This window comes from Solea senegalensis, linkage group LG16 (genome assembly GCF_019176455.1).
Source record: "Solea senegalensis isolate Sse05_10M linkage group LG16, IFAPA_SoseM_1, whole genome shotgun sequence".
In the NCBI taxonomy this organism is placed as follows: domain Eukaryota; kingdom Metazoa; phylum Chordata; class Actinopteri; order Pleuronectiformes; family Soleidae; genus Solea; species Solea senegalensis.
This window is the reverse complement of record NC_058036.1, coordinates 8,499,669-8,643,847: the sequence shown is the minus strand read 5'-3', so window position 1 is coordinate 8,643,847 and position 144,179 is coordinate 8,499,669. Positions and strand designations below refer to the sequence as shown.

Here is a 144,179-nt window from a genome sequence, read left to right as displayed (position 1 = left end):
TTATTTGCATTCCCTTCCATCTTCACTGCGACTCCAGTTTCTGGGTTTTTTGAGTCCATCACCATATATCCCAGGAGCTGCAGCTGTCTGTTGTTTAACTGCTTGTACCAGAAGATTCGATCATAGCTATCAATACTATGTGAGCAGCTGATGTTAGCTGTTTCTGTTGATTTCTTGACCATGTGAGCTGGAGTCTGCTTCACTTTGTCACTGAGAGAGGAACCTGTGAAAAAAGAACAAAAATCCCAACTTACTTTAATAAAAGCATGAATAAAATATTATTGTGAATACTCTACACAAGCATTTATTACCTAAGTTATTACCTGAGATGAGCATGATATTTAAGGTTATACAGAAGACAGTGATCATCTTGTTTTTCATGGCTGCTCTTGTTATTGCTCCTGTTAGTGTGTTTTTATTTCTGCATATGTGGTTCTTATGAATAGTCACACCTCTGCATCTTGGTAAGCCATCAGGAAACCAAACCAACTGTTTAATAACATGGTGTCAGGATGCATCATATGCCACTGCAGATATACTGTGCTGCAGCGCCTCCTTATGAAAATGGAATGAACTGTGAAGAAAGCAACAAACCTGCAGGTGTGTGACATCAGTGTTGCAAGTCCTGCAAAGTGCTTTATTTTACAGCAGGTCACGTCCACTACTGTGATTCATGTACATTCATTTATTGGCGAAGCCGAGACAAATGTAGGAGCTTCACTCCAAATCTTGATTTATAATTTAACTCTCATAATATAAATCGACTAATTTGTCAATTATTTTCTCAATTCATCGAGTAATTGTTTAGTCTATAAAACAAGCCTGTAAATGATGATGTTCGCAACTGTCTTGTTTTGTCCACTGACCAGAACAAGTTTAAGTTTCAGTTTGAATGATTTATTTATTCAAGCAAAAAAGTTTTCCTTCACTTTATTTCTCTAATGTAACAAGCTGTAGTTTTTCCATCATTAAATTAAAAATACTACTAATTGACAACCTAGATCCAGAGCGCCATCTGTACTCTGTCAAAGACACCGTTGTCTTCTTTTCTTTTCCCTGTCACTAGCAGTTGGGTTTTTGTGCAGCTGCCCGAGTCACCTGCATCACTGTGTTGACTCACTGAACAAAAATACAGTCCACTGTCTTCAGGCTGCAGCTTCAACACTGTCAGAGATCCAGTGTTGGCGTCGCTCTTCTGTGCTGGAAATTTGTCCTTACTGAAGCCACTCTCATATTTATGTTCAGTAGTAATAGTAGTTGTGAAAACTATTTGCTTCATCATCTCCCCTGGAAGCTGCCTGTACCAGTACATCTGGAGGTAACTGCCATCTTTAGTGTGGCTGCAGTTCATGGTGGCAGACTGACCCTTGTCCTTCCACAGCAGAGCAGTCTGAGTCACATCACTGCCATCAGTTAGACCTGCAGTGGTTGAAAAAAACAAACACTAATGGGATTAAATGATGTCAATAGCGCTCATGTTTTTACTGTACATCTGCTATAAGAGTAACACACAGTACCTACGATGCAGAGCAGAGCTGCAGAGAGTGTGATCAGACCAGCTGTGATCATTGCTGTGTCCTGAGGAAAATGAACACTGTTAGACTGTCTGTGTTAGAGGAGGTGTGATGTTGGGAGTGTCATGACTATACAGTATGCTGGTGTGTGATTAGGAATGGGTCACAGTCATGATAGTGTGATAGCAACTGTAAATGCTTTCCTAACCCTTAAAATGGATAGGAAAACATTTGGAAAGGAACAACTATGTTTGCATAGTATACACTGAGGCTGATGATTGTTTTCATCACTGATTGGTTTGTTGATTATTTTCGCGCAAGAAATATGAGATTGAGAATAAGACATCACTCCCATGAGCAAGACCTGTGGGTTTTGCAGTTGTAAACATTTTGGATGAATGAATGCATCGAGTCCATTAACACAAAAACAATATTGTTTGACGTTACCTCCTCATATTAAACACATAATAATAGAGGTAAGTTTTATTATAATTACCCATAGTCTATAGTAAAAACACTGGCAATAAGTGGTGTTTTTTGATGACGGTAATATCCATGTCCTGTTTGACTGACACTGTTCAAAGTCCTCATGCAGATACAGAGATTTAAAGGAAGGTCTGAGTTTGTCACTTAATTTCATTCATCTGTTGGTGGTGCTGCGGCTCCCCCTACAGTTCATCACTGTCATTAATAAAAGCTGCAATAGTCTGCCCGCCTGCAATAATGCAGAACATCCAACACTTGTAGAGAGAGGAACCTGTGAAAAGTGGCATCAATTAGGGATGTCCCAACTTTTTCACTTCTGATACGATAGCAATATTGCAACCTTGAGTAATGGCCGATACCAATATCGATCCGATACGATATCAGCACCAATCATACATACTTTAATTACTTATTTTGTAGTGTGGAATGTTAGAATAGGCTTGATCAAGTGATTTTACTTAAACAATAGTCAGCAACAGTAGGTATGAGAAAAACTGACCCATTTATGATTAACCAATGGGTTACATACATTTTAACCTTCATAAGAATATTCGATTTTTTGCCATGTTCATTTCATACAGTATATGGTTAATTTCATCAAGAGGAAAGTACCAAGTTCAGGTTCTGGTGCACCCATGTTTCATGGGTAACAGCGTGTTTTCAGAGAACACCCCCCTTGTTTTCACTATTTTGGATTAGCCCAACCCACACAGGGTGAGTGACTCATCCTACAGGTAAACCTGGAGCCCGTGGACTTAACCTGCAGACGTACTTAGCTCCGTGTGTGGAGTTTCGGAACAGTCGACTTCGGTGAATGCCTCTGCGATCCTCTCAGTGAGGGGGCAACAAGCCGGTTTGCCGATGCATAGCGGAGTGGGCGGGCTGGGGTGTAGGTTATGTCTTGGATGTAGGCTGGACTGGATCCGTTCGTAGCATGAAACGCAAGCACTAGAGTCTTGAAGTGGATGCAAGCAGCTACAGGAAGCCATTGAAGTTAGCAGAGGAGCGGTGGTGTAGTATGAGAGAATTTTGGTAAGTTGAAGACCAGTCAGCTGCTGCATTCTGGATGAGCTGCAGAGGTCATATGGCACATGCAGGGAGACCAGCCAGAAGGGAGTTGCAGTAGTCCAAGCGTGAGATGACAAGAGCCTGGACCAGAACCTGCGCCGCCTTCTGGGTTAGAAGAGGACGTATCCTTCTGATGTTGTGCAACATGTATCTGCAAGATCGAGCTGTTGCAGCAATGTTGGCAGTGAGGGAGAGATGGTCATCCAGTGTCACACCTAGGTTCCTTGCGGTATGAGAAGGAGCTACTGCAGAGTTGTCGAGGGTGATGGTCAGGTCTGTTGGGAGAGCCCTTTCCTGGGAGAAAAAGAAACTGTCTTTTCGAGATTGACACCTCCACCATCCTCAAACTACAATACCATTTCAAATGCACAAGCTGGTAATACAAAGACTATTTTCAAGATACAATGAAGTGCGGTGCGCGGGCCCCTTTGGGATCCCACCTCGGCCGGCATGTGCCGGCCCTCACTTTCGCCACGCAGCACAGTCCACCGGCGGCTGGGGAGAGGCCCCGCGAGGGGATCCTTCCGCACATTTTCAGTTTTTGGTATGTGTTTGTGTTATTTTTCCTTTTCCCTAATAGGAGTGTCAGAGTCACTCAATACACTGTAATGCAGTGCACATTGTAATGAAACGTCAAACGGATGAAGCACCCAGAACTTTTCAAACCACACTTAAGCTATGGTTATTGTCCCTGGCACACAAAGTGACGCCCTTGAGGTGGCTTACAACATAGGCCTACCTTACATGAAAACGAAATCCATTTATCGGTCTTTCCTTGTGAAGTGGGTGATTGCAGCGTAGTAAAGTTTGTCCTTTGACTTGAGCTCCAAAAGAAGTCCTTTCTCTATGGACATCAGTACCAAAGCTCCCAGGCGATCCTATCCAGTACTCTTTCTGGCGTGCGTCTTGATTCGCTTCAGCACCGAGTAAGACTGTTCCACGGGGGAGGTGGACACGGGGATGGTCAACACCAGGCAGGTGAGGGGATACAGCTGGGGCATGCTCTCAGTCAGCTCTTTAAGTGTCAGAAAGTGCAGCAGCTCTGATGGGTTCCTTGCCTGAAAGTTTCTTGAGCCTGGGGAAGTCAAAGTGCAGCTGCCGGTGCACTGTGCACATGTCTCCAACTAATAAGAATTTTCGGTTTTGAAATGCCTTTCCACTTTCATAACCTTTTCTTTTAATTCGAGTTCTGGACTTGGACTTCCATTTTTTATTACTTGAAGTTTTTCTGTGAAAGGCCGCCTTGACAAAGACGATGCTATCAAGGTAGCCACAGCATCGCTCTCTCAGCACTCTGGGGGGCGTGTCGTGTAGTGTGTCTGTGGTCTGCAGTTAGACCCGTGCTGTTCCGACTTCACGAAGACCTAGGATCTTTTGTTTTTGGCCCACTCAATTCAAATCAAACTGTGATTGGTCAATTTGCCCATCACTCTCCAAACCAAAACACATAGCTTGGCCTTCTCCGGGATTCGAGAAGTCCTAACCAATTAATGAGCCTGGTAACCGGGCTAATAGTGACGGACGATTCTGATTGGATAACATGTTTCAGGACAGTAACCCTTTGTTGTTGAAAATGTATTAAATGTATTGTATTAAATTAAATGACATACAGTAGATTTTTTAAATATATATATATATATGTATACATATTATTTAATGCTCATATTTTTGTGAGCTAAGTCACATAAATGTGTGCACGCAGTTTGGGGTCAGAAAACACATACTCATACCATTAACTTGTACCAAGTCAACAATCCGACACAATAAGATGCCTTCTTGTAGCATAGTTGGCTGTGAAAATAGAACCAGCAATGGTGTCAAATTCTTCAGAATCCCGATAGGATCTCATCCCTTTCAAAAAAAAATAGACATCGTCTGTGGCTCAAAAATTAAAAAGAGATGAGGGTGATGCTACTGCAGTCAAAGAGGCTCACATTTGTAGCGCTCACTTCATTTCATGTAAGTTATCATTTATCAGCTCTTTCTGTTAGATTACGATGAAAAGCCTGGATTTCACAGAATTGTGTGTGTCAATGCACATATGTATAGGAAACCTATGCTGCCTAAAGTTATGTTGTGGTCTTGGACGTAGCTAGATTGTAGTTAGCTGCAGGCCGGCTAGCTCGTTGACAAGTAAACATGGTGTGCTAAGAACGTTCCTTGTAAGACTTTAAGCGTATAGACTTTCTCGCATGTACGGGGTAGGTTTATCTATAAGGAGTGAATAGCTAGCTACTGGATATCTGGCTACTTGCTAATATCATCTAGCCAATCTTTTATGGAAGCTGGGTCAGGCAGACTATTGCTGTCGGCTAGTACTAATTTATTTAGGTATTGTTCGCGGTCCTAACCGACAACGAAAGAACATATTCAGAATTATTCAGTGGAGGACCTTGAACATACATGCTAATTACTTACCTGTTGTGATATTTGCTGACCTGGAATGTTTGTATACAATGAAAGGGTCTATAAAACATGAGTTTAAACACTGAAAATTGAATATGGATAAAATTGACCAGTCTATTACATTGATATTATATGCTGGTTCTACCCAAGCTTAATTTAAAACGCTTTTTTTGTTAAAAATGTAAGAACCTTTTTTTTTGGTCTTTTTTGGTTTTTTTTATGTAAATAATAATTTTGTTGACATTATCTGAAACCAGAACAGTGTTAGAAGTCATACTTAGAATAAAGGAAAACAAAATAATCATTTTGTGTTCTCTAAACTTCACACTTGTTCATTTTCTTCAGTCAGTGTATCTGTGATTATTTCCAACCTCCTCTGAGTAAACTCTTAGTTAAGTAAAATGAGCTCTGTCAGTGGGTGGTGTCATAGTTTATCTTCTTCTCTCCACATTATAATGATCACATCAACTCCTGCTACACATCAGTGGTTCAGATTCACAGAATATAGATACACTGCCACCTAATGAGAGCAAGTAGCATGTGTAAGTGATTATGAGCTGATGAAAACATAGTGATGGTGAGGTTTTTGTACTGAGGAGCAGTGATGTGTGGCACTGTGTAAACTAGCAGCACAGAAGTAAACTGCACTGCTGTTCAGGTCCAGTGTTTCAATGGTTAAAGTGCAGTTCTGGTCTTTATTTGCATTCCCTTCCATCTTCACTGTGATTCCAAGTTCTAGGTTTTTTGAGTCCATCACCATATATCCCAGGAGCTGCAGCTGTCTGTTGTTTAACTGCTTGTACCAGAGGATAATATTATAGTTATCAATACTATGTGAGCAGCTGATGTTAACTGTTTCTGTTGGTTTCTTGAACACGTGAGCTGGAGTCTGCTTCACTTTGTCACTGAGAGAGGAACCTGTGAAAAATTGCATCAATGAAACATGAGTTTAATCGCAGTAAAAACACAAATGCCAAGTAAAATAAAGGGTAACTTGGCTGATATATCATCAGTATTGTAGACAGTTTATACCCGAGCTAATTTAAAAAGAGATTTTGTAAAAATGTAAGAGAAACTTTTTTTTAATAATAATTTTGTTGATATTACCTGAAACCAGAACAGTGTTAGAAGTCATACTTAGAATAAAGAAAAACAAAAGAATCATTTTGTGTTCTCTAAATTTCACACTTGTTCATTTTCTTCAGTGAGTGTATCTGTGATTATTTCCAACCTCCTCTGAGTAAACTCTTAGTTTAGTAAAATGAGCTCTGTCAGTGGGTGGTGTCATAGTTTATCTTCTTCTCTCCACATTATAATGATCACATCAACTCCTGCTACACATCAGTGGTTCAGATTCACAGAATATAGATACACTGCCACCTAATGAGAGGAAGTAGCATGTGTAAGTGATTATGAGCTGATGAAAACATAGTGATGGTGAGGTTTTTGTACTGAGGAGCAGTGATGTGTGGCACTGTGTAAACTAGCAGCACAGAAGTAAACTGCACTGCTGTTCAGGTCCAGTGTTTCAATGGTTAAAGTGCAGTTCTGGTCTTTATTTGCACTTCCATGTATTTTAACATCAAATCCAGTTTCTGGATTTCCAGAGTCTGCTAACATGTATCCCAGGAACTGCAGCTGTCTGTTGTTTAACTGCTTGTACCAGAGGATTCGATCATAGTTATCAATACTATGTGAACATCTGATGTTAGCTGTTTCTGTTGATTTCTTGATCATGTGAGCTGGAGTCTGCTTCACTTTGTTACTGAGAGAGGAACCTGTGAAAAAAGAACAAAAAAAACAACTTACTTTAATAAAAGCATGAATAAAATAGCCATTTTTTTTTGTGATATTTTCAATAACGATCAGATCAGGAATCAGGAAATAAAGCATAAACATATACAGTATATAGGTGTTATTACCTGAGATGAGCATGATATTTAAGGTTATACAGAAGACAGTGATCATCTTGTTTTTCATGGATGCTCTTGTTATTGCTCCTGTTAGTGTGTTTTTATTTCTGCATATGTGGTTCTTATGAATAGTCACACCTCTGCATCTTGGTAAGCCATCAGGAAACCAAACCAACTGTTTAATAAGATGGTGTCAGGATGCATCATATGCCACTGCAGATATACTGTGCTGCAGCGCCTCCTTATGAAAGGAAGAAAAATGGAATGAACTGTGAAGAAAGCAACAAACCTGCAGGTGTGTGACATCAGTGTTGCAAGTCCTGCAAAGGGCTTTATTTTACAGCAGGTCACGTCCACTACTGTGATTCATGTACATTAATTTATTGGCTAACCTGAGACAAATGTAGGAGCTTCACTCCAAATCCTGATTTATAATTTAACTCTCTAAATTTCTAGAATATTATTTTCAAAATCGACTAATTTGTCGATTATGTTCTCAATTCATCAAGTAATTGTTTGGTCTATAAAACAAACCTGGAAATGATGATGTTCTCAAATGTCTTGTTTTGTCCACCGACCAAAACAAGTTTAAGTTTCAGATAGAATGATTTATTTGTTATACTGAGCAAAGAAACCAGAGAATATTCACATTCAAGAATCAGAGAAACTTGTTTTAATGATGGATAAAACACTCAAACCAATGAATTGAGTATCAACGTAAAAATGACCATTCCCTCTCATACCGTGAATCATATTGCAATCATAATGTCAGTTAAAATAATCGCAATTCGTTATTTTTTATTTTTTTGGCCTATATAATTTTTTCTGTTGCCTTTTACCCTCCATCTGATAAAATAGATAACAAATAATACAAAAAAATAGCTTAACTTCTTTCCCCAGTTATTGAACAACACTGGTCAGTCTCTTCAATCTACATTTTATGCACTGCAGAGCAATTATATACAGTATGTTCAGTAAATAATTATGTGTAAACTAAATATAAATAAATAAAACAGGTCAGCAATCAACATCCATCCAGCTTCTGAGAATAAAGAGCCGTCATGTGTAATAACCATTGGACCATTAATAAATGAAATAAATAAAAAATCAGGCTTGGCATTATGGCAAATATTGGCCCGATTAATCAAACCAATTTATCTGTCTACCCTTTCGGTCATTATGCACTAAAAATAATGAGCTTTACATATAATTTGATCATTTGACCTCATTTCTGAAGAGCCGTGGAAGAGGTTATTGTAAAAATCAGGTGGCTGGTTGATGAGCTGTGGCTCATGAGCAACACAGAAGTACGTGGTGGTGTGTTCAAGCGCTTTCAGCTTGATTATAGAAAGTAAACCCGTTTTTTGGCTCCCTCTCAGATCGCCTGCTAATTTGAAATGTTCTCTAAATGGGTTTTGTCCCTTGGTGGCTGCATGTACCACAGCATCACCCTGTGGTCACTGTGACCGTGTTTACAGACGAGCTGCACAGTATCACAGAGGTAGACTGTTGGACCTGAACCCCCACACAAACACAGAAGGAAACAGATGATTGATTTATCAAGCTATCTCCAATATGATAGATGATTTTTGCATAATTTTACCCAATAATCAGCATTATTACTGATTTGTTCTCATAAACTTGATAAATGGTGGTAAGCGCACTATTCTATTAACACATTTCTTTTATTTAACAGTACCAAAATGTGTTTATTTTTCATGTATTTCATATTAAGTTTATACAACATATTGCTATATTGCAGAAACAAGGTCAGAAATGATGAGTCATCCCAATTATGATGAACCCTTTCACCGCCACAATATCCAGTGGCGTGCACAGGTAGACACTAGGTGGTGCTATAGCACCTTCCGTTGCCCTCTGGACCAAGCAAGTGCCCTTTTGAAAGTTCGTTGTTATTTTAAACAGTGTACGTGGCCCATGCCGACATGATCATCTATAAATTCTCGACAATTAAAAGCGTGTGATAATATTGCCTCAATTAATATGCCACCCCTCCTCCTCCGCCGCACACACCTCTCTTCCTTTGTCAACGTGAACGCGCAGAGCGGGCACAAACGGAGGCGCGGAGCAGCAGCAGTGCACATCTGTCGCCCACGCACACCTGCTCCCGGCCCTGTCCCACCAGCCAGGTAACACATAAATGAATCGAGTCGAGTGTACTGTTTGCCCCCTAAGCCTCACTTGCCAAGCTATAACTTGCATTTTTTTGGTCTCTGTTGTGAAGTAGCCTGTCTGATACAGCGCCACCACAGCTGAGCATAAATTAGCCCACTGCGCACCTGCGTAACAAGCTAGACGCTAGCCCAAACGCTAGCCCAAATCACTGATATGACGTGATGACCACCACATAAGTAATGTCGGTAGAGTTTGTCATTAGTACAACATGCAAATCTATCAGTACACTTAAGCTGAATATTTAGTGTTGTGTATAGGTTTACATTAGGCTAAATATTTAACACATATGCTTATGCTCACTTTAGAGCTTTAAGTATAGAGTGGCAATGCTCTTCACTCACTCATGACACTTTGTACGACAGTTCTGACACCTTTAGTTCTTAACATGTTGACATAAATAAATATTTAATTACATTGAACATGTTTTTATATATAGGCAGCCGATAGTTCCAACATGCAGAAGTTGGACACTGTGAAAGGTTGTTTGTCTCTAACTGCTGCTGTGGCCTGTGACCAGTGTGGGCTGTAGCTTTATTACATTTGATGACAACTACAGGGTGTCCCAAAGTCTCTGTATTTCGTGTTGATATTGCATCTCTGGCTACATTTTCACAATCAATTGATCTGTCAGTTATTTCCTTGAGTAATCATTTGGTTCTAAAAAAGTAACCAGAAAATATCTTTTTTTTTTGCATGAAAAGAAAGGTAAAGCAGACACTGTGTGTGGCTGCACAGTAATAATCTGCACTGTGCTGTTTTCCTGCATGTTTGAGTGTAAGAGAGCCATTTGCTCCTGTATGATGTTTGAGATCCCCGGAGATTATAAAGTCCTGATTCTATGGCTCTTGCATTATGACAGATTTGAAGTCCAAATATCTGATGAGCGTCATCACTGTGTCTCCTGGTGAGTGCTGGTCCCATGGTACAACAAGAACATCGCCTCTGTCATGGCTGCAGAAAACCTGTACGGTTTTATGAAGACGGACGTCTAGACCCAGTCAAACACCTGGACAAAGAAAGAAAGAAAGGGTAAAGACGCATTTTTATATTCATAAAACTGACATTATTGTAGCCAGCAACTGACAGGAAATGGGTGTTTTTACCAGAGCATCAAATCAGGAGCAGCTGTTTGTGAGGTGCCTGTTAAAAGCAACAAATATAAACAGTTTTATAGAAAGGAAAAAGGAAGCAGACACTGTGTCCTTTGGAGGCTGTTTTCTTGCATATTTGAGTATGAGAGAGCTATTTGTCCCTGTATAGCGGCTGAAGTCTCTAGTGATTGTAAAGTCCTCATCATATGGCTTTTGCATGATGACAGTTTTAAAGTCTTTATATCCGATGAGCATAGTAACGGTCGTCTTGAAGAAATCAGGCGGAGACTGATAAAACCACCACAAGTTAAACACCTGCACAAAGAGAAACGAAAACTTTATTTAGGTTTGTGATCAAAAAAGTAGTATTTTTGTCTCAAATAATATACAGCATTTATGTTAAAGTCTCCGGAGAAACACAAGTTGTTGAAATCAGATCAGATGCATTGCCTACAAATACTCGAGAAGAAAGAAAGGGATATCATGAACACGGATGGACAAGTAACGTTTCACTGTAGACTCTTCACTGTAGTATCTGCGGCGTTGTAGCACCACCTACTGTGAAGATATGAAAGTCAAAACCTGCGTCTTCATTAAAACCCCAAATGACCTTATCAGTTTTTGTTCAGCAGCTCATACTTTTCACACCACTGTGTTTACTGACAGCACAGAAATACACGGCACTGTCCTCGGGCTGCAGGTTTTTCACAGTAAGAGCCCCGCTCTCGATGTTGTCTTTGATGGCTGAATATTTGGTTTGATTGACTGGCTTCCCTACAGAAGTATAGACAACAATGGTCATGCTCTCCCCTGGACGCTGCTTGTACCAGTCCATCTGGCTATAACTGGCATCTCTGTTGTGGCTGCAGTTCATCTCCACAGATGTGGACACATAACTCCAGCTGATCACAGGGTGTTGAGTCACATACTGGCAGTGAACTATGTGGAGAAATGCAAAAGTTAAACATGATTTTGATTCCCATTTTTTTTACAAGATATGAGACCCTGTTGCATTTTAAACAATGCAGGAACGACATATAAATAAGAAAAACAAAAATATATTTCACTACTGGTGTTGAATGATTTTCAGGGTGGATTTGTTGCTGAAATGTTATAATTAAAACTGTGATGCAAAACTTTTAAATAAGAACAATGTTACTGAACTACTGTCCAGGAATTATCCACCTCTGCTATGGTAGTTGGCGATACTCCCTTTCAGCTAGTAATTATTGCGTGGTTTCTTCTTCCTATCATCCATGAACTTTAAAATTCTTAAATCTTTAAGGTGACAGAACAAACATTTAGCCTCCCTGTCAGTTCAATAAATGTACTAGCCTGGATTTTGAATGATTCTTCTTATATGTCTGCTTTTATGCACTGACATCTATTATTTCTATTATGTATCGAGTCAGGTGGGAACTGTGGCATCAGTGCAAAGTGTCCAACTCTGATCCAAGTAAATGTATCCATGCGGTGGTGATTCAATGTCCAGTCACGTTATCTTGTTGTGCAAGTCCGCCTTAGTATTATTACAGTACAGTTTCGCACAGGCTAACTTGTTTACATGTTTTTTAAAAGTGCAGATTAACCCAGTAATTAGTTTACTGAGTATTTCACAGGTTAGGGATGTTTAGATCTTTAGGTGTGGATTCACACAAAAGCTCCTTTAGTCAGGTCTGATAGTTTTGTCTGAACAGAGCCCGTTTCAGATGAAGTACGCAGCATGCAGAGAATGTTACACAAGACCAAATAAAGGCAACGACAACAACATGAATCATCAATTGTAAAAAGCACTACGAGAGTGTAATCCTCGTATGGATTGATTTAATGGCTGATTTTAAAAAATCTTTATCAAAGACTCCAAATTGAATCTCCAGAAAATTTAGTCTAAACCTGCCCTTTACTCGTTAAATAATGCTGCTCAAAGACAGACAAACAGACAAACGGCAGATAAATGCATTTTAGTTCTTGTACCTTGTAGCCACAGAGTTGAGATGGTAAATCTGACGAGATTATGAGCCATTGTCATGATTCTGATACAAGGAGACACATCACATATACTGAGTGGCTGAGGCAGCTCTTTATTTCTGGGAGGTGTGACATTATCAACGTCACTCCACAGAAATAACCTCCCATGACTGAGATTAAAGACAAGCATTGGTTCACTAACTCCAGGTGTAAGCAGCTGTCAGTGAGCTGATGAAAACATAGTGATGGTGAGGTTTTTGTACTGAGGAGCAGTGATGTGTGGCACTGTGTAAACTAGCAGCACAGAAGTAAACTGCACTGCTGTTCAGGTCCAGTGTTTCAATGGTTAAAGTGCAGTTCTGGTCTTTATTTGCACTTCCATGTATCTTAATATCAACTCCAGTTTCTGGATTTCCAGAGTCTGCTAACATGTATCCCAGGAACTGCAGCTGTCTGTTGTTTAACTGCTTGTACCAGAGGATTTGATAATAGCTGTTGATACTATGTGAGCAGCTGATGTTAGCTGTTTCTGTTGATTTCTTGACCATGTGAGCTGGAGTCTGCTTCACTTTGTCACTGAGAGAGGAACCTGTGAAAAATTGCATCAATGAAACATGAGTTTAATCGCAGTAAAAACACAAATGCCAAGTAAAATAAAGGGTAACTTGGCTGATATATCATCAGTATTGTAGACAGTTTATACCCGAGCTTATTTAAAAAGAGATTTTGTAAAAATGTAAGAAAACCTTTTTTTTAATAATAATTTTGTTGATATTACCTGAAACCAGAACAGTGTTAGAAGTCATACTTAGAATGAAGAAAAACAAAAGAATCATTTTGTCTTCTCTAAACTTCACACTTGATCATTTTCTTCAGTGAGTGTATCTGTGATTATTTCCAACCTCCTCTGAGTAAACTCTTAGTTTAGTAAAATGAGCTCTGTCAGTGGGTGGTGTCATAGTTTATCTTCTTCTCTCCACATTATAATGATCACATCAACTCCTGCTACACATCAGTGGTTCAGATTCACAGAATATAGATATACTGCCACCTAATGAGAGGAAGTAGCAGGTGTAAGTGATTATGAGCTGATGAAAACATAGTGATGGTGAGGTTTTTGTACTGAGGAGCAGTGATGTGTGGCACTGTGTAAACTAGCAGCACAGAAGTAAACTGCACTGCTGTTCAGGTCCAGCGTTTCAATGGTTAAAGTGCAGTTCTGGTCTTTATTTGCATTCCCTTCCATCTTCACTGCGACTCCAGTTTCTGGGTTTTTTGAGTCCATCACCATATATCCCAGGAGCTGCAGCTGTCTGTTGTTTAACTGCTTGTACCAGAAGATTCGATCATAGCTATCAATACTATGTGAGCAGCTGATGTTAACTGTTTCTGTTGATTTCTTGACCATGTGAGCTGGAGTCTGCTTCACTTTGTCACTGAGAGAGGAACCTGTGAAAAAAGAACAAAAAACCCAACTTACTTTAATAAAAGCATGAATAAAATATTATTGTGAATACTCTACACAAGCATTTATTACCTAAGTTATTACCTGAGATGAGCATGATATTTAAGGTTATACAGAAGACAGTGATCATCTTGTTTTTCATGGCTGCTCTTGTTATTGCTCCTGTTAGTGTGTTTTTATTTCTGCATATGTGGTTCTTATGAATAGTCACACCTCTGCATCTTGGTAAGCCATCAGGAAACCAAACCAACTGTTTAATAAGATGGTGTCAGGATGCATCATATGCCACTGCAGATATACTGTGCTGCAGCGCCTCCTTATGAAAATGGAATGAACTGTGAAGAAAGCAACAAACCTGCAGGTGTGTGACATCAGTGTTCATCAAGTCCTGCAAAGTGCTTTATTTTACAGCAGGTCACGTCCACTACTGTGATTCATGTACATTCATTTATTGGCGAAGCCGAGACAAATGTAGGAGCTTCACTCCAAATCTTGATTTATAATTTAACTCTCATAATATTTCTAGAAAATTATTTTCAAAATCGACTAATTTGTCAATTATTTTCTCAATTCATCGAGTAATTGTTTAGTCTATAAAACAAGCCTGTCGCAACTGTCTTGTTTTGTCCACTGACCAGAACAAGTTTAAGTTTCAGTTTGAATGATTTATTTATTCAAGCAAAAAAGTTTTCCTTCACTTTATTTCTCTAATGTAACAAGCTGTAGTTTTTCCATCATTAAATTAAAAATACTACTAATTGACAACCTAGATCCAGAGCGCCATCTGTACTCTGTCAAAGACACCGTTGTCTTCTTTTCTTTTCCCTGTCACTAGCAGTTGGGTTTTTGTGCAGCTGCCCGAGTCACCTGCATCACTGTGTTGACTCACTGAACAAAAATACAGTCCACTGTCTTCAGGCTGCAGCTTCAACACTGTCAGAGATCCAGTGTTGGCGTCGCTCTTCTGTGCTGGAAATTTGTCCTTACTGAAGCCACTCTCATATTTATGTTCAGTAGTAATAGTAGTTGTGAAAACTATTTGCTTCATCATCTCCCCTGGAAGCTGCCTGTACCAGTACATCTGGAGGTAACTGCCATCTTTAGTGTGGCTGCAGTTCATGGTGGCAGACTGACCCTTGTCCTTCCACAGCAGAGCAGTCTGAGTCACATCACTGCCATCAGTTAGACCTGCAGTGGTTGAAAAAAACAAACACTAATGGGATTAAATGATGTCAATAGCGCTCATGTTTTTACTGTACATCTGCTATAAGAGTAACACACAGTACCTACGATGCAGAGCAGAGCTGCAGAGAGTGTGATCAGACCAGCTGTGATCATTGCTGTGTCCTGAGGAAAATGAACACTGTTAGACTGTCTGTGTTAGAGGAGGTGTGATGTTGGGAGTGTCATGACTATACAGTATGCTGGTGTGTGATTAGGAATGGGTCACAGTCATGATAGTGTGATAGCAACTGTAAATGCTTTCCTAACCCTTAAAATGGATAGGAAAACATTTGGAAAGGAACAACTATGTTTGCATAGTATACACTGAGGCTGATGATTGTTTTCATCACTGATTGGTTTGTTGATTATTTTCGCGCAAGAAATATGAGATTGAGAATAAGACATCACTCCCATGAGCAAGACCTGTGGGTTTTGCAGTTGTAAACATTTTGGATGAATGAATGCATCGAGTCCATTAACACAAAAACAATATTGTTTGACGTTACCTCCTCATATTAAACACATAATAATAGAGGTAAGTTTTATTATAATTACCCATAGTCTATAGTAAAAACACTGGCAATAAGTGGTGTTTTTTGATGACGGTAATATCCATGTCCTGTTTGACTGACACTGTTCAAAGTCCTCATGCAGATACAGAGATTTAAAGGAAGGTCTGAGTTTGTCACTTAATTTCATTCATCTGTTGGTGGTGCTGCGGCTCCCCCTACAGTTCATCACTGTCATTAATAAAAGCTGCAATAGTCTGCCCGCCTGCAATAATGCAGAACATCCAACACTTGTAGAGAGAGGAACCTGTGAAAAGTGGCATCAATTAGGGATGTCCCAACTTTTTCACTTCTGATACGATAGCAATATTGCAACCTTGAGTAATGGCCGATACCAATATCGATCCGATACGATATCAGCACCAATCATACATACTTTAATTACTTATTTTGTAGTGTGGAATATTAGAATAGGCTTGATCAAGTGATTTTACTTAAACAATAGTCAGCAACAGTAGGTATGAGAAAAACTGACCCATTTATGATTAACCAATGGGTTACATACATTTTAACCTTCATAAGAATATTCGATTTTTTGCCATGTTCATTTCATACAGTATATGGTTAATTTCATCAGGAGGAAAGTACCAAGTTCAGGTTCTGGTGCACCCATGTTTCATGGGTAACAGCGTGTTTTCAGAGAACACCCCCCTTGTTTTCACTATTTTGGATTAGCCCAACCCACACAGGGTGAGTGACTCATCCTACAGGTAAAGCTGGAGCCCGTGGACTTAACCTGCAGACGTACTTAGCTCCGTGTGTGGAGTTTCGGAACAGTCGACTTCGGTGAATGCCTCTGCGATCCTCTCAGTGAGGGGGCAACAAGCCGGTTTGCCGATGCATAGCGGAGTGGGCGGGCTGGGGTGTAGGTTATGTCTTGGATGTAGGCTGGACTGGATCCGTTCGTAGCATGAAACGCAAGCACTAGAGTCTTGAAGTGGATGCAAGCAGCTACAGGAAGCCATTGAAGTTAGCAGAGGAGCGGTGTAGTATGCGAGAATTTTGGTAAGTTGAAGACCAGTCAGCTGCTGCATTCTGGATGAGCTGCAGAGGTCATATGGCACATGCAGGGAGACCAGCCAGAAGGGAGTTGCAGTAGTCCAAGCGTGAGATGACAAGAGCCTGGACCAGAACCTGCGCCGCCTTCTGGGTTAGAAGAGGACGTATCCTTCTGATGTTGTGCAACATGTATCTGCAAGATCGAGCTGTTGCAGCAATGTTGGCAGTGAGGGAGAGATGGTCATCCAGTGTCACACCTAGGTTCCTTGCGGTATGAGAAGGAGCTACTGCAGAGTTGTCGAGGGTGATGGTCAGGTCTGTTGGGAGAGCCCTTTCCTGGGAGAAAAAGAAACTGTCTTTTCGAGATTGACACCTCCACCATCCTCAAACTACAATACCATTTCAAATGCACAAGCTGGTAATACAAAGACTATTTTCAAGATACAATGAAGTGCGGTGCGCGGGCCCCTTTGGGATCCCACCTCGGCCGGCATGTGCCGGCCCTCACTTTCGCCACGCAGCACAGTCCACCGGCGGCTGGGGAGAGGCCCCGCGAGGGGATCCTTCCAAACATTTTCAGTTTTTGGTATGTGTTTGTGTTATTTTTCCTTTTCCCTGATAGGAGTGTCAGAGTCACTCAATACACTGTAATGCAGTGCACATTGTAATGAAACGTCAAACGGATGAAGCACCCAGAACTTTTCAAACCACACTTAAGCTATGGTTATTGTCCCTGGCACACAAAGTGACGCCCTTGAGATGGCTTACAACATAGGTCTACCTTACATGGAAACGAAATCCATTTATCGGTCTTTCCTTGTGAAGTGGGTGATTGCAGCGTAGTAAAGTTTGTCCTTTGACTTGAGCTCCAAAAGAAGTCCTTTCTCTATGGACATCAGTACCAAAGCTCCCAGGCGATCCTATCCAGTACTCTTTCTGGCGTGCGTCTTGATTCGCTTCAGCACCGAGTAAGACTGTTCCACGGGGGAGGTGGACACGGGGATGGTCAACACCAGGCAGGTGAGGGGATACAGCTGGGGCATGCTCTCAGTCAGCTCTTTAAGTGTCAGAAAGTGCAGCAGCTCTGATGGGTTCCTTGCCTGAAAGTTTCTTGAGCCTGGGGAAGTCAAAGTGCAGCTGCCGGTGCACTGTGCACATGTCTCCAACTAATAAGAATTTTCGGTTTTGAAATGCCTTTCCACTTTCATAACCTTTTCTTTTAATTCGAGTTCTGGACTTGGACTTCCATTTTTTATTACTTGAAGTTTTTCTGTGAAAGGCCGCCTTGACAAAGACGATGCTATCAAGGTAGCCACAGCATCGCTCTCTCAGCACTCTGGGGGGCGTGTCGTGTAGTGTGTCTGTGGTCTGCAGTTAGACCCGTGCTGTTCCGACTTCACGAAGACCTAGGATCTTTTGTTTTTGGCCCACTCAATTCAAATCAAACTGTGATTGGTCAATTTGCCCATCACTCTCCAAACCAAAACACATAGCTTGGCCTTCTCCGGGATTCGAGAAGTCCTAACCAATTAATGAGCCTGGTAACCGGGCTAATAGTGACGGACGATTCTGATTGGATAACATGTTTCAGGACAGTAACCCTTTGTTGTTGAAAATGTATTAAATGTATTGTATTAAATTAAATGACATACAGTAGATTTTTTAAATATATATATATATATGTATACATATTATTTAATGCTCATATTTTTGTGAGCTAAGTCACATAAATGTGTGCACGCAGTTTGGGGTCAGAAAACACATACTCATACCATTAACTTGTACCAAGTCAACAATCCGACACAATAAGATGCCTTCTTGTAGCATAGTTGGCTGTGAAAATAGAACCAGCAATGGTGTCAAATTCTTCAGAATCCCGATAGGATCTCATCCCTTTCAAAAAAAAATAGACATCGTCTGTGGCTCAAAAATTAAAAAGAGATGAGGGTGATGCTACTGCAGTCAAAGAGGCTCACATTTGTAGCGCTCACTTCATTTCATGTAAGTTATCATTTATCAGCTCTTTCTGTTAGATTACGATGAAAAGCCTGGATTTCACAGAATTGTGTGTGTCAGTGCACATATGTATAGGAAACCTATGCTGCCTAAAGTTATGTTGTGGTCTTGGACGTAGCTAGATTGTAGTTAGCTGCAGGCCGGCTAGCTCGTTGACAAGTAAACATGGTGTGCTAAGAACGTTCCTTGTAAGACTTTAAGCGTATAGACTTTCTCGCATGTACGGGGTAGGTTTATCTATAAGGAGTGAATAGCTAGCTACTGGATATCTGGCTACTTGCTAATATCATCTAGCCAATCTTTTATGGAAGCTGGGTCAGGCAGACTATTGCTGTCGGCTAGTACTAATTTATTTAGGTATTGTTCGCGGTCCTAACCGACAACGAAAGAACATATTCAGAATTATTCAGTGGAGGACCTTGAACATACATGCTAATTACTTACCTGTTGTGATATTTGCTGACCTGGAATGTTTGTATACAATGAAAGGGTCTATAAAACATGAGTTTAAACACTGAAAATTGAATATGGATAAAATTGACCAGTCTATTACATTGATATTATATGCTGGTTCTACCCAAGCTTAATTTAAAACGCTTTTTTTGTTAAAAATGTAAGAACCTTTTTTTTTGGTCTTTTTTGGTTTTTTTTATGTAAATAATAATTTTGTTGACATTATCTGAAACCAGAACAGTGTTAGAAGTCATACTTAGAATAAAGGAAAACAAAATAATCATTTTGTGTTCTCTAAACTTCACACTTGTTCATTTTCTTCAGTCAGTGTATCTGTGATTATTTCCAACCTCCTCTGAGTAAACTCTTAGTTAAGTAAAATGAGCTCTGTCAGTGGGTGGTGTCATAGTTTATCTTCTTCTCTCCACATTATAATGATCACATCAACTCCTGCTACACATCAGTGGTTCAGATTCACAGAATATAGATACACTGCCACCTAATGAGAGCAAGTAGCATGTGTAAGTGATTATGAGCTGATGAAAACATAGTGATGGTGAGGTTTTTGTACTGAGGAGCAGTGATGTGTGGCACTGTGTAAACTAGCAGCACAGAAGTAAACTGCACTGCTGTTCAGGTCCAGTGTTTCAATGGTTAAAGTGCAGTTCTGGTCTTTATTTGCATTCCCTTCCATCTTCACTGTGATTCCAAGTTCTAGGTTTTTTGAGTCCATCACCATATATCCCAGGAGCTGCAGCTGTCTGTTGTTTAACTGCTTGTACCAGAGGATAATATTATAGTTATCAATACTATGTGAGCAGCTGATGTTAACTGTTTCTGTTGGTTTCTTGAACACGTGAGCTGGAGTCTGCTTCACTTTGTCACTGAGAGAGGAACCTGTGAAAAATTGCATCAATGAAACATGAGTTTAATCGCAGTAAAAACACAAATGCCAAGTAAAATAAAGGGTAACTTGTCTGATATATCATCAGTATTGTAGACAGTTTATACCCGAGCTAATTTAAAAAGAGATTTTGTAAAAATGTAAGAGAAACTTTTTTTTAATAATAATTTTGTTGATATTACCTGAAACCAGAACAGTGTTAGAAGTCATACTTAGAATAAAGAAAAACAAAAGAATCATTTTGTGTTCTCTAAATTTCACACTTGTTCATTTTCTTCAGTGAGTGTATCTGTGATTATTTCCAACATCCTCTGAGTAAACTCTGAGTGCTAACATGTATCCCAGGAACTGCAGCTGTCTGTTGTTTAACTGCTTGTACCAGAGGATTCGATCATAGTTATCAATACTATGTGAACATCTGATGTTAGCTGTTTCTGTTGATTTCTTGATCATGTGAGCTGGAGTCTGCTTCACTTTGTTACTGAGAGAGGAACCTGTGAAAAAAGAACAAAAAAAACAACTTACTTTAATAAAAGCATGAATAAAATAGCCATTTTTTTTTGTGATATTTTCAATAACGATCAGATCAGGAATCAGGAAATAAAGCATAAACATATACAGTATATAGGTGTTATTACCTGAGATGAGCATGATATTTAAGGTTATACAGAAGACAGTGATCATCTTGTTTTTCATGGATGCTCTTGTTATTGCTCCTGTTAGTGTGTTTTTATTTCTGCATATGTGGTTCTTATGAATAGTCACACCTCTGCATCTTGGTAAGCCATCAGGAAACCAAACCAACTGTTTAATAAGATGGTGTCAGGATGCATCATATGCCACTGCAGATATACTGTGCTGCAGCGCCTCCTTATGAAAGGAAGAAAAATGGAATGAACTGTGAAGAAAGCAACAAACCTGCAGGTGTGTGACATCAGTGTTGCAAGTCCTGCAAAGGGCTTTATTTTACAGCAGGTCACGTCCACTACTGTGATTCATGTACATTCATTTATTGGCTAACCTGAGACAAATGTAGGAGCTTCACTCCAAATCCTGATTTATAATTTAACTCTCTAAATTTCTAGAATATTATTTTCAAAATCGACTAATTTGTCGATTATGTTCTCAATTCATCAAGTAATTGTTTGGTCTATAAAACAAACCTGGAAATGATGATGTTCTCAAATGTCTTGTTTTGTCCACCGACCAAAACAAGTTTAAGTTTCAGATAGAATGATTTATTTGTTATACTGAGCAAAGAAACCAGAGAATATTCACATTCAAGAATCAGAGAAACTTGTTTTAATGATGGATAAAACACTCAAACCAATGAATTGAGTATCAACGTAAAAATGACCATTCCCTCTCATACCGTGAATCATATTGCAATCATAATGTCAGTTAAAATAATCGCAATTCGTTATTTTTTATTTTTTTGGCCTATATAATTTTTTCTGTTGCCTTTTACCCTCCATCTGATAAAATAGATAACAAATAATACAAAAAAATAGCTTAACTTCTTTCCCCAGTTATTGAACAACACTGGTCAGTCTCTTCAATCTACATTTTATGCACTGCAGAGCAATTATATACAGTATGTTCAGTAAATAATTATGTGTAAACTAAATATAAATAAATAAAACAGGTCAGCAATCAACATCCATCCAGCTTCTGAGAATAAAGAGCCGTCATGTGTAATAACCATTGGACCATTAATAAATGAAATAAATAAAAAATCAGGCATTGGCAATTATGGCAAATATTGGCCCGATTAATCAAACCAATTTATCTGTCTACCCTTTCGGTCATTATGCACTAAAAATAATGAGCTTTACATATAATTTGATCATTTGACCTCATTTCTGAAGAGCCGTGGAAGAGGTTATTGTAAAAATCAGGTGGCTGGTTGATGAGCTGTGGCTCATGAGCAACACAGAAGTACGTGGTGGTGTGTTCAAGCGCTTTCAGCTTGATTATAGAAAGTAAACCCGTTTTTTGGCTCCCTCTCAGATCGCCTGCTAATTTGAAATGTTCTCTAAATGGGTTTTGTCCCTTGGTGGCTGCATGTACCACAGCATCACCCTGTGGTCACTGTGACCGTGTTTACAGACGAGCTGCACAGTATCACAGAGGTAGACTGTTGGACCTGAACCCCCACACAAACACAGAAGGAAACAGATGATTGATTTATCAAGCTATCTCCAATATGATAGATGATTTTTGCATAATTTTACCCAATAATCAGCATTATTACTGATTTGTTCTCATAAACTTGATAAATGGTGGTAAGCGCACTATTCTATTAACACATTTCTTTTATTTAACAGTACCAAAATGTGTTTATTTTTCATGTATTTCATATTAAGTTTATACAACATATTGCTATATTGCAGAAACAAGGTCAGAAATGATGAGTCATCCCAATTATGATGAACCCTTTCACCGCCACAATATCCAGTGGCGTGCACAGGTAGACACTAGGTGGTGCTATAGCACCTTCCGTTGCCCTCTGGACCAAGCAAGTGCCCTTTTGAAAGTTCGTTGTTATTTTAAACAGTGTACGTGGCCCATGCCGACATGATCATCTATAAATTCTCGACAATTAAAAGCGTGTGATAATATTGCCTCAATTAATATGCCACCCCTCCTCCTCCGCCGCACACACCTCTCTTCCTTTGTCAACGTGAACGCGCAGAGCGGGCACAAACGGAGGCGCGGAGCAGCAGCAGTGCACATCTGTCGCCCACGCACACCTGCTCCCGGCCCTGTCCCACCAGCCAGGTAACACATAAATGAATCGAGTCGAGTGTACTGTTTGCCCCCTAAGCCTCACTTGCCAAGCTATAACTTGCATTTTTTTGGTCTCTGTTGTGAAGTAGCCTGTCTGATACAGCGCCACCACAGCTGAGCATAAATTAGCCCACTGCGCACCTGCGTAACAAGCTAGACGCTAGCCCAAACGCTAGCCCAAATCACTGATATGACGTGATGACCACCACATAAGTAATGTCGGTAGAGTTTGTCATTAGTACAACATGCGAATCTATCAGTACACTTAAGCTGAATATTTAGTCTTGTGTATAGGTTTACATTAGGCTAAATATTTAACACATATGCTTATGCTCACTTTAGAGCTTTAAGTATAGAGTGGCAATGCTCTTCACTCACTCATGACACTTTGTACGACAGTTCTGACACCTTTAGTTCTTAACATGTTGACATAAATAAATATTTAATTACATTGAACATGTTTTTATATATAGGCAGCCGATAGTTCCAACATGCAGAAGTTGGACACTGTGAAAGGTTGTTTGTCTCTAACTGCTGCTGTGGCCTGTGACCAGTGTGGGCTGTAGCTTTATTACATTTGATGACAACTACAGGGTGTCCCAAAGTCTCTGTATTTCGTGTTGATATTGCATCTCTGGCTACATTTTCACAATCAATTGATCTGTCAGTTATTTCCTTGAGTAATCATTTGGTTCTAAAAAAGTAACCAGAAAATATCTTTTTTTTTTGCATGAAAAGAAAGGTAAAGCAGACACTGTGTGTGGCTGCACAGTAATAATCTGCACTGTGCTGTTTTCCTGCATGTTTGAGTGTAAGAGAGCCATTTGCTCCTGTATGATGTTTGAGATCCCCGGAGATTATAAAGTCCTGATTCTATGGCTCTTGCATTATGACAGATTTGAAGTCCAAATATCTGATGAGCGTCATCACTGTGTCTCCTGGTGAGTGCTGGTCCCATGGTACAACAAGAACATCGCCTCTGTCATGGCTGCAGAAAACCTGTACGGTTTTATGAAGACGGACGTCTAGACCCAGTCAAACACCTGGACAAAGAAAGAAAGAAAGGGTAAAGACGCATTTTTATATTCATAAAACTGACATTATTGTAGCCAGCAACTGACAGGAAATGGGTGTTTTTACCAGAGCATCAAATCAGGAGCAGCTGTTTGTGAGGTGCCTGTTAAAAGCAACAAATATAAACAGTTTTATAGAAAGGAAAAAGGAAGCAGACACTGTGTCCTTTGGAGGCTGTTTTCTTGCATATTTGAGTATGAGAGAGCTATTTGTCCCTGTATAGCGGCTGAAGTCTCTAGTGATTGTAAAGTCCTCATCATATGGCTTTTGCATGATGACAGTTTTAAAGTCTTTATATCCGATGAGCATAGTAACGGTCGTCTTGAAGAAATCAGGCGGAGACTGATAAAACCACCACAATTTAAACACCTGTACAAAGAGAAACGAAAACTTTATTTAGGTTTGTGATCAAAAAAGTAGTATTTTTGTCTCAAATAATATACAGCATTTATGTTAAAGTCTCCGGAGAAACACAAGTTGTTGAAATCAGATCAGATGCATTGCCTACAAATACTAGAGAAGAAAGAAAGGGATATCATGAACACGGATGGACAAGTAACGTTTCACTGTAGACTCTTCACTGTAGTATCTGCGGCGTTGTAGCACCACCTACTGTGAAGATATGAAAGTCAAAACCTGCGTCTTCATTAAAACCCCAAATGACCTTATCAGTTTTTGTTCAGCAGCTCATACTTTTCACACCACTGTGTTTACTGACAGCACAGAAATACACGGCACTGTCCTCGGGCTGCAGGTTTTTCACAGTAAGAGCCCCGCTCTCGATGTTGTCTTTGATGGCTGAATATTTGGTTTGATTGACTGGCTTCCCTCCAGATGTTGTATAGACAACAATGGTCATGCTCTCCCCTGGACGCTGCTTGTACCAGTCCATCTGGTTATGAGTGACATCTCTGTTGTGGCTGCAGTTCATCTCCACAGATGTGGACACATAACTCCAGCTGATCGCAGGGTGTTGAGTCACATACTGGCAGTGAACTATGTGGAGAAATGCAAAAGTTAAACATGATTTTGATTCCCATTTTTTTACAAGATATGAAACCCTGTTGCATTTTAAACAATGCAGGAACGACATATAAATAAGAAAAACAAGAACATGCAGAACTTTTAAATAAGAACAATGTTACTGAACTACTGTCCAGGAATTATCCACCTCCGCTATGGTAGTTGGCGATACTCCCTTTTAGTCTCCCTGTCAGTTCAATAAATGTACTGGCCTGGATTTTGAATGATTCTTCTTATATTTGTGCTTTTATGCACTGACATCTATTATTTCTATTATGTATTGAGTCAGGTGGGAACTGTGGCATCAGTGCAAAGCGTCCAACTCTGATCCAAGTAAATGTATCCATGCAGTGGTGATTCAATGTCCAGTCACGTTATCTTGTTGTGCACCAAGTGCACAACAAGTACAAGTCCGCTTTAGTATTACTACAGTACACTTTCGCACAGGCTGACTTGTTTACATGTATTTTAAAAGTGCAGATTAACCCAGTAATTAGTTTTTCCCCCAGTGACATGTAAACATACTGTGTATTTCTCAGGTTAGGGATGTTTAGATCTTTAGGTGTGGATTCAAACAAAAGCTCCCTTAGTCAGGTCTGATAGTTTTGTCTGAACAGAGCCTGTTTCAGATGAAGTACGCAGCATGCAGAGAATGTTACACAAGACCAAATAAAGGCAACGACAACAACATGAATCATCAATTGTAAAAAGCACTACGAGAGTGTAATCCTCCACCAGGGCTGCTAAGTTTACTGCAGTGTTAATATAATCCCCTGCTTTTCAAGGTTAATGGCTGATTTAAAAAAATCTTTATCGAAGACTCCAAATTTAATCTCCAGAAAATTTAGTCTAAACCTGCCCTTTACTCGTTAAATAATGCTGCTCAAAGACAGACAAACGGCAGATAAATGCATTTTAGTTCTTGTACCTTGTAGCCACAGAGTTGAGATGGTAAATCTGACGAGATTATGAGCCATTGTCATGATTCTGATACAAGGAGACACATCACATATACTGAGTGGCTGAGGCAGCTTTTTATTTCTGGGAGGTGTGACATTATCAACGTCACTCCACAGAAATAACCTCCCATGACTGAGATTAAAGACAAGCATTGGTTCACTAACTCCAGGTGTAAGCAGCTGTCAGTGAGCTGATGAAAACATAGTGATGGTGAGGTTTTTGTACTGAGGAGCAGTGATGTGTGGCACTGTGTAAACTAGCAGCACAGAAGTAAACTGCACTGCTGTTCAGGTCCAGTGTTTTAATAGTTAAAGTGCAGGTCTGGTCTTTATTTGCACTTCCATGTATCTTAATATCAACTCCAGTTTCTGGATTTCCAGAGTCTGCTAACATGTATCCCAGGAACTGCAGCTGTCTGTTGTTTAACTGTTGTACCAGAGGATTTGATAATAGCTGTTGATACTATGTGAGCAGCTGATGTTAGCTGTTTCTGTTGATTTCTTGACCATGTGAGCTGGAGTCTGCTGCACGTTGTCACTGGCAGAGGAACCTGTGAACGGCACATCAATAGAACAATTAAATACGGAGGGAAATATCATTAGTGATTTAAACAGTCTCTTTACAAGCTGAAGTAAAAGCAGATTTAAAAAAAAAAAGTTTTTTGTTGACATTACCTGAAACCAGAACAGTGTTAGAAGTCATACTTAGAATAAAGAAAAACAAAATAATCATTTTGTGTTCTCTAAACTTCACACTTGATCATTTTCTTCTGTGAATGTATCTGTGATTACTTCCAACCTCCTCTGAGTAAACTCTTAGTTTAGTAAAATGAGCTCTGTCAGTGGGTGGTGTCATAGTTTATCTTCTTCTCTCCACATTATAATGATCACATCAACTCCTGCTACACATCAGTGGTTCAGATTCACAGAATATAGATACACTGCCACCTAATGAGAGGAAGTAGCAGGTGTAAGTGATTATGAGCTGATGAAAACATAGTGATGGTGAGGTTTTTGTACTGAGGAGCAGTGATGTGTGGCACTGTGTAAACTAGCAGCACAGAAGTAAACTGCACTGCTGTTTAGGTCCAGTGTTTCAATGATTAAAGTGCAGTTCTGGTCTTTATTTGCATTCCCTTCCATCTTCACTGCGACTCCAAGTTCTAGGTTTTTTGAGTCCGTATACATATATCCCAGGAGCTGCAGCTGTCTGTTTAACTGCTTGTACCAGAAGATTCGATTATAGTTATCAATACTATGTGAACATCTGATGTTAACTGTTTCTGTTGGTTTCTTGAACACGTGAGCTGGAGTCTGCTTCACTTTGTCACTGAGAGAGGAACCTGTGAAAAAAGAACAAAAAAAACCCAACTTACTTTAATAAAAGCATGAATAAAATATGTAAAATAGCCAATTTTTTGTGATATTTTCAATCACGATCAGAATCATCAGGAAATAAAGCATTAACATATACAGTATTTAGGTGTTATTACCTGAGATGAGCATGATATTTAAGGTTATACAGAAGGCAGTGATCATCTTGTTTTTCATGGCTGCTCTTGTTATTGCTCCTGTTAGTGTGTTTTTATTTCTGCATATGTGGTTCTTATGAATAGTCACACCTCTGCATCTTGGTAAGCCATCAGGAAACCAAACCAACTGTTTAATAACATGGTATCAGGATGCATCATATGCCACTGCAGATATACTGTGCTGCAGCGCCTCCTTATGAAAGGAAGAAAAATGGAATTAACTGTGAAGAAAGCAACAAACCTGCAGGTGTGTGACATCAGTGTTGCAAGTCCTGCAAAGGGCTTTATTTTACAGCAGGTCATGTCCACTACTGTGATTCATGTACATTCATTTATTGGCTAACCTGAGACAAATGTAGGAGCTTCACTCCAAATCCTGATTTATAATTTAACTCTCATAATATTAAATTATTTTCAAAATGGACTCATTTGTCAATTATTTTCTCAATTCATCGAGTAATTGTTTACAAACCTGTAAATGATGATGTTCGCAACTGTCTTGTTTTGTCCACTGACCAGAACAAGTTTAAGTTTCAGTTTGAATGATTTATTTATTCAAGCAAAAAAAGTTTTCCTTTCACTTTATTTCTCTAATGTAACAAGCTGTAGTTTTTCCATCATTAAATTAAAAATACTACTAAATGACAACCTAGATCCAGAGCGCCATCTGTACTCTGTCAAAGAGACCGTTGTCTTCTTTTCTTTTCCCTGTCACTAGCAGTTGGGTTTTTGTGCAGCTGCCCGAGTCACCTGCATCACTGTGTTGACTCACTGAACAAAAATACAGTCCACTGTCTTCAGGCTGCAGCTTCTCCACTGTCAGAGATCCAGTGTTGGCGTCGCTCTTCTGTGCTGGAAATTTGTCCTTACTGAAGCCGCTCTCATATTTATGTTCAGTAGTAGTAGTAGTTGTGAAAACTATTTGCTTCATCATCTCCCCTGGAAGCTGCCTGTACCAGTACATCTGGTAATAATTGATACCCTTGGTGTGTTTGCAGTGTATCGTTGCATTGTCACCCATGTCTTTCCAGAGAATGGAGGTTTGAGTGACATCACTGCCATCAGTTAGACCTGTTTATAACAGATTAATGGTGTAAGTTTCAAATTGGACAATTCTATGAAACACTGTAAGAAATTCTTATTGTAATTCACCTTTCGTCCAAAGCAAAAAAATCAAAAAGCTGAGGTGAACCTGTTTCTCCATGTGTGTTATCAAAGTCAGAAAAACTGTCAGCTTCATTGCCAAGATCTAAAGGGTTGTTAGTGGGAGTGTAACTGCAGTTTGTGACGTTTGTTCCTGCAGCTGTATCAAAAGCCTTGTGGTTAATCAGAATGTAAGTGGCACCATTTATGATACTTGAGATCCCCCTAAAGTAATAGAGTTGTACTGTAGTGTTGAACTTGGGGTTTTTGTTAATATTCCAAGTGTGGATATATCACTGTGTTCACTGACTGCACAGAAATACAAGCCTTTATCCTCTGGCGTCAGATTCCTCACCGTCAGTGTCCCACTGTGAGTGTCAGGTTTGGTGGCAGGGAATTTCTCCTGACTGAAGCCTGCTCCATAGTCAGGATTACTGTTTGTATAAACAAACAGTATTTGCTTCATGTTTTCTCCTGGCAGCTGTCTGAACCAGTACATCTGGTAATAAGATTCACCCTTGGTGTGGCGGCAGTGTATCGTGGCATTGTCACCCTTGTTCTTCCATAGTATTGGCGTTTGGGTGACATCACTCCCATGAGCAAGACCTGTGGGTTTTGCAGTTGTAAACATTTTGGATGAATGAATGCATCGAGTCCATTAACACAAAAACAATATTGTTTGATGTTACCTCCTCATATTAAACACATAATAATAGAGGTAAGTTTTATTATAATTACCCATAGTCCATAGTAAAAACACTGGCAATAAGTGGTGTTTTTTGATGACGGTAATATCCATGTCCTGTTTGACTGACACTGTTCAAAGTCCTTATCCAGATACAGAGATTTAAAGGAAGGTCCTAGTTTATCACTTAATTTCATTTATCTGTCGGTGGAGCTGCGGCTCCCCCTACAGTTCATCACTGTCATTAATAAAAGCTGCAATCGTCTCTCCGCCTGCAATAATGCAGAACATCCAAAACTGGTAGAGAGAGGAACCTGTGAAAAGTGGCATCTATTAGGGATGTCCCAATACAACTTTTTCACTTCTGATACGATAGCAATATTGCAGCCTTGAGTAATGGCCTATACCAATATCGATCCGATACGATATCAGCACGAATCATACATACTTTAATGACTTATTTTGTAGTGTGGAATGTTAGAATAGGCTTGATTCAAGTGATATTACTTAAACAGAGAACAATAGTCAGCAACAGTAGGTATGAGAAAAACTGACCCATTCATTATTAACTAATGGGTTACATAAATTTTAACCTTCATCATAAGAATATTTGATTTTTTGCCATGTTCATTTCATACAGTATATGGTTAATTTGGTGTGTGGTTTCATATCACCCGTGTTTCACAGGTAACAGCGTGTCTTCAGAGAACACCCCCCTTGTTTTCACTATTTTGGATTAGCCCAACCCACACAGGGTGAGTGACTCGTCCCGTAGGTAAACCCAGAGCCCGGGGACCGACCCCGCAGACGTGCTTAGCTCCGTGTGTGGAGCTTCAGGACACATTTATCTCTTGGCATGGCATGGCTGGTTTTTGGGATATAATTAACAAACGAAGGCTGTTGAACGTCGACAGGTGGTTTATGAACTAATTTTGTTTTAGCAGCTTGCCTCAGGATTACATGTCATTTGGCAGAGACTTTTATCCAAAGCGACTTACAATAAGTGCATTTCAACATTTGGGTCCAAACAAGAGCTAGAAGAAGTGCTTCAAGTAAGCCAAACTATAAAGTGCTAGTCATAAGTGCGATGTTGAAGTAAGTGCTTGCCTTTTTTTTTTGTGTCATCGTTGTCTTAGTCGAGGTACAGTCGAAAGAAATGTGTTTTTAGTTGTCGGCGGCGGAAGATGTGGAGGCTTTCTGCTGTCTGGATGTCGATGGGGAGCTTGTTCCACCATTTGGGAGCTAGGACAGCGAACATTCGAGTTCGGTGAATGCCTCTGTGATCCTCTCAGTGAGGGGGCAGCAAGCCGGTTTGCCAATGTAGGCTGGACCGGATCCGTTTGTAGCATGGAATGCAAGCACTAGAGTCTTGAAGTGGATGTGAGCAGCTACAGGAAGCCATTGAAGGTAGCGGAGGAGTGGTTTAGTATGAGAGAATTTTGGAGACCAGTCGAGCGGCTGCATTCTGGATGAGCTGCAGAGGTCATATGGCACATGCAGGGAGACCAGCCAGAAGGGAGTTGCAGTAGTCCAAGTGTGAGATGACAAGAGCCTGGACCAGAATCTGTGCCGCCTTCTGGGTTAGAAGTGGACGTATCCTTCTGATGTTGTGCAACATGTACCTGCAAGATCGAGCTGTTGCAGCAATGTTGGCAGTGAGGGAGAGATGGTCATCCAGTGTCACACTTAGATTCCTTGCGGTATGAGAAGGAGCTACTTCAGAGTTGTCGAGGGTGATGGTCAGGTCTGTGGTGGGAGAGCCCTTTCCTGGGAGAAAAAGAAACTTGGTCTTTTCGAGATTGACACTGACATGGAGGCTCATTTCATCACCATGGACAGCGCTATGAAATCACGGCGCACAACAAACCATATAAACATTGACAAATAAATTCATGAGCAACCTCAAACTACAATACCAGTTCAAATGCACAAGCTGGTAATACAAAGACTATTTTTTAAGATACAATGAAGTGTGGTGCGCCCGGCTCCTCTGGGATCCCACCTTGGCCAGCGCGTGCCGGCCCTCACTGTCGCCGCGCAGCACAGTCCACCGGCGGCCGGGGAGAGGCCCTGTGAGAGGTTCCTTCCGCACATTCTCAATTTTTGGTATGTGTTTGTGTTATTTTTCCTTTTCCTTAATATGAGTGTCAGAGTCACTCAATACACTGTAATGCAGTGCACATTGTAATGAAACGTCAAACGGATGAAGCACCCAGAACTTTTCAAACCACACTTAAGCTATGGTTATTGTCCCTGGCACACAAAGTGACGCCCTTGAGGTGGTCTTTCCTTGTGAAGTGGGTGATTGCAGCGTAGTAAAGTTTGTCCTTTGACTTGAGCTACAAAAGAAGTCCTTTCTCTATGGACATCAGTACCAAAGCTCCCAGGCGATCCTATCCAGTACAGTTTCTGGCGTGCATCTTGATTCGCTTCAGCACAGTGTAAGACTGTTCCATGGGGGAGGTGGACGCGGGGATGGTCAGCACCAGGCAGGTGAGGGGATACAGCTGGGGCATGCTCTCAGTCAGCTCTTTAAGTGTCAGAAAATGCAGTAGCTCCGATGGGCTCCTTGCCTAAAAGTTTGCAAAAATTTGTACATGACTGTCAGTTCAATCTTGAGCCTGGGGAAGTCAAAGTGCACCTGCCGGTGCGCTGTGCACATGTTTCCAACTAATAAGAATTTTTGGTTTTGAAATGCCTTTCCACTTTCATAACCTTTTCTTTTAATTTGAGTTCTGGACTTGGACTTCCATTTTTTATTACTTGAAGTTTTTCTGTGAAAGGTCACCTTGACAAAGACGATGCTATCAAGCTAGCCCTCTCTCAATCTCTCGCAGCACTCTGGGGGGCGTGTCATGTAGTGTGTCTGTGGTCTGCAGTTAGACCCGTGCTGTTCGGACTTCACGAAGACCTAGGATCTTTTATTTTCGGCCCACTCAATTAAAATTAAACTGTGATTGGTCAACTTGCCCATCACTCTCCAAACTCTCCAAAGTCCTAATCAATTAATGAGCCTAGTAACCGGGCTAATAGTGACGGACGATTCTGATTGGATAACATGTTTCAGGACAGTAACCCTTTCATTGCTTGTTTCATTGAAACTTGAAAGTAAACCTTACTTTAGAACATAGATGAGAGAAAATTTATTAAATGTATTGTATTAAATTAAACGACATAGATTATTTAAATATATATGTATGTATACATTTTATTTAGTGGTCATATTTTTTGTGAGCTAAGTCACATAAATGTGTGCATGCAGTTTGGGGTCAGAAAACACATACTCTTACTATTAACTTGTACCAAGTCAACAATCCAACACAATAAGATGCCTTCTTGTAGCATAGTTGGCTGTGAAAATAGAACCAGCAATGGTGTCAAATTCTTCAGAATCCCTATAGGATCTCATCCCTTTAAAATAAAAAAGACATCGTCTGTGGCTCAAAAATTAAAAAGAGAAGACTGGGGTGATGCTACTGCAGTCAAAGAGGCTCACATTTGTAGCGCTCACTTCATTTCATGTAAGTTATCATTTATCAGCTCTTTCTGTTGGATTACGATGAAAAGCCTGGATTTCATAAAATTGTGTGTGTCAATGCACATATGTATAGGAAACCTATGCTGCCTAAAGTTATATTGTGGTCTTGGACATAGTTAGATTGTAGTTAGCTGCCGGCTGGCTAGCTCGTTGACAAGTAAACATGGTGTGCTAAGAACGTTCCTTGTAAGACTTTAAGCGTATAGACTTTCTCGCATGTACGGGCTAGGTTTATCTATAAGGTAAGAGTGAATAGCTGGCTACTTGCTAATATCGTCTAGCCAATCTTTTATGGGAGCTAGGTCAGGCAGACGATTGCCATCGGCTAGTACTAATTTATTTAGGTATTGTTAATAGTCCTTAATCGTCAACTAAAGAACATATTCAGAATTATTCGGTGGAAGACCGTGGACATACAAGCTAATCGCTTACCTGTTGTGCGCACATTCTCGCTAGGCTTGCATTGTTTGTATGCAATGAAAGGGTCTATAAAACATGAGTTTAAACGCAAAAAAAAATTGAATATGGATTTTTTAACCATAATTGAAGTCTACGATATCTTTACAATATGTTTCTGACTTTTACTGGCTGGAAACTGAAGTTTAAAAACTGTTAACTTCCCCGCACCAGAGTGTAACATTCTGATTGTGGTAATTTACCACAGTAAACATATTGTGAGTGTGAGTCTTTTGCGCAATATGTGTGAAGAAAAGATAAGTCTCTCCTCATGGAGGTATTCACATTATTTTCAACTGGAGCAGAGGGAAAAACAATATTTTGGTAACTTGTAGACTGTTCCGGTTCAAAAATATTTCTACAACGAACAACAGCAACAGCAATCTGCTGAAGCACCTGGAGAAGCGGAGAAAGTTGAAAGACGGACCCATAGCCAGGCACAACTTGATAAAACAATAGCACGGTATGTTTAATTGTTTATTTGGATCTCTTTTAGCAATATCAGGCTATTATTCCAAGAGTCCTATGGTAACATTTTTTACCCTCAGATATGTAGTGGAAAACATGCTGCCCATCTCCACAGTAGAGGACCCAGCTTTCAGACAGATCATCAGCATAAGAAAGATAGGCTTGCTGTTTATAGCCTATGGAAGACTTTATGGCCTGACTGAAATAAATAGGCATTGAAAAAATACTTTGGTGTTTGTGTCAAGGTTTGTGTTGGTGCACAACGGCTCATATTGCTTGGATAATTAGATTCAGTGATGTGGATGCAAATGAATTGAAACGGTTGTTTAAATCAACAGTTTGTATGATTCAGCATCAGTACAGAACTGAAATGACGGCTAGAGGGGAACTCAATCAATCAACCTTTATTTAATGGGAGCATTGGAAAAACATTTTACAGTAACTAAAAAGTTACTTTCTCAGCAAAGCATTAGTTTTTGGTTTAATTCACTGAGTTACTTTTTTACAAAGTAATTAGTAACTGTAACTAGTTACTATTTTTCAGTAACTAGCACAACACTAGTCAATGCACATATGTATATGAAACCTATGCTGCCTAAAGTTATGTTGTGGACTTGGACGTAGCTAGCTTGTAGTTAGCTGCCAGCTGGCTAGCAAGTTGCCAAGTAAACATGGTGTGCTAAAAACGTTCCTTGTAAGACTTGTTTGTACATAGACTTTCTGTACGGGCTAGGTTTATCTATAAGGTAAGAGTGAATGTTTGGCCACTTGCTAACATCATCTACCCAATCTTTTATGGAAGCTGGATCAGGCAGACTATTGCCGTCGGCTAGTACTAATTTATTTAGGTATGGTTCGCAGTCCTTAATCGTCAACGAAAGAACATATTCAGAATTATTCGCTGGAGGACCGTGAACATACATGCTAATCGCTTACCTTTTGTGACGTTTGCTGACCCCAAACTGTGCGCGCATTCTCGCTAGGCTTGGAATGTTTGTATACAATGAAAGGGTCTATATAACATGAGTTTAAACACTGAAAATTGAATATGGATAAAATTGACCAGTCTGTAACATTGCTATTATATACTGGTTCTACCCAAGCTTAATTTAAAACATTTTTTTTGTTAAAAATGTAAAAACCTTTTTTTTTGGTCTTTTTTGTTTTTTTTTATATAAATAATAATTTTGTTGACATTATCTGAAAACAGAACAGTGTTAAAAGGCAAACTTAGAATAAAGGAAAACAAAAGAATCATTTTGTGTTCTCTAAACTTCACACTTGATCATTTTCTTCAGTGAGTGTATCTGTGATTACTTCCAACCTCCTCTGAGTAAACTCTTAGTTTAGTAAAATGAGCTCTGTCAGTGGGTGGTGTCATAGTTTATCTTCTTCTCTCCACATTATAATGATCACATCAACTCCTGCTACACATCAGTGGTTCAGATTCACAGAATATAGATACACTGCCACCTAAAGAGAGGAAGTAGCATGTGTAAGTGATTATGAGCTGATGAAAACATAGTGATGGTGAGGTTTTTGTACTGAGGAGCAGTGATGTGTGGCACTGTGTAAACTAGCAGCACAGAAGTAAACTGCACTGCTGTTCAGGTCCAGTGTTTTAATAGTTAAAGTGCAGGTCTGGTCTTTATTTGCATTCCCTTCCATCTTCACTGCGACTCCAGATTCTGGGTTTTCAATGTTTGCTAACATGTATCCCAGGAACTGCAGCTGTCTGTTGTTTAACTGCTTGTACCAGAGGATTCGATCATAGTTATCAATACTATGTGAACAGCTGATGTTAACTGTTTCTGTTGATTTCTTGAACATGTGAGCTGGAGTCTGCTTCACTTTGTCACTGAGAGAGGAACCTGTGAAAAGTGGCATCAATGAAACATGAGTTTAATCGCTGTAAAAACACAAATACCAACTAAAATATAAGGGTAACTTGGCTAATGTATCATCAGTATTGTAGACTGGTTGTACCCAAAGCTAAGTTAAAAAGAGATTTTGTGAAAATGTAAGAAAAACTTTTTTTTAACAATAATTTTGTTGATATTACCTGAAACCAGAACAGTGTTAGAAGTCATACTTAGAATAAAGAAAAACAAAAGAATCATTTTGTGTCCTCTAAACTTCACACTTGTTCATTTTCTTCAGTCAGTGTATCTGTGATTATTTCCAACCTCCTCTGAGTAAACTCTTAGTTTAGTAAAATGAGCTCTGTCAGTGGGTGGTGTCATAGTTTATCTTCTTCTCTCCACATTATAATGATCACATCAACTCCTGCTACACATCAGTGGTTCAGATTCACAGAATATAGATACACTGCCACCTAATGAGAGGAAGTAGCAGGTGTAAGTGATTATGAGCTGATGAAAACATAGTGATGGTGAGGTTTTTGTACTGAGGAGCAGTGATGTGTGGCACTGTGTAAACTAGCAGCACAGAAGTAAACTGCACTGCTGTTCAGGTCCAGTGTTTCAATGGTTAAAGTGCAGTTCTGGTCTTTATTTGCATTCCCTTCCATCTTCACTGCAACTCTAGTTTCTGGGTTTTTTGAGTCCATCAACATGTATCCCAGGAACTGCAGCTGTCTGTTGTTTAACTGCTTGTACCAGAGGATTACATTATAGCTATCAATACTATGTGAGCAGCTGATGTTAGCTGTTTCTGTTGATTTCTTGATCATGTGAGCTGGAGTCTGCTTCACTTTGTCACTGAGAGAGGAACCTGTGAAAAAAGAACAAAAAACCCCAACTTACTTTAATAAAAGCATGAATAAAATATTCTTGAAGACTCTACACAAGCATTTATTACCTAAGTTATTACCTGAGATGAGCATGATATTTAAGGTTATACAGAAGACAGTGATCATCTTGTTTTTCATGGCTGCTCTTGTTATTGCTCCTGTTAGTGTGTTTTTATTTCTGCATATGTGGTTCTTATGAATAGTCACACCTCTGCATCTTGGTAAGCCATCAGGAAACCAAACCAACTGTTTAATAAGATGGTGTCAGGATGCATCATATGCCACTGCAGATATACTGTGCTGCAGCGCCTCCTTATGAAAATGGAATGAACTGCGAAGAAAGCAACAAACCTGCAGGTGTGTGACATCACTGTTCATCTAGTCCTGCAAAGTGCTTTATTTTACAGCAGGTCACGTCCACTACTGTGATTCATGTACGTTAATTTATTGGCTAACCTGAGACAAATGTAGGAGCTTCACTCCAAATCCTGATTTATAATTTAACTCTCATAATATTTCTAGAAAATTATTTTCAAAATCGACTAATTTGTCGATTATTTTCTCAATTCATCGAGTAATCGTTTAGTCTATAAAACAAGCCTGTAAATGATGATGTTCGCAACTGTCTTGTTTTGTCCACCGACCAGAACAAGTTTAAGTTTCAGTTTGAATGATTTATTTATTCAAGCAAAAAAGTTTTCCTTCACTTTATTTCTCTAATGTAACAAGCTGTAGTTTTTCCATCATTAAATTAAAAATACTACTAAATGACAACCTAGATCCAGAGCGCCATCTGTACTCTGTCAAAGACACCGTTGTCTTCTTTTCTTTTCCCTGTCACTAGCAGTTGGGTTTTTGTGCAGCTGCCCGAGTCACCTGCATCACTGTGTTGACTCACTGAACAAAAATACAGTCCACTGTCTTCAGGCTGCAGCTTCTCCACTGTCAGAGATCCAGTGTTGGCGTTTCTCTTCTGTGCTGGAAATTTGTCCTTACTGAAGCCACTCTCATATATATGTTCAGTAGCAGAAGGAGTTGTGAAAACTATTTGCTTCATCATCTCCCCTGGAAGCTGCCTGTACCAGTACATCTGGAAGTAACTGACATCTTTAGTGTGGCTGCAGTTCATGGTGGCAGACTGACCCTTGTCCTTCCACAGCAGAGCAGTCTGAGTCACATCACTGCCATCAGTTAGACCTGCAGTGGTTGAAAAAAACAAACACTAATGGGATTAAATGATGTCAATAGCGCTCATGTTTTTACTGTACATCTGCTATAAGAGTAACACACAGTACCTACGATGCAGAGCAGAGCTGCAGAGAGTGTGATCAGACCAGCTGTGATCATTGCTGTGTCCTGAGGAAAATGAACACTGTTAGACTGTCTGTGTTAGAGGAGGTGTGATGTTGGGAGTGTCATGACTATACAGTATGCTGGTGTGTGATTAGGAATGGGTCACAGTCATGATAGTGTGATAGCAACTGTAAATGCTTTCCTAACCCTTAAAATGGATAGGAAAACATTTGGAAAGGAACAACTATGTTTGCATAGTATACACTGAGGCTGATGATTGTTTTCATCACTGATTGGTTTGTTGATTATTTTCGCGCAAGAAATATGAGATTGAGAATAAGACATCACTCCCATGAGCAAGACCTGTGGGTTTTGCAGTTGTAAACATTTTGGATGAATGAATGCATCGAGTCCATTAACACAAAAACAATATTGTTTGACGTTACCTCCTCATATTAAACACATAATAATAGAGGTAAGTTTTATTATAATTACCCATAGTCTATAGTAAAAACACTGGCAATAAGTGGTGTTTTTTGATGACGGTAATATCCATGTCCTGTTTGACTGACACTGTTCAAAGTCCTCATGCAGATACAGAGATTTAAAGGAAGGTCTGAGTTTGTCACTTAATTTCATTCATCTGTTGGTGGTGCTGCGGCTCCCCCTACAGTTCATCACTGTCATTAATAAAAGCTGCAATAGTCTGCCCGCCTGCAATAATGCAGAACATCCAACACTTGTAGAGAGAGGAACCTGTGAAAAGTGGCATCAATTAGGGATGTCCCAACTTTTTCACTTCTGATACGATAGCAATATTGCAACCTTGAGTAATGGCCGATACCAATATCGATCCGATACGATATCAGCACCAATCATACATACTTTAATTACTTATTTTGTAGTGTGGAATGTTAGAATAGGCTTGATCAAGTGATTTTACTTAAACAATAGTCAGCAACAGTAGGTATGAGAAAAACTGACCCATTTATGATTAACCAATGGGTTACATACATTTTAACCTTCATAAGAATATTCGATTTTTTGCCATGTTCATTTCATACAGTATATGGTTAATTTCATCAAGAGGAAAGTACCAAGTTCAGGTTCTGGTGCACCCATGTTTCATGGGTAACAGCGTGTTTTCAGAGAACACCCCCCTTGTTTTCACTATTTTGGATTAGCCCAACCCACACAGGGTGAGTGACTCATCCTACAGGTAAACCTGGAGCCCGTGGACTTAACCTGCAGACGTACTTAGCTCCGTGTGTGGAGTTTCGGAACAGTCGACTTCGGTGAATGCCTCTGCGATCCTCTCAGTGAGGGGGCAACAAGCCGGTTTGCCGATGCATAGCGGAGTGGGCGGGCTGGGGTGTAGGTTATGTCTTGGATGTAGGCTGGACTGGATCCGTTCGTAGCATGAAACGCAAGCACTAGAGTCTTGAAGTGGATGCAAGCAGCTACAGGAAGCCATTGAAGTTAGCAGAGGAGCGGTGGTGTAGTATGAGAGAATTTTGGTAAGTTGAAGACCAGTCAGCTGCTGCATTCTGGATGAGCTGCAGAGGTCATATGGCACATGCAGGGAGACCAGCCAGAAGGGAGTTGCAGTAGTCCAAGCGTGAGATGACAAGAGCCTGGACCAGAACCTGCGCCGCCTTCTGGGTTAGAAGAGGACGTATCCTTCTGATGTTGTGCAACATGTATCTGCAAGATCGAGCTGTTGCAGCAATGTTGGCAGTGAGGGAGAGATGGTCATCCAGTGTCACACCTAGGTTCCTTGCGGTATGAGAAGGAGCTACTGCAGAGTTGTCGAGGGTGATGGTCAGGTCTGGTGGGAGAGCCCTTTCCTGGGAGAAAAAGAAACTGTCTTTTCGAGATTGACACCTCCACCATCCTCAAACTACAATACCATTTCAAATGCACAAGCTGGTAATACAAAGACTATTTTTTAAGATACAATGAAGTGCGGTGCGCGGGCCCCTTTGGGATCCCACCTCGGCCGGCGTGTGCCGGCCCTCACTTTCGCCACGCAGCACAGTCCACCGGCGGCTGGGGAGAGGCCCCGCGAGGGGATCCTTCCGCACATTTTCAGTTTTTGGTATGTGTTTGTGTTATTTTTCCTTTTCCCTAATAGGAGTGTCAGAGTCACTCAATACACTGTAATGCAGTGCACATTGTAATGAAACGTCAAACGGATGAAGCACCCAGAACTTTTCAAACCACACTTAAGCTATGGTTATTGTCCCTGGCACACAAAGTGACGCCCTTGAGGTGGCTTACAACATAGGCCTACCTTACATGAAAACGAAATCCATTTATCGGTCTTTCCTTGTGAAGTGGGTGATTGCAGCGTAGTAAAGTTTGTCCTTTGACTTGAGCTCCAAAAGAAGTCCTTTCTCTATGGACATCAGTACCAAAGCTCCCAGGCGATCCTATCCAGTACTCTTTCTGGCGTGCGTCTTGATTCGCTTCAGCACCGAGTAAGACTGTTCCACGGGGGAGGTGGACACGGGGATGGTCAACACCAGGCAGGTGAGGGGATACAGCTGGGGCATGCTCTCAGTCAGCTCTTTAAGTGTCAGAAAGTGCAGCAGCTCTGATGGGTTCCTTGCCGGAAAGTTTCTTGAGCCTGGGGAAGTCAAAGTGCAGCTGCCGGTGCACTGTGCACATGTCTCCAACTAATAAGAATTTTCGGTTTTGAAATGCCTTTCCACTTTCATAACCTTTTCTTTTAATTCGAGTTCTGGACTTGGACTTCCATTTTTTATTACTTGAAGTTTTTCTGTGAAAGGCCGCCTTGACAAAGACGATGCTATCAAGGTAGCCACAGCATCGCTCTCTCAGCACTCTGGGGGGCGTGTCGTGTATTGTGTCTGTGGTCTGCAGTTAGACCCGTGCTGTTCGGACTTCACGAAGACCTAGGATCTTTTATTTTTGGCCCACTCAATTAAAATCAAACTGTGATTGGTCAATTTGCCCATCACTCTCCAAACCAAAACACATAGCTTGGCCTTCTCCGGGATTCGAGAAGTCCTAATCAATTAATGAGCCTGGTAACCGGGCTAATAGTGACGGACGATTCTGATTGGATAACATGTTTCAGGACAGTAACCCTTTTATTGCTTGTTTCATTGAAACTTGACAGTAAACCTAACTTTAGAACATAGATGAGAGAAAATGTATTAAATGTATTGTATTAAATTAAATGACATAGATTTTTTAAATATATATATATATATATATATATGTATGTATACATATTATTTAATGGTTATATTTTTTGTGAGCTAAGTCACATAAATGTGTGCACGCAGTTTGGGGTCAGAAAACACATACTCATACCATTAACTTGTACCAAGTCAACAGTCCAACACAATAAGATGCCTTCTTGTAGCATAGTTGGCTGTGAAAATAGAACCAGCAATGGTGTCAAATTCTTCAGAATTCCTATAGGATCTCTTTGAGCCACAGATCCCTTCGTCTGTGGCTCAAAAATTAAAAAGAGAAGACTGGGGTGATGCTACTGCAGTCAAAGAGGCTCACATTTGTTGCGCTCACTTCATTTCATGTAAGTTATCATTTATCAGCTCTTTCTGTTAGATTACGATGAAAAGCCTGGATTTCACAGAATTGTGTGTGTCAATGCACATATGTATTGGAAACCTATGCTGCCTAAAGTTATGTTGTGGTCTTGGACGTAGCTAGATTGTAGTTAGCTGCCGGCCGGCTAGCTCGTTGACAAGTAAACATGGTGTGCTAAGAACGTTCCTCGTAAGACTTTAAGTGTATAGACTTTCTCGCATGTACGGGCTAGGTTTATCTATAAGGTTAGAGTGAATAGCTGGCTACTGGATATCTGGCTACTTGCTAATATCATCTAGCCAATCTTTTATGGGAGCTAGGTCAGGCAGACGATTGCCATCGGCTAGTACTAATTTATTTAGGTATTGTTAATAGTCCTTAATTGTCAACGAAAGAACATATTCAGAATTATTCAGTGGAGGACCGTGAACATACATGCTAATCGCTTACCTGTTGTGCGTGCATTCTCGCTAGGCTTGCATTGTTTGTATACAATGAAAGGGTCTATAAAACATGAGTTTAAACGCAAAAAAAATTTAATATGGATTTTTGTTTTTTAAATAATAATTGTGTTGATATTACCTGAAACCAGTACAGTGTTAGAAGTCATACTGAGAATAAAGAAAAACAAAAGAATCATTTTGTGTTCTCTAAACTTCACACTTGATCATTTTCTTCAGTGAGTGTATCTGTGATATTTCCAACCTCCTCTGAGTAAACTCTTAGTGTAGTAAAATGAGCTCTGTCAGTGGGTGGTGTCATAGTTTATCTTCTTCTCTCCACATTATAATGATCACATCAACTCCTGCTACACATCAGTGGTTCAGATTCACAGAATATAGATACACTGCCACCTAATGAGAGGAAGTAGCAGGTGTAAGTGATTATGAGCTGATGAAAACATAGTGATGGTGAGGTTTTTGTAATGAGGAGCAGTGATGTGTGGCACTGTGTAAACTAGCAGCACAGAAGTAAACTGCACTGCTGTTCAGGTCCAGTGTTTCAATGGTTAAAGTGCAGGTCTGGTCTTTATTTGCATTCCCTTCCATCTTCACTGTGACTCCAGGTTCTATTTTTTTTGATTCTATCAACATATATCCCAGGAGCTGTAGCTGTCTGTTGTTTAACTGCTTGTACCAGAGGATTTGATTATAGCTGTTGATACTATGTGAACAGCTGATGTTAGCTGTTTGTGTTGATTTCTTGACCATGTGAGCTGGAGTCTGTTTCACTTTGTCACTGTCAGAGGAACCTGTGAAAGGCACATCAATAGAACGTTGAAATACTGAGAAAAATATCTTTAGTGATATAAACAGTCTGTTAACAAGATGAAGTAAAAGCAGATTTAAAGAAAAAAGTTTAAAAATAACTTTGTTGACGTTACCTGAAACCAGAAAAGTCATGGTCAGGATAAAGAAAAACAAAATAATCATTTTGTGTTCTCTAAACTTCACACTTGTTCATTTTCTTCAGTCAGTGTATCTGTGATTATTTCCAACCTCCTCTGAGTAAACTCTTAGTTTAGTAAAATGAGCTCTGTCAGTGGGTGGTGTCATAGTTTATCTTCTTCTCTCCACATTATAATGATCACATCAACTCCTGCTACACATCAGTGGTTCAGATTCACAGAATATAGATACACTGCCACCTAATGAGAGGAAGTAGCAGGTGTAAGTGATTATGAGCTGATGAAAACATAGTGATGGTGAGGTTTTTGTACTGAGGAGCAGTGATGTGTGGCACTGTGTAAACTAGCAGCACAGAAGTAAACTGCACTGCTGTTCAGGTCCAGCGTTTCAATGGTTAAAGTGCAGTTCTGGTCTTTATTTGCATTCCCTTCCATCTTCACTGCGACTCCAGTTTCTGGGTTTTTTGAGTCCATCACATGTATCCCAGGAGCTGCAGCTGTCTGTTGTTTAACTGCTTGTACCAGAGGATTCGATCATAGCTATCAATACTATGTGAGCAGCTGATGTTAGCTGTTTCTGTTGATTTCTTGACCATGTGAGCTGGAGTCTGCTTCACTTTGTCACTGAGAGAGGAACCTGTGAAAAAAGAACAAAAAACCCAACTTACTTTAATAAAAGCATGAATAAAATATTATTGTGAATACTCTACACAAGCATTTATTACCTAAGTTATTACCTGAGATGAGCATGATATTTAAGGTTATACAGAAGACAGTGATCATCTTGTTTTTCATGGCTGCTCTTGTTATTGCTCCTGTTAGTGTGTTTTTATTTCTGCATATGTGGTTCTTATGAATAGTCACACCTCTGCATCTTGGTAAGCCATCAGGAAACCAAACCAACTGTTTAATAAGATGGTGTCAGGATGCATCATATGCCACTGCAGATATACTGTGCTGCAGCGCCTCCTTATGAAAATGGAATGAACTGTGAAGAAAGCAACAAACCTGCAGGTGTGTGACATCAGTGTTCATCAAGTCCTGCAAAGTGCTTTATTTTACAGCAGGTCACGTCCACTACTGTGATTCATGTACGTTAATTTATTGGCTAACCTGAGACAAATGTAGGAGCTTCACTCCAAATCCTGATTTATAATTTAACTCTCATAATATTTCTAGAAATTTATTTTCAAAATCGACTAATTTGTCGATTATTTTCTCAATTCATCGAGTAATCGTTTAGTCTATAAAACAAGCCTGTAAATGATGATGTTCGCAACTGTCTTGTTTTGTCCACCGACCAGAACAAGTTTAAGTTTCAGTTTGAATGATTTATTTATTCAAGCAAAAAAGTTTTCCTTCACTTTATTTCTCTAATGTAACAAGCTGTAGTTTTTCCATCATTAAATTAAAAATACTACTAAATGACAACCTAGATCCAGAGCGCCATCTGTACTCTGTCAAAGACACCGTTGTCTTCTTTTCTTTTCCCTGTCACTAGCAGTTGGGTTTTTGTGCAGCTGCCCGAGTCACCTGCATCACTGTGTTGACTCACTGAACAAAAATACAGTCCACTGTCTTCAGGCTGCAGCTTCTCCACTGTCAGAGATCCAGTGTTGGCGTTTCTCTTCTGTGCTGGAAATTTGTCCTTACTGAAGCCACTCTCATATATATGTTCAGTAGCAGAAGGAGTTGTGAAAACTATTTGCTTCATCATCTCCCCTGGAAGCTGCCTGTACCAGTACATCTGGAAGTAACTGACATCTTTAGTGTGGCTGCAGTTCATGGTGGCAGACTGACCCTTGTCCTTCCACAGCAGAGCAGTCTGAGTCACATCACTGCCATCAGTTAGACCTGCAGTGGTTGAAAAAAACAAACACTAATGGGATTAAATGATGTCAATAGCGCTCATGTTTTTACTGTACATCTGCTATAAGAGTAACACACAGTACCTACGATGCAGAGCAGAGCTGCAGAGAGTGTGATCAGACCAGCTGTGATCATTGCTGTGTCCTGAGGAAAATGAACACTGTTAGACTGTCTGTGTTAGAGGAGGTGTGATGTTGGGAGTGTCATGACTATACAGTATGCTGGTGTGTGATTAGGAATGGCTCACACTCATGATAGTGTGATAGCAAATGTAAATGCTTTAAATTCTTAAAATGGATAGGAAAACATTTGGAAAGGAACAACTATGTTTGCATAGTATACACTGAGGCTGCGACTGATGATTGTTTTCATCACTGATTGGTTTGTCCATTATTTTCTCGCAAGAAACATGATTAGAGAATAAGACCAAATGAAAAATGTTAGATTTTCTTTTGCACAATATGTGTGATTGTGTTTGAGTTTAGTTTTTGTTGGGTTTACACATGCGTCTGTGTCACTGTGTTTACTCACAGCACAGAAAGGCAAGCCTTTATCTCCAGGCTCCAGGTTCTTCACTGTGAATGTGCCGATCAAAGCGTCTGGCTTGTCAGCTGAAAACTTGTCTGCTGTAATTTCCAAAGTTGTGATTTTTGTTGGTTGGTGTCGTGAACACAATTAGCCTCATGTTTTCTCCTGGCAGCTGTCTGAACCAGTACATCTGGTAATAAGATTCACCCTTGATGTGGCGGCAGTGTATCATCGCATCACCCTTTTTCTTCCACAGTATTGGTGTTTGGGTGACATCACTCCCATGAGCAAGACCTGTGGGTTTTGCTGTTGTAAACATTTTGGATGCAGAGGATACAGAGATTTAAAGGAAGGTCTGAGTTTTTCACTTCATTTCATTCATCTGTTGGTGGTGCTGCGGCTCCCCCTACAGTTCATCACTGTCATTAATAAAAGCTGCAATAGTCAGTCCGCCTGCAATAGTGCAGAACATCCAACACTTCTGATATGATACCAATATTGCAGCCTTGAGTAATGGCCGATGCCAATATCGATCCAATACGATATCAGCACAAATTATACATACTTTAATTACTTATTTTGTAGTGTGGAATGTTAGAATAGGCTTGATCAAGTGATTTTACTTAAACAGAGAACAATAGTCAGCAACTGTAGGTATGAGAAAAATGGACCCATTCATTATTAACCAATGGGTACATACATACATCTTAACCTTCATCATAAGAATATTTGATTTTTTGCCATGTTCATTTCATACAGTATATGGTTAATTTCATCAGGAGGAAAGTCCCAAGTGTTAATGGGGGTGTTTTCAGAGCACCCGTGTTTCACAGGTAACAGCATGTATTCAGAGAACACCACCCTTGTTTTCACTATTTTGGATTAGCCCAACCCACACAGGGTGAGTGACTCGTCCCACAGGTAAACAGGTTTTTGGGGTATAATTAACAAACGCCACAAGTCGACAGGTGGCGCTGGTTTATGAAATAATCTTGTTTTAGCAGCTGGCCTCAGGATGAGCTAGCATGGTGCTAACGGCTAACTCCCGCTTGCTGTGCGGCTTCATAGCCTCTGATTTCAGAGGTTAAAGAAAAATATTTAACCTCTGAAATAGCAGTAGCACACACGCTGTTGTGATCACGTGGACTCTACATACATTCAGGACGCAGAGCCCACATGATCACAACGGGCGCTGCTGGATAGAAGTGCTGGATAGGAATGGGCTGCTTGTGTAGGAGCGCTTATATCGGAGATTTTAGAGGCAGTCCGATATAATTGGATACTCGTTTTTTGGCTGATATCGGATCATGACATCCCTAGCATCTATAGTCCCTTTCGAGAGCTACGTCACATAAATAGCCAGTTGAATCCTCCCCAGACAAATGTGAAGAATTTCGTAATCACTTTGTTAACAAAATAATGGAGATTCGGCAGAATTTTAACACCAACTTCAGAGGGATGGTAGTTGACTCCTGCCCACTCACAACCAAATCTCTCTGTCTATCCTAGAACGTACTATTGCACTTGCAAAATCATCCACCTGCCGTTCAGACTGCATTCCTACTTGGTTTTTAAAAGCTGTTCCAGACGGTTGGTCCAGACATCTTAGCCATTATCAACTGCTCTTTGTCTTCTGGTACTTTCCCCTCCTACATGCCACTGTTTACCCTCTTTTAAAGAAACCATCTCTAGATCCTTCTCTTTTATGTAATTTTAGACCAATCTCAAAGCTGCCTTTTCTATCCAAGATTTTAGAAAAAATAGTCTCCACTCAACTGATTTCTCTTATGAATGACGATCATGTTTTTGAAAAATTCCAATCTGGTTTCCGCTCCCTTCATACTACTGAGACTGCACTGGTCAAGGTCACCAGTGACTTATTGCTTGCTGCCGACTCGGGCCTCTATTCAATATTAATTCTCCTTGACCTCAGCTTTTGACACAGTGGACCATAATGTCTTAATCAGCCGTCTGAAAAATTATGTTGGTATCAGTGATGTGACTCTGGATTGGTTCATCTCCTATCTGTCCAACAGGTCATTCTCTGTAAGGCTTGGAGAAGCCTCCTCTTCTTGTGCCCCTCTCTTCTGTGGGGTCCCTCAGGGGTCTATTTTGGGATCCCCTCCTATTCACTGTTTTCATGTTACCCCTGGGGCAAATCATGCGCAGACACAATATCGATTTCCACTGCTATGCAGATGATACGCAGCTGTATGTCCCAATGCAGCCTGGTAATAATGATGTTTCATGTATTTTCTCTTGCCTTGCTGAGATAAAAAATTTAATGTCCGAAAATGTTTTGCAGTTGAATGTCACCAAATCAGAAATTGTTATATTGAGTCCCTGTGGCCCCAGCACTAGTAACATTACCAATCTCTCCTCTAGTCTGGGCACCTTATCTAACAATGTTCAAAAAGAGGCCCGAAATCTCAGTGTCATCTTTGACTCAGAATTATCTTTTGATACTCAGGTGACTAAAGTAATGCTGCTTTGCCAGACTGAGACAGCTAACAAAGATCAGGTCATTCCTGTCCCCTGCAGACTTAGAAAAGTTCATCCATGCTTGCATGAAACCAGTACAGTGTTAGAAGTCGTACTTAGAATAAAGAAATACAAAATAATCATTTTGTGTTCTCTAAGCTTCACACTTGATCATTTTCTTCAGTAAGTGTATCTGTGATTATTTCCAACCTCCTCTGAGTAAACTCTTAGTTTAGTAAAATGAGCTCTGTCAGTGGGTGGTGTCATAGTTTATCTTCTTCTCTCCACATTATAATGATCACATCAACTCCTGCTACACATCAGTGGTTCAGATTCACAGAATATAGATACACTGCCACCTAATGAGAGGAAGTAGCAGGTGTAAGTGATTATGAGCTGATGAAAACATAGTGATGGTGAGGTTTTTGTACTGAGGAGCAGTGATGTGTGGCACTGTGTAAACTAGCAGCACAGAAGTAAACTGCACTGCTGTTCAGGTCCAGTGTTTCAATGGTTAAAGTGCAGGTCTGGTCTTTATTTGCACTTCCATGTATTTTAACATCAAATCCAGTTTCTGGATTTCCAGAGTCTGCTAACATGTATCCCAGGAACTGCAGCTGTCTGTTGTTTAACTGCTTGTACCAGAGGATTCGATCATAGTTATCAATACTATGTGAACATCTGATGTTAGCTGTTTCTGTTGATTTCTTGATCATGTGAGCTGGAGTCTGCTTCACTTTGTTACTGAGAGAGGAACCTGTGAAAAAAGAACAAAAAAAACAACTTACTTTAATAAAAGCATGAATAAAATATGTAAAATAGCCAATTTTTTTGTGATATTTTCAATAACACTCAGAATAATCAGGAAATAAAGCATAAACATATACAGTATATAGGTGTTATTACCTGAGATGAGTGTGATATTTAAGATTATACAGAAGACAGTGATCATCTTGTTTTTCATGGCTGCTCTTGTTATTGCTCCTGTTAGTGTGTTTTTATTTCTGCATATGTGGTTCTTATGAATAGTCACACCTCTGCATCTTGGTAAGCCATCAGGAAACCAAACCAACTGTTTAATAACATGGTGTCAGGATGCATCATATGCCACTGCAGATATACTGTGCTACAGCGCCTCCTTATGAAAATGGAATGAACTGTAAAGAAAGCAACAAACCTGCAGGTGTGTGACATCAGTGTTGCAAGTCCTGCAAAGTGCTTTATTTTACAGCAGGTCACGTCCACTACTGTGATTCATGTACATTAATTTATTGGCCAACCTGAGACAAATATAGGAGCTTCACTCCAAATCCTGATTTATAATTTAACATTCATAATATTTCTAGACAAAAAACAAAACAACTTTGTGGGAACTGGTGGAAATATGAAATTCCCCCTCACAAAGGCAGTGGTTTGTGGGAAATAACTGGTTTTCTTCTTGTTTCCTGTAATGTTCTAAGACAACAACTAACAGTCAAGCTGTGAATGAATGCTGGGGTGATTATATGATAGGGATAGGTCACCAGGAAAGGTCAACGTAAGGGTTGCACATAATGGCATCTGTTAGGGTAAACATTAGATAACATCTACTAGGGTCATAAACATTAGGTATGGTGTCTGTTCTTGTTTTACTTTGACGTTTGTGTATAAGTGGTCAAGCTTTTTGGAGGAAGGGGAGAGACCATTTTAGACCGTCCTTGGTGACAGTGTCTCTCCTCCATGCAAAAGTCCATGCATGCAGTAAAGACGTGATTTACTCAACACTGATGACTCAAGAATTTCTTTCACAGGTTAATATTAGAGCTGCAGCTACAGATTATTTTCATAATTGACTAATTTGTCGATTATTTTCTCAATTCATCGCATAATCGTTTGGTCTATAAAACAAACCTGGAAATGATGATATTCTCAAATGTCTTGTTTTGTCCACCGACCAAAACAGTTTAAGTTTCAGTTTATTTGATTTATTTGTTATACGGAGCAAAGAAACCAGAAAATATTCACATTCAAGAATCAGAGCAACTTGTTTTAATAATGGATAAAACACTCGATCCAGAGCGCCATCTGTACTCTGTTGTCTTCTTTTCTTTTCCCTGTCACTAGCAGTTGGGTTTTTGTGCAGCTGCCCGAGTCACCTGCATCACTGTGTTTACTCACTGAACAAAAATACAGTCCACTGTCTTCAGGCTGCAGCTTCTCCACTGTCAGAGATCCAGTGTTGGTGTCGCTCTTCTGTGCTGGAAATTTGTCCTTACTGAAGCCACTCTCATATTTATGTTCAGTAGTAGTAGTAGTTGTGAAAACTATTTGCTTCATCATCTCCCCTGGAAGCTGCCTGTACCAGTACATCTGGTAATAATCGATACCCTTGGTGTGTTTGCAGTGTATCGTTGCATTGTCACCCATGTCTTTCCAGAGAATGGAGGTTTGAGTGACATCACTTCCATCAGTGAGACCTGTTTATAACAGATTAATGGTGTAAGTTTTAAATTGGACAATTCTATGAAACACTGTAAGAAATTCTCATTGTAATTCACCTTTCGTCCAAAGCAAAAAAATCAAAAAGCTGAGGTGAACCTGTTTCTCCATGTGTGTTATCAAAGTCAGAGTAACTGTCAGCTTCATTGCCAAGATCTAAATAGTTGTTAGTGGGAGTGTAACTGCAGTTTGTGACGTTTGTTCCTGCAGGTGTATCAAAAGCCTTGTGGTTAATCAGAATGTAAGTGGCACCATTTATGATACTTGAGATCCCCCTAAAGTAATAGAGTTGTACTGTAGTGTTGTACTTGGGGTTTTTGTTAATCTTCCAAGTGTGGATATATCACTGTGTTCACTGACTGCACAGAAATACAAGCCTTTATCCTCTGGCGTCAGATTCCTCACCGTCAGTGTCCCACTGTGAGCGTCAGGTTTGGTGGCAGGGAATTTCTCCTGACTGAAGCCTGCTCCATAGTCAGGATTACTGTTTGTATAAACAAACAGTATTTGCTTCATGTTTTCTCCTGGCAGCTGTCTGAACCAGTACATCTGGTAATAAGATTCACCCTTGGTGTGGCGGCAGTGTATCGTGGCATTGTCACCCTTGTTCTTCCACTGTATTGGTGTTTGGGTGACATCACTCCCATGAGCAAGACCTGTGGGTTTTGAAGTTGTAAACATTTTGGATGAATGAATGAATGCATCGAGTCCATTAACACAAAAACAATATTGTTTGACGTTACCTCCTCATATTAAACACATAATAATAGAGGTAAGTTTTATTATAATTACCCATAGTCCATAGTAAAAACACTGGCAATAAGTGGTGTTTTTTGATGATGGTAATATCCATGTCCTGTTTGACTGACACTGTTCAAAGTCCTCATGCAGATACAGAGATTTAAAGGAAGGTCTGAGTTTGTCACTTCATTTCATTCATCTGTAGGTGGTGCTGCGGCTCCCCCTACAGTACATCACTGTAATTAATAAAAGCTGCAATAGTCTGCCCGCTTGCAATAATGCAGAACATCCAACACTTGTAGATTATTTATTTTGATTATTTTATATTATCATTTAAAACAATAATAAAGGGAGAGAAAATTTTAGCTGTACATATTCAAGAACCACAAACAAATATGGACAAAAAATACGAGCAGGATCAAGAAATGTGAAATGGGGAGTAGGACAGTATTTCTTTGTCGCTATGGAACCGGGAGGAAACTGATCTCATACACATGTGCTTGCCTTGTTTACTCCTGAACAGTGCTCACTTTAGCAGATACTCCACCTTGTGGCCAAAAGGAGAAACCACACCTCTCTGTATGTGCTACTTCTCATCACGAAAACTGGAGTACAGATGCTATTTTGTGAGCTACACTGCTACACAGAATAATACATATACAAAACATAAGAAACTGGACATTATAACGTATAGCTATATGAAGGGTGAGGAGATTATAGTTTGTTGATAATGAGAGGAAGGTTTGAACAGGATAAGAAGTGATCATGGTTGAATTAAAATAAATAATCAAATAATCATTTGTAACAAATGTGATTTTAATATCGCACTAGCTCTCCATCAGTATTTTTCTATATATAGATTTTGTTTTTGAAAGGCAGGGCACGACAAATCACGCAGGGGGGAGGGGCATGGCAGAAAATAATAGAGAACCACTGCTGTAAATGCACAGTTGTCCAGTGCTTTGGCAAATCAACAAGCAGACAACAGGCACTGTCTTGGGAGAATTGGCACGACAGGGACATGCCTTGAGAGGACAGCTGGATGAAAACAGTCATTTTTTATCAACTCTTGAAAGACAAGGCAGAGGATGATGTCCTTTTAACCTTATGGTTGCAGATGTCCCAGAAAGAGTACACAAGTCCACAGATCCAGAAAGAAATTTTGTCTACAATGACCAACAATATTGTTAGTGGAATAGCTGATACAATCAGAGATCTAGCAGTTCTTTGGTATGCAGTTATTATGCATGGAACACAAGACATTTCCGGGCAAGCATGCTGGTGCACAGGCACTGATAAAACAAGAGCAGCCACTAGCACTTTATGTTCATTGTGGAGCCCACTGTACAGCATTAGCACATGCAGAGAATCCATCGTGCACTGCAATAAAACCTCTGTGTCCCAAAAGAAGGACAGTACGGGGCAAAGCCATCACAGCTGTTTTGTCACAGTATGGGTCAGTGCTGCAGAGCTTACAGTAGATGGCTTTTGGTGCCTCAAATATCTAAAATATCTACTGCTAATGGCCTGCTAGGGCAGATTTGGAAAGGCAGAACCGTTTTGGATCTCTGAGGCAAGGATGGATCTGAGCTTGAATGCCTGAACATCTCTTTTCAGAAGAGAACTGAAACCATTGATGGCATGAGGGTTGCTGTCCAAGTGATTAGGACCTCACTCAAGGCCAAAAAAGATGAGGCAAGTTTCAAAACGGCGTCGGCTGTGGTTCAGTCTACAGTGTTAAGGGATCATTCGTGGATTGCCTGTAGAAGTACGTAGACTATTTGGGCAAATGGAAAACCTGGTCAGGTTGCTTTTGGTAGTCCCTGTTTCATCCTCTGAGAGAAGTTTTAGTGTCCACCGCAGGCTCAATAACTTGGCTCTGGTCCACAATGAATCAAAACAGACTTAACCATGTTGCTGTCTGTCACGGCCATCAGGATAAACTTGACTTACTGGACAAGAAGTCAATTATGGCTGCAAAGGACAGGAATTGATATTTACCAGTTCATTACATCCATTCTAATGTCTTTTTTCGTTTACCTTAACCTTCACACACCAGTTAGTTAGTGGAAATGTTCACTACTGCAATTCGATGGTCCTACGTTGGGCCTGTCCTCTGATTCCCACTTCCTTCAGTAGCCTTGTTTTGGAGCTGGTTACAAAGTGCTCTGCAGCCCACCTCTACTGGTCACACCTTTACATTCCAGCCTCGCTCCTCTGCTTCATCTCCCAGGTTGGCATTTGAAGCTTTTTTATGATTAAAACAAGCTTTCCGATTGTTTAAGGTTCTTAAATGTGAATATTTTCTTAATTTCTTTGCTCTGGATAACAAAGAAATCATTAAAAGTTAATCATTTTGGTTTGTGGACAAAACAAGGACTTGGGTCTACTGCCATTTCCCAATCCCGGGCTGCGTCCAGTGGGCTTGAGTCTGGTGGTGATGGGTTGGTCAGTTGTTTCTCTTCTTCCCGCATGAAGGAGGTGAACCGTGGGAAGTTCAGCCAGGCTTTTGGAGGTATGGCATTGGTGGTGTTTACTTATATATTTTTTAATAAATTCGGTAATGTTGAGTAACTCTGGCCAGTCTGAGGACACATTTTATTTCCATGTATATATTCTGTGATCTAAATAAAAAAAAAAAAACAAGAATTCATTTTCACGACCACTATCATGTCTGTGATTCTCAATCAATGACAGCTCCTGATGTAAATATAAAAGGCTCATTTTGTGCTAATGAAAAACAATAAAGATAAATTAAATGATTGTACACTTATAATAAAAAAAGTTTAAGTCTAATGATTGTATCTTGAATTTCTGCTAAAAAATGTAATATTTCCACACATTTTTACACACTGGACATATTCAGCAGATTTTGTGGTTGTAGTGACTATAAATGGTTGAGCTGTGTTTCTGCGTAAACTGTGTGTTTTACTGTTGTAAAGCAGTGGATATGATCTTCAGGGATTGTGGTTCAGATGGAGTCTTGAGTGCAGGTGTTCCTGTCTCTGTGTGTCTGGTTTTTTGTTCTGACTCACTGAGACTTTGTAGCACTGTGTTGACGGGCTGCACAGTAATACACACCACTGTCGTTTAACCACAGCTGAGAAACGGAGAGGTCGGAGTGACTGGTGCCATCACCATTGAAGCTGACTTTCCCTCGCACATCATCCTCGATGATCGCTAACTTCATGTTCAGATATCCCAGATACTTCGGAGCCTTGTGTTCGTCTTGCTTGTACCAGAGGATGCGGTCATAATTTGTTATGTTGTGGGAACAGTGGATCTCACTGACAACAGATTCACCACGTCTCTTGACGATGAAAGCAGGTGTTTGGGCGACATGTTTGCTGTCAGAAGTGCCTGTTTATGAAAAGATAACAAATCATGAGATTGAAAGAACTGACCTCATCAGCTGTACACAGTGTTTTGTAAAACTCACCTACGTGTCTCAGCAGATGAAGGAAAAAGAACACGCAAACCTGGAAAATCATATTAGAACTCACTAGTGAGTCGCTACCTATAGCTTTTTCTTCCTGTCAGCATTGCTCGTCACTGTCACTGCAGAGGGGAGGGGTTGCTGTGTCGCGTTGTGTCACATCACATCACAAGGAGAGTGATAGCCCACTGTAAATACACGTTAAATATCTACTGTTTATGACCTGTATTACATGATCTTCAAATAAAGTAATAACCTTTCATATCAGATAAAGCCCGGTTTATTTCTTTGGCTTTTTAATGTCAAAATTTACTATAAATCGAAAGTGACTATAAACATTGTCATATTTGTCTATAACATAAAAAATGAGGGCTATGTCACGATAGAGATATAAAATCCTGTCGGTGACGACATGGATGATGACAGAAGGGTTAACATCCATGATCTGAAGCTGAGAATCTCACATGTCAGTGTAGTCACATGTAGAGTATGAGTGATGAATCAAAAAAGGAATGGTGAGAATGTGTGGTGCTTGAGGTCCCCCTACAGTCCATAATAAAAACAAGATTTGGTGAGTGTTTTTGTTCAGCTTCCACAGACGTCTGTGTCACTGTGTTCACTCACAGCACAGAAATACATGCCTTTATCTCCTGACTCCAGGTTCTTCACTGTGAATGTGCCGCTACGAGCGTCAGGTTTCTCGGCCGAAAACTTTTCTTTGCTGAAATCTCCAAAGTCGAAATCTTTATCGGCTGGTGTTGTCAAAACAATTAGCTCCATGGTTTCTCCCGGCAGTTGTCTGAACCAGTACATCTGGAAATATGATTCCCCCTTGGTGTGGCTGCAGTGTATTGTAGCTTTGTTGTCGCCCTTGTTTTTCCACAGTATGGGGGTTTGTGTCACATCAGTCCCTGCAAAAAAACCTGCATTCACAAGAGTAAGAGTTAAAAAAATCTTTATAATATTATCTGGTGTTTCCTTTAATGACTTTACTGTTCATTACCTGGAGACCACAGTAAAGAGAGAGACAGCGCGATGATGATTTTATCCATATTCTGACTGAACCTCACTCTCATACAGTTACTCTATAGAGATATAAGGTGTTGCAGGTGGGCGTGTCACTGCATTATGTGAGGTGATCATGTGACACTGACATTTAATACGTCACCTACATAGACTGAGTGAAGAGGCCAGATGTTTTCCTATGATGGACTTGTTTATTTTGAAATCTAAAGTAGGAATTATAAATTTCATTATAAAACAATCTGTCAATGTGAGAAAATCCATAAAAAATATGTTGTTTTTTTTGGTTTTTCAAAGACTAGTATTGTTGTTAATAATAATAACAATAATAATAATAATAATAGTACATTCAATTAATTGTATTGTTACTTAAGTAGGATTCAGTTGTTTTGCAACCCTTATTTAAACACGTTCTTAAAACAGCAGATCAGAAACTTCATGATCAGGGAATTAAGGTCAAATCTATTCATGTAGCACATTTGTGGAGAGGAATGATTTTTGTGAAATCAAGCCAGAGATTAATATGGATTTTCCTCGTCCTCTAGGTTAATCTCAAACGGATGATTTCAGGGCTCGGACTCCAATATTTCTCGGAGCGTCCTATTTGTTTTTTTGATACAATTTCACAAATGTTCTCTGTGTTCTTTGTCTTCTGTGATTATAAACTCATAATTGACTGAGATTTTTAGAAAATGGAGACACTAACTTGTGAATTCAGGCGTCTTTGACGATCAGCAATTGCAGGATTTGAGATTTGATCATTTTGGCATGAAGAAACTTCCTGACCACAAACGTCACAAACTTTATTTCCGTTCCTTAATGACATGGTGTCGTGTCAGATGAGGTCTCTGGTTTGTATGAAGGCTGAGTGCAGGTGTTTTTGTATTGACGGTAGGAAACAGTGAGGCACTGTGCTGACTGGCTGCACAGAAATAAACACCACTGTCATTCACTGAGAGACGGTTAATGGTGAGGCTTGAGTGTGAACGACCATCTCCATTAAAGTTGATTTTTCCTTTCAGAGCAACCTCTGGGTTAGGAAAGTTAGTATTTATATATCCCAGAATCTGTAAGTTGTCTTGGTCCTGTTTGTACCACAGGATTGTAGTGTAGCTGCTTATACTGTGTGAACAGTTGATCTCTTTGTCGACAGATTCCCCGCTTCTCTTTGTGATGAAAGGAGGTATCTGGACGACACGGTTGGTATCAGAAGCACCTGTGGGGGAAAAAGAACATAACTTGAATGCAGGATTGTAAACTGTTAAGTTTACATTGTGTTACTCTGCAGTGTTGTCGTTTTTGTCTTACCTTTATTTCCTGGTAACTGAAGAAAACAACAGATAAAAACCATGAAAATCATGTTAAAGGTATTGAAGATATAAGCCCGGGTGATTGAGCACCTGTGGATGGGATCGCTTTACAACTACAGTGATGAAGTGACAGCAGAGTAACAGCACAGCTGCAGTCAATAGAGAGGATCTAACTTCATTTACTGAGGTTTGTTGCCCCCTGCTGGTGTGACAAATACTGCAAGTGGCTTCAGTCGAGGTGCTCGGTCATTTCAGTCATTTCAGCTCAGTGCTGTCCTTTATTGTGAGGCTTTATCTCAAGGAGACTTATCGAGCTATGACGCTGCACACAGGTGGTTTCTCTGGGCTCATGAAAAGTTTTCTTTTGTGATGTTTGTGCTTCTCAAACAAGAGCGACCGTACACTGTAAATACACCCTAAAATACCTGATTCATGTCTTTGGCTTTTTTAATGTTAAATGAAGGATATATATACGTTTGTCAGAAACAATGAAGTTGCCTGTAAATATTTGAACACAAATATGTAGACCTAAAAGTGTTATGAAGTGACTTTTTGAAATATACTTTTGTTGATTCCAAGTATTATTTGTACAATTGTGTATAATATTTAGTGTAAACATATTCAGTGTAATAAATATGATTATTATTATTAATGCAACACGTCAAAGAAGGAATGGTGAGAATGTGTGGTGCTTGAGGTCCCCCTACAGTCCATAATAAAAACTAGATTTGGTGAGTGTTTTTGTTCAGCTTCCACAGACGTCTGTGTCACTGTGTTCACTCACAGCACAGAAATACAAGCCTTTATCTCCTGACTCCAGGTTCTTCACTGTGAATGTGCCGCTACGAGCGTCAGGTTTCTCGGCCGAAAACTTTTCTTTGCTGAAATCTCCAAAGTCGAAATCTTTATCGGCTGGTGTTGTCAAAACAATCAGCTCCATGGTTTCTCCCGGCAGTTGTCTGAACCAGTACATCTGGAAATATGATTCCCCCTTGGTGTGGCTGCAGTGTATTGTAGCATTGTTGTCGCCCTTGTTTTTCCACAGTATGGGGGTTTGTGTCACATCAGTCCCTGCAAAAAAACCTGCGTTCACAAGAGTAAGAGTTAAAAAAATCTTTATAATATTATCTGGTGTTTCCTTTAATGACTTTACTGTTCATTACCTGGAGACCACAGTAAAGAGAGAGACAGCGCGATGATGATTTTATCCATATTCTGACTGAACCTCACTCTCATACAGTTACTCTATAGAGATATAAGGTGTTGCAGGTGGGCGTGTCACTGCATTATGTGAGGTGATCATGTGACACTGACATTTAATACGTCACCTACATAGACTGTGTGAAGAGGCCAGATGTTTTCCTATGATGGACTTGTTTATTTTGATATTTAAAGTAGGAATTATAAATGTCATTATAAAACAATCTGTCAATGTGAGAAAATCCATAAAAAACATGTTTTTTTTTTGGTTTTTCAAAGACTAGTATTGTTGTTAATAATAATAACAATAATAATAATAATAATAGTACATTCAATTAATTGTATTGTTACTTAAGTAGGATTCAGTTGTTTTGCAAACCCTATTTAAACACGTTCTTAAAACAGCAGATCAGAAACTTCATGATCAGGGAATTAAGGTCAAATCTATTCATGTAGCACATTTGTGGAGAGGAATGATTTTTGTGAAATCAAGCCAGAGATTAACATGGATTTTCCTCGGCCTCTACGTTAATCTCAAACGGATGATTTCAGGGCTCGGACTCCAATATTTCTCGGAGCGTCCTATTTGTTTTTTTGATACAATTTCACAAATGTTCTCTGTGTTCTTTGTCTTCTGTGATTATAAACTCATAATTGACTGAGATTTTTAGAAAATGGAGACACTAACTTGTGAATTCAGGCGTCTTTGACGATCAGCAATTGCAGGATTTGAGATTTGATCATTTTGGCATGAAGAAACTTCCTGACCACAAACGTCACAAACTTTATTTCCGTTCCTTAATGACATGGTGTCGTGTCAGATGAGGTCTCTGGTTTGTATGAAGGCTGAGTGCAGGTGTTTTTGTATTGACGGTAGGAAACAGTGAGGCACTGTGCTGACTGGCTGCACAGAAATAAACACCACTGTCATTCACTGAGAGACGGTTAATGGTGAGGCTTGAGTGTGAACGACCATCTCCATTAAAGTTGATTTTTCCTTTCAGAGCGACCTCTGGGTAAGGAAAGTTAGTATTTATATATCCCAGAAACTCTAAGTTGTCTTGGTCCTGTTTGTACCACAGGATTGTAGTGTAGCTGCTTATACTGTGTGAACAGTTGATCTCTTTGTCGACAGATTCCCCGCTTCTCTTTGTGATGAAAGGAGGTATCTGGACGACACGGTTGGTATCAGAAGCACCTGTGGGGGAAAAAGAACATAACTTGAATGCAGGATTGTAAACTGTTAAGTTTACATTGTGTTACTCTGCAGTGTTGTCGTTTTTGTCTTACCTTTATTTCCTGGTAACTGAAGAAAACAACAGATAAAAACCATGAAAATCATGTTAAAGGTATTGAAGATATAAGCCCGGGTGATTGAGCACCTGAGGATGGGATCGCTTTACAACTACAGTGATGAAGTGACAGCAGAGTAACAGCACAGCTGCAGTCAATAGAGATGATCTAACTTCATTTACTGAGGTTTGTTGCCCCCTGCTGGTGTGACAAATACTGCAAGTGGCTTCAGTCGAGGTGCTCGGTCATTTCAGTCATTTCAGCTCAGTGCTGTCCTTTATTGTGAGGCTTTATCTCAAGGAGACTTATCGAGCTATGACGCTGCACACAGGTCGTTTCTCTGGGCTCATGAAAAGTTTTCTTTTGCGATGTTTGTGCTTCTCAAACAAGAGTGACCGTACACTATAAATACACCCCCTAATACCTGGTTCATGTCTTTGGCTTTTTTAATGTTAAATGAAGGATATATATACGTTTGTCAGAAACAATGAAGTTGCCTGTAAATATTTGAACACAAATATGTAGACCTAAAAGTGTTATGAAGTGACTTTTTGAAATTTACTTTTGTTGATTCCAAGTATTATTTGTACAATTGTGTATAATATTTAGTGTAAACATATTCAGTGTAATAAATATTATCATTATTATTATTAATGCAACACGTCAAAGAAGGAATGGTGAGAATGTGTGGTGCTTGAGGTCCCCCTACAGTCCATAATAAAAACAAGATTTGGTGAGTGTTTTTGTTCAGCTTCCACAGACGTCTGTGTCACTGTGTTGACTCACAGCACAGAATTACAAGCCTTTATCTCCTGACTCCAGGTTCTTCACTGTGAATGTGCCGCTACGAGCGTCAGGTTTATCGGCCGAAAACTTTTCTTTGCTGAAATCTCCAAAGTCGAAATCTTTATCGGCTGATGTTGTCAAAACAATTAGCTCCATGGTTTCTCCCGGCAGTTGTCTGAACCAGTACATCTGGAAATATAATTCCCCCTTGGTGTGACTGCAGTGTATTGTAGCATTGTTGTCGCCCTTGTTTTTCCACAGTATGGGGGTTTGTGTCACATCAGTCCCTGCAAAAAAACCTGCATTCACAAGAGTAAGAGTTAAAAAAATCTTTATAATATTATCTGGTGTTTCCTTTAATGACTTTACTGTTCATTGCCTGGAGACCACAGTAAAGAGAGAGACAGCGCGATGATGATTTTATCCATATTCTGACTGAACCTCACTCTCATACAGTTACTCTATAGAGATATAAGGTGTTGCAGGTGGGCGTGTCACTGCATTATGTGAGGTGATCATGTGACACTGACATTTAATACGTCACCTACATAGACTGAGTGAAGAGGCCAGATGTTTTCCTATGATGGACTTATTTATTTTGAAATCTAAAGTAGGAATTATAAATTTCATTATAAAACAATCTGTCAATGTGAGAAAATCCATAAAAAAATGTGCTTTTTTTGGTTTTACACAGACTAGTATTGTTGTTATTATTAATGATAATAATAATAATAATAACAATAATAATAATGATAATAATAATAATAATAGTACATTCAATTAATTGTATTGTTACTTAAGTAGGATTCAGTTGTTTTGCAACCCTTATTTAAACACGTTCTTAAAACAGCAGATCAGAAACTTCATGATCAGGGAATTAAGGTCAAATCTATTCATGTAGCACATTTGTGGAGAGGAATGATTTTTGTGAAATCTAGCCAGAGATTAACATGGATTTTCCTCGGCCTCTAGGTTAATCTCAAACGGATGATTTCAGGACTCGGACTCCATTTGAATTTTGATACAATTTCCCAAATGTTCTCTGTGTTCTTTGTCTTCTGTGATTATAAACTCATAATTGACTGAGATTTTTAGAAAATGGAGACACTAACTTGTGAATTCAGGCGTCTTTTACGATCAGCAATTGCAGGATTTGGGATTTGATCATTTTGGCATGAAGAAACTTCCTGACCACAAACGTCACAAACTTTATTTCCGTTCCTTAATGACATGGTGTCGTGTCAGATGAGGTCTCTGGTTTGTATGAAGGCTGAGTGCAGGTGTTTTTGTATTGACGGTAGGAAACAGTGAGGCACTGTGCTGACTGGCTGCACAGAAATAAACACCACTGTCATTCACTGAGAGACGGTTAATGGTGAGGCTTGAGTGTGAACGACCATCTCCATTAAAGTCGATTTTTCCTTTCAGAGCGACCTCTGGGTAAGGAAAGTTAGTATTTATATATCCCAGAATCTCTAAGTTGTCTTGGTCCTGTTTGTACCACAGGATTGCATCGTAGCTGCTTATACTGTGTGAACAGTTGATCTCTTTGTCGACAGATTCCCCGCTTCTCTTTGTGATGAAAGGAGGTATCTGGACGACACGGTTGGTATCAGAAGCACCTGTGGGGGAAAAAGAACATAACTTGAATGCAGGATGGTAAACTGTTAAGTTTACATTGTGTTACTCTGCAGTGTTGTCGTTTTTGTCTTACCTTTATTTCCTGGTAACTGAAGAAAACAACAGATAAAAACCATGAAAATCATGTTAAAGGTATTGAAGATATAAGCCCGGGTGATTGAGCACCTGAGGATGGGATCGCTTTACAACTACAGTGATGAAGTGACAGCAGGGTAACAGCACAGCTGCAGTCAACAGAGAGGATCTAACTTCATTTACTGAGGTTTGTTGCCCCCTGCTGGTGTGACAAATACTGCAAGTGGCTTCAGTCGAGGTGCTCGGTCATTTCAGTCATTTCAGCTCAGTGCTGTCCTTTATTGTGAGGCTTTATCTCAAGGAGACTTATCGAGCTATGACGCTGCACACAGGTCGTTTCTCTGGGCTCATGAAAAGTTTTCTTTTGCGATGTTTGTGCTTCTCAAACAAGAGCGACCGTACACTGTAAATACACCCTAAAATACCTGGTTCATGTCTTTGGCTTTTTTAATGTTAAATGAAGGATATATATACGTTTGTCAGAAACAATGAAGTTGCCTGTAAATATTTGAACACAAATATGTAGACCTAAAAGTGTTATGAAGTGACTTTTTGAAATATACTTTTGTTGATTCCAAGTATTATTTGTACAATTGTGTATAATATTTAGTGTAAACATATTCAGTGTAATAAATATTATCATTATTATTATTAATGCAACACGTCAAAGAAGGAATGGTGAGAATGTGTGGTGCTTGAGGTCCCCCTACAGTCCATAATAAAAACTAGATTTGGTGAGTGTTTTTGTTCAGCTTCCACAGACGTCTGTGTCACTGTGTTGACTCACAGCACAGAAATACAAGCCTTTATCTCCTGACTCCAGGTTCTTCACTGTGAATGTGCCGCTACGAGCGTCAGGTTTATCGGCCGAAAACTTTTCTTTGCTGAAATCTCCAAAGTCGAAATCTTTATTGGCTGATGTTGTCAAAACAATTAGCTCCATGGTTTCTCCTGGCAGTTGTCTGAACCAGTACATCTGGAAATATAATTCCCCCTTGGTGTGGCTGCAGTGTATTGTAGCATTGTTGTCGCCCTTGTTTTTCCACAGTATGGGGGTTTGTGTCACATCAGTCCCTGCAAAAAAACCTGCATTCACAAGAGTAAGAGTTAAAAAAATCTTTATAATATTATCTGGTGTTTCCTTTAATGACTTTACTGTTAATTACCTGGAGTCCACAGTAAAGAGAGAGACAGCGCGATGATGATTTTATCCATATTCTGACTGAACCTCACTCTCATACAGTTACTCTATAGAGATGTAAGGTGTTGCAGGTGGGCGTGTCACTGCATTATGTGAGGTGATCATGTGACACTGACATTTAATACGTCACCTACATAGACTGAGTGAAGAGGCCAGATGTTTTCCTATGATGGACTTGTTTATTTTGATATTTAAAGTAGGAATTATAAATTTCATTATAAAACAATCTGTCAATGTGAGAAAATCCATAAAAAATATGTTGTTTTTTTTGGTTTTTCAAAGACTAGTATTGTTGTTAATAATAATAACAATAATAATAATAATAATAGTACATTCAATTAATTGTATTGTTACTTAAGTAGGATTCAGTTGTTTTGCAACCCTTATTTAAACACGTTCTTAAAACAGCAGATCAGAAACTTCATGATCAGGGAATTAAGGTCAAATCTATTCATGTAGCACATTTGTGGAGAGGAATGATTTTTGTGAAATCAAGCCAGAGATTAACATGGATTTTCCTCGGCCTCTACGTTAATCTCAAACGGATGATTTCAGGGCTCGGACTCCAATATTTCTCGGAGCGTCCTATTTGTTTTTTTGATACAATTTCACAAATGTTCTCTGTGTTCTTTGTCTTCTGTGATTATAAACTCATAATTGACTGAGATTTTTAGAAAATGGAGACACTAACTTGTGAATTCAGGCGTCTTTGACGATCAGCAATTGTAGGATTTGAGATTTGATCATTTTGGCATGAAGAAACTTCCTGACCACAAACGTCACAAACTTTATTTCCGTTCCTTAATGACATGGTGTCGTGTCAGATGAGGTCTCTGGTTTGTATGAAGGCTGAGTGCAGGTGTTTTTGTATTGACGGTAGGAAACAGTGAGGCACTGTGCTGACTGGCTGCACAGAAATAAACACCACTGTCATTCACTGAGAGACGGTTAATGGTGAGGCTTGAGTGTGAACGACCATCTCCATTAAAGTCGATTTTTCCTTTCAGATCGACCTCTGGGTTAGGAAAGTTATTATTTATATATCCCAGAATCTCTAAGTTGTCTTGGTCCTGTTTGTACCACAGGATTACATCGTAGCTGCTTATACTGTGTGAACAGTTGATCTCTTTGTCGACAGATTCCCCGCTTCTCTTTGTGATGAAAGGAGGTATCTGGACGACACGGTTGGTATCAGAAGCACCTGTGGGGGAAAAAGAACATAACTTGAATGCAGGATTGTAAACTGTTAAGTTTACATTGTGTTACTCTGCAGTGTTGTCGTTTTTGTCTTACCTTTATTTCCTGGTAACTGAAGAAAACAACAGATAAAAACCATGAAAATCATGTTAAAGGTATTGAAGATATAAGCCCGGGTGATTGAGCACCTGTGGATGGGATCGCTTTACAACTACAGTGATGAAGTGACAGCAGAGTAACAGCACAGCTGCAGTCAATAGAGAGGATCTAACTTCATTTACTGAGGTTTGTTGCCCCCTGCTGGTGTGACAAATACTGCAAGTGGCTTCAGTCGAGGTGCTCGGTCATTTCAGTCATTTCAGCTCAGTGCTGTCCTTTATTGTGAGGCTTTATCTCAAGGAGACTTATCGAGCTATGACGCTGCACACAGGTCGTTTCTCTGGGCTCATGAAAAGTTTTCTTTTGCGATGTTTGTGCTTCTCAAACAAGAGCGACCGTACACTGTAAATACACCCCCTAATACCTGGTTCATGTCTTTGGCTTTTTTAATGTTAAATGAAGGATATATATATGTTTGTTAGATTGTACACACTGGACCATTAACTGGTTATAAAGATGGTTGGTAATTCATATCATAGCCTACAATTTATCCTTTACTCACCTGATTTTCATGGAGCTTTAGGGAGTCAGTAAAATGAATCAGTTATTTGACATTCTGATACATTCTGATACATTCTAAAAAAGAAAAAAAAAAAACTTGGTTCAAATGTGACAGTTTCACAAATGTGAGCATTTGTAAGGTCTTTGGTTTAGATAGAGGCAGAGTGCAGATGCTTGAGGTGTAAACTTGAGGTGTTTTGTGTTGACTTGAGGGAACAGAGTGCGCTGACTGCACACAAACACACACACACTGTCATTCAGTGCAAGAATGGTACGGCTTGAGTGTGAACGACCATTTCCACTGAAGCTGATTTTTCCTTGTGTTACTAAATCGCAGACGCTTTAAAGTGTGTTTTTCCTCTTCATACCAGACAGTTGTATTGTGCTGGGTTATAGAGTGTGTACAGTTGATCTCTTTGTCAATAGATTCTCCCGTTGTCTTTGCTTGTCTGGTGTGAGCACCACCTGCGGAATTAAAGAACAGATCTTAAAGGCATGATCGGATGCTTTTCAGTTTGCACGTGTTGTTGTTTTTCTTTCTTACCCTTATATCCTGGCGACTGAAGAAAGCAACAGATTAAAACCACAAAGATCATGTTAAAGTATTGAAGATATGAGACGTTGTTTTCAGCTTCTTTCACAGATCTTGTCAGTTCAGCACCTGTTGATGAGAGAGTTTTACTCTTGGTCAGGGAGGGAGGGGCTTGTGTTCTCTTGATACTGCAGTCAATGGGGCTCATTAGATTTCTTTTTAGAGGTTTGTCTCCCCCTGCTGGTGTGAGAAATTCTGCAGGTGGTTTATAATCAGTTTAAAATTTAGGATTAAGTTATAGTTCTGGTGCTTTTGTCTTTTTTTCTCTCTGTTTGTGAACTGTAACTTTAAAAAAGTAAAGTAAAGAACATATTTGAATGATTTTTGGGAGATGAAGGTTATTTTTCAAGCAAGAAGTGATTGGATTTTGCTGGTGATTCAGTCAATAATCCCAATTCAGTACAGTTGTTGACTTGAGGGATAGGGATAGTTGTACTGACACTGGTTTTAGCCCATTCTGAGACTGCTTTTTCTAGTTTTCATTATGAATGAATAAGTTATTTTATTATTATTTTATATTATTAACTAAAGAAGCACTTTATTTATATTTGTAGTTTCTTAATGTCCGTGTGTCTTCATGTGTGTTGTATGTTCAATCCTGAAAATGGTGCTCATTTTCCTCCCCAAAATGAAGAAACCCTCAAACACTTACTTTACTAAAAATAGATGGATCAATAAATACAATCTCAAACTGATTGATTATGGATTAGTTTGCTAAATTACTAATAATGTAATAGTTGTTGGTCTAAACGCTTTGATTCAACAATATATCTTTCAGAATATGAAACCTATACATTAACATTGACTTTGTCATACATCATAAGTTACTTGCGTCATAATGCAGGTTCAGTAAAAGCATTTCCATGTCATTAATAGAAGAACATGAAGAGAAACACCCAGCACAGAGGTTTTTGATCAGCCTCGTCAGTTGACGGTGTCACTGTGTGGCTGACTCACGGCACAGAAATACCAGCCTTTGTCACCGGGCTCCACATTCTTCACCGTGAATGTTCCACTGTGAGCGTCGGGTTTGGTGGCTGCGAACTTTTTCACACTGAAATTTCCAAAATCGGGATCTATGTCTGCTCTTGTAAACGCGACTTGTTTCATGTCTTCTCCCGGCAGCTGTCTGTACCAGTACATCTGGAAATATGTTCCACCTTTGGTGTGGTTGCAGTGCATTGTTGCGTTGTCTCCCTTTTTCTCCCACACTATGGCAGTCTGTGTGACATCACTGCCATCAGCCAGACCTGTGTATATAAAGAGGTATTTATTAAAAAAAAAATACATTATATAACTATTAATCTGAAATGCAGTTTTCTGATGTTATTTATTTATTTATTTTACGTTACCTTTTACCCAGAGCAGAAACAGGAACAAGCTGCTAACACCACGTTTGATAAAGTCCATGTTCAGAGTCATAACTGTCAGTGTGGTTACAGAGTGAACAGACTGGTATGTGCATGTGTCTTATAATGTGTGGTGTGTGTGAGCAATTGAGACAGTTGTGGTATTCAGGATCCCCCTACTGGACAACACATAATCCTGCAGCTAACAAAGATTTCACATCAATCCATTTTCTTTTTGATGAATCAGTTGTTTGTTTGGTGTTCCCCAAAGCTCAACATGACGACCTTCTCTAATGTCTTGTTTTGTCCACAAACAGATTATTCCGTTTCAATTAGTTCTTTGTTATATGGAGCAAATAATTCACAAATAAACACACTCAAAAGTAAAAGACAAAACAGGCAATACACAAATACAAAGGCCAGAATAGTTAATTAAAAATGGAAAACGTGCAAATAAATGCGCTGAAGAAACCATGAATGTTTTTGTTTCCTTGTACTGAAATAGCCCAAGGCAGGATCTTTGGTTGTTGTTGTGAACATAATAACTTTATACTAGCAGTACCAATACATCTGTATGTAAGCAAAGATATTGATTTGTTTTTTTCCTGCTTTCTTTAGTATAGAGGAGCTAAGAAGAGAATATTCACATTTAACCCTATAAAACCATTTGTATCATGTTTCTGAGACCTATATCTTATCAACACAATCAATTATTTCCTTTAAAATCTTAATTAATAATAAATTAATTATTATTTATTAATTATTACTAACCATTATTATTATTATTATTAATAATAATAATAATAATAATAATAATAATAAATATTGTGTTCAAACCATGCATAATAACATAAAAAATATTTATTACGTGTGTATAACACACTATTTTGAAGATCAAATTAAAATAATTATTGACTGAAATGCCATTTAAAAATACATTTTGGGTATTTTCACAATAACAGTTTCTCTAAAATTATAATCGCTACCAATTTTTTATGTGTGTATTTTTAGATATCAAAAAGATTAGAAGAAGAGAGAAAAAGAAAGTGCTTTGAAATACTGTGAGTATTGGTGTGTAAGGTGCATCTTTGCCTACCATAAAATGAAATAAAAAGGCTGTAAAAGGTTTTTATGTAAAAGAACAAAGAGGAAAAACCGCCTCAAAAACAACGTATCAAATGATAAACACAGAATATCTCAAACAAAATGATATGGCAACATTTTTTTTTTTTTTTTTTGTATTTGTTATAATGTTTAATAAACATCTCAGTTCCATTTTCCATGTGTCAAACATCAAAAATGGGTTTCGCTTGTAGTGATCACTTCATATATGTATATGTATGTGTGTACATATATGTGTGTGTATACATATATATACATACATATATGTGTGTATATATATACACACACACATATATGTATGTATATATATGTATATACACCCATATATAGAGACATTTATATAAACACAATCCCCAGTCAAATAGAAAATAATACTAGGAAAATATTAGGATTGTCATTTTTTTTCCAAAAATTAAGTTGGAATTAATTTGAACTAATTTACAATGACCTGCAATAAACTGTTTGTTTCTGCTGTGAAAAAAGGAGCTAAATGTGTTGCAATGGTTCTATATGAATTTTTTTTTTTTTTTTTAAAGGGATCTTGGTTTGCTGTATTTTATTTATACATCTCTAAGAGAGAACGCTCCTTTTGAATTATAGTTCAGTCTGCAGTCCAGTAGATGGCACCATAGTCATACGTTTAAAGACATAGAAATAATACTAAAAAAAATGTGTTATTGTAATCTGGCTTTGAATAAACATGTACAGTAACTTGAAATTGTTTTACCCCCTGCTGTTTTAAAACCCTGACCCTCTTGTGTCGGAGGTCTCTGCTGTAAGTCACTGTAGATCACATTGGTCACAATATTTATTCACACAGCTGCTGCTGCTGCTGCTGCTGCTGCTGCTGCTGCTGCTGCTGCTGCTGCTGCTGCTGCTGCTGCTGCTGCTTTTCATGGACATGTGCACACAGTTCAGACATACATGAGATTTCACAGAGCAGCCATGGAGAGGAACGCTGCTGCGTGTGCACAGCAGGGAACTCATCTGTCACTGGTGGAGTCAGGAACAGTGTCCTCTGGTAGATTTACTGTACAATCCATTTGGGCAGCAGTTGATTCATCAACTACTTGTTTGGTCCATAAAGTGTCAAGAAATGTTGAAAAAATGTTCATCTGTAGATTTCAGGTGAACATCATTTTACCTACATGAAGCAAATCTTCCAGTCAAATAAACCTTTACAGTCTTTGTTGTGCGAGAGAAACTTTTTCTATCGTTTTACTGCTGGAAAGTTCATCCTTTTGTTTTATAAAATGCTTTATATACAGAAAAATTCAACAAAAAAATGTGATGGGGTGACAAACAGATCAGCTTCTCTCTTGTGACTCATCCTCCATGTTTTATTCTTCACTATGACTGCAGTGGCACTTTAATCTGAAATGAAAGCTGATGACTTGGATTGGAGCATTGACTGTATTTAAACTCAGAAGAACTGTATTATTACAATTATAACATTACCTGTGCTCGCACGTGTAGCAAGTAGGGATTGGACAATATATATAAAATTAGCTTTCATTACAATAAAGCAGGGGTGTCAAACGTACGGCACGGGGGCCAGAACCGGCCCGGCAGAGGGTCCAATCTGGCCCACAGGATGAATTTGTTAAAATTTCAATCTAACCGTATTTGTGACTAAATTTTTGTACCTTTATAGATCCAGTGTGATGTGTAAATTGTAAATTTAGGCATGATTTTGTTAAAATTGCACTTGTTACATGTTTTGTAAAAATATCCTTCATTAAATGTAAAACTAAGGAGAAAAAACAAAGGAGTTCTTGTTGTTCATAGGTTATTATGCTATTATTTTACTGGTCTGGCCCACTTGAGATTAAATTGTGCTGTGTGTGGCCCCTGAACAACAATAAGATGAATGTTGTGAGTTTTCATTATAGGGATAATCATGACTGGGGGAAGTAGTTTGTGTATGTGTGAACTTCTTCTAAAATCTTACTGATATAAAGCACATGACGGTGGAGTATGGACAGAATGCTCCGCCCGTATATGAATCTAAATTTAAAGCATATTTTTGGTGCTCATCATAAAACGGTGTGTTACCATGGCATCGGTGCAAAGTCAAATATTTGCGAACAAACAGGATCCAATGGACGCTCCAATACTCACGAAATTTGACGCACTTGTCAAATCTGATGTTGCTCACAGGACTGTCTTTGGCAAAAAAGCTCTACAGCGCCCCCTAGAACACTGCCAAAGTTGCTCCACACCTGACATGCATAAGGGGGAGCAAGGAGCCATCCTCATTGTACAATTATAATATAGTAAATCAAATTTATTTGCTATTTTGCTATTTTATTTTACTTTCAATAGTACATTTTACAAACATAGATTTTATGTCAAAATGTAGACACAGTCAATTGACTCAAAATAACTTCAAATAGGCACAATTGTGTCATTAGTTCTATATATGTAAAAGACTTGAATGCATCTGGACTTCAACATGGATGATTAGAACTCAGATTCTGTTTGTGGAGACTTGATTTAGACTCAGCAGAATCTCTTGGTTAAAACTCAGTGACTTCGTTGCTTTCATATGACTTCCTGTATCATACCATAATGTGAGAAGACTTTTTAGTAGGGTGAACTGGCCCTTAACAGTATGACTATGATTGGTAATACAGGTGGAAAGAGCGTTCAGGTGAAAGTGTTGAATCCAGGCTTATTGTGCAGAAGAATGCTTTCTGCTCCTCTGAACTCCTCTGCGATTTCATCAAATGTGCGACCTTTTGTCTCCGGGAGGCGAATCCAGGTGAAGATGAAGGCGAGCAGAGCCACGATCATGAAGAGGAGGTAGATGTACTCGCCACAGATTTTCTGATCAGGGAGAAACAGACCAAGGCTTTATTTTTTTAAACGTATTTCACAGAATAGTCTATTTAATCTATTCATTATCTATTAAACCATTACATTACATTACATTACATGTCATTTAGCAGACGCTTTTATCCAAAGCGACTTACAAAAGTGCATTTAAACATTTGGGTACACCAGATCCCATTCAAGCACAGATATCTACCACAGTGATTTCTAAAGTCTAGGTCGGGTAGAGATTTTTTTATGGTCCCTAAACTAATTTGCCGAATTTTCTTTTTTAGCTCAGACATAATGTATTTGTTTTAAATAACGTGCTTAAAAAGACGCTGTCATCTTTTTAAAGGTTAAAAATGATTTTAGGTGGCTGTAAATGAGTTGCTACATTACACATAAATTTGCTCTCACAATTTATCTGCATCAGCCATAGAAATATCCATATCCATAGTTATTTATGTGAATGCACATCAGTGTGATTGACAGCTGGTATCATCCAATATGAGCCTGGTTACAAGTGACATTGTGTGGCATCCATTTGTAAAACACCATGGTCTTTAAAACTTAAGATTATTATGGGTGACGTTGCAATTGATGCTTGATTACTCCATTGTACATTCACCACCAAAGCATAATGTAAACTATTTAGAACTAAGGAGAAGAAGAGAATGAAGAAAATGGAGAGAGGGAAGAGCTCTGCCATTTTTTCTGCTGTTTAAACGTTCATTTCCCTGGTTAACAGTAACTGTCCTTGGCGTTTAATCCCCGTTATTTAAACCTGTTTTTAAAGGGTTTAGCTGTAGGCTCGTACTTAACATTGAACAGATTTATGTATTTCTTTAGTACTCGTTACATAACAGCCGTGTCTCTAACGTGTAAGCACAGTGACAAAAGCAAACATGAAATCCATCTCCAAAGTTTCCCCCTGATGAGCAAACTGAATTCAGGCCAGTAATATAAACCTACCAGTAACGGAGGAAACAGCAGAGCCAGAACAAACTTCCCTCCCCAGTTGAGCATGCTGGTGAAGGCCATAGCGATGGGTCTGCCCGGCTGGTCGAACAACTCGGCTGCGATGAACCAGGAGATGGGACCAGGACCCAGCTCGTAGGCTGAAATCAGACAGAAAACCAGCAGGACCTGCAGACTGCCTAGTCCTGGGGCCAGATACTGGACAGTGGGAGAGAGACAAGTCAGTCTCAGCAGGATCATTCATGTATGTTGCATTATCAATCATCAATCACTCTGCCTATCCTTGTGTTCCACAACCAGGAAGTTTACAGTTTAGGTTAAATAATGGTCTTTTTTTCTGTGGCTGATGCAAGTTCAGCTGATACCCGACATACTGGTACAGTAGGGTGCCAGAATTGTTTTGGCCTGATATGTTTGACTGATTTACATTTTATATTAAAAATGAATTACAAAATTGATTAACTTAAATATTTATTGTACATTTACACTGCAGTGCACTCAAAATTATATGGAAGTCAATTTTTCACCAGTGTGATCCTGTAAAAAAATCCTGTAATTCATTATAATGACTTAGTATCTCAAAATAATGACTTAGTATCTCAATATAATGACTTAGTATCTCAATATTATGACTTAATATCTCAATATAATGACTTAGTATCTTTAATATAATGACTTAGTATCTCAATATATTGACTTAGTATCTCAATATAATGACTTAGTATCTCAATATAATGACCTAATATCTCAATATATTGACTTAGTATCTCAATATAATGACTTAGTATCTCAATATAATGACCTAATATCTCAATATATTGACTTAGTATCATAATATAATGACTAAGTATCTCAATATAATGACCTAATATCTCAATATATTGACTTAGTATCGTAATATAATGACTTAGTATCTCAATATAATGACTTAGTATCTCAATATTATGACTTAATATCTCAATATAATGACTTAGTATCTCAATATAATGACTTAGTATCTTTAATATAATGACTTAGTATCTCAATATATTGACTTAGTATCTCAATATAATGACTTAGTATCTCAATATAATGACCTAATATCTCAATATATTGACTTAGTATAATATAATGACTTAGTATCTCAATATAATGACTTAGTATCTATTATGACTTAATATCTCAATATAATGACTTAGTATCTCAATATAATGACTTAGTATCTTTAATATAATGACTTAGTATCTCAATATAATGACCTAATATCTCAATATAATGACTTAGTATCTCAATATAATGACCTAATATCTCAATATAATGACCTAATATCTCAATATATTGACTTAGTATCGTAATATAATGACTTAGTATCTCAATATATTGACTTAGGCTTATAAGTAATAATAAATGAAATAGGCATATAATAAATGAATACATTTTTGAATTTATTATCAACTTTTGGATGAAAAAAATAAAGTTTTAGTCCTCTTTGCAGCATTTATCACATTCCCGAGAACTAACATGACAACAACATAAGACAATATTCTGTAACTTCACTCTAAAGTTGCTATGATTTCTTTGAGTTCTGTGATTACAGCATGTTAAACATGAACATTTTCAGATTTTTTTGTGATGTCTCTATGACAGTAAACACAAAACTAAACATTAGATGAAATTGTCATGTCAATTTTTGCACCATTATCTATTAAATATCTACTCAATTAAAGAAGAGAAGTATGACGGATTCATCCTGATTAAAAATAATCGTTAGCTACAAACTTTTAACAATTTGAGCAAATGGCAGATTTTCTTCAATGGAAAATGTCCTGCTTAAATGAAAGGAGCAGTTGCACAAAATGAAATGATCTTACCACGACAGAATCCACTATGGTCATTAACAAGTTGCACACTGCTATTGAGATGAAACCAGTCAGGAGCAACCTTCTCCTCCCTGCCCTTTCCATCAGGAAGAACTGTAGAGGAAAGAATAACACAGCGGTGACTCTGCTCACATTCACTCTCTGAATTAAATTGCAACACTATCCTGTTGTGGTTTGAGCTGCAAAAGCGTTCACACGTTACAACGCTTTGTCTGTGGGCCAAGAATTTGGTGAAACTTTGTGGTAAAATCAACAAAATGTCTTGTATTTCAAGTAGATTTAAAGTTTATTGATCCATCTCTTGAGGAGCCAAAATAATAATTACATAAATCACATTGTTAGCATTGCACCACCGTTTCTTGTACTTACTGCTACCAAAGTGAAGGTCACGTTGACAGCTCCCACACCTAGAGTCAGGTATTTGGCCTCTTCAAACTTGGCCTGGAACATTTTGGTGGAATAATTGATGATCTGGTTGAAAAGAGCAGAAATGTTTATTAGGTTAGTGAGTTACTGGGTCTTTTCTGGGGTTTCAAGTGACACACTGTCCCTACAATTGACTGACTGTGTCTTTTTCAAACTAGGAAAGCATATTGTTCTTATTTGTTTGTGTATAAGGCATCTTTGAAATGTGAAACACACACTCTGGCTGCTTTGCTGTTGTAGAAACATGGCGTTCAAATAAAATGCTTATTCAGGCTATAAATACCAAACAGTTTAACCTATGACACACTTATAGAATAATTATTAGTAGTACATTCAATCTGCCCATAAACCCTTGTTAATGGACTGGACCTTAAAATAATGTTTAACCAGTACAAACTTTGCCTTCTGTGAAACCTACAACTCACCGCGTTGAATCCAGACAGCTGGCTGCCTAAGTTGACAATGAGGACAATGATGATTGGCTGCTTGTAGCTGCGTTTCTTGAAGAACTCGTGGATAGTGACACCGGTGTGAGTGTGTGCGGCCTCTTCCTTCATCTCCTCCAGCTCAGCGAACACCTTCTCTGTTCTCCCCCTCAGCCTCAGCAGAGCTTCAATATTCAAGCTCCAGTTTAATGACTAAATAAAAATACTACATGACCGTTATGTAAAAAGTTAGTCTCGTGAAATTCCAGTGACACATGTACCCACCAGCCTCTGCCTTGCTCTCCTCCCCCCGGTTGATGAGCAGGTATCGCGGGCTCTCAGGACAGAACGGTAGAACCAGGTACTGTATCAGTGCCGGGATCAAAGACAAAGACAACATCATGGCCCAGTAATGCTCTGTACCAAGCACCGACTCCAGACCAATCACCTGCAGAACACAAGTACATTTAGCTGAAAGGGTTTTTCTAAAAATGAGAAGCAAACCAATGTTCCAAATCAAACTTTGCCTGCACTTAATATTGATGGCAAACATCCAAAAGAGATCCAGTGATCTTTTGTTTTGATACTAACAGTGAAGCTAAACATTCATTTTATGCATTTTATTGAAAAGATAAGGCTGATTTAATACAAGCATAAAGGATCTATAATCAACAACATAAAAAAATCCATGACCTAAAATTTGGTCCTTACCATTCCCATTAAGATTATTTTGAGATACTAAGTCAATATAATAAGATACTAAGTGATTATTTTGAGATACTAAGTAAACATTTTGAGATAAGTCAACATATTGAGATATTAAGTCAATATTTTGAGATACCACGTCAATATATTGAAATACTAAGTCATTATGTTGAGATACTAAGTCATTTTGAGATACTAAGTCAATATATTGAGATAGTAAGTCATTATTTTGAGATACTAAGTCATTATTTTGAGATATTAAGTCAATATTTTGAGATACTAAGTTAATATATTGAGATACTAAGTCATTATTTTTGAGATACTAAGTCATTATATTGAGATACTAAGTCATTATTTGGAGATACTAAGTCAATATATTGAGATACTAAGTCAATATTTTGAGATACTAAGTCAGTATATTGAGTTACTAAGTCAATATATTGAGATATTAAGTCAATATTTTGAGATACTAAGTCAATATATTGAGATACTAAGTCATTATTTTTGAGATACTAAGTCATTACATTGAGATACTAAGTCATTATTTGGAGATACTAAGTCAATATATTGAGATACTAAGTCAATATATTGAATATATTGAGATACTAAGTCAATATATTGAGATACTAAGTCAGTATATTGAGATGCTAAGTCATTATTTGGAGATACTTAGTCAATATTTTGAGATACTAAGTCAGTATATTGAGATACTAAGTCAGTATATTGAGTTACTAAGTCAATATATTGAGATACTAAGTCATTATTTTGAGATACTAAGTCAATATATTGAGAAATTAAGTCATTATTTGGAGATACTAAGTCAATATATTGAGATACTAAGTCAGTATATTGAGATAGAAAGGGTTTTTCTAAAAATGAGAAGCAAACCAATGTTCCAAATCAAAAGATAAGGCAGATTTAATACAAGAATAAAGGATCTATAATCAACAATATAAAAAAATCCATGACCTAATATTTGGTCCTTACCATTCCCAGTAAGATTCCTGTGGCGAAGGACACCTGGTTGAGCGTAGCAAAGGCGCCTCTCAGGTTGGTGGGAGACACCTCCTGGATGTAGAGTGGATTCAGGCTCATCACTAACCCACAGAACAGGCCAAACACCAAACGTCCCAGGATGAGCACTTCAAACGACTCACTGGCTTTAGACGCAAACATCAGACCAGCCCCCACCACTGAGAGACAGTTCACTATTAAGATGGAGTTCCGTCTGGAGGGAAAGAAACAAAAAGATAAAAAAAATATGGAAATCTGAAATCATATCCCCCCACCATTACTTACCTGCCGTAAGAATCTGCTACATATTTGACTCCCAGTGAACCGAGCAAGGCCCCAAAGTCCTTAATGCTGACCGACAGCGACCACAGCAGAGTCAGACTGTGATCTGGAATCGACTGGTTGTGTCTGGCTCTCCAGGTGTGATTAAAGAACTCTTCAATGATCTGACCAATAAATGTCAATAGAAGAAAAGATGATTCATTAGATTTAGGACAAATAGTGCTGGACATCTTTGAGAAAGAGTTAGTTTTTAAATGCTTCATGAAAACAAAAACATCACAAAAGGAAAAAGTCTGCCTTAAAAGGTTTGTCCAGACGACCTGACCAGACGAAAAAACAAAACTGCTGCTTGGCAGAGTAGAGCAGAGCCTGGAGCTGAGCCCAGGAGTTTCAGCACATCGTTATATTTACTCAGTGTTTTATTGAGACGGTGAGATATTTGTGTCGCGATCAGCAGGTTTTCCAGCAGTTCTCTCCACCTGAATCATATTGTGTCGATTATGTCATTATGTGGATGATTCTATAATTTATTTGTGTTGTACGGAAACAAAAACGAAAGACATTCAACCAGCTCAGAGGTTATTGGAAACACTTTTGGTCCAGCTTCATAAAAGAACAAGACAAAGGTGATATATTACTTTGTACTTTACCCCACGTGGCGGGAGTGCCTGTCTGTTTGTTTGTTTGTGTTTCCGCACTTGCATTTGCCAATATGACCAGCAGAGGCCGCCAGAGGCTTGATGACCTGCGTTCAAGATGACTGCAGCACATAATATTGTGAAGGGGGGACATGAGCAGCAGCAAGGTCTTTTGGCTTTAAAGATCAGCTCTACCTGAACAGGGACTTGAACCCTGGACCCTCAGATTAAAAGTCTGATGCTCTACCGACTGAGCTACCCAGGCTTCGAATGGTGCTTTTCATGAACGCAAAATTCACCCGGTGGACAATTGGTGACAGAAGCCTCGTGAATGGGATCTATATGGGACATCTATCTAAGAGTTTTAGACTGGAGAAACCATCACTCAACAGAGGAGGTGGACTAAGACACCAACGATGAGCCACCTACAATGCTGTCCTGAGCTCTCTTCCAAAAAGAATCAACGAGCAAACACATAACAACAGTGAAGTCCAACAGCCACACAATAGATTCACCTCAGCAGATTCCATCTCTGCCTTGTTTCTGTATGGATTTCAATAAACAGTCTATTCATAAATATAATACTTGATTGAGCAGCTTAATGATTAACATTTAGACTAAAAGTCTTAACATAGGTGAGTTTCAACGATCTGTTTTTTCATGTTTAATTTTTTCAATTTGTGCATTAAATACACCTTAAATCTTGAAAGCTATCTTGAAATATCACATATTGACAAAAGGTAAATGCATAATTGCAAATGGAAACACATTCAGCGGAATAAAGGATGACTTTTCGAATTCTGATTTACATTTCACAGGCAGAAATTGTAAAGATATGCATTTTTGTGAACTGATGAGAAGACCACATCTTTTCTCAAATAGCTTTTTGTTCACATCTGTGGTTGTTTTGGCGTTTTTTTTATAAATCACCAAATTGCACTTTCTCATCCTTCCTCACATTTCCACCATCTACTGCTTATCTTGGTGAACTACTCCTAGTATTCATTTAACTGAAGTTTATGAAAACGTGCATTGTCTTTTACCAAAACTGTCAAAATGTTGTCAGAAATGGCAAGAAAAACTAGGACTGCACGCATGATAGGGCCCTCGGGAGTACAGCAGTTCCATGACCTCACTTTCAATACCGCAAAACCTTTCCGTAACTTTACGCCTTTGACGTGTCATTTATGTAGGATGCAAATCGCCAAAATGGATGCCAAGATTGAGTTGAGGCCACGGTTACGGTCATTTGTTTTTGTTTGTCTTGGTCTGTAACATCTACCCACCAAGTTTCAGGAAATTCAATGTATGCCGAAGTTAGAGGGCACTTCCTGTTTCGTGGCAAATTGTCGAAATTCGCGGAAAAAACAGAGGGTTGCCGTGGCCACGAAGTTTTGAATCCACAAAACCTCTCGACAACTTTTCACCTTTAAAGTGTCTGGTACAAATTGGCATGTTTTTTATTTCGTTACGACACGCTCGGGCGAGTTCGATCATTTACGTAGAGTAAAAATCCCCAAAATGGATGCCAAGATTCCAAATGGCCGACTTCCTGTTAAGTTGAGGTCATGGTTAATGTCGATTTTTTTGTTCGTCTTGGTCTATAACATCTTCCCACCAAGTTTCGGGAAATTCGGTGGAACTCAATTTTGCCTCTGTTTTCACCAATGCACAGGTCCGGGAACTATGCTGATGTTGCAAGTTCACCAAACCTGACCTGCATGCAAAGTTTCAAGAGTTTTTAGGCACGTTAACCCCTCAAAAATGACCGGAAAGCCACGGAGGCTCCTCGCACATATCCGTGCCAGGAGCCATTTCGGCCCCTGTCATTCGTGGCTCGGGCCCTAATACAATTATAATCCAAGCTAATGTCGTGTAGGGCTGCAACTAAGGATCGTTTTCATGATTTTCTCGATTAATGGAGTAATCGTTTGGTCCATAAAATGTCAGACTATGTTGATACGTTTTTCTCAGGCCTGGAAATGATGATGTTCGTGTTCATGTTTTTGTCTTTCAGCTCCCGCGTGACATGCGTACCTTGGCTGGAGCGTTGACGTTGCCGGTGTGGTAGCCGATCTGCAGTGAGCCCAGCACCGCAGCCAGGATGGAGGTGAGGAGTGTGGCTGTCAGATGGCTCTGTGTCGAGGTCAGTGGCATTTACTTATTAATTACACTTCACAGGAAACCACGTATGGTAAAATAAATGAATAAGTGGCTACAAGAAAGTTTTTGATTACCTGTTTATACATTTTTTTTAATTAAATACTGTATATAACTGCATTGCAGTACAGATATAAAATATAGATTACATAAACAGACCATGAGTGTTGCTCAAATGACTGGTTACTGAAGTTAATACATTTTTATGTTATATCTAATCATGAAAAAGTAATATTTTATCAGATGGAGGGGGAAACGAATAGAATATTTAGCTTAAACCTTAACTCATGGTTATTTGTAAGGGTCAAAGGAAAGGGAACCGCAGTATTTTCACACACAGGCAAGATGTCCAGAATCTTAATGACCACAAGTGAGTGTAAATGCTCTTTGTGTCACCGTGTAGAAAATGAGCTAAAACAAAACAAACCTCCTGGCTCGCCATTTGTGTGGATGAGACCCTCGGGGTGCACGCGCATTTATTTCCTGGTGACTCCCTCTGCTGAAAATAATCAATAAAAACAGAAATGATGGCAGAATTAGAGCAACACACAATAACTGTACAGCACTATGACGACAGATATACTGTACATGTGATGATACGGCAAGGAGATTTAATATCATGGACCTGCTAGTTATTATTAGTATTTTAAATACAAATATGGATTTGATATTGATATTTGAAACATAAAAAAAAAGAATACTGAATCCAAAAATGCAATAAATAGATTTTGAGAATGTATAAGTCACTACAATAACATACTTACCTGTGTTTTGCACTAAAGCAGAAATGTATCCAAAATGTCAATGAAAAACTTAAAAATAAAGTAAATAAAATAAAGAAATCCAGTTGGTTGTTGCTCTGAGGAGGAAAACTGCATCAAAAACACACCCAAACACTGGATTAACATTAAGGTTTAGATAAAAATTCCAAACACTTCATTCAATATCAAATAGTTGTCCTGTAACACCTGTTCTTCATTGTAAGGTCTATATCTCTACATATGTAGTCAAGTTCTCACCAGTGTCTCTGAGCCTCTGTTGAGCCGTGCAAACGCCTGAATTTCAGATACTGTATGCGTGTGTACAACATGCAAACACACACACACACAGTCATGATGAAGTCTCACCCAGCTGGTGAATTTGGGGCAGGCCCGTCAGAATGGCAGCGACTTGCAGGCCTCCGCTTGTTCTCATGGACCAGCTGATGGACGTCCTCAAGTTCTCACCGACCCATGATCGGTGCTCCAGTTACGTTTGAACATCAAGTCAACTTTGATCTGAAGATTAAATTACACCAATGTTTCCACAGCTGAATGAAGATGCTCCGCCATTTTGAGCGCTGCAAAGGCGTTTTGCCAGTAACATAGTTGTGTTTTCTGTGTGTGTGTGTGTGTGTGTGTGTGTGGGCTGTGATGATTAAAAACCTGGCGTTGGACCTCGAAGTATCCTTCTAGGAGCAAAGAACAAACGCTAAACTGAATCTGTATGTTTTGTGTGCTTCATCTGAATGTGGGCTCTGTCAAGCAGTACTATCAGACCCGACTGAGGGAGCGTCTGTGTATACAGCAGCAGCGCAGGAGGGGATAGAGACAAGAAGTGTTTACTCCATCAAACTGCTGAACGGCCGGGTTTCTTTGTGTTTTCAGTTAAACTCCAAACGTGTTTTCTAGCCGTTCCACCAAACTATTTTAATGTTGTGTTGCGCTGATAGACTTTTTGTGGGAGCTAATTTGACGACGACAGACAAAAAAAATGCTCAGATGAACCTCTGGTACATTAGAGCACAAAAATACTTCAAATAGTTTGTTGTCATTGGGTGATAAAATGCATTGTCCACCTGCGAGCTCTGATCTTGCAGCTGAGTCCTCAATTAGCATGCGGACACGTCTGTCTAGAATCTAACCTTTGACCCCTGAGCCCTGGCCTCCTGGCAGGTGACCCCATGACCCTGAGCTCCGGCTGCCGGGCAGGTGCTGGTGTGCAGTTGCAGTGTACACCAGCATCATCCCCCCACAGCTAATGTGTAGCTATCACACAGTCCTCTCTAATTACCTGTAATGGTGTTGGATCTGTTTCTAAGTGTTTCAATGCACACACATGTTTTATTTTTTATTTTTTATTTTTTTTTTACTGAGCGACCTCTACACGGACCCATGTGATCCATGTTAATTGTTGTGATTTTTGTGTGCTAAAACAAGTGGTGATAGTCAGTGGAATTTATTTCAAAAGACCTTACATTTTACCTTTAAAAAAAATAATCTTTGTTTGATTACCTTAACTACCTTAACTCAGCCAGGACTATGTTTCAACACATTTGATTTATTATTTAATTAAATGACAATTAAAATAATTTAGAGGCTCTTCAGCTATGAAAATGAATGTAGAAACAACATGGACACATAAAAGACTTATTTTGAGGCTATGAAAACTACAGGTTTTATGTACAGTATTTTCTATAGTAAATTATTATATGGGTTGTATTATGAATTAGGTTGTATATACATCTTTTGCCAATAAACCCTCCTAAATGTTACACACTAGACCATTAAACCACATCTTGTATCACTTGCACTGCCCACACGTCACTTTCAGAACACAAATTCCACTCTTCACCTATGAAAGCCCCTTTGCCTCTACCCACCTACCCTTCAACAAAGGAGAAAACACACTCACTCACACACACACACACACACACTTACATCCCTAAGCAGCTGCGTCATTATAAAACTCTTTTGAACTTCACACTGGAAGTCAAAAGCCACATGTGTCAGTACAAGACAGATGTACTGCAGCTGCCTTGGCTCCAGTTCCATCTGTGATACAACCCCTCCCCCCCTGCAGCCTCACCCTCCTCCTCCTCTTCCCATCATGCACTGACAACATCCACAACTTTGAAGTCTCATCACTAAATCAGAGCATTTCTGACTGCGCATATATCCACAGGACACACCGTGTTCCTCCTCTGTAATGTCCCTTATTTATAGAGCGAGTCCCCGCTTAGTCCGCCTCTAGTGATTCATTACGGTATGTTCAAACAATGCCGCCGACGCGTGTCAACTTTCAAATCAAGGAATGCCGTGGAAATCAGAAGTAAAGTCAACAAAAGTACAACTCATAAAGTTTTGTTGGAAACTTTCATTCATGTCAGGTCCTGAGAGTCGATTGGCTCAGCTTATGCTGTGTCACGTCCGCGTGTGAACCTACAACCTGCAGTGAACCATCTTCACCTTTAGGGGTCAGCATTGAGATCTTTTCTCCCATCACATTCCTCGGTGCTTTCTCATCTGCTCACAGCACCGACAGGTCCAAACTGTCAGGATCGGTTGTTGCTTCTGTTGTTGTTCACTGGTTTAACTGTACCACATAGTGCAAATGGTTTAAGGGAAGTGATGAGGAGAAATATTTAGAACTGACCAAACTAGACAAAGACATTTTAGGCAAAGAAAAATTATCAGAATGGAAGATTTTTTTCGCCTGCAGTCAAAATGAGCAGATGCTTGGAAATACACTTTAGTGGCTCTTTTGTGGTGCATTCCATTTACGTCGAAGGTCAGAAGATTGGTATTCTGTTATTCTGACCAGTAGTTAACAACAAAGTCTACTATGACAACAGTGCAACACACTTAATATGATACTAATAGGAGAGAAAGGCAATAATCTGAGGCATTGACGGGGTAGCCTCGACTTGAAGGCATCATAATTCCTTTTATGCACTTGAAACTAGAGCCGCAACTAACGATTATTTTCATCATCAATTAATCTGTCAATTATTTTAATCGATAAATCGATTAATCGTTTGGTCCATAAAATCATAAAAAATGTTGATCTGTGTTCGTCAAACCTGGTTATCCAGATCAAAGAATTGAAGAAAATACTCACATTTAAGAAGCTTAAACAACAGGAAATCTTGTTTTAATCATGAAAAAAAGCTTCAAATCGATTATCAAAATAGTTGTTGATTCATTTAGTAATCGATGAATTGTTTCAGCTGTACTTGAAACAGCTAAATGATAGCCTTGTTCATGATTTAGGTGATTTTTTTTTTTGGTAATGCTGTGTCATTAGTTCAAATAGCTGAGAAATTGAACGTACGTTGAAGAAGCGGTGTCAGTTTTCGTCACAGTGCCAAAACGCTGCACCTGAGTCCACACATTTTTCAAAAACATCAGTCCGTTTCACCCAGTGACAACACACGTCAGCGTTTTGTCTATTCCAGCACATCTATAACTTCATCAGCTATGATTAAGAAACAAATGTGAAATGTGAAACATCTTGAAATGGTCTGGATGAGCAGTGGAAACGTTGCTGGTGAGGAGCAGGATCATCTTGGCTTCCTCGCTGTCGGACTGACAGTCATCTGTAAACCTCCATCACTATACATCCCCCCCTGGTGATTAGCTGTGATTACTGGACTGTTAGGTTTCTGTTAGTGCTTGCATGTGATGTGCAGCTCTGCAGCATCTGGAAGCACTTCAGCAGACACACACACACACACACACACAGTCTTGTGTTCAAATGTGGACTCAAAGAGACACTCAAGAGTCTGCACAGTCTTCTCAGAAAGTTTTCTTTTCTCTTTCTTGGCACGAGTGTCCAGTCCGAATTAGACTAGAGCTGGATTTTTTTTTGGTTGTAGTGGATTAAATGATGGATACAGCATACAGTCTCTATGGTGTCTAGTGGTGATGACAGGAATCATAAAATACAAGCCAAATAAAAAAACAAATTGAAATCTGCTCTGAGCTGATAATATAAAGTCTGCTCTAAACATCAGCTACTGGAGCAAAATGTTTGACATGTTGACGTGAAGCCGATTAGTCAGAAGGGCACACCCGCAATGTGACCCACATTTCACTGTAGAAAAAAAACAAACAAAGTAAGTATTTACAACAGGAGCCATGTTTTTGTCACGTGTTCATCAGCCATCGCAGTGACTCTTGGGAATTTAATAAGAAAAACGTACACAACTCAAAACAGACATTCACACCACATCAGTAGCTCACAGTTCTTCCCAACGTACAATCCTGTCCCAATCCTTCCCAAATGTGAATAATTTTTTCACATACCAAAACTTGTTGATCAGGTTTTTTCCTCCCTGTTCCTCAAACACCCTGACAGAACTGACTGACTCTTACATGAGGTGGCAAAGCTCCACGTGTGCGCGAGCGTTTCGCAGAGCGCTGGCTGGCATCAGCTGTTGGAGGACAGACACGGAGTGTGTTTACACGCAACGTGACTGCACTCATTTTTACAACAGCGTTGTTTACATTCACAGGGATCAACGTGAGCATGACAGTGAAAATGAGCAGATATTAATGGGTTCCTCGCCCACATAAACATCTTATATTTAAATATAAGATAGCAGGTTCTTTTATAGTACAATAATATAAAGTGTATTTTAAACATTTGTCTTGACGGTGTTCTGTTAGGCGAAAAATAAACCTGGAGACTGTGCAGAGATGAACTTTTGATCACTGCTCATAAAAATGAATAGCATATGGAGTTTATGATTAATATGCTGCGTCCCCAAGCAAAAGGGACTGGGGCAAATCTGAACATCCTCCCCTCAAACCTCGGCATAACTAAATTATTCAACATATTCTTAATTCTTCTCTTGTCTTCGCATGATTCATCGTTCAAACTTTACTATTTGAATTGCTTTGAGTGTTAACAACCTCTCTGATTTCTCAGTTTTCTTTTCCCCCCATATCACAAACGAATAATTAGAACGGAGAACATCATTTCTAGGTTCGGGAAACACCGATCAACATTTTCGGACATGTTATGGTCCAAGCAATGACTCCATTAAATTGAGAAAATAAACGACAGGTTAATGAACATAACTGTTAGTTGCAGTGGTAATTAATATTCGCTTAGTGGGGGGTGAGAAAAGTAGCCACGGTGATAAGTTACACAACACAGTGTGCAGGATATGTGTAAACCAATGGTTTATTCGTGGTGGTTTGACCTTAAAGCTGTAGTTGGATAGTTTTCATTCACCTCTTTTGTTTAGTTATCAAAATCATACAGACAAACCAAAACAGAGCGAAAATGGTTAGGTGTTAGCAAGCTTCTGCTAACATGCTAACCATCATACAGACAATAATGTTTCAGGGTTGTCCTTAGTTTTGAAGTCTCTAAAGCTGTAAGCGGCTTTAGTTTGTATATAAAGCCGTGTTTCAGTGTAAGTCTATATGATTATACAGTTAGCAGTGTGTATCTACTGTACCAGTATTGTGAGTGGAAGATAGGACATGACGGTAAAATTACTCTAATACCTGCTTTACGCGTTTCACAATTCTCACAATCAGTTACTATGTTTTTTTTTTTGAAAGATATGTTCTTACTAAACTTACAAAAAAAAAAAGTTTATTAGTACAAACTTTGTAGACAAAAAAGAGTCAAGGAATCTTGTGCAGGAAAACCACAAAGTACATACATCATAATGGTCTTGCCTTGGTTTTTGGGTTGCACAAAAAAAGTAAGCTAGTAAAGTAACCACATATTCACAGCTAGCTTTGCCCGACACACAAAAAACACACATAAGACAGATTTTCTTCACAAGAATGTGATTGTTGAGTCAAATGTGTTGCATGCAACAGTGCAAGGGGGCTTCACACAGCTAATTCTGGCCTGATAATTTAGACTCTGTGATCACAGTTTAATTCTAATGTTCACATAGAAATGGCACATTCATTCGAACTCGTCTACACCACCACAGTTCTTCCTTTAGGAGTTTGAAATGTGTATCGAGCGACATTTAGACAGAAAGAGATTGAATGGGAGTTTGACTTTAGTGGCCCACCACTACCTGTGTATACGTTTAAATGTGTAGCCACTAAATATGGCAGACAGAACACATGGGAGAAATGAAGTAACATGAACCCGCTCGCTCTTCCAGTGGTGAGCTGCTCATGTAATCTCTTTACAAATATATTCTTATCTAGAACCTTTTCAGTCACTTCAGAAAAAACTCCACATACAAACAGGTACAATTTCAAACATAGGGAGGCGAAAGTGCAAATATTTTGGCGCCACTTCGTTTTTTTTTTTTTTCTGTCCCACATCTCAGGAACGTCTTAATTTTTCTGCTCCATCTTTCTCTTTCCTGTCAGCAAGCGTACAGATGCTTTCCCTCTGTGCCCTCTGCTCTCATCTCAGCTTCTGGATCCTTCTCTTCTCATACCAGACGACCTACTGGGAACGGAAAGACGGGAGAGGGAAGAAAGGGAAAAGAAAAAGAATAGAAAATGTGTTCACTTGTCAGTTTTGGTATGCAAGCTGCAGATGTGCTGCTGTTCCATGACAAGCCGGTGCAATCCCTTGACAAACACAAGCCAATCTGGCCCGGGTGGACTAGCACACACATTAGATAATGCTTTTAACATTTACAAACTACCGACAGTGATGGATGAGATGAGATTACAAACGGAGTCAATGCAATAATCGATTAATCTGCCTTGAGTAATCGTTTGGTCCATAAAATGTTCGAAATTATTGTTTTGTCCACAAGCCAAACATTTAATTTTTATGATTTCTTTGTTTTATGGAGCAAAGAAACGCAACACATAACAATTCATTTAGTAATTGATTTATAATGAATTGATCGAGTAATTGTATCAGCCCTTCTGCAGCGATTAATTCATTAATAATTATTAATATATTACTAAATCAATCACTAACTATTTTGATAATCTATTCATCGGGTTGAGTGGGTTGTTTTTTTTAAAAAAAGAGTTAAAACAATCTCTCTGATTTTTCAGCTTCTTTATTGGGAATCATTTGTTTGTTATTTGCTCCAAATAAATCATTCAAACGGAATCATTTTGGTTTGTGGACAAAACAAGGCACCTGGGAACAACATCATTTTGAGGTTGGGGAAACACTGATCAACATTTTCCAACAGTTTCTTACATTTTATGGACCAAACAAACTGTTTAATTGAGATAATAACAGACAGACTAATGGATTATGAAAGTAGGTGTAACCCTACAAACATAAAAAGATGATGTAAAGACACAAGTCAGCACAAATGATACAAAACTACTCAATAAAATAGGGATGCACCAAAATGAAATTTGTTAAGCCAATTCCAAACCATTGTTTTTTATCTACTTTTGTTGTTATGGCTGGGACTGTGTGTACTTACCTCACTAAAGGCAAGGCATTGCAAATGTATAGATTGTTATTCATGCTTCAAAGAATACATACATTTTGTGTAGAAGAAAGAACGAAAGAAAGAAAGAAAGGAAGGCCTCGGAGAAAAAGAGATGTGAACAGCTTAGATTGCTTACAGATGGCTACGAAAGAGGAGAGCAGAGGTCTGTTTGAGCACTGTGAGAGTCCAGACTGTGTGTGTGTGTGTGTGTGTGTGTGTGTGTGTTTGTACACACCTCTGTATCTGTTGTAGTGTAGGGTAAACATTGTGTGTCTGAGTATGTGAAAAAGTATGTGAATTCTGTTCTGTCTGCTTTAATGTCCCTTGAGTATAGGGTTGATTGTGTACATGCAATGTGAGTGTATGTGTGTGTGTGTGTGTGTGTGTGTGTGTGTGTGTGTGTGTGTGTTAAATGGGGGTGGGGGATTTGCAGGTGCAGGTCTGTGTCACTGCCTGTTAGGTTCACCATGAACGTCCAGCTGATTTCACTACACACGCGAGAAGCTTCTGTAGTCTGGGGCGACGTGTTAACTGCAGAGTCAAGTATTCAGTCCGCGGCTCCATAAATCACAGTGTACACTCCACACGAGTAGTGTTTTCACCTATACTTTAAGTGCACAAGATAAAGTTAATAGTAAAACATTACAGCCACCTGCGAGGTGCTTGAAAAAGGTTTGTACCCGGAAATGAGGAGTGTATGTCCATTTTGTGGCATAACTGTATATTAGACATGATTGTATGTATGTATATATATATATATATATATACATACATTCATATATGTATATGTATAAATACATACCTATATATATACATACATAGGAGAGCCGTGTATCCTGCATCAACAGAGTATAGAAAATGTCAAATCCTTCAAAACCAGCTCCAGCTACAGCAACATCTGTTTGGCATGCGGTCCATAAATGTACTGTATACCTGGCTGGAGTACAACTTGACAGTGGTGGGCTCTCGATGAAAGCTCTTTAAAGACTAAGAATGGGAAGCATTTGTCTTCTACGCATGAGAATGCACAGCAAATTAAATGGCAATTGTATTCCGTTTATAGTTTGGACAGTTGTGGACATTTTGACCTGATCAGGAGTGACACTGCAGTCTCCCCTTTGGTCGCCACAAAAACAACAACACATTTCATGGTCATTTTGCCGGGACTGGTTTAGATATGTCATGCCCTGAACAGTATTAGACTGAACAACATCAGGGTCCTCAGGCCTGGAAACCAGCTGTGCACAAACCTAACGCTGTTACAGATGAAAACAACATCTAAGAAATATTTCAGCTATTGTTTCCTGCAGTTTGGTCACTCTGGTGTTTAGATTCTGTGTGTGAGTCACTGCGGTACTTTGTCATGCGTGTGTACCTGGCTGTTCTGACCCGGAGGGTAAACTAATTCCATCACCGTGACCTTCGAGCATTTTCTACAATGTCAACTTGAAATATCTGTAACACCTCCAGGGAATCCTGTCAAATTTGGCACAAATGTTCACTTGGACTCAAAGATGAACACAGTAGAATTTAATCATCTAAGATGCGGGGATACATTCTTCAAATTTGTTACAGACGTCAAATTATATTCACAGATGAACTGGATAAATGTTGTTGGTTAAGGGTCATGGTCATAAGGATCTCTTTTATTCAGTATAAAGGACACCTGTAAGAAGTTTCATTAAATCGGACACAGACATTCCCTTGGACTCGAGAATGACCTGATTAGATTTTGATTAAAGGGTCACTGTGAACTTTTGTTGCCTTATGAATCCATTATCTTTGGTACAAAAGCTCACAGATTGGCATTCTTTTTTTTTTCATTCCTTGGGGTAATACATTGTCTTGAAGAACTGCGGGAGTGAATCTTTTCAAATTCGGTGCAGATGTTCACTTCTGCTCACAGATTAACGATTCAGATTTGGTAGCTATAAATCAAGGTTGTGGTAGCATCCCAAAAACTTGTCGTAGGATCATCTCGGTCACAAAACCTGTACTCAGCATTAAATGCATTCTAACATACGAGTAACTGTAGTAATGTACTTCTATAGTGTTTGTATTTGTACATCAGAGACTCTGATTTGCAGATGTCATGCCGTTCCTCTGTTTAACTCACATAAATGTGCCTGTGGTACAGAGCCGAGCAGCAGGAGTGCTGATGAATTGACTTTGCAATTACCAGGCTCCAGAGGAGCGAACAGTTCTCTCCCTTCTCTCCTCCCAGTCACTGAGGACACTGTCTGTACCATTAACAACACAAAGCGCCCTGGCCTCTCCCTGGACACCTTGGCCCCGCATGTGATAAAGAGCTGAAAGCAGATCCTGTCTAGAAGTGCCTCACCTGGGACTGGCCAATAAAGACACTTGGCTCGAGAGCTGGGAATCATGGTATACCTGTACATGGCGGCAATTGGGGGGAGAAGACGTTAGATATCCAGACTTTAGCTTACTGTTAGCTCATTGTTAGCTTTGTCGAGCAGCCCATGAAATCACCCCCAAAATTGCAGCTTGTGATGGTGAGCTAATCAGTCCTCTTTGTTGACCTGTTACCTTTTAACAGTACACTCCGTCAACCTGATGTCCTGGTAATTAAAACACAAGTAGTCTGTAAGTGTAATTGCTGTTGGCTCTGTGTGGACAGGACTCTCTAATGGTCCTGCAGCCCTGGTGCCAGGCCCAGCCTGCATAATACCCTCCTTTCATTCAAGCCTAATGATGGACGCAGCCAGGACAAATGAAAAGGAGGAGAGGAGAGGAGAAAAGGTGGCGAGAGGAGAGGAGTTTGACATTAAACAGCAGACAGGACAGAAGAGCCACAACAGCATACGCACATCTGTTTTTCTCAAAGTACAGGGACTTAAAATGGTCTTTGACATGTGAAATAAGACTCTAATTGTACCTTCAGTGACAGGATGGCAAAATACATCATAATCCCTCACTGTGATTGGTATTTAATGATGTAAGACTGATATTAATGTGAAGATACATACGTTAGAAGGCTTATAATTAAGAATAGATCTACAGTATATTTTACTGTCACAATTTTTTTTTAGCTATTAGCAATGAAAAGATCTTAAGTGGTTGAGAAAACAGATCTCATTTCTTCTGAAAAACCATTATAAAACCATTAAAAACTGTGTGTGGGGGGGGGTTTCTGTAGCTCCCCATTTTGGCAGGTAAAATGACTTACTGTACGTGCGCCAGCATAACTGTGTGTGCAACAGTGGAGTTGTGTTTTTGTTTTTTTTAATCTGAAGAAATCAACAGACTTTTCTTTGTGTTCACGGTGTACAGTCACTCATTGGCGCCTAAACTTGTTAAACTTCACACTGTCTAATATTTTGAGACGCACAGCACACTGTGGTGTGGTGTTTTTACCATTTTACTATTGATGTCAATGTTTGGTTTGTCCTCGTCATGCTTCATTTTTTCCATGGTTTACTAGCAGTGCGACATCGGTCAATTGTTTGCATGTGGCAACATTTATTCAATTTATTCACTTCCAACAGCTCTCACTACAGTACAGTACCATTGTCATTCCACAATATGAGCACTCACACTGCACAAAAAGGACATATTGGCCAATGTGGACCTTCCTGGTGAATGACAGTATCAAATAAGATTCATTTTAAAACACTTGCAGCAGCGGCGCCAACAAAGATATCGATCATCGTGTTATACGAGGAAGGACAAAGATATTTCACCGAACCGATATTTTTGATCCACCCCTAACGAGAGCCTGATGTTGGCCAACCGTGGTGCTCGTGCTCATCAACAGCTGATGCCCTCTGCATCATAATCCCCGTGTAAACAATCATCATAGACCCTCTAATGTCTCACATTTGTGCTCAGTTTGTCTTCAGCGTTCATACATGGACACCCGCACGTGTTTGTACTTATTCAAACGTGCGATCATGTCTTTCTAAATAGAATTAAGACCACTCAAAAGAAAACAATCTACCCTGCTGCCAAAGCCCATTGCAAGAAGTTTTCTTCCTCATCACAGAGACAAAATGCTTGGAACCATATGAAGTATCAGACCTGCTGCTCAGCCGTGTCCTCAACATGAGGAGGGTTCAATGAGAAAATCACTGCCCTGGGCTTCTGTTACAAATCTCATCTGCAATAAGGTTTTTCAGTCTCTTTTCGACGATAGATGCCACCCTTTCCAGCACTTCAAATTTCATACCAGGTATTCAGATGTTTTCCTCTGCTCTTGCCAGTGCTTCGAGTCTAAAGGAGCCTCATACAGATGTGCTCCACACTGCCCCACATGCTCACAATCCTACTGTAAATTTAAAATATGTCCAACAACACTCAAGTGACAATCCAAAGTTGCGACAGAGCATGATAAGATTTAATGCCTGGCAAAGGCAGTGGGATTTCAAGGCATGCAGGCCACTAAGGACCAGCTTGGCAGACCTGAACACAATGTCCGTCTATAACTTAGTCGAGGCAAAATGCTGCCATGTGTTCTTACAGGCTCATAATGCAAGTTCCCTGTGTCTCTCTTTCCTTCTCCACATACCTCACTCCGTCCACAATCATCACTAGTACCCACAGTGCCTTAGTGGCGGCATATAAAGCTGTCAGGCCATTTAAATCCAGCTCTTAAACGCAAAGGTGACAGATTCGGTGACTCCAGCGAAAACAAGCGGCCAAGGCTCCTTCTCTGCTACTCTAATACCGGAGCTGTTTATCCTGGCGGCCGTGCCCACGGTCCGATGGGGACTGACGTTATGCCTGTTCTGAGCCACTGTTCTCCAGGCACAGCGGGGAAGCGCCAGGGTAAACACATGAGCTCATTTCTTTGTGGCACTGAAAAAGCCTAGTGGCCAGAGTCAACAGCATCCGTGGGACAAGTAATTGCTCAATGGGGAGAATCCTGACAGATGGTAAAACGAGACCAAGATGAGGCGACAGACAGACTGAAAACAAAGAGACAGACTAAAAGGTGGAAAGACTATCCACAAAAAAATAAAAATCCTATTTATCATTTAAGAACAATTGTGTTATTTAAATTAAAGCAAGATCAAAACAAGATTTATGTATGATTTGAACCATAAATACACTTGCACATGGACCTATTCAAGGACAGAGACGTCAACGGTTCTGCTCTACTTTACATTAAAGCTTACATATAACATCTCATGCTGCGTTGCCGGCTAGCCAGGACTACTGTAAACTAACACATCTAATCAATGTGACTGTTAATGAATTACACAATAAGGCAGCTATAAAGACACAGACATGGTTAGTAAAAGTGTTAGTATTAGTTTGCCTTACTGAACAAATTTGTCCCTTGCCTTGTCCCTTGATTGCCACTCGTTGAGCTACCTGCAAAAGGAAAAAAAAAACACAATTTTTGTACCCACAGTTGTACCTTTGTCAAACATTATTTGCAAAAAAAGAGAAAAGATTGCAGTCATGATATTAAAGATACTATATGCAAGTTTTTCCATACCAACAAATGTGGTTTCTTGGCCTGAACAGATGACGGCAATGGTCATTTTCCAAGCGCTTGAGCCATAATAATAACAATTGTTGTTAGTTAGTTCTGTCTTGGATGTGTTTGGAGAGACGGTTTCAGAAAAGACAAAAAATACATGTTCTTTGTTTACAAGACACTGTGTTCATAGGCCACAGAGTTAACTTGAAAACTATTCTCAGTAAAAAGAAGTGGAAATAAAAGCAAAACATAAGTAACTTTGTTGTTGCTTCTGACCACTGGAGACAGCTCTTGGCAAATACAAGTATGTGGTCTGATCCAGAACTTGTAATGTTTCTTTTAGATTGATGAGTCTCTTTGTTAAGTAGCAAGAATGAAATCGTGCATATAAGATGCTTGACTTGAATTAACCCTGATAATTTAATACTGAGTAGATTTGGTGACCCCTGGCCTTTTTTTAAACCAGTAAAAATGTGTTTTCAGAACCCCCTGAGATGATTGTCAGTAAGTATCTCCTTCTTCTTGCTGTTATGTGGATAACATAACCAATACGTCTATATCGGGAGCAGTCTGCAAACTCATGATGCGTATAGTCAGTTTTCTGGCCCAGACAGTGCCTCGGATCCACAAATACAGTCTCAGTCTCTTTTGAATATTCATCAGAGGGAGCTGAGGGGAGCAGCGCCCCTTATTTAGCCAGCCAACACATCTGTTTGTCACACAATGACATCATCTTGTCGAGACGTGATGAAAATATTAATAAAAATCTAATGTGGGTATAAATTTCTCACTGTGCTGTTGCGTTTATACAAATGGAAACTGATCGTCATAACATAAACAAGCTAAACTATTGGGTTTTTCTTCTGTCTGAACAACCAATCTGAACCATTACAGAGGTCAGTTAATTATAGAATCTGCGTGTCTAACCAGCTGTTAAAAGAGTCACTAAATACAGCTTTTCCCAGCTGATCTGAAGGTCTTGACCCCGTGTCATGACCCCGCCAACCCACTCTAAGCGATGTCCTCACTTTCCCCGCTCTTACCCTCCTTGCTGACACCCAGGCAGCCTTTGAGCTCGTGCAGAGAAATGGCCCTGTCCTTATTCAGGTCGCAGTAGTCGACAAACTTGCGGGAGCATTTCTTGGGTTTGGCTTTCTTCTTCAGGTACTTCTTGAAAGGCTTCAGCTCCTTCTTGTTTATGTCCTGGCTGCTGTTGTTATCCAGCTGGGCGAAATACCAGTGCACCACTCTCTCCTCTAAAGTGTGACTGGGGTCAGGCTCGACAAACCTGGTGAAGATCAGAAGAGACAGTTGCGAAAAGAAATGAGGATTAAATAAACCCAGAGTATGGGATAAATCTGATCTAAGGAACTTAACTTAAGTATATAGTATGTATAGTAAATTTTTGTATCATTACATTTTGGAAGAAGTTGTCATAAAGCCACAATGATAACATCACTTCTTAATATTTGATTTGAATTATTTATATTAAGTGAATTAAAATTTTGGTTTGTAAAGTAGATTTAAAAGATTCAGGATCTCAAGCAATAACAAGTTTAGTATACATTAAGTCAATAATTATTGCGCTATAAACCAAAACTACTGATCGGTGTATGATGGGAAACTAAAAAGTGTCACTGTCTCGGCCAAACATCTGTATACTTTAATACAACTTAGAAAGAAGGGAGACATTATTTGAAAGGAAAAACCAAACTAGTCAAAACATTTTGCACAAAAATCACCCGTAAAGTATCTTACTTATGTTGGATACTCCTGGGACTGCTGTGGTACATGACATTACTTACCTCCCACCACCAGAGGGGGTTGGTGAGTTAATGGCCTGCACCATGTCTGTGGTGAGGGCATCTAACAAGCTTGTAATGAATTCCACTTTCTTCGCCTCTGGGCAGCCTGGTACAAATCAAAGACGAGAATACAGCAGAATTACCTTCCACGACTAATTTGAGTCATTATGGTACAGTGAAGCTGAAGTGCTTCGAAAGCCTCAGCGGCAGTGAACCACTGTGACACATGACAACACAAAACAGCTGTGGCACACTAATGGAAAACATGCGAGCCTTGTCAAGATCAACGGCAAACCCGGCTAATCTGTGAGACGTTTACGTTTAGTGAGTCGTTTATTCATATGCTTTCACTAGAGGTGAAATTCAAAGTTGGGCCGTTTTGTAAAACCAGAGCTGAGGCACATGGTGGAAGGTGGAACAGAAGTGTTTGGTGATGAGAGAGCTTTGTTGAGCAGCGCAGACCTGTTAACTTTTATGACACAATTCTGAACACCTTGGGTAGCTCTCTTTAATTGCCCAGATGTATAGTTTTAATAGCGCAAAAAGCCAGCGCAAATGTTTCCCTCCTACAGTAATTGTGTCTGTTAAGTGGGAACTTCAAACACAGCTGCTAGTAAACTAATCTTCTCATTCTGTTTCTCCTCCATTCTCTCAAGCTTTCTCCAGTCAGTCCCCTCCTCAGTTCACTTCTTTTCATTCCTTTTATGCTTGCTCGGGACGTTCAGTGGGAGGAGGTCCACTGCGCTGCCAGGTGACTCCAATTAGCATTTCCTACAACATGATGAGCTCGGAGAAACACTGCCTCGCTGTGCCTTAATCCAAGTGTTAAATTGGGGGTGTTACGCAGTGTCACGGGCACTGTGTGGTGCAGGACCGCTGGCCGTGTCAAACAGCTTCTGGGCCACTTTACGCTGCAGTGTTACAAGTGTCCCAATTACTATTTTTCCTCCCCATGTAGTACAAATCAGTTACGACCCATGAAGGTGTAAGCAGGAAAAAAAACACATGGATTCAGATATCCTCAGATCAGTTTCGAGTCTCATTCGTATGTGTATAGCCCCTTTTCCACCTACGGTCCCAGCTCGCCTCATGCAACAGTGACTAGTGACTTGTAAAGTAGTTGTTTTCAGTGCAACTGAATCATTAGAATCATTCACTCGCACACTCACTCCTATGGTCAATTTAGGGTGTCCAATTTACCTAATCCCCACATTGCATGTTTTTGGACTGTGGGAGGAAGCCGGAAAACCGGGAGAGAACCCACGTACACACGGGGAGAACATGCAAACTCCATGCAGAAAGGCCCTTGTTCCAACCGGGGCTCTAACCCGGGTCTTCTCGCTGCAAGGCAAGAGTGCTAACCACTACTGTGTGGCCCTCATTAGAATCAGTTAATTCAAGTACTTCAATACTTCCTCCCTGACCAGAGCACAGACTCCGTCTGACACAGTCACTGGACTGAAATACAGCGGCAGGGTTTGTGATGCTAAATACACCAGACTCCTCTGGTAAATATTGAGATTACCCTGGTAACTGTTGGAGATTAACCCACATTTTTTAGTATTGTTAAGTCTTTTTAACTGATCTACATGTGTTTGCTATGATCACATGGCTGCCTTTCGACTGGCGCTAAGGAGGAGAAGGGCTGAAGCTAGTGGACTTGTGTACGGGTTAGAATTGGGATGACTTGAACACACACAAGACCCTTCCTGGAATTTGAACCGGCACCCTCCCGGTTACGTGTCCAATTAGTCCTACAAGTTTCCTGTTTGGCCACAGTTAGCACGATGTCAGTGAGGACATAGTGAAAGCAAGGCTTAAAATGATCAGTGTGAATGTGGATAGTGTCACTTTTCTATATCTGTTCTAATATCATAATGATAGTTTACAGTTCAAATTCAAATTATGGTTTACCATTTCAGATTGGTAGTGCTGTTCCTCTGCGGTATATTATCACCAGATTTTATGTTTATGAACTATGAGCAGTTTAAAGTTAAATATAATGTTTTTATTTTTATTATGTCGAGGGCTTTAGCTGTAGTATTTTTTCTCTTTGGTATAAACTCTTAAAGAGCAGCTGGTTTTATATTTAATCCCATAATTGGACAGAGCCGTTCCACTAAACTGTTTTGTGCATGTGCAAACGTGGAGGTGAATCACACCTCATCCAGTCGGTCAATTTGTAGGCCACACAAATCACCTCTAGTAATATGTTGGAAATTGTAATTTGAGGTGGTGCAGTTTACTGTCACCACATCACAAGACCTTTGGGTGCAAACCATTACTGTGAAAGGTTAACCTCTTGGCTTACAAAGACTGTAGGATTAATAATTTGTTGATGAGGCCAAAATATTCTCATTTGTTTTAACTAAATAGGTTTTGAACAAAGTCCAATTCCTGGACATAGTTGGGTGGAAGTTTACAGTGATTTTCTAAGAGAGATTTTCTCCTCCCGCTCTGACAGAGCTGCCGTTGTGATATTCTAGGCACAATGAGATTGAACCTGTAGCTGTAAGTAGTTAATTAACTGCCCTCTCAAGCTGTCTTTTCTCACCCTGCCTTGATGTGATGGTGATGAAAGACTGCTTTGTTGTGGTGCTTCATAACATCTCTTCACAGTACATAAAAATATCTCCACCGTTTCCCCCCCACTGCCTCGTTGCGCCCCGCAACACTCACACCTTCCATAAAACACGCCACACATCTGCTGCACAGTTAGGAGTCATGCTTGACTCTGTAAACTCACCAGATGGGGGATTGAATAAGAATTACAGTGCAGGCTTAAATGATTGGGAAAGTGAGGAGCAACAAAAGTAAGTGAGCAGTAACTAGGGCAGAGGAGCATGGACTGAGGTTACGACCTCCAGTTTAGAGGAGAGCCTCTGATCTTGGCTGCCGGGGGATCAAACACCACAAGCACTTATCCTGCTCAGTAGACCTGGTGGGAAAAAGGATAATGTACAATAGCAAGTGCATATAGCTACAGTTCCCAACCTGCACTGCCATTTACGCTGGAGGAAGTGAGTCTAATCCAATAAAAATCCATTGTTTGGGGAAACAAACAAAACTAAGCTATTCTTTGACTGGGACTGTGGACAAAAGACCAGTGGTGACCTTTAGGCAAGAGCATGGAAGCTATGACCACCAATGGAAGCATGAGACATACCTGTGTTTCCCAAACTTGTGGGGACCCGGTTGTAAAAATGCCAAACTATCGTGACCCAAATCATAACTTACAGCCATATCTGTAACGCCTACATGAAATGTACTGGCATATTCTACACCAAATATCAAGGAGGGTTGGCCAAAGAGGAGGCTGGAAAATTAAAAAAGGTGTTCCTGTCCTTTGTTTGATGCTGCTTTAAATGATCAGATTTGATTTGTTAGCTAGCTTTTGCAGAGTCTCCACTTTAATGCCATTATGATTCCACTATATTTCACTCTTAAGTCAACTTGCCCTCTTGTTTGTGTCATCGCTTCTGACGTGTGTGGCCATGAATATGGAGGGTGAAGCCTCTGAAGCATCACTGATGTGAGGGCTGTGTATTTGTGTGGCTTTTGGCTTCAGATATCAACAGTTTCCTCAGAATCACTTACTCCAACTCTGGGGGTTCTTAAAAATCGTTGCAGTAATAGTTTTGGGCAGATCACTTGCTCCATGTGTAGGATGGTGTAAGAAATTAACTCCACATATAAAGAATATGGAGAACGGTGTAATGGCAGAATCACATGATCTCCATTTAGTGTTTAGGGTAATGTTGGCAGCTCAGCTTCCCTCTGTACTGGATTTATATGGAACTTTACACTCCAGCCAAACTTGTTATTTGAGAAGACGGTATGTTCACTGCAAGCTCGACCTAAAGCGGAAACTATCAGTGTTGTGATGAGTTATGAGGACAATAAAAACTTTATGGGTGTTTTGACAGCACACCGATGCATTAGCGTTTCTCACAGTGTTGCTGACGGCCCACTGGAATATCACAGATGACATAATGTGTTTGTTACAGTGAGCGAGACTATGATGAGTAATTGAAGTGAGACACTGATGCTAAGCAGCCAAACAGGGTAATCTTATATTACTGTGTTTAAAAATGATTCTTACTACTTTTAGTCATTATAAAATAAAGATATAAGATAAGATATTTGCATTGTTAAAAAAGATCTTTCCACTCCTGTGTCAACCAAATTCGTTGTGTATCGTCTATCACAAGGTCATCTGCCATGTAGTTAGTGCAGAAGTGAAATTTGCAAGGTTTCTTGAATGCATCTTGAAGCTGCTCCTCTAAGTTCAACATGCTGATCCCACAATGACTTGATCTTGTTAGCTGTTCTCTGAACCCTGCATTATTTAAACTTGCTCTCATGTGCAGGAATATTGAAATATTTGACAAATAATAATTGAACAGTATTTTTTTTTTGATGTTGTTTCATTGAATCAACCTACAGACAGAGCTAAAGCTAATGTCTGCTGCATTGTGTGAGTAATTGTGGAAAAACCAGTTGTCACTGGCAGGAAAGAAGAAGCTTGCTTTGGTTTACTAAAATGAACGACTCACTGTCACAGTTAGATTGGAACATTTAGATTGTAAATCCAGCATAATTACCCCTGTAAATCAAATGAGACAAATCTTGACAAACATAACAGTTAATTAATGTCTGTTTGGATTATTTATGGAAGATTGTTTCTGCAACCCCAAACCCTAATCCCAAACCTGTCAAATCTCTGCCCTGGAAGGGATCTTCTGTATCTGAGACACGAGATCGCGCAGTGTTGTCGCACTCGGGCTTCTGGTACCTGTTACACAGAGAGGAGAGGACAGCAGGGAGATGGAAATGTAAGAAAAAGCAGAAAATGGAAAGAATAAACTTGTCCAAACAATGTGTGAAAAATCTGAGCGTTCACTTTTTCACAAAAAACAGGCACAGATACATATTTGTTCAGGCATAGAAAATGAAGGAAATCAAACATGGGCTGTGATCGAACGCACAACAAAACAAAACCACCACCAGGTTTTTCCATACTTGGCTCTTTCCGTTCTAGGCTCAATAACAAACTGACAAACTTTTGTGATCTCGATGATCAAATGCTAACCTGCCTAATCGCTACTCCACAGACTTTTACACTTTGAATCTGGATGACAGCTGTCGATCTGTAAAGAATTATGCAGAGTGACTAATCTCGTCTTAATCATAAATGCTTAATGTCATGTGACGCGCACAAAGCTTTGTTGGAAATTGTTTGGCATTATGCATGGCATGACATGTTTCCTCCTGGCTGTTATTGTATCACTGCTTCTTGGAAAACTTTGCATGTGTATCTCATTTGGCTCGGTTTTTGTTTTTTTTCTGTTTTTTTACGAAAAGCAAGTTGTCATTTATTTTTTTCCTTCGTCTGCATGGCCACTGATCCAAGATGGGATGTCTGATGCATGACTCGGCATGTTGCTGTCCAGAGGAAAGAGCTGTGTGACGTCTATTCCAAAATTCAATAAATTCTTACGTGAGGAAATAATCGCCTCGAGGTTAAGTATGTCTAAAACACTGATGAGAATTCAGTCTGCAAAGTTTATTTCTATGCGTGTGATTATTTTGCAGGATTTATGGACCGTCAATCATTTTAAGTTGTCTTAAATGTTTTGAAAAACTGTCATATATGAAAGTAAATTATCCAGCAGTGACATAGATATTTTTCTCTGGGTATTTTTTTTTCTTCTTGTGGGAAGAGAATAATGAATCCACTGTTCACAAAAACAGTGCATCTATTTCACAGTTCTAGCAGTTTTTCCAACATGTAGTCTCTTCTTTTGACTAACTCTGTATACATAAGCAACAACCAACATTTATTTAACCTTTCTGCTGTTGCCTCATCTACAGCCCTCTGACATACAGCTTTTACAAATACCCATTGTTTCTGCCATTTTGTCATAGGTAACATAAACAGCTCCACAACAAATGTCACTCCAAACGGTGATTGTTTACCACCAACTCAATGATATTCCCATCAATGCTTGAAGTTACGTTTTCTGCCAAATGAAAACGGCAACAGCAGGTTGGATTCAAGATTCCTTGAGGTTTGAGGTCAATGAGGAAAAAATAGCTCGTCGTTGGTTCCAGAGAATTTAATGTTGCTCAGTTAACATCAATGGTTCAGATACAAGAGCCAAGAGAAAGTGCTCATAGAAACACAAACCTCTCTTCACACTTGAAATACCATTTCATGATGTTTCGGGTGAACTAAATGTAATGTAGCAAATTCAGGTTGTGCATCATGTTCATGAAATGATGCCCATTTAATTTAAGACATTTAATACCATACAAAATGGAAGCTAATTATATTTTTATTTTTATATTATCAAGCAGCCAATAGTTTTACTACAATAAAAAACAAACAAAAAACAGGTTTCAGGTAATATATTACCGAGTAGAGGTTCCAGGAATGGGCCGTCCTGTGTCCACTAGAACACACCAGCAGTATCCTGTGGACTGGTGGCACTGGACCGGTTTGTAAAGGCCCCCAGGTCCACAGTCGGGGATGAAAATGGCCTCACGAGGGTTCTGCTGATCCTCGTCCAAGGCGCTCTGTCTCTCCTGGTCACAAGAGGGAACTTTCTCTAAAATCATGAGGAAACACACTCAATACAGAGAGACACATTTGGGGAAAGCTAACAGGAGACACAGGAACCAGAAATACAAGTTTATAAAATGTCAGTTTTTTACTCCGTGGGCACATGCAACTACAGGTGAGGCATCAGCAAAACATCATGCTCAATGCTTTGAGCATGAATGTCCAGTGTTGACTTTGGAATTAAAAATCTCATTGTCAATTTTATTTTTCGATTGTACTACTATAACATCAACATATCAAGGCATAGAATACGTTTACAAGGCTGAAGTGTCACAACAAATATTCGGTGTTAATAGAAAATATTCATTAAAAACAACAATGCAACCAGAGACATTAAATAGAGTTATGACAGAATGAGAGAACCATGTGGGGGAAAGTGCTACGGAAGTTCATGAAGGAAAGTGCAGGCATAGGGTGAGTCGGGGTATTCAGAGATTTTAGAAAGAAGTTATTCTCGAAAGAGAAGAATCTTCAAGAGTTTCTTGAAGACAGAGAGAGAATGTCCTGCTAGGTAACACGTTCCACCATCAGGGAACCAAAATGAGAATAACCTGGTCTTGTGTGAAGGGAGGGCTCAGCAAGAGGAATTGGAGGAACACAGTGGTCAAGAAAAAGCTTAAGCCTGATTTGTCCATTACGCTGTAGGTAATGGGCAGTGACACAAATTTGATCCAGGTAGTCGATGAACAGTAGAGTGACGTGACCTTTTAGGTGCTGCCTTCTAAATCTTATCGAATAGGGATTGGATTTTCAGGCCAATTCATGCTATGGTACAAGGATCATGGCCCAAGATACCAATAATATCAATATACATATACAAATTCGTTCAATTGTGACTTTTTGTGAGAGGAAAAGGAAAATATTCCGATCTGTGATGAACCTGCATGTCCAGGTTTGTCCCGTGGTCCTGCTTTAAGCAGTTTGACTTGAACATGGTTCTATAGACCCTTTCGAGAGCCACATCACAGAAATGTGCACGCACAGTTTGGGGTCAGAAAACACACTCTTACCATTAACTTGTACAACAGTCCAATACAATAAGATACCAAGTAGCATACTTGGCATAAAATAGAACCAGCAATGGTGTCAAGTTCTTCAGAATCCCTACAGGATCTCATCCCTTTAAAAAAAATAGACATCGTCTGTGGCTCCAAGCATTAAAAAGAGAAGACTGGGGTCATGTAAGTTATCATTTATCAGCTCTTTTTTGTTAATGAAAAGCCTGGATTTCACAGAAATGTGTGTGTCAATGCAACATATAAGTTATGTTGTGGTCTTGGCCGTAACTAGCCAGTCGGTCGTATTGTGTGTATTCTACAACAGCCACTCAGCCTTTGAGTGATGCTCCTGCAACACCTTGCCTCCACCACACTGTATTTACATTTGCATCCATTTAGTCCATCGTTCACTCTTAAAGTCAAGTACAACAGGGCTGTATGCAAAGGTTGTTACCACAGTGATGAAGTGTGCTTGTACCCCTCCTGATCCATTTCTTATTTATCGTTCAAGAGCGTTACTGCCTGTCTGGAGAGTTTTCTACGGGGTGGTGAAATGTGGTGTTTGAGCTCACACAGTCACACACACCAAAGCATAATCAGAACAATACGGCACAGTCACCGTCTTGTTGAAGACAACATCGGAACAGGAAACTTGTGAAATCTGATCTGGATTTCTCACATCCTTCACACCAATTAACAATAATTTTAATAATTATGTCATTGCTTGTTGTGACAACCTTGCAAAGAATTATCATCAGACTCTGCTCCGTTCTCCTCAGCCACGCACAGAATGTGACTGTTCATTGTTTGACAGCCTACAACTTGAGTTTATAGTTTTGGTTCAGTCTCAACAACCTTGTTTGCAGATGAAACGAGCAGCTGCTTTTAATCCGAAATTACAGTCAAAGTTAGCAACTAGCTGCTAAACAAGAGAACATTTACCAGCTTCAGAGAGGACTAGAAACTTCCAGCAAGGGTGCATATTTTCTGTGTACAGATTTTCACCAAAAATCTAATAATTTTTTTACTTTTTCCTCACAGACAGACCAGAAGATAAATGGGGCAAAAACGTAACCTTTTAGGTTTTAGTGGTGGAGAACAAAATTGAGATAGAATATTGGACTTGACACAGATAAATGCACTCGAAACTTAAACTTACTGGTTGAAACTCAACAAACTATTTTTCCAGCCATCCTTGGACATGCACCGAAATTCACAATTAACGAGGATAGTGCTAACTCAATTCTTAATTTTAACTTTTCAACAAAACTGATGAGCAGCAGGTTTAGCAGCAGCATGAGAAGGGTTTGTGTGTGTGTGTGTGTGTGTACTTGCATTTGTTATCTCTTTAGGAATTTTTTTGTCATTAAACTGACCGTGTCAGGACCAGCCAGTGGTGCTCATGGTGACCAAAACCTGGTTAAGTTCAGGGCTGAACTTAAACTTATGTTTAGGTTAAGGTTAGGGATGGGCATTAAGTGGTTATGGTTACGTTTAGGAATACAGTTTTGTTTAAGCTGTCCAAATGTAGTGTCCTAAGAAGAATAGCTGTGCTGTGTGTGTGTGTGTGTGTTTGGGGGGGTTGGCACGGCTGCCGACACAAAACTAAACGTGCCCCTGCACCGGTGAACTTCTTCTGTGAAGACTCACACTCAAGTGTTCTTAGCTCTGTGCCATGTTTCTGGTCACTGTTTATTATACAGAGGTTATGCTGGCGCCAGGAGCTGGGATTCCATAAAGAAAATTGTTTTTATACATATAAATGGAAAAAGGCTGGAAGCTTGCGATGTGAAATCTTGTGTGTTGTGCGGATTTGAAATTCAATCTACAGTTTTGTCTGTCTTGGATGTCTGCATTTCTGCTCTATTTAGTTTTTGTTTCTTTTTCAATTTCATTTCTCTTCCTGTGGCAAGAAGAGACTGACGAGGAGCACAAATGTTGTCCTGCAGAAAGAAGAGAGAAAAACCCACACAAGTTGTTGTCGAGGAGAGTTGTTTAACAAGTGGCTTATTGTTGTGGTGATTTCAGGGCCTTTTGAACAGACCTGTCCCATTTCATGCCTCCTGCTACTTCTCCAGTCAGTAAAGCTATTTTTAAACATGTGTCTTCTTTCATTGTTCCTCCTTTTTCCCCCTTTATTAAACAATCGCTGTCCCAATCTGCCTCTCATTCCTTTACTCCTCACTTTTCCTCCCTCCATCCTAATACCTCCCCCTCCAACCTACCCCCAACTCATCTCTCTCCTCCTCGCTTCACTCCAATGGCTTTCAGCTGTGGAGTAATGACTGCAATATTGTCTGTAGTGGGCCTTCTCTGAAGTTCAAATAGTGGAAATGTCAGTACTAAGGAACTCTGTGTGGAGGTATGTAGGTGCATGTGTTTGACCCGGAGTTCAACAAAACCAGCGAGATGATGGAAAGTTCACTCATAAAACAAACGACACAACTTGTTATTGTTGTCATCGTGATGAATGGTAAACTTTCACCACCACAAAGTGCACACTCCCTACAAAAAGAATCCTAAGAAACAAGATCCTCTTTTTACGACTCTTTTCCACTTCTCTGCATGTTGACAAATAATCTGCAACACTTGGAACAATTACACGTTAAGCGGCACATACAAACACATCCATGTGAATAATGGACTCTTCCTTACATTGCAAACTAACACTAACACGTTGTTGCTTTAAGTCATAATTAGTGCGAGAGATCCGGGGATATTAAGCTGAAAGTCGTCCTTCTGGTTTTCCAGAATCTCAGAACAGAAAGACTGTTCAGGTTCTGATTAGGGGTGGAATATTCAATTCTATGACAAACTGTTGGATGAAAAAGGAATCAGTTAATGTGACTATTTCACTGAAAAAGACACTGCTATGTGTATTAAAGTCCAGATTCTATTTCTTTTTTGTTTCAACTCAATATCGATTGAAATGAAGGGTGATAAAAGAGTGTGATAAAATAGAAAAAACTATTTTATTTTACTTTTTCATAAGTCCACTGTCTGTCTGCCGTGAGATTCCATACAGAACAATCAGCGAGTAAAGTTAAGCAAGAGAGAGCAAATTATGTGAATCTCCGGGTCACTTAAGAACATTACAATGACTGGCTTGAATCCACATCCCAAAAACAATCAATAAGCTGTGTCAGCACATTTGGTCCTTAAATTTGAGGGAATTGGTCCTGGAAAGTCTTTGAATTTGATGTCAACCGAGGTGTGGGTACACTGTCCTTATCTCTACAGTCACTTATTCTTCAATGTGAAACAAGAAAGGAAAAAAAGTGTTTACATTCACCAAATGACGAGAAACATGACAACAGTGAAGTTGTTGTGCAACTGTTGGATGTGTAAATATGCAACTTGCTAGTTTCCCATACCAATTTAAAACAGGCGCTCACATGAATGCATCAACAACACACTTTCTCATTTACATATACACACTTGTGTCTCCCTTTTATGATGCACACATCTGACACAAACCACCGCGCTCATCACTCAAATCTCCACCTCGGCCGCAGCCTTGTCGCTCGTTCTTTGAGAACAGAGATGCTAATTGGAAACAGGAAGCTGGTGTTTCCAAAGAGGTTTCAAAGAGCTGTCACAGTGAATATCTCTGCGCTAAAATATGATGCTCACTCACTCTGTGCTGCCCTGACCACAGTTTCCCCTGTCACATCCCCATCATTCAAAATAAAACCCTGTGGTACAATCAACTGTTTGTGTGCTGTGTCGGAGTGTAGTCTGTGAAAAGAGTCTACATGGTGCCATGAGTGATAATGAATGTTTGCAGTGTAACACATTAGGGCCTTATTGTCAAATTTAAATCATTGATTAGCCATATGAATGTAACCGTAAGCAGTCAATCGGAAACTAAGTGTAAAAAGAAGAGAAGTCATATAGAGTCGTGTAGCTCTGTGTTGCTCTGAAGGTCCAGCAATCTGTTGTAACATTATCATACGTAAGCTATGACCTGGGCTGTAGGTCATATGGGTTGTAAAATGCATTTGAACATCAGTTGAAATTGATTTACTGCTTTAAAAAAAAGTGTCTTCAAAGAATTTAAACCATAGCTAATTGATCTTTACTGTACTTTTGGAGTGACAATCTCACTATCGCATGCATATGTAATTGTGAGTCTCTTAGATGACATTAATCACATTTACCAGCTAACTAAATATCCATCCAACTCGCACCTTACACCACTATTCACTCCTTGACTTGTTGCAGCAGCGTCCAAAGCGTCCGGCTCGCCCACGGGGCTGGTGAACAAGTCGAGACATAATTGAATAGGAGACTGAGAAAGCTAAACAAATTACTCCAATGGAAAGAGACCAAGAAATATAATCCGGGCTGTGCTGCGCTGTGTACAAACTGGAAATGTTTTACATTTTATCTTAACTGGTGCCTTCAACGCTTTAAAAACTTTAAACCAAGTTTAGGTTTCAAGCATCTTCTGTGTTTTGGTTTTCACTGTCAGCTTAAAAATCTAGCCTGTAACATTTTGGAGGGTTTATATGCAGAAATTGAATATACTACCCATTAGCATGTTTGTATAATGGTAAAAAGTGGTCCTGAAAAAGTGATTATAGTGTATAATCACTTTTCAGATAAATAAGTTTTTTTGTAGCTTTAGAATAAGCTTTTTATTTGCGTCGAGTTGTAACCAGCCAGAGTGTACATTTGGGTCATGAAGACTTAGTTTACAGTGCAAATGAAGAAAGACATCCTTTCTGGTATGTGAAGGCCACCATAGTTCCATTATATGATTAGGAATAGGAGTTGTGAGTGTCGGAGTCCTCCATTTATCCACAATCCACAGTTTAAAGGACTACTTCTTCTTGATATTTCTTCATTCCCAGAATGTAAACACGGTGTCCGCCATCTTTGGTAACAGTTACGCTAACCGGCTCTGCAGAATAAACATTTTGGTGAAAACTAGAAGCCAGCGGGTGGCGGAGAGCGCCGGCACCGGCCGTGGGTGGCAAGTATTTCGTTTTGTGTTTTTATATTCATTATATATTTAATTACTCACAGGGATTCGCGGTTTACACAACTAGTGCTGTCAGCTTCGAAGCTTGAGACAGCGAGACTCTCACGGGGCAGCGAGCGCAGTGCATTCTGGGAGTTGTTGTCGTTCATCTACGTGAGGCTAAATGACATTTTTCTGCTTCTCTCGGCCAAGAAGGCACTTGATTCAAATGCTATTTCACATTTCTACTACATAGATGACCCAGTTTTAACAGACATCCATCTTTCCAACGAAAATATTCCTTTAACCATTAGATGTCACTAGTTCTTACCAACTGAACCTAGAGCTAAAGCTAGCATCTGTAGTGGCAAGCTAGCAAAAGATGCTATAGATACCGTATATCCAGACATATAGTGTGGTTGATACCACTATAACTATATCACCTTTTAAAATATTTTTTAAAATTTGTACTGCCTAACCCTTGTCTAACCCTGCCCCAACACTAACCTCAGTAACACCTGAAAAATACCGCACCAGTGTACTAAAAACATACCTCTAGGTGGTTAAAACAGACATGTTTTCAGTATTATTGATGGTTATCAGAATGTGATTGGTTTCAAAAACAGCATTACGGTACAAGGTTATGTGTGTGAGATCAAAAAGAAGGAAAGAGAAGAGGCGAAGACAGCAGAAATGAAATACTATGGACGCCAATTGGTGTAAAACACCACAGGAGATGGAAAAGCAGAGGACGTGTGTGATGTTGAAAGTGGAACTTCTGCAACACCTAATTGTTTTTGGACATTTAAGTGTTGATTTACTGAATATATGAGAACAAGAAGCTGTTTAATTCGCTCACCTTGCTTCCTGGAGGTGGAGCTGTTCTGTTTAACCAGCTGTTTTATCCACAGCGTTGGAGCAGTGATCTCTGCAGTGGTAGGATAACAGAGGAAAGATCAAATGTTTTCATACTGAGTCATGACATAGCTCACCACAATTCATTTAACTGAGCTTTACCCACAAAACCAAAATTAGAATGGCATCCAAGACAAGATATTGAATATGTCATATTTGACATCCAGACTTGGAAAATGTTGTGAGTGAAAAAACTGCATCTCTGGCTTTGATATTAAATGTATAAAATAATGTTGTGTTTCCCTTAGAGGTTGTGGGGCAAAATTGACACGGAGCAAATGTGAGCCAGCTTTTAAACCATGACTGTGAAAATAAACACTCAATGGATCTCAGCTTAAAAAAGTGATCATGTTACCAGTGGTTTACAGATGGATGAGTAGGTGAAGCAGACTTACCGTCACCCTCAGGGGGGACGTGAGTCTCCATGGTGGGTGTAGGCTTGGAGCCATCATCTGGGTTGAGGGTGAGAAAGAAACGGAAAGAAACTACCATTATTGAGGTTAATACAATCTACTCTCCAGAACTGTTGAATGGTTGGGATTTGCACATGGCCCGGCCAAGATAGATAGAAAAACAGAGTGAAAGAAAGATGGAATAATACAAAAACACAGGGACGACCATCCACATTTGGCTCCACTACATTCTCTCTGTCGGTCTCTCTCTCACACACACATACACATACACACACACTGTACTGCACTGTAACAGAAGGCAGTCTGAATTTAATTCTGAGCTTTCAATAAACACCAATATTGTTTTTCACAGAGACAAGAAAATTATATTATATTAGAAATCATGCAAAAACGTTGACTAAGGAGATGAAGTTACTGTGAAGGTTTGATATTTTTAGGACTTATTATTCTATCAATTATTTTCTCAATTAATCAGGCACTGATTTGGTCCATAACATGTCAGAAAATGTTGATCAGTGTTTCCCAACCCTTGAAATGATGTTCTCAAATGTCTTGGATTGTTTACAAACCAAAATTAATCACTCTCACCCACACACTTACTCACTATCTACCACTTTATCCTCCACTTAAAGCAGGGAACTGGAGCCAATCCCAGCACCACACCTCCGTCAATTAAAAGTGTCATTAACTTCTGCATAAGAACATGTAAGCTCCACGCAGAAAGGTCAAACCAGGATTCGAACCTTCTTACTGTGAGGCTAGCCACTAACCTGCCATGTGGCCCTCAAGATTAATCAGTTTTAGTGATTTCTTTGTTATATGGAGCAGATATAGCTCAAAAAGCTTATTTTAATTATTAAAAAAAAAACAATCAAAATAGTTGGCGATTCATTTAGTTATCAATTGATAATCAATTGTCAATCATCACTGCAGCCTTGGACTTGCGTGCATTTGGGAAAAGCGGCTAAAAAAATATACTATTTTGCAATTTTAAACCATCAATATTTCTAGGAGCAAGGGTTTGGTGGAGAAAAGCTGTCCAAAAAAGATGCTAAAACAAAAACCAGGCTTCATCAGGCGAATGAATGTTCAAACTGTAATCAATTGTATATGATGCTGTGGATTTGAGCCACCTAAAATACTCACCCATATGCAGTTTTGTCGCATCTGGAAAATCCCTTTGGAAATCAATAAATCAAAAGGAAACCACAGGAAAAAAGTCTTTGATTGGATTCATTCTGCAAGCACTAACGCAAGTCCTTAAATCAGATGACATGCCAGTATCTGTAAACACTTGAGGGGAAACTGAATAATAAAAAAAATAATAAAAAAGTTACTGTTGATAAGCAACTTTTTTTTGAAGCCAGCTGAAAATACATTCACCAGCCACTTTATTAGGTACACCAGTTAGGCCGCTCATTAACGCAACTATTGAATCAGCCAATCGCATGCAAGCAAATTGATCAGTGCATGTAGGCCATTATGCTACAGTTCAGTTTGGTACATACACCACAGTTATGAATGGTAACAGTGCCTTTACTTGTTGTGGCCTGTGCTATCTGGGATAGGTGTCCTATGTATCTAATAAATTGGCCAATAAATGCACACGCATAGGTACAACTTCAATATTTCTCAATTACTGTTTGATCCAGGTCTGTACTGATGGCTAAACTGTGGTGGGGGGGGGTCCAGTTAATGTTGGCATCAACGGCAAGCCCTCCCACAATTACACCCCCCTCCCTGGACGACGATGTAAAATCTAGTCAAAAGACATTTTTGAATTTCTCTCAGTCTTTCTCATACGAACCAAAACGCCCCTGTGCATGCACACAAAACAGCCAACAGATCTCAACTCACCTTTTCTACCAGAGTTCGATGACCCAGGTGGTTTATCTGTTACTGACCCTGTAATTTCAAAAAGAAAAACAAAAAACAAACAAACAAATACAACATGTACAAAAAAAAGGAAAGCATTTTGGGAATGTAAAAATCCACTGTAGAGTCACTTGATTTACTTAATAGCCGTCTAATCATGTAGAATTAAATGTGATTGTTCCAAGTACTGTAAATACAGGACGCATCGACAAAAAGGTATAATTCCCACAGATTACCCAACCCATTGATGACGCATTGCCTTAGGGTTAGATGCTAACTTTGATGAATACATTCTGTTAGTGCTTCAGAGTCACACATTGAAACATTTGGTGCTTGCGTTATCTTAATGGTGACTACTGTGGCCCTGAGAGGTTTTGCCATATCTGAGGATTATCAGAGTACATGTTCTTGTTTTCGGTGCATGCAGATTTCGATGTCATGCATGGATGCAGGGAGGAACAGAGCAAAATTAGTGCAGTGCAATCATCGTACAGTAGAAGACATTTTAATGAAGGCAACTAGAAGGAAATTTACTACCTGACAATCCACTTGTCGCAGCATGAGTTCCCATAAATTCATGGAAGTTTCCTGCAAATGTATGTGAGATGATTGATTTGGGTCATAGTGTACAGGGGCGTCTGAGCATGTCAGGAGAATGAGAGGGGGAGAATCACGAGGAAAGAAGAGTTGTTGGGTGTGTTTGACAGTAGCAGCTGTGAATATTTCAGGTTTATTGAGCCCAGATTGTGCTTAGTCGTGTCATACATACCTTTGCAAGAAACAATGAACATATCGGATCTTATGCAGGACAGAAAGGCCGACGTTGTGTCTCAAACTCTATCTTGGGAATTCTCATAAAACGCAAAGCCTACTTTAGGTATTTAAACTCCTGCATTGTTCACAGTCACATTTCTTGGAATCTACTTTCGTTTTTTTTGGCTCCGCATAAAGCTGTCAATCACTGGGATGGCACAAAACCTTTGGAAAAACTGAGTCATGATGTTGTAATTGCATATTTCAAAAAAAAAGAAGAAGAAGTAAAGTGCTCTAAAGTAAACCTCTGCCAGCATGAAGTTATGGTGCATTTCATTTCCACCGGAAGTCAGAGCTGGGAGTGACACATCACTAACATATCATAATTCCAGTCAGTAATAATGCTATATATCATTATTGTGTACACACAAACAGAATAACAATATGTGTTTAATGCAAGTTTATTAGCTTATTTTTGAGTAAGACTTTTTAAGTTGGAATTCGGAATTGAAGGGGCGTTTAAGTTGAGATTTCTGACCAGGAACTTGGAGATTCCAACGTCCGCCTACAACTGGAACGCACCATTACTGTCGACCAGATTTCAACGGTACCTTTTTTTCGTCAAAACAGGAATGAACGTTGCTATGTCAGTCACTCCTACGGCCTTCGCACGTCACGCATGTTTGTTCGCGTGTTGATAGTTTTCTACAGATTTTCACATCAGAGCAAACAAACACTGTTACATAGTTTCTGTTCTTGGAGACCAAACGATTCGTTATGTGCAACTTTTTTTTTGTTGTCGCTGCAAAAAATATTTGTGCATGTAAATTCAACTGTCTAAATGTACATCAGCATGTTTGCGACAAAACAATTTCACTACTATCCCCTCAGCAAGCTTTTTTCTAAGTTTAGTGGTTTCCTGCTATGAATGGACATGCTCCATGTGAGAACTTAACTGCCTCTGTGTGAGCTGCAGGTGCTGCTGCTGCTGCTGATGATGATGATGATGATGGGAGCCATACACATGATTAGTGGCACAAGTGCAGAGCAAAGAGAGGGAGCGTGAGATTGAGGCAAAGGGAGAGATAAAGACAGAGAGAGGCAAAGGAGGAAGCCTCTGGCCGTCTGCTGAACAGCCTCAGAAGGGCATGCGACCATTCTCACCGCACTCCCCGCACAAAATGTGCACCATATGCTCTAGTGACTGTGCAATCCAATTCTGGCAAACACCCCCTTGTATTATCTTCTGAGGGAAAATGATGGTGATTATCATAAAGTGTTCCCATCCAAGATGAGTGTACGGAGGCCCTCGCTCTGAGAGCACTTAAACTAGGGGCTAAGAGGCCCCTGCATGTATGGCCATTAGCCGTCTCGTTGACCTTGCACCTGCTGTATTCCACATGACATGTAATACACATGCGCTTGTACTACGGCAGGACGGACCCTAATTAACTGTAACACAAAGGTTGCGTTCACTTTTTCATCTTTCATCAGCACAGTTATGCTGAAAGTGATTTTGGCTGTTTGGTCACCCCAATGGTAATCTACTAGATTTACATCCTCGTATGCTGCTGCTTAGGATACTAATACAAGCCATGGACTCTCAGTTCTGTCTTTGATAGGGAACTGAAGCTATAAACCATTTCCAGTTGTCTTTTGAAATCTGATGTGAAAGTTAATTGGCCCAAACCACAGAGACTTGGCTTTCACGCGCTCTTGGCTCCAAGATCGTACATATGTAGCCACCACTGACAATTTTACATCAATGTTGCTCTTTGATGGTAATAAAAAAGTGTCAGGAAACATCCTACCAAATACCACAGCAATATCATTGTGCTAATATTTAATTGTTTTTTGTTTTTTTTTCGATTCTTAAACATGATTTTGGCATAACCTCCTTTAATTTTGTTCTTCTTCTCTCATTTGGTTCCTTCTCTTTTGCAAGCGTTCAGACTTATACAGGAGAAGCAGATGTATTGTCAAATATCACATAAAAATATTAGAAAGTGAACGAGTCTTAAAGGAAATTGGCAATTATGAGGTCCTTGAATCGCTAAAAAGACACAAAGGCACTTCACAATAAATCACACGGGCTATATACTGGTGAGTTAGACTTCATTTTGAAGTCTTTCACAATAAATATTGATAATTTTTTCCATTCCCAATTCTCTTGATTATGGAAATCTCATCTTATCTCATCTTATCTTACCTTACCTTATCCTATCATTCATTCATTCATTCATTCATTCATTCATTAATCAGTCATGGGTCACTGGACACGCTGGACGGTCCATCACAGGCAAACACACAGAGACAAACAGCCATTCACTGTCACATTCACATCCACGGTCAGTTTAGAGCTGCATATATTTTGAACTGTGTGACCCTATTTTATCTTCTGCAAAATAGCGAAAAGAATTCCACCTAAATGTTACACACTGGACCTTTAACTTGGACAATGCATGACAATGTACCATCCCCAGACTGCACAAAAACAACACCCTGGACAGTTCCTCCCCCTGTTGCCAGGCCGTTTGTCCCTCAGTACCTGAACACACTGGGGTCCTGTTCTGCACAGACGAGCCACTCACTGGCTTCCCATCACTGGTGACACACCAGCAGTAACCTGTCAGAGTGTGGCACTGGACCTGCAGAGGCAACAAAAATGACCATGGCTGTGGTTTTCCTTTGTTAAGAGGAGTGTAAATAAAACAGGGCGTGAAGAATTCCGACAGTGGAGTTGTGATGTGTGGACGGGAACGAGTCACAGGAGAGCGAAGGAATGTGGAAGATAGAAATGTGTGGTGTTACGGAGACAGACCTGGGCAAACGTCCCATCTTCGTTGCATTCTGGGATAAACATGGACTCCTGAGGTCTCCTGACTTGTTCCAAAGCCTGGTTCCTCTCAACACGACACTTGGACTGATCTGCATCTGTAATATATTGACAGGACAGTCTGTTCTCAAACATTGTGTACAAACCTCTTGCACTGCTTTTGTGTGTGTGTGTTTTTTTTTTAATGAACAGGCCTGTTCTTCGTCAACACCACCCATGTTAACACCGGGGAGCTGACCAGTACAACCCTAATTTACTACTGTTGGCCACTGAGCTCCATCTGACATATAAGTATTGTGCTTCAGGGCACATTTTCATAGTTACAGTACTGAAGGGAGACAACATCGTTGATTTACTTTTTACACTTTTACCATTGAGTTTTTCGAACCTCCATACATTTCTGTTTTTCTTTCTTTCTTAATCAGAGTGATTCTTATGAATGTAAGAATATGAGTCTGTCATTTGCACTTGTACCTATGCATACCGAAACTATGAGTTGTTTGGTTCCATTGTGAACACGTAGTTTGCTCCCAGTAGCTGCTCAAAAGCCAATGCTTATCATTTTAAACCACAAATAGCTGTTGGATGAGGGATTAGAAGGTTAACGAGCCTTTAGCGCGGGACAACCTGCAGCAAACCTCTCCACACATGCTGCTTTTAAACCCTTGTCGTACCAAGAACACACCAATGCTGCGAGACCGTTTATTAATCTACTGCTAAATGCTAAACCAACACATTCCCCCGACAAATTGTGCTTCCACTGACCATTACCAGGGCCAGGAGCAGGCTTGGAGCCGTGCGCTGTTAGTGCAGAGGAGTGTGCCGTGTGCTTAACATTGGTATTTTTGAAATGTCAGTGGAAACTGAGCTTGTGTTTTCTGCAGCTCCGATGAGCCAAAGCTGCTCTCGGGGGACAGAGATGGAAGTGGCTGAGAAGGTCAGAAAAATGAAGTGAGTTTCAAAATCCCATCAGCGACTGCAGTTTTTATTGCCCTCGCAGCTTGTGTGGAGCCGAGCTCCGCGTTCGACTGTTCATGGGTGCGCATTCAAGCCGGGAAGCTGACCGGTGAAACCGCAGTCCTCCACTTTTGGCAAACCTTTACCCTGAATAAATAAAGGTTTTAAAGAAAGTAATCCGTGGACCTGAGAGGAGACAGACATGTCGTCTCCTTCAGAGTAAAAGACCGAGAGAGAGAGAATTGGGTGATGATGATGTCACCAAGCAGAACAGACACAGTTATGCGAAGTTAAAAAACAAACACTTTGACCATGTGTATTTAGTCTTATTTTAGAAAAAAAGCATACAACTGCTTGTGTGCCCTATTTAAACAAGTCTAATTTATGGAAATGTAAAAACAAAGTGATAATCAAAGTCTATTCGTCATGTCCGGCCAATGTTTGTCTATGCTTACCCAACAGTTCTCTTACCATTTTGTGGATAAATAATGGATAAACATTGTCTGCTTGTTGTATTTTGTTTGTTGTACCTGTACCAGTGTATTTGTTATGTTTAATCTGATACTCAAACACACAGTAAGGAAGCGCTGCCCAGATTCTGCCTTTGTATACAAGGACTGTTTTTTTTGTGGGTTTTTTTTAACCAACCAAACAGGTCAAACGCACATCTGCGAAGACTGAGTGAGCTTTGTCCGGCTTTCCTTTTCTTAGTGCACCACTGATGCGATGAAACAAAACCATGTGTTACCACACAGAGGGAACAAATTTTCCTCCAGAAATGAATTTGGTTGGGGGCCTGTTGTTTCCCTGATGGACAAAAGAAGGTTAAAAAAAAAAAAAAGGGGGGGGTAATGCCAAGTTCCAACCTTGACTCTAGACCTATCAATCTCTGCTGCTGTTGAGTGGCTGGCATCCAGAGACTGAGGAAGTGAGTGATGCTGGTCTGTTAAAATTTACACGCCTACAGAGAGGCGGAAAATGAAAGACATCTTCTTGTTGTGTCCCACTTTTTATGCGTTCGTGTGTGGCTTCAATTTAAACATGTATTCCTTTTTAAATTCAAACAAGATATGGAGTCAATTAGGTTGATTTCAAGCATAGCTGATGTTTTCTGGGTCCTTACCTTTCAGCTCCAGGTCTCTCCCCTCAGAGGTGGAGGTCGGTACTGGTACCACAGCCAACTGGTCAAGTTTCACCCAGTTTTTGCCTAGCGACAAAAAGCCACATCATTTGTATTTGCCAGACAGAGGTTTACTAACCAAACAAAGAACAACAGCCTCAGTAGTTGGCTACTATATGCCACTATAGTTCCCTGGCTTGTTAGGGAAAGGTAGGTGTTTGCAAAGGAGTCCTCGGTTTGTTATAGTCTGCAGGCTTACCATTAGATGTCACTAATTCTTTCAAACTGGACCTTTAAAACCAGATCTTGGTACGAACCTCGACATCGTCCGCGGTGTGCCAATGCGAGTGTCTTGTCTTTGCAGCGCGCTCTCTGCAGCTCGCAGCCGGTCTCATAGCTCCGCCCATCCGAGCCACACACCGGCTTCCCCTGCGTCCGTGTGCAGATGATCCCACAGTGACTGTCTCTGTCGCCGATCAACCACTGCGATGACAAGAACAAAAGCATCTCAGCATGAAAAACTCACTTTGTCATTTGAAACGTGTTCTGTTTCTTCTACTTTGCCTGAGTTTAAACAAAGGGCACATTCATCTGAATCATAATCTGAGATTATGCCAAACTAATGTTCTAACTGGAATCATGGGACGTTTCCTTCTTTTGTTTAAGCTACTGAAACACAGGTGTGACCTGCACTGAACTGAAGCTCAGCTTAGAGGCTAATTTGTCTTCTTGGTCTTTGGCTGAAGATGGTTGAACCTTGATTAAGTTTCAAAGGAGCCAAACCACACTCAGAGGGATGGGAATCCTTCTTTGCCTCTGCACGGATCTTAACTCAAGAACTATAACTGAGTTGACTCTGCTCTGGTGTTGGACCACAGCCTTCCCTCTGACAGCAGTAATGGCTCTTGGCTCCACGGCTGCCTCAGATACAGTATATTTACGGTCTGAAGCAGGAGGAGTTTTTAAATGCTGAAACTGAGAGCCTCCCCTTAGACAAAGCTTGGAAAAGGGCTCCCCGTCATTCCACTTCAGTTTCACTGCACACCTGGATGCCTGTGTGATCGGGATTGTCATTTAATCCGACAGATGTTCAAGAACCATGTTAAAAAAAAGATTAATATTGCTGTTTGACATCACTTCAAAATATGTAAAGACGCAACGGTGGCCTGAACATTTTATTGGGCTACAACTTTACTACTAAAAATGTTTTGTCATGTTACAGCAGCGTAAGTAGGGCTTTGATACACTTGTGCTTCTCTCTCTCTGCGTCACTTGCACAGACACACAAAAACATTGCCATCTGTACACTCAAACTTGTTAAACACACAAGTTTGTTCTCAAGAACAGGCAAGGGGAGCCAGATCTGATGTCATGTGGTCACAGGAGACCCATCCAGGATGTGTTTAATGTTCAGGTGTGAACAGTCGTTAGTGCTATCCACATGCGAGTGGATCTCCGAGGAGGGATTTACATACCAGGTGGTAAAAGAAGCTTTTTGTTTACAGCTTATAGTTACCAATCAGGACGTGTGTGCAGGGTTTTTTTTCCAAAGCACTTTAAAATGAAAAAAAAAAAAAGTAATATGAAAGTCATCTTAATTTCTGTCTCAGGCAAATTGGAAAGACTGTAAAATTCCCATTCCCAAACCTTGCCAAATAGATGGAGTTGTGGGTTAATGGGGACAGAGAGTAGATGTGCAGTGAGCAGCACCACAATCATCTGCTCTGAAGTGAAAAGTGTCTCAACAGCGATCGTGAGCCAACTACGGAAAAGGTTTCAACTATTACAACAACGCAGACACCAGTTTTGGCTTTTCTCATGAGTGATGAGCGAACCTTTGAGGCTGCGAAAACATCTGTTTCTTCAAAGACAAAAAAAAAGAAAACACGCAATGCCCAAGTACAAATATATAGCACATAAAAATCTACTCAAATATGTTTTTCATGAACGGACTCTAACTTAGACCATATGTTAAAAAAATGGACGTCGTCTTCTGGTTTGCTCACTGAAGACAACCCAGAAGTAGCAATTAGGGCTGGGTATCGCGGCTAATTTCCTGAATGGATCCAATTCCTATTCAATTTTAGAGAGTTTTCATTTTCCATACCAATTTCGCTTGGTAATGAAAGAAAAAAATAAGCGTTACTATCGCTGTCATGTGAGACTATTGGGTCACTTCTCGTGTAATCATGATCGTCTGTGATTTGTGTAGAGGAAACAACAGGAAATTGCAAATATTAAAATGATTGATATTGGAAATTTTTACTTTTTTTTACCCAGCTTCAGTAGCAATATATTGAATAGCCCCTAGGGGGAGACTCTGTCGAAAGTATTTTGTCAAAAATATGGAGTAAATTTATACTGTGGCCTGATTGAGAGGAAAAAATCAGGGGGTTACCAATAATTCAAATGAATCCTGAGGGTAAAAATAATATCTGTACAAAAATGTCATGTTGATCATTCACGTAGTTGTTGAGACATTTCACTCTCTACATGAAACGTCAGGGGAATTAAAGTCATCAAGTTATAGCCTCTGGGACTTGAAGGTCTTTAAAAACTTAATGTCAATCCACCCACTGCTTTAGATATTTCGCTTTGGACCAAACAGAAAAGTCTTTCACAGTGCCAGGATGCAACAGTGACTCACTACTGAAGTTTCATATTCTTTTCATGTTCTGGTTAATATCTGCTTCTGTCTCTTAGACGACCTGGAAACGAAACGCAACTTTTACGAAATCACGAAAAAAGCCAGAGTACAGTGATGAAAATGAGACACGGGTCAGAAAAAGAATCTAATTACAGTCTTCTGTGGTGTTTTACTCATTATATTCATTTTACAGATGCCACACAGTGTCTGCCAGCCGTGACAGCTATGGCAGCTGTGAACATTAATTCCTAAATCCCTGTAATTGAATCAAAACCTGAATCCAAACTATAAAAATCAAAGGTTTTGTTTTTTCCAAATGCTGATCTAATATTACACGTGTCCAATGAAAATCGACTCATTTCAAGACTCTTTGGAGAGTTCTTTTCTTCATATTAGGGAGGAGAGCTGCCTCTTTCTAGCGTGTTTGAATACTTTTACAGATGAAGCCTCATTTGGAAAAAATGTGGTATCATTTCACATATGCAGGATTATTTAGCCGTCCGAAACCCTAGATTTTTACTTGTAAATATAATATTAGCAGACTGTTATTGGACTGTTGGCGTAATGTTTTGATCGTAAGGGGTGTCACAGCTGGCAGCACAGGCAGATGCTTCTTTATCTGTGCAGAACAACAATATAGATTTATATATATTTATTATATATGTATATATATATATATATATATATATATATATATATACATATATATATATATATATATATATATACATATGTAGAAACTTTTCCTGTTGTAGTTTCTGCAAGATAAAAAAAAAAAACAACAGCATGAGGCGTGTCTTCCTGTGTGCGTGTGTGTGTGTGTCATTCGCAAATCTCTCAAACCGATGGTCTGATTGATTTCAACAAGTGTCTTGCTACGGGCACGATTAACTGCAGTGCAGTTTGACATTGTTTGGATTAGTAATGCAAAAGATATCGCTAATCGTTAAATATATATATTATATCCTACTTTGCACGGCGAATCTGGAACAAAAACAATTATGATATCGGTAAAAGAAGCACTACATTGGCTTTCGCCGCTCTACTGTAGCCACTCCCCCTCTCACTCACACAGCACTGTGAGTGAGACAAGGCTCAGCGAAGCTGAGGCAGATGGCGAACACAGTGCTCGACTCGCAAGTAACGCTGCACGTCAGATAAGGCATTGTCAAAATGAGGCACGCAACCAACCAACTGTTATGCAACCATGTAGTTAAATGTTCCATCTTTATTATATGCTATTATGTCAGTATCAGTATTTGCTTTCTACCATACACAAATAAAAATGTCACTGAACTTGTACGTGCTGTGTAATAGTAACAATGAGCACTCAAACACACCAAACCAACAATTACTAAAAACACACACACAAAAATAGATTTCGCACGTGCACTGCACTAGTTTTATAAAAAAAAACCTGTATGTTTTTTTGTTTTTCTTGAGGCTCTTGCACATCAGTGACAACATGGACAAATGCATGACGTTGCAACTAAGTGAATGACTAATAACATTTTTTATACACTTTTTGCAATACCTGTACATCCCGGTTTCAATGTTTATAGTGCTGATATTGTATTTACAAAATACTAAATATATTTTAGATCCTACAGTAGTACTTGTCTGCTCCCAACCCTGCTGCTGTAATAACAGTCAAATCTAATATAATCTTCTATATTTATTTAAGGCAAAAGCCTTGTTTTGTGGAGGCAGTCAACTTGTGCCACTATATATCTACAGCAGACAGCTCACAATGGCTATTTGCACATTAATAATATTTTTATTTTTCGAAATTTTATTTTGATTTATTTATATATTTTTATTTTTATTTTCACCCTCTCTTCTTCAGTGTTGGCTGTGTCCTGAATTTCTATTAAAGTAAAGTGACGGAGCACCAACTCATCATCACTGTATGTCAACTTCACCTGTTCTATTTCTTTGTTATTTATTCACTTATTCACGTCGCGCTTCATGACGTTTCTTTGCGTCAACTTTAATGTGCAAAGGCACATATTCTTAAATAACAGATGTTAAATAAAGTCAAGGCCAAAGGTTTAAACCCATATAAAACAATACCCAAATTTTGGCTGCCTCAACTCCTCCAAGGAAAGGTTAATACTTTCCTTAAATTGATACAGAGCATCTGCCTGTGCTTGTACAGCACGGTGAGAGGAAATTTAAACAAAAGTGGAAAAATACTTCTCAGCATATGACGGCTCCAAATCGCCTCGCTGTAACAATATGTCCGGAACAAGCCAGACAGTTTAAAGTGATTTCAACCTTGGCAAAGAAGCGCTGAAGAAAAGCTCTCGTCAGACAGCTTGATTTAGCACACATCCTGATTCAGTTTCACTAAATCACGACGTGCTTCTTCATGAGAGAGCGCAGACAGGGAGGCAAACACAGCACATCATGTCAGCTTTAACTCGTGTGTCATCCTCTTGGCTTCAGCAAAGGATGGGAATAATAAAAAACTAGCATGCACCGCTATTGTCGAAGCATATGGCATGCTGTTTATTTCATATTACAGACGGTGTTGCCAGCTCAAACTCAGAAAGAGAGCAACATTTCTTCCACCAAAGTGGCTGAAAAGAATCGAATGGACTGAGCCAAAGTGGAATGGAAAGCAGTTTGTCTGCGTGATGAGCTGTTTAATCGGTGAAAAAAACAACCATCCAAAGTAAGCTATAAAAGTGATTTAGGTGGATCCAACTACTCCTCCAGGTGAAGAGCCACAGAGTCTGTCCTCTGCCCACAGACTGACCCGTACTCGCCACTCCTGACTCACAACCTTAATGGACACAGCCTCTCTACCTCCGCTGTCATAATAAAGCCTTAAATCACAGATTTTGAGACAGCATTGCCTGGTAAGTGGAAATAAACACTCTTTACCAAAGTCTCCCACATGTAGTCATTACTTAGTCACACTGTCCCACCCACAGACTCGTCTCCCATAAAGGTGAAACCAGACACTCTGGCACACAACGGCTCCTTTTTTTCAAAAAAATTGAATAAAGGACAGGAAACTGTGAGTCAAAACAGAGATTGTTTAGCTTTAAATGGTGAAATCTATCAATGGTTTCATCATTACATTACTGAAATAGCACACAAGTTAAAAACTGCATCACTTCCTGGAGAGACATTGAGATGAGGAGACATCCCTCTAAAATACAGATGGCAGTGGATTAGCATACTTTCCATCTCTGAAGAGGTTCATAACAGTCCACGCAATAAAAAATGGTGTGGCGGTTCACACAGACAAATGCGAGCGTATCTACACTTTGAGTCCATGCAGACCATTCGTGCTAACGTTGCATGCTCCCTGTAGCGCAACACTCTCCTGTCCAGATGGTGGCATTATCATCGCTGATCGCCGACTAAATACATCGGACTCCTCTGTTAAATATTGAGATTTTAGAAAAGCTAAATGTTGGAGATTAATCCATGTTTCAGGTTTTTTGAACCAATCTAAAATCAGGACTTTTCCAGTGACCAATCAGTAGCCAGCAGTCCGTTGACGTCACATTTTAGTATCAGTTCAGCAAAAAAAACAAACGAGTCGAGTCGAGCCGAGTAGTGCTAGAACTATATAATGGAAAAGTGCTAAAAGTGCTCGTGTTTGGAGACTGGAAATGGGTTAAACCAGCAAACCTGGCTTTGTCCATGGACCAAAAATACTGCAACCTACTCTAAACTAATTTATTATAGCACCTTGAGATAAACAATCTTGCTATAGAGGGGTCCAAAACTAAGCAGATTAACACTTTATATTACATCCATTTACTTGAATGCAAAAATAGGCAAGTTAAAAAAGAAACAGCCTATACCAAATCCACCAGACCCCCATTTATAAATCACTGATCTAATCTGTACATAAAATATACAACTTCTGTTAAGTCAGTCGCTATATTCAAAGGGAAAGATACATTTCTACTTATATTTTGTGACCGCTAACAAAATGTGTTTCCAGTTTTAGTGCTAAGCTAGGCTATGGGAACGCAAATCAGCATATTCCACCAAACTTAGAACTATTTCTTTAAGAGCCAATGCTGTTGGTAATAACCACTGACAAAAAAATATATAAAAATCCATGGGAGGAACCGTTTCAAGTACTATGTGTAATTTAAAAGGAAAAAAAAAAAAGAAATGACAGAACTCCCATAAACTTAAATTGTGTGAATGTTTGGCAAAAACTAAAACAATATAATGTAAATCATGACGACAGTTGTGTTTATAAAGCTGAATATCACACAGCAATAGAGAATATACCAAAGCTTTCATTTGACCGTTAGTGTTTAAAAAGAAAAAAACAATGAATAGTACTAGTGCGGTACTCAATGTGAGCCATGTAGCTGTTTTTTTTATGTTTTTCTAGTTGGCTTAAAATGGTCACTGTTTCTGTTTGCTTCTGCCATGAGTAAACAGTGGCTGAAGCGCCACTTTTAGTGACATAGCTGTTGCATTTCTCCTGATAAATCTTACATTTTTTTATCCAAACCTCATCAGAGTTGGCACTGCACACACTGGTGCCCTCAGTCTGCCAAGTTTGAACTATTGGACGGTTATATGATTAAAAGAGAGATTTACAGTAAATAGATCAATAAATAAATGAATACATTTGGCTGTTATTTTTATTTTGTTACTTTTCACTGCTCATATATTTTATTTTGTCATTTTATCAAATAACTTAAGTGTCACAACCACTTCTACGGGACCATTGTCAATTCTGTCACTGCAATTACTATGCATGTGGTTCACATTTAAATACCATGAAAAACCAGAGCATAGGATCACAAACAACCAGCAGGCGCAACCAGAGGAGTGACATTTGTGTTTTAGTGCCAGTTTATAGACGATCATCAAAGACTTGACAACCTCCTTACACTTTTCTGTGGTTTCTCTGCGGTAAACCCCACCCATCTGGCAACTGAAGAGGTCTAAAACAAACACTTTTAGGGTTATTTTCAGTTGCTGTTTGACCCAGGTCTGTCTGACAGCGATCAGCCGCAGCAGCATTAGCCAGGATGACGGGACCTGGCATTATCTCCTGAGAGAAAGCAGCCGCCCCATCCTGTTAAGACAACAATGGCCTGTGCTGAGACCCACTACGAGATTCAATTCCAAATCAGACAAAACTAATTAAACAGACTAACTTGTTGTGGTAGCTATTACTGGATTTAGCGAGGAACACACATTGTTCCAACATTAACTATTTAGCTTGTGGGGAGAAATGCGATCGCTACGCATTTTACTTCATAGTGTTACCGGCGGCAACACATCAAACTCTTAAGAGTCTGTTGTGCCAAACAACATAATGGGGTATTGAATGCACAACCGAGGGAATAATCTCACCCTGACAACCCCTTTCAAAGCAATGCAATCTTTAATCGACAGCTAAGTCCTCTAATAATGTCAGGGCATGGTATCCTCTGTCTGATGGCCACCAAACAAGATGAAACCAAAGATGAGCTGAAGGGGAGTTGCACAATGGTTTGGTACTGATATCTCGACCGGGAAACAAAGACTTCTGAGATTCTCACATTTAACAAGCAAAATTCCCCCAACACACACACACACACCTAGCCACAAGCAAACAGAGCCGTGAGCGCTCGTAAAATCAGGGAAATGCAAAATCCATTGTGCAACCATTAAAGCATTAGCAGAACGGTCTTATTTTTTTTATTGTCACTGGCAGCATTTCTGTTCCAGCGCGGGCCACAGTGATGGAGCGAGAAGAAAGAATAGGATTAAGAAAGAATCATTAATACATGTAAACACTTAACAAGCTGACAGTTTTGTGAAATGTATCAAAGGTAGAATGTGGATTATGTCTCACTACAGTAGATGCAATTGGGTTAAACTTTCCAGCTGGTTTTATGTGTGCGGGGTCGAGCTCATTACTTTGGACAGATTTTGGGGTTTAAAAAGCAAACAACATAAAACTAACAGTTGGTCCCAGTTGGTTTGACGTGTATTACATTTACCAGCTCTTGCTTTACTAATAAACAGGCTTCCTCGAGTTTTGTTTAACATTGTGTCTGGTTTACGCACCAGATCCTCCCACGGTGACGGGAGCACTCGCGCAAACACAAGGTTGACAAAAAAATAAGGCCCGTTCCTCGGGTGAATGCAACACAAGCATCACATTCATTTGCCCTGGATTTGTTTTTATTCTCGTCTTGCCAACCAATGTTTCAAGTGTTGTTACAAACTGCACTGTTGTGTTTTGCAGAACTAAATCTACTTTTATACCTTCCAGCAGGGAAATTGGTTTCCATATTTTTCCATGTGGTATGAAATGATGTTCAGGGGCTTTTGAAACGAGTTCAAGTTGTATAATTCAGCACGCTAAACACTAAGTCAATGTTATTTTGTGTGATTTAACGCTTGTAATGAGGTCATGCAGTGCAGACTGCCTCGAGTAATGCACTGCCAACACATTTAAGCTAATAGATATTCATATTGCATGAAAATTTATGGAAACCAAAAGAGGCCTGCCTGGTAATAAAGGTACATTTAAAACATAACAGAAGGTTTCAAAGTTCAGAGTGTGTGTGTGTTGCATAACTGAAACACAACTATGTCAACTTCATACAGAGAGAAATGAATGGAAACAACTGGGTCTCACAGGAAACACATTTATGGTCATGAACGCAAACTGTCTTCAGAAAGAGACGTCTCCTTATCCGATGTCTTCTGACCTGCTGCAGTTTAAGGATTTTTTTTAACACTAATTGGAGTGTAGTGGACAGAAACTCTTGCCTGGTTTCGCGACCCGGTCTGAAGAAGGGTCTCTCTGCATGGAGTTTGCGTGGGTTTTCTCCGGGTTCTCCGGCTTCCTCCCGCAGTCCAAACACATGTAGATTTTGGGATGATGCAAATTGGACACTCTAAATTGATTGGTGTGAGAGTGGATGGTTGTTCGTCTCTACTTTGATGACATCCAGAATCACAAGTTTTGGTCTTCTTCCTGATTAAGTGACTGATCCTCTCCGTCTTTCTCCTCAAGTTGCTTTGTATTATTTTGTCTTTAAACACACTGCTGCAGCAGGAACAGCTTGTCAGTGCTTTTATCTGTCAAATTTGTCACAAGCACAACACGTTCTCTACCAATTTCAAAGTAAAAGCCCCCGTGTTTTTCTTTTATTGTGAATTATTGGCAGGACCATTATACTGAAGAGTATTTTACAATATCCTTGTTTTTTATTGAGCGCAGAGAAATTGGAGCATTTCAATTTGTATTATTTATGCTAATTTTCTAAGTCAAACCACATGTAAAACAGCAGTATGATGTCATTTATAGGTGACAAATGAAATCCTTTCTGTGCAGCGTTTGAAACCTTTGAATGTTAAAAGTAAGTAAGGAACTTTTTATTTTATTTAGACGCAGACACTGTAGAAATTCAAATTCACCTCAGACTCTTAAACCTTATTTTCTGTTTTGGAAAATGGTCACTTCAGTGTTCAACATCTGTAGCCGAGGAGGTGAAACATGCAAACGCACTGCTGCGGTCTTTTCACTTCATCATTTGATGATGTGAGCGAGCCGAACTGTGGTAGCAGTGGACGCTTGACACAAGTTAACAATGAGTCATAAAGTGTCTCTCGTGTTTCTTTTTTCAGTTTTGTGGTCAGCGGTGCCGTCAGTGTTAGTACAATAGTTTACGAGCTACAAAGAGAGATAAGGTTTCAAACCAACAGTCAGGACTTCCAGTAATTTACATTGCTGATGTTGCAATTGGAAATCACTGTGTTGTCAGTGTTACGACTCAAAATTATAGCACGCTCGTCCGCAGGCAACATTACACTTAATTTAATACTTCTGGTTAGTTTTAAAATCCCATCGCCAGAGTTTTCATCTCCAAATAACTGTAACTGTAGAATCTCAATTACCCAATAACACAAAAATGTGAAAAGAAAAGCTTGCATAATAGGACATGGTCATTTTCCACATCAGATTGAGTCTGTTCTTCCCGGAAAAGTGCGATTGTTAATTAGCGAAGATATTTTTGTGAGAAATATGACTGTCTGATGTGGCATCGTTATATATGGGGTGTGTGTTCTTTTAAAACGTCGAAGACGAAAGCTGAATAAAACTACTTTTTTTGCCGTAACTTTTTTTAAATGATTTCAAAACTGATTGCACAGCGTCATACATTCAGATGTGGTATGAAATTATGTTCAGGGTCATGCACTGTGGACCTCTAAAATCATTCCACTTGACTGATGCACTGCCAACACATTTAAGCTAACAGATATTCATATTGCGTGAAATGTCCAAGTTCAGGGTGCGTGCATTACATAACTCAAACTACTAACTTGTGAAATAAATGGAAACAACTGGGTGCTTGGTTCAGACCATGTTCCGATCTGGCATTAACATCAATCCTGGGTGATCCAATCTTGTTTGGATCATGTTTAGTTCAGGTCCGAACTCTCTCAGTCTGTCCTAAATGCACAAAAAAACACATTTAGAGGTGGTTTGGTGGTGGATGTATAACCACATTAGATACCACCAAAATATCATTTATAGTGCTATCAAACGATTCAAATATTTAATCGCGATTGATTTCATTAATGTCATAGTTAACTTGACATTAACTAGTAAAAAGTGCGATTAATTGCCATTAACACATTTTTCAAAAAATTGAAAAAATTAACAATTTTTTCTCATTTTAATGCTCTTATCAACATAGAAAAGTGGATCAGCTAGCTTTATTGAGACAGTATCTCTTGTCACCCTGCATATTTTGAGTTATTCCTTTTAATGTGTTGTTGCCGTAATGAGCTAATCCAAGCTAAAGGAGCTAGCAGTCTCCGGAGGTCTCCTTACTAGGGTTCGGGGGTCTGCCAGCTTGGTTGGTAACACTGCATACATCATTACTTGGATGTGGGGAGTGCGTCGAGAAATTATCCAGGCTGCGTTGGATACGGAGAGCCCGCTAGGAGACGGAGAAGCGCACAGCGCTCGCCATCCCCTCAAAATGTAACGTTAGCCTACTACTCTTTAGCCCAAACAAGTGTGTGTGCAGCACGCCTATTGTTTTGATTCCGGTCTAGCTAGATCCGCTGTGGTGTTGTAGTTTTTCTAACATTACTAGTTGTTGCAACAGCATGTGAAAAAAACTACAAAGTTTGCCAAAAAGAACAATTTAGAATTAAAGAATTTAAGAATAAACTCAGAGTATGCTACATACAGTTTGCCCTAAATTACAGCCTTGGTGACTCCATCAATGCGTTTTCTAGAAAACTGTGTGTCAACAGGAACATTTCGGGATAATTCACAGCGAGTGGGTGAGGGGGTGAATGTCCTGCCTCCCGCATGTTCAAGCCAGGCGCCACACCCTCTCCTGGATCTTTCAAACATTCTTCAGCTGCTGTGAACACGTTGGACCTCATCATATGTTTATGGAAATCCATAATTCATGGCCAAAAGGACGTGACATTCATTTCACTTACAACCTTACAAGCCTGTGGGGGCACTGTTCTGATCTCGGGTTGCTGAAGTTGGTCAGATCCTCGTTCAATTGTGCTGACTACCTAAATCTTTTTTTTTGGGAATATTCCAAGATGACGTTGCCAGGATTTATTGGGCTCAAATTATGAAACAATGATTTGGGAGCAAGTTAAGTGCCAAACAGTGTGATTTCTTTAGACCCTGACCATGGCCCTGCATATTGGGTTATTATTATTGTAGTGGCTTAAGTGTCATATGGTGTGTTTCCACTAGCTCCACTCGTGGCGCCATAACCAGGGAAAATGTGTGACGTCGTCAGACGGCCGTCACAGGAAGAGGCACAAGAATCAAACTAAACAATGCCGAACTGTAGATCATTTAAAAAGATTTAACAATCCTGAAAATGTTAGAGAAGAGTATTTCGCGACAGCACTGCTGAAAGCCTGCGATTGCGAGCCGCGAGCTGAATGCCAACCTGTTTTTTGGCACAAGCTTGGGTCGGGTGGTTGTGTGATTCTCGTCACTACCACCTGGGTTTTCATCACCATCCATTTTGTATTTATTTCTCCTTAGCACACACTTTGTTCAGGAAAATTAGCATTGACAGCACTAGATTTTTCACATCCCCACTAGCCAACAAGTGGATCAGTCCTACAGAAGAAGAGGATAAAAGTAAGCCATCCATGGAGGTAACAAGCCAATAAAAGTTGTCAGGGCTCATAGTGTGCTGTTGTGTGCTTAGAACAGGCCCAGTTAATCATTTTTGTCCAATAATTAGCATTTGGTTTGCACGAAATCTATAAAGTGAATGCCATCCTTCATGCTGTTTCAATCAACACACTTCACTTAACAGTGTTATAAAAGAAAAGTGGAGAAAATAAAGAGGAATGTATTAAAAGTTGTGCCCAGTCTCTTTTCCCACATATTCCTCCTGTTTTTTGCTTTTTGTCTTCAAAGGGTAACCATTTTCAACATATTGTGAACTGGAAAAGCACAAAAGGAGCTGAAGTTTCACACATGAGGTGCAAAGTGTATGTGCCGCTCGCAGCAGGAACGCGAGGGAGGGTCCGCCTTTAAGAGTTTAAGTGTAGCACCATGCTACAGAACTTTGTTTTTATTTAATTTTTTCATGTAATTACCGTCGTGGGATAAGGGTTGAGCAAAGTTGTTGTTAAACTTGAGAAATTCAACAAAGATAGAAGCTTGAATAGAAAAAATACTAAATATGATGCTGTGTTTGTTTTTCTACCTGAAGGCCAATGACTGTGCACATTTATCATTCTATTAGTTGTTTAATATTGTATTGTATTGTACATGCATTAGCACTAATAATCATTCTCCTTATAATTCACCAAGGTTTATTTACTACAAACAAATCTATAATAAAATAACGTTTTAACCGCTTGTGGCATTTCTGGCAGAAACAATAGAGAAGATTTTCGGGTAAAACATGAGACACAATAAATACCTGTTTAAGGCTTTGAAAAGATCATGATCAAAGTAATCAGTTATTAGAAACTTTTTTTTAAATGTGAATATTCCCTGGCTCCATATAACAAAGAAATAATTCAAACTGGATCATTTTGGTTTGTGGACAAATCAAGACATTTAAGAACATCATCATCTTGAAGTTTGGGAAAGACCAATCAACATTTAATGAACTAATCGATTAAATAAGAAAATAAAAGACCGATGAGTGCATTATGAAACTTGTTAGTTGCCGCCAAGTCATAAGATGCTCTCCCTGAAAACACAACGTACTATCCTTACTGTCTGTCAGCTGCATAAAAATAGTCCATGTCACCACATAATATCATCGTCACCCCGCGACAATCCACAACAAATCATTTGACATTTGATGTCAAATGTCAAACGAGGAACAGCTGACTGTGGTGACGATCCCCTGTCACTGTGAGTGACATTTGTGACACTATCACATTTAAAAGAGGTTGAAGAACCTGAAGAGGTTAAAGAGTCCTGTTCTTGTTCTTGTTTTCCTTCTTGAAGCCGTGTATGGAAAATTTCAATGAAAGTGTTGTGTGAAGGTGGAGGGGAATTTACTTCCTTTTCAAAAATGCCTCTAAAACGTTTTAACAACATTCCTCGTTTGTCACTACAACCACATCCTGGCTACAGAACAGTCGGCTGTCTGCTGTTCCCACGCAGTGTGTGTGTTTCCACACCATCGCTGCGTACTTAAGCCCAGATCACACACTCAAATATAATAAAGGAAATATATATAATATGTGGCAGAGCTAGTTTGATTGGAAACAGGAAGTGTTTATTCCTTCACGATGATTTAACGACTCGAGTCTGTGCATCAGTAACACTAGAGTCTGTGCAAAGAGTTTCATCAATCAAGTCAGAAATAGGCTGATAGACTTCTATTCTGTATATATATATATATATATATATATATATGTATATATATATATTATTTGTACACAAGAAATATCCATACTAATGAGGATTACTGAAACATTGATACCCAAAGGTTAAACCATTTACCAGGCACGACTTTCATCTCTTTCATGTACCAACCATGCACCAAAGTGTAATTTTCATGCACAAGACATTTGAAAAACTGACAACAAATTCCTTGGAAATTGTTGTGGAAATTCGTAATCCTCTGAGTTTTTATTTTAATATTTGGTTGACCATCTGACCACGTCTAGAGTAACAGCCAACATATCAGCTTTTACACGAGAGACATATCGTAAACTTCCTCCAATATTTTTTTTTGCACAAACACAGCCTGCCTCTGTGTGAATACAATATTCAAGGATCATAAACATTTTATGACAGACTTGCCATGAAATTTGCTGTCAGTGTCTCCAAATAATTAAAATAACAAGTTTTTTATGGACTTGTAGTGATTTTTCTGTTTCCAAACTTCAATAACAGTTCTGAGAAACAAAATAAAATAATCTGAATCATGTATTTTTATGTTGTCGAAGCTTTATCACCAACAACTGATTCCAGTGTTTTTTTTTTCCATTTGGTGCCAGTAATCAGAAACTGTTGTTCGGGGCAAAGTTAATCAAACAGGTTTTTTATTTCATGACTCCTCACAGAAGAGGACGATGCCAAACTATGACCTTATCACTTCCACCAGAATCTTTTCCCCCCATAAAGACTAAATGGAGAAATGTGCTCTACACATGTGCGTGATTACGGTCAACAACTCTCGAATCTCCTCCATTTACCATAAAACCACTGACCTTGTGCTCTTTCCTCTTTGTCTTCTCCCTTTATTGTCAAATTCTAAACTGTAAAATACATTTATTGGTTAATTCCTACAAACTGCTCCTTCTACACCAGGAGGTGTCAAACTCATTTTTGTTCAGGGGCCACATACAGCACAATGTGATCTCAAGTGGGCTGGACCAGTAAAATAATAGCATAATAACCTATGACCAACAAGAACTTCATTTTTACAAAACATGACATTTCTTGAGAAATATAAGTGGAATTTCAACAATATCATGCCTAAATTTACTATGTACACATCACACTGGATCTATAAGGGCACAAACATTTAGTCACAGGTATCTGGAAGTGAAAAATTTTGCATTTGACATTACGTTTAGATTGTAATCGTAGTGTGAAATTTCAACAAATTCATCCTGTGGGCCGGATTGGACCCTCTGGCGGGCCAGTTCTGGCCCCCGGGCCGTATGTTTGACACCTCTGTTCTACGCGATCCAAAGCAAAGGCTTCCCAATATATTAAACTTTTTAAACTTAAACCCACTTTTTAAAGATGGAAAACTGTTGTTAACACTTAATACGTCTCATTTTCAGAGGTTGTTTAGTAAATTCATTAAAACTTAATTGTATGCACGTGATTCAACATGTTGGGAAAATTCTGCAATTTTGTTTGGTGACCCAAAACCAATCTCCTGTGGCCCATCTGTGGGTCCCGACCCAGTGTTTGGGTTTCAGTGGTCATTTTCACTGTGTTTGATTTAACATGGGCAGCATTTCGACCCTTTTACTGCACTAGAATAGGTTTGGTCACAATGGTGTTCACTCATATGATATGTACCACACTTACGTCCACTTAATATGATCTACAATCAAAACCACAACTACTCTGTATCCTATAACATAGATGATGACAGCCAAGCAGAGGTTTTTTTTGTCTTATCAGAATTTAAGTTAATAAAAAGAAGGAAAGGGAAAATGTTATCTCTTATCAGGAAATTCTCTTAATTGAGTAGGTCATACATGCACGAGATGAATGCTGTACAAAGTTTTAAAGAAGCCTAACTGTTACACACTGTCATGATCAGAATATGCTTTGAACCTCTTTTCTCTGATAAGGTCTGTAAGAGGATTTTCTTATTAAGACAAGATGTTTTGTTGGCAGTGAGCCTTTTCACATCGCCGATGAATTCTCCTCACTTTAACCCCAAAAATTGCTCTCATCTGAGCTGCTGTTACAAACACTGACAAGCACACAGCAGGAATGCTTTGGAGTCTGTTTTCCTTTCTATCTGTCCGTGTTCAGCCTGGAGAATGCTGACTGACAACAAAACAGCTGAATTTTTCATAAACATATTCATTAATGTAACTACAACTAACTAACAGTTGAAAATAGTTAAAAATACTTTATGATGCTATTGTGTTATCTCAACTTATCTTATCAACTCATTTGGGAACTAAAAATGTATACGTATATATCTATATATATATATATATAGATATATATATATGTATAACCTGTGTTTACAAATGAGGGCACATACAGTAGTTTTTGTACTTGGTTCCATTGCGTGTTGGTACCACCGAGTATTGGTTCACTTTTAATGAATCGGTTCACTTTTAATGAATCGGTTCACTTTTAATGAATCGGTGCCAAATTTCAAAAGTTTCACACCATTAGACGCAGACAGTGCTCAGTGTAATATTTGTGACGCGGAAATGCAAGACGGACCATAGAAACACCTCAAACCTGATGAAGCACCAGGTCAAACACGGGATTTAAAAGCTCAAGAATGTACCGCTTTTGACTCATGGAAAGTGACGACTGCTACATAAGCTACCAACGCTAGCTAGTGCTACAACTAGCACTGCTAGTAGCAACACCCCTGAAGCCAGTCAAGCTAGAAACGTTAGCGACACGTTCAGGTAATTATCAGCTAACAGTGAAGTAGTAGTTAGAATAACGTAAGTTTTTTTTATATATATATACATATATACATACATATTTATGTATATATATACATATATATGTATATACATATATGTTCTATATTAATTTCTAACTAACATTTATTTATGTTTATTTATTTACTGTGTCTGCACCTCACAGCTCTGTAGCTAGAACAAGTAACACTGCAGTAAAAGAGAATTAAATAACACATAACTTAGCAAAGTCCTCCAGAAAAAAAGTTGCAGTTGCAGTGTTGTGGAAATTACTCAGAAGGTCCACAGGGAGGCGATATAGGGTCCACACTTTGATTTTGACAGATGAGTTGGTGTATGAGTCTGCAAGCTGATTTAATTTCACTCTGCAGACACGTCTCGACCATAGATGACGCCATGACGACACAGAACTAATATCCAGCAGTTGTTGTTATATAGAACATTCAACGTGGTCGTTAGATGTCGTTGCTACGTGCCATCAGTCATTAAAAACTACAGCAATTACGTTTTTTTTTGAAGTTTTCCATTCACTCTGCATGCGTCATCCAGATCTTTGGTCTGATAAGTTGTACGTTTATCCAATTGCCTACATTGCCAGCATTTTCATCTGTGTCTGTTGGCCACGGGACATACGTGTGGATCATTTGGCTGCAAATGACAGCTCACCTTCCCATGCACATCAAGCTCAATGCAAAAGGGACAAATTCATTTTGGGTTTCAGTGGTCATGAGGGGAAAAAAATCACCTCACGGTCTGTCACAACCAGAGCAGGCTACACACACACACACACACACACAGACACAGGGACAGCAGCTCAGCCACTAAAGCGCCATTACAATATTTAAAGTATTTAAAATGCGCAAATGCCTTCATACTCAGTCTCAAATGAGATTAAGGTCGTTTTCACACACCTTGGTGACTCATTCAGCCAGTCCGAGTTTGCTTTCTCACTGCACTTAAGTGAAATGAACCGAACCTTTTGAATAACATATTCCCCTCCTCACCTGAGGCGGCACTGCATCAACAATTACCGAAAGGAGAAGACAAAACAAACAATGAACGAGAAAACTCACTCAGACTCAGACATTTCTCACAGCTATTGTTCTCCACATGCATATGTTTACCCACAATGCCCTGCATTGTAGTCCACTTCCTGTCTCCTGACTCGTTTTCATTTTGTATTTATTACGTGTTTTTATGCCACCTTGCAGTTATTGACTTTTATGGAAGTGCAATATTAAATTGTCGCTATATAATATGTGGGGTCACACGGTGATGTAGTGGTTAGCACTCTCGCCCTGCAGCGAAAAGACTAGGGTTCGAGCCCCGGTTGGAACAAGGGCGACCCTCTGGTGGAGGATAAAGCAGTTAGATGATGACTGACTATATAATATGTAAAGCCAGCATCTCACACCTGCACTGTAGCTGTAAAAAGGCTTTCCGACTTTCTAAAGCTGACGGTATGCAGTCTTGGCCGCCACACTTCTCAGACTCGACTGTTTATGTTTGTTTTCCAATAAGTTTATGGGTCGTCACTGATGCAGTCTCTAAAGTATGTAGGTTGACTGCTCATCACATCCGATCACTGGCACTAACAGGTTGAATTGATGAAGCTGATTACGGATGTGTACATGTGGATTTTGTCCTTATTTGTAAGCCAAGGTAAAAGAAAAACGATTTTTTTTTTCCCTGCCTGTCCACCACCTGCCTCATTAGATGGACGGTTCCTGGAAAACCTGCGAAATATTGTTGCAGTCATTACGAGGCGCAATTAAATGTTCGCTTTAATCATCTTCGACAGAAAGCAGATTGTTGCATCAAGATTAGAAAGATAAGAAAAATGTTTTTCAATGAGATCATGTTGTTCCTTCGCCGCCATTTATTTAAACTAAATGTGTTTTTCGCGTTTCACTGCCAACTCCCACTGTTTGATTACCATGTTACTTAAAGAATGGAGTGATAGTTTCCTGCTGAAGTTTAACCAGCACATTTCCTGTGAGTTTTTATCTTGTGAGGACACAGGTGCTGCTGGTCTACTGCTGCCTCCTTTGGGAAGTTTCTGTCACTAATGGCGTGTTTCCACCGGCTCTACTCGCCTCTCCTCACCTCGCCAAGTTAAGTTGTGTTTCCACTAGCATAGTATTTGGTACCAGGTACTATTTTTAGTCGAAGAATTAGGAATTTCAAATGAAATCTTGATGTGGCTCAACAATGTGTTGTGTGTTGTGACGTAAAATTTGTGATTTTTTTTCTCTGGACTTCGGTGCTGGAGATTAAAGGAATACTTCACCAATTTACATTTAATTTATATTACTAGAATAGGGGTAGTATTTTTGAAAAATTGTGCTTCCCAACCTCAGAAATATCTTCATCCTTTATGTGTTACGTGCCCACCAGTGACACTTGGTCCGAGCCTTGAAACTGCAATCCTAATTCTGCACTTTTTAGACCCACTCGTCGGGGAAAGGACCTCATTCCCAGAATGTAAACAGTGTCTGCCATCTTTGCTTTAACAAAGAAAAGAATGAAGATATTTCTCAACTCAGGGGAAGCACAATTTTTCAAAAATACTAGCCCTATTCTAGTAATACAAAGCTAAATGCAAATTGGTGGAGGATTCCTTTAAGCAGTTTCCAGTCAGAAAAGATATATTTTTAAGATGTTGTAGACATGTGTAGATATTATGTGAGCCTTTAGTTACGTAGCTAAAATCCGTTTTTTGCTTGTTTCCTCGCTGGCAGCTTCATTTCCAGTGCGAGAAAACATCCAGCTAGTTCCCGGCCACATGTGAAAAAAACCAAACAGAGAGCAACTGAACTATCCCTTTAAACTTTCAAGAATGAGGACAAAGTGAGTAAGACAGATGTGGCTGAAATGCATAAACCGCAACAATCACAAGGCAAAAAAGTTCAAGTGGTCTGAAGCTTTGTAAGTCTCCCAATTACTTGTTTTCCCCAAACTCTGTGAAATGTTGGACGCGTGCACTTATTGCATCAGTGAGCCTTGGGGGGAGAATGAGAAAGGAGCAGTGCTATGCAGTCAAGTTTTATTCCTGATATCAATGTGGAAGGTGTGGGTGTGATTTCTGGTATTAAGCGCAGCTGTGAGCAATGTTAAAAGTATCTGCTGCGATGTGAGCGCGCGCGTGTGTGTGCACACAGGCCCGAGTGTGTCGATGCCAAATCCAGGCAGGGAAGAGGATGCAGAGATGATTTAATTAAAGGTTACGGGCAATAATGAAATTATTACATATGTTGCATGTATTACAAAAAAGAAATGCTTCTTGTCCCCGCCCGCCTCTGTGCTGCTGCTGCTGCTGCTGCGTACACACAAACACTCCCTCAGTCAGGTCTGATAGTATTCAGATGAAGGAAGCAGCGTACAAGTAACGTCATTTCTGCAAAGACCAACAATAACGCCAACAAAAACAACGTACTGCAGCTTTAAATCCACAATGGACTTTCGCTACGAGGAAAACATCTCGAAATATCAAGATTTTACTGCTGCTTCAGTATAAAAAAAACTTGTATTGTAGTGTTTTGAGGACTAAAAACCAGATTAACCACTCTGTGTATTGGACTTGATCCAGTGTGGTTCTGAAGAGGTTTCCTGAGGCCAAATGCAATAGTTTGTCATCCAACAGCGATGCATGAAACCTGAGCAACATTCTTCACTAAAGCAACACAGCCCTTCCAATAAATCACATTTCACATGTCTATCTTCTAATTCCCTTCACAGCCTGTGCCCTTCTATTATCCGACGTGCACCACAACACAAATCTGCCAACTGAGTTTACCACACATGATGCACTTTCATGCGCGTAGAGCCTCACACTCCACACCTTCATCCACCTTTTCATCATCTGGTCCATAAGAAACAATTAGAAAAGAAGTGATTCACCAAAATATAAAGTCCCTGTTGCTATTTCCACAAAACAGCTCTGACCACAGTGTGTGTGTGTACTTGTATTTCTTACCTCTTTAGGACATTCTCTGGCATAAACACTGATCTTGTCAGGACCGGTAGTCTTCATGAAGACCAAAACCTGGTCCTGATGAGGTGCAACCTCGTTTCTGAGGAACTAATAAAGTTCAGAGCTAAGATATGAATTGTGGTTAGGTTAAAATTAGCCATTAACTGGATATGGTTACATTTAGGGATAACGATCTGCTTAGGCTGTCCAAATGAATTGTCCTAAACAGAATAGCTGAGCAAACGTGTGTGTGTGTGTGAGTGTGTGAGGACGGGGGTGATGGGCTTAACAACATTGTGAAATAGTTCCAATATGTGAGGCTGTATCACATATTCGTCCACCTCCGCCTCCTCTGACCACAACTGTAATACTACATCTGTGAACTGACACAATGCTCCTCACTTATGTTTCAGTCTCTGCCGCAGACAGTGACACGGGTGCTTCCAAGAAAAGCTCCCAAAAAACAGTGAGCGAGAGAGAGAGAGTGAGAGAGAGACACACACACAGAGGGAAAGAGGGAACAAATGCAGCAGTGTGTGCGAGAGATGAGGAGACATGACAGTGACAAAGGTCTGGAGGAGATGAGGAGACTAAAGCCAGGACGAAGGTGAGGTGAAGGGGAACGCAGAATTTAAATGGAATAAGACACTTTTCACAGAGCAAGCAACATTTTTGTACTTGACACTTTTTGAATTGAACAAACAAATATCAACCGCAAAATCTAACGTTTTATTTGCAATGATCAGAATTTCACTTGCTCTGACACGTTTGTGTTTGTAATTCTGACCATGGGCGGGCCTTAGGAAGCTGCCTGCTGATTGGCTACTTAGTTTTGGAGTGACAGCTTAATGGACCGGAAGTAGACACAGGCTTGGAGTCACTGTCCGTCTGGAACTCGTTCCCCCAGGTTTAACCCGCCGACATCCGACAAGGTACTTATAATAATTGTAAATGTAATAATGGTAATAATTCAAATAATTGTAAGTATCTAACGTTTGTCCGATTATCTTTGAGATATTACAAATGAGTTCCAGATGGACAGTGACTACAAGCCTGTGTCTACTTCTGGAACTCAGTAGCCAATCAGCAAGCAGCTTCCTAAGCCCCGCCCATGGACAGAATCACAGGGAGCGCAAAGATCATGTTTGGAGCACAAACACTAACACGAGTTGAAGCAAGCAAAATTCCAATCACTGCAAACGAAAAGTATGTTTTCAAACAAATAAAATACAATCATTGTGAATGATTAAAATGATATTTTGTTTGCAAGAAAGAACAATATGTAAGACCACGTGATGAACCCAGAATGAGCCTTTGACTGTAGGTTTCCACCAGGAGCAGGGTCAGCTAACATCTTCTGAGTTTTGATGCTAACTGAAGCTACATACTTGGAGGTGAGGGGCGAGGCGAGGAATATTCAGCTGCAGCGTGTAAAGATGTGACACACTGTACCTTGAACCCTTTAACCTCACGCGGCATAGATCTGTGCCACAGGTGCACCCATGGTAATTTGCCGTGGGAATAATACACAATAATATGCTCCAAAAAACTCCAACAACACAAGTTATGATGTTTTTCTCTTCTTTTTGTTCACAAAAATGAGCCAAGTCGACTTTGAACTGTGACATATTTCCATATTTCACAAATTCAATCCGATTTTCACCATTTTGAGTACTTTCTGATCAGGTGTGTTTATATAATTGGTGAAAATGATTTATTTCATCAGATTGCCAAGGTTGTGCTGAAAAAAGACACTCTATGTTGCACATTCTTATAGCCTCTGTATATAGTGTATGTTTAAACATAGTCATGGAAAAAGCAGCCAAAATGCTCTCTGTTCAAAGGGTTAAATGAGGCTAGGTTGTAAAATAAAAGACCTCTTTGAGGCTTTTCCTGCATGCTCTGATCTCAGTATCATACATATGCAACCAAAAGTTTGGTTTTGTCTGGACTCTCAGTGAGATCAGATGAACATTTGTTGAATAAAGTCAGGAAAAATGACAAAACAGCCAAAATATCACTTTCTGGGAGAGCGTAGCGTGTGGTTTTGGGGGAAATCAAGAGCGAGGCTGAATGCATTTCAACATGAACAAGCTGCTTTTGTAAGCACTTATCACTCAGGACTTTATTGCAGCAGCAGGATCTCTTTACGTGCCAAGATAAGCATAAATCAACAAGTCATTTAATCTGTGTATTAGCAGAATATCTCACCCTCAATCCCTCAAAAACCTCTTTCCTTGATTTTCATTGTGGAAAGTCCTTGAATTTGACAAGAATTGTTAACCTTTTTTTATATATATATATATATACACCACTAGTTGAATACTGTTGGTTTTAACATGTGGTTTGGACAAAATCAGCACAGTTATAAATCCTCTCATTAATAATACATGTCAGTACTATCTTCATATTTGAGTATTTCTGTTCTTTTTGTCACAGGATTGCAGTAAAACATCTGCAGATTATAGTTGATGTTGCTTATTATAGTAGATTGTAAATACTTTGTTTGCACTTTTCTGATAAAGCATAAATCAACAAGTCATTTTAATTTGTGTATTCGCAGAATATCTCAACCCCAATCCCTCTAACCCGCTATCGATAAAGATTCTTTGAATTTCATCGTGGACAGCATGTGAGAACACAAATGTCCACAAAAGTCTCTCTGGACTTTCCCCTCAAGTCAAGGAGTCATGCTACTTTTAAAATCTATACTCTGGTGTCTATATTTATACTGTTTATACTGTTTGTTTATTTTAATAACAGACGGATCTGATGAAGAGATTTGGAATTTTACAAAACATGGAGGTGTTCAATTAACCTATTAAATGAACAATTCAATTAATCCTCAACTATTTTGAGTGTTTTGGGTTGTTTTTCCAATAATTAAAGAAGTCATTTTGGTTCGACCAGATCATTTCCAGGATTGGTAAAGAACGATGAGCACAAGTACTCGATAAATCAAGAAAATAATCTGACAGATTATCAGTGAGACAATCAAAGAGTATGAAATGTCTAGTAGACACGAGGACATTCTACAGGTGCACTGTCTTAGCTGCTCATACATGGATGACACATTTATTTACTGAAGCTTTTTCAGTTTTGACATGACATGTGGGTTTGGTCTAGTTTGATGAAGGGCCCCCACAGGACTCTTTAGCCTGGGGCCCCAAACTTCTTCAGTGTAACTAAAGCTGTGTGGAACATGTGCAGACACAGGTATGTGTGTGCGTGCATTAGTGACCATTTCACGACTAGTAGTCATCATGGAGACCAAAGCCTGGTGCTACTGAGGCATGTCTAAGGATTTGGTTAACTTTAGGACTCAGATTAGGATTAGTGTGCCCGCGCGTGCGTGTACTCACCCGCGAGGCGGTCTTCTGCGTGGACCCTTGAGGCAGGTAACAGAGAAGCAGAGGCGCCAACAGGTGAGAAAAGGTGAAGAGCAGAAAAGATGACGGTGACATAATTGCGCGTGGGTGAGCGCGTGAATCTGGGAGCGGCAGATCTGTCACTGATGATCAACAGGTCCAAATACGCACACACACACACGCGCGCGCGCTCGTACAGACGCACACGCAACACACAGCGCCTCCTCACTGCGTGTCTCGTCTCTCGGGGATTTACTGTCCTCTGTCCCCTGATGTGATCACGGTGTCCTGCGTGGGACGTGAACTCTCATGACATGGTGGTGAGTGTGGGTTTTTGTCCACGGCGGGAGGATCAGCCTCTCATCACAGCTTCCACAGGTTGAGTCGAGCGTGTATCCATCGCATCCTCATTTAAGAGCAGAGGAGGGAGCCGCAGCAGTGACTGACAAATGCGGCTGACCAATGACAGCGAAGCTGAGCTCACGACCACGCCCACTCCAGGCTTGGTCCAAGACTTAACTCTGGAGGAGAGAGAGGGAGAGAGAGACTATCACCATGCACAGAACAGAGGTGATACTTTGATAGAATAGAATCATGTTAAATAGAAACCTATACAACTACATATGGTTTAGGCACTTGACTCAACCCAAACACTTTAAAGCTGTAGTATGTAATATTTAAATATAAAAGAAACCTCTGTTAGTTAGTTAAGTTCACACAATGCTGATTGAGTCCATCAGCTCCTTGACTCCCTGTGTTTGTAAGTGTTGCCCGGCAACATTCCCTCACTGCACACAGGAAGTGATTGGTTTTTTAATGGCAAGGAGGTTAGGGTATGAGTGGATACACAACGTGAATTCTACTGCAAAAAAAATTCAAGGTTATTTTTTTTGTCTCCGCCCCACCCCTGCTCTGCTGCTGTATACACACAAACGCTCCCTCAGTCAAATCTGATCATTTTGTTTTTATATGTTTCTGTTCACAAAGACTAAACGACAACATAAATAAATATTTTTATTTATGCACATATATATGTAGGTTTTTTGGTGAGTGGGAATTTTCATGAGTGTATATATGCAGTGATTAGTAAAAAAGTGTGTTAATGATGATTATTAGTTATTATTATAGAGAGGATTAAATAAGTGTATGCTTTTTTCTACTTTTGGGTTTTTTTCCTGCTAAAATATAAAAATAATAATAAAAAAATATTGCGGTCACATGAGCCAAATAAAACATGTGTTCATTAATTTATCAATAGCAAAATCACCAAAAGTTACACAGAACAGCTTTAAATAACCTGGGGCAAGGCTGCAGAGGGCTTTCAAAGTCAGCCATCTAAATTCAAGTCATCTGTATAGTAAATAAAAAAAAGTCATTTTTTTATAATGTAAAGTTATATTTGACCCACCTGAATGAATGAAAGTAGAGGTGAGTGTTGTACAGTAGGTCCCTTTAAACAGTCACTTCTTTCTGGAGAGACGTGTTGTTTTAATGTTAATGTAAAAGTCATTTTAAAAGCCACAGGTTCCATCCTGGTCAAGTAAGAGCAGCAGCAGCAGCAGCTGCAGAGAAGCTCTGTGTTTTTAATCATCCATCTTTAAAGGCTGCTGCAGAGACAATGGACCAGAAACTGTGAGGTCACATTTGAGGCTATGCTCTCCATTCAGACTCTTATAATCCTCTATAACAGCAGCCCAGCGACATTTAGACTGTGTACGTGCGTCTCAATGGAAAACATCTATTGAGGAAAGTCAATAGCTGTCACATGCACAGCGGGGAGTCGGCCTGTGTTTGAAGGTATGAGTCTGTGTGTGTGTGTGAGAGAGAGAGAGAGACAGGGTGTCAGAAGTTGACTGGGCAAACACAGCTGGCTCTGATACTTTATTTGTAAATAATTGTTAACAATATAATTAATTATAGCGTAAACTTACAGAAGAACCTGGAACAGAAACATTTTTAAAACAGAATCAATAGCAGCTTTGACATTGTGTCATAACCAGCACAACATAGAATAACAACATGAAGACTTTAGACCAAAAACAAATAGAGCGAACACAAAGTGAACACGTTTAAATGCAATACAAAGACAATATAATAAGTGGTAGACATGTTAAAATGACATCAGATGATACATTTATGATATTTACAGACAAAGAAAATTTGTTTAAAAATTTCTCTGTAGTAGATTGTAAATGTACCTTTTTTAAGTTTTTCAAATAATATTTTAAATATGCATATTATACTGTATGTATTTATGCTTTTTTTTGCAGTGCCGGATTTTAAAAATTGTACCATAATAATAAAAGCCACAAAACTTAATCATATTCACTAGCAAAACAACCCTATTAAAGATTTCAACCGTGGTAAATTTCTATTTTGTGAAACTTTAAATCTTAAAGGGAAAGTTTGTAGTTTCTAGTGACATACAGTTTCTGTATTTTAATAGGATTTTACACTAATTTACTTATATTTATACTTGTATATTTCTTTAGGACATAAATAATAAAAGATGAACAGATATATTCATTTCAATACTATCACATAAATATCTATTCTGTAAGAGAAAAAGAAACTGCGCATGATTTGTGGTTTATTGTTGTGAAACAAAAGTGTGGTGAACTCCAGCTGTTTTCAGTCCACATCAGCATCAGTCTGTTGAAGACAGTGATGTCACATATTAAAACTACACAGAACATTGAGATAAGTATGTGAAATGACCTGTTCCTGTCCCTCATCAGTGACTCTACTCGGTGACAGCGATGTTCGCTCTCGTTATCTCCCGGCATCTTTCGGTCTTTCTTCAGCAATGCAATAACTATGACCCTCCATCCTCAAAAACACTAAAAACATGCCGTATTTAACTTCTCTCAGCGCACTCTCCCTCTGCATCATCTCCACTACAACTTCCTCCTCGGTCACGTGACATCATTTCCTCTTCGTGGCTGGAGCTGGCTTTACCAGCGTGACATTCTGTGTGTTGGTCCATGTAGGCTCCTGTAGAAACATGGCAGTCCGTGCTTTTTTTTTTATCCTAAATTGCTTTATGTAAGGCCACGAAAATCATACAATAAATATTATACAGCGATTATACAACCTTCATTGTGGACAGTAAATTAGATTTTGGTAATATTGCCCCAGAAATGCTACAAACTGTACCTTTAAATCACAATAACAATCTTCTCCACTTATCATTTATTTCACACACATAAAAACAAGGAGGACAAAATAACAAAAAAAGATTGCAGTAGAAACCCATAGGAAAGCCACACCCAAAAGATTATACAGTATTCTAATTAAGGAGAAAAAAATAGAATTACTATGGGATTAAACAATATAAACAAACGGAATACAAGCTGACAAACTATCTGCCCCAAAAACTTTCACAAAGACTGGGTCGGGGCCCACCAGTGGGTTCTGGGAGATTTTTGGCGGGCAAAAATTTTCTTACATTTTAAG

General features: G+C 39.5%; 4 protein-coding genes, 1 non-coding gene and 14 gene segments (V, D, J or C); all 19 read right to left on the bottom strand.

Moving 5' to 3' along the window:
* LOC122782468 overlaps positions 1-475 on the bottom strand; it is a 730-nt gene extending 255 nt beyond the window's left edge. The window contains 2 exon segments of the V gene segment in view: positions 1-223; positions 324-475. The exon segment at positions 1-223 is cut by the window's left edge and continues 255 nt beyond it. Of these exon segments, the coding sequence occupies positions 1-223; positions 324-381 (281 nt within the window).
* A 406-nt stretch (positions 476-881) lies between these two features.
* LOC122783116 lies at positions 882-4,069 on the bottom strand. The segment is given in 3 exon segments: positions 882-1,419; positions 1,518-1,578; positions 3,992-4,069. Coding segments are annotated over 3 exon segments (561 nt in total).
* Positions 4,070-6,884: 2,815 nt separating this feature from the next.
* LOC122782469 lies at positions 6,885-7,554 on the bottom strand. The segment is given in 2 exon segments: positions 6,885-7,252; positions 7,397-7,554. Coding segments are annotated over 2 exon segments (426 nt in total).
* A 3,440-nt stretch (positions 7,555-10,994) lies between these two features.
* LOC122782479 lies at positions 10,995-12,826 on the bottom strand. The segment is given in 2 exon segments: positions 10,995-11,613; positions 12,649-12,826. Coding segments are annotated over 2 exon segments (369 nt in total).
* An 867-nt stretch (positions 12,827-13,693) lies between these two features.
* LOC122782467 lies at positions 13,694-14,349 on the bottom strand. The segment is given in 2 exon segments: positions 13,694-14,091; positions 14,192-14,349. Coding segments are annotated over 2 exon segments (426 nt in total).
* A 408-nt stretch (positions 14,350-14,757) lies between these two features.
* Positions 14,758-15,451, bottom strand: LOC122782465. The segment is given in 2 exon segments: positions 14,758-15,295; positions 15,394-15,451. Coding segments are annotated over 2 exon segments (474 nt in total).
* Positions 15,452-24,510: 9,059 nt separating this feature from the next.
* Positions 24,511-26,265, bottom strand: LOC122782476. The segment is given in 2 exon segments: positions 24,511-25,132; positions 26,088-26,265. Coding segments are annotated over 2 exon segments (372 nt in total).
* Positions 26,266-28,244: 1,979 nt separating this feature from the next.
* LOC122783115 lies at positions 28,245-31,994 on the bottom strand. The gene is made up of 4 exons (XM_044047758.1): positions 31,883-31,994; positions 31,481-31,548; positions 28,803-28,899; positions 28,245-28,721 (listed from the first exon to the last, which is right to left on the bottom strand). The coding sequence occupies exons 1-4, from the start codon at positions 31,992-31,994 to the stop codon at positions 28,300-28,302; spliced, it is 699 nt and encodes a 232-aa protein (XP_043903693.1). The 3' UTR covers positions 28,245-28,299.
* A 3,851-nt stretch (positions 31,995-35,845) lies between these two features.
* Positions 35,846-36,930, bottom strand: LOC122782466. The segment is given in 2 exon segments: positions 35,846-36,673; positions 36,773-36,930. Coding segments are annotated over 2 exon segments (426 nt in total).
* A 421-nt stretch (positions 36,931-37,351) lies between these two features.
* Positions 37,352-40,540, bottom strand: LOC122783114. The segment is given in 3 exon segments: positions 37,352-37,889; positions 37,988-38,048; positions 40,463-40,540. Coding segments are annotated over 3 exon segments (561 nt in total).
* Positions 40,541-44,291: 3,751 nt separating this feature from the next.
* LOC122782464 lies at positions 44,292-44,985 on the bottom strand. The segment is given in 2 exon segments: positions 44,292-44,829; positions 44,928-44,985. Coding segments are annotated over 2 exon segments (474 nt in total).
* Positions 44,986-54,055: 9,070 nt separating this feature from the next.
* Positions 54,056-54,602, bottom strand: LOC122782475 (T cell receptor alpha variable 36/delta variable 7). Its single transcript, XM_044046805.1, has 2 exons — positions 54,512-54,602; positions 54,056-54,432 (listed from the first exon to the last, which is right to left on the bottom strand). Exons 1-2 carry the CDS (start codon positions 54,561-54,563, stop codon positions 54,104-54,106), a joined length of 381 nt encoding a protein of 126 aa, XP_043902740.1. The 5' UTR covers positions 54,564-54,602; the 3' UTR covers positions 54,056-54,103.
* Positions 54,603-55,093: 491 nt separating this feature from the next.
* On the bottom strand, positions 55,094-55,640 carry LOC122783113. The segment is given in 2 exon segments: positions 55,094-55,431; positions 55,512-55,640. Coding segments are annotated over 2 exon segments (411 nt in total).
* A 1,897-nt stretch (positions 55,641-57,537) lies between these two features.
* On the bottom strand, positions 57,538-58,187 carry LOC122782471. The segment is given in 2 exon segments: positions 57,538-57,924; positions 58,005-58,187. Coding segments are annotated over 2 exon segments (411 nt in total).
* Positions 58,188-62,520: 4,333 nt separating this feature from the next.
* Positions 62,521-63,051, bottom strand: LOC122783111. The segment is given in 2 exon segments: positions 62,521-62,922; positions 63,003-63,051. Coding segments are annotated over 2 exon segments (387 nt in total).
* Positions 63,052-66,314: 3,263 nt separating this feature from the next.
* On the bottom strand, positions 66,315-67,171 carry LOC122782473. The segment is given in 2 exon segments: positions 66,315-66,736; positions 66,839-67,171. Coding segments are annotated over 2 exon segments (396 nt in total).
* A 2,605-nt stretch (positions 67,172-69,776) lies between these two features.
* On the bottom strand, positions 69,777-80,364 carry LOC122782461 (solute carrier family 2, facilitated glucose transporter member 1). Of its 2 annotated transcripts, none has more exons than XM_044046801.1 (11): positions 80,026-80,364; positions 79,689-79,760; positions 79,139-79,237; positions 76,467-76,627; positions 76,155-76,395; positions 74,748-74,910; positions 74,463-74,647; positions 73,981-74,082; positions 73,603-73,704; positions 71,747-71,950; positions 69,777-70,786 (listed from the first exon to the last, which is right to left on the bottom strand). In XM_044046801.1, the coding sequence occupies exons 2-11, from the start codon at positions 79,701-79,703 to the stop codon at positions 70,607-70,609; spliced, it is 1,452 nt and encodes a 483-aa protein (XP_043902736.1). In that variant the 5' UTR covers positions 79,704-79,760; positions 80,026-80,364; the 3' UTR covers positions 69,777-70,606. The 2 variants fall into 2 exon arrangements, with proteins under 2 accessions (XP_043902736.1, XP_043902737.1); XM_044046802.1 differs by having other exon boundaries at positions 80,281-80,364.
* On the bottom strand, positions 77,294-77,366 carry trnak-uuu. The gene has a single exon. It is a non-coding gene; the product is annotated as a tRNA-Lys (tRNA).
* Positions 80,365-84,162: 3,798 nt separating the features above from the next.
* Positions 84,163-141,055, bottom strand: smoc1 (SPARC related modular calcium binding 1). 5 transcript variants are annotated; one of them, XM_044046797.1, is made up of 14 exons: positions 140,718-141,055; positions 116,449-116,614; positions 116,135-116,218; positions 114,040-114,152; positions 113,767-113,866; positions 110,448-110,495; positions 108,573-108,662; positions 108,122-108,190; positions 101,092-101,284; positions 99,386-99,468; positions 94,674-94,779; positions 93,912-94,156; positions 92,706-92,756; positions 84,163-86,458 (listed from the first exon to the last, which is right to left on the bottom strand). In XM_044046797.1, exons 1-14 carry the CDS (start codon positions 140,817-140,819, stop codon positions 86,442-86,444), a joined length of 1,467 nt encoding a protein of 488 aa, XP_043902732.1. In that variant the 5' UTR covers positions 140,820-141,055; the 3' UTR covers positions 84,163-86,441. The 5 variants fall into 5 exon arrangements, with proteins under 5 accessions (XP_043902732.1, XP_043902734.1, XP_043902731.1 ...); XM_044046799.1 differs by having other exon boundaries at positions 84,163-86,455; XM_044046796.1 differs by having other exon boundaries at positions 92,726-92,756.
* Between the last annotated feature and the right edge of the window lie 3,124 nt (positions 141,056-144,179).

What these genes read in the sequence shown, in the direction of transcription:
- LOC122783115 (XM_044047758.1), bottom strand. Translation starts at nt 31,994, where the DNA reads ATGCCCCAGCTGTATCCCCTCACCTGCCTGGTGCTGACCATCCCCGCG. An exon ending in CAAGATGCACGCCAGAAACT is followed by an intron (nt 31,549 to 31,882) that starts GTACTGGATAGG and finishes AACCTCTCACAG; the next exon opens with GGCCTCTCCCCGGCCGCCGG. An exon ending in TTTTTTGCTTTGGACGAAAG is followed by an intron (nt 28,722 to 28,802) that starts GTGAATTACAAT and finishes TGTTATAAACAG; the next exon opens with GTCTAACTGATGGCAGTGAT.
- LOC122782475 (XM_044046805.1), bottom strand. Translation starts at nt 54,563, where the DNA reads ATGATTTTCCAGGTTTGCGTGTTCTTTTTCCTTCATCTGCTGAGACAC. An exon ending in TCATCTGCTGAGACACGTAG is followed by an intron (nt 54,433 to 54,511) that starts GTGAGTTTTACA and finishes TTTCATAAACAG; the next exon opens with GCACTTCTGACAGCAAACAT.
- LOC122782461 (XM_044046801.1), bottom strand. An exon ending in GTAGCAGATTCTTACGGCAG is followed by an intron (nt 76,396 to 76,466) that starts GTAAGTAATGGT and finishes CTTTCCCTCCAG; the next exon opens with ACGGAACTCCATCTTAATAG. An exon ending in CCATAGTGGATTCTGTCGTG is followed by an intron (nt 71,951 to 73,602) that starts GTAAGATCATTT and finishes CCCACTGTCCAG; the next exon opens with TATCTGGCCCCAGGACTAGG.
- smoc1 (XM_044046796.1), bottom strand. Translation starts at nt 140,819, where the DNA reads ATGTCACCGTCATCTTTTCTGCTCTTCACCTTTTCTCACCTGTTGGCG. An exon ending in GAGAGACCTGGAGCTGAAAG is followed by an intron (nt 114,153 to 116,134) that starts GTAAGGACCCAG and finishes AATATATTACAG; the next exon opens with ATGCAGATCAGTCCAAGTGT. An exon ending in CTCCACCTCCAGGAAGCAAG is followed by an intron (nt 101,285 to 108,121) that starts GTGAGCGAATTA and finishes TCATGATTTTAG; the next exon opens with AGAAAGTTCCCTCTTGTGAC.